Source organism: Accipiter gentilis, chromosome 1 (genome assembly GCF_929443795.1).
Source record: "Accipiter gentilis chromosome 1, bAccGen1.1, whole genome shotgun sequence".
Classification (NCBI taxonomy): domain Eukaryota; kingdom Metazoa; phylum Chordata; class Aves; order Accipitriformes; family Accipitridae; genus Astur; species Astur gentilis.
Window position 1 is genome coordinate 20089951 of NC_064880.1, and position 143046 is coordinate 20232996.

At 40.0% G+C, this 143046-nt stretch overlaps 4 protein-coding genes across 20 annotated transcripts in view; 2 read left to right on the forward strand and 2 right to left on the reverse strand.

Moving 5' to 3' along the window:
* The first annotated feature begins 12443 nt into the window (after nucleotides 1–12443).
* On the forward strand, nucleotides 12444–71514 carry C1H2orf88 (chromosome 1 C2orf88 homolog). Of its 6 annotated transcripts, XR_007507798.1 has the most exons (5): nucleotides 12444–12524; nucleotides 17801–17874; nucleotides 22186–22643; nucleotides 30769–30821; nucleotides 71445–71514. XR_007507798.1 is itself a non-coding variant. In XM_049815089.1 (4 exons), the coding sequence occupies exon 3, from the start codon at nucleotides 22352–22354 to the stop codon at nucleotides 22613–22615; it is 264 nt and encodes an 87-aa protein (XP_049671046.1). In that variant the 5' UTR covers nucleotides 12444–12524; nucleotides 17801–17874; nucleotides 22186–22351; the 3' UTR covers nucleotides 22616–22643; nucleotides 30769–31061. The 6 variants fall into 6 exon arrangements, 5 of the variants coding, with proteins under 5 accessions (XP_049671046.1, XP_049671060.1, XP_049671034.1 ...); XM_049815089.1 differs by lacking the exon at nucleotides 71445–71514 and having other exon boundaries at nucleotides 30769–31061; XM_049815103.1 differs by lacking the exons at nucleotides 30769–30821; nucleotides 71445–71514 and adding an exon at nucleotides 29500–29843.
* On the reverse strand, nucleotides 25999–76796 carry HIBCH (3-hydroxyisobutyryl-CoA hydrolase). 5 transcript variants are annotated; one of them, XR_007507785.1, is made up of 15 exons: nucleotides 76656–76796; nucleotides 75216–75258; nucleotides 74296–74436; nucleotides 72744–72828; nucleotides 71780–71860; nucleotides 69629–69681; nucleotides 51270–51348; nucleotides 46040–46185; nucleotides 45029–45115; nucleotides 43015–43073; nucleotides 42145–42226; nucleotides 35938–36057; nucleotides 33538–33571; nucleotides 30096–30227; nucleotides 28438–28508 (listed from the first exon to the last, which is right to left on the reverse strand). XR_007507785.1 is itself a non-coding variant. In XM_049815026.1 (14 exons), exons 1-14 carry the CDS (start codon nucleotides 76691–76693, stop codon nucleotides 28393–28395), a joined length of 1164 nt encoding a protein of 387 aa, XP_049670983.1. In that variant the 5' UTR covers nucleotides 76694–76796; the 3' UTR covers nucleotides 25999–28392. The 5 variants fall into 5 exon arrangements, 4 of the variants coding, with proteins under 4 accessions (XP_049670983.1, XP_049670993.1, XP_049671000.1 ...); XM_049815026.1 differs by lacking the exon at nucleotides 30096–30227 and having other exon boundaries at nucleotides 25999–28508; XM_049815036.1 differs by lacking the exons at nucleotides 30096–30227; nucleotides 76656–76796 and adding an exon at nucleotides 76246–76376 and having other exon boundaries at nucleotides 25999–28508.
* A 17118-nt stretch (nucleotides 76797–93914) lies between these two features.
* On the forward strand, nucleotides 93915–126671 carry MFSD6 (major facilitator superfamily domain containing 6). Of its 5 annotated transcripts, XM_049814950.1 has the most exons (9): nucleotides 93915–93982; nucleotides 95263–95346; nucleotides 96677–96726; nucleotides 106236–107832; nucleotides 113022–113119; nucleotides 118724–118885; nucleotides 119485–119583; nucleotides 121736–122016; nucleotides 124454–126671. In XM_049814950.1, the coding sequence occupies exons 4-9, from the start codon at nucleotides 106289–106291 to the stop codon at nucleotides 124634–124636; spliced, it is 2367 nt and encodes a 788-aa protein (XP_049670907.1). In that variant the 5' UTR covers nucleotides 93915–93982; nucleotides 95263–95346; nucleotides 96677–96726; nucleotides 106236–106288; the 3' UTR covers nucleotides 124637–126671. The 5 variants fall into 5 exon arrangements, with proteins under 5 accessions (XP_049670907.1, XP_049670916.1, XP_049670922.1 ...); XM_049814965.1 differs by lacking the exons at nucleotides 93915–93982; nucleotides 95263–95346; nucleotides 96677–96726 and adding exons at nucleotides 97159–97263; nucleotides 124185–124236 and having other exon boundaries at nucleotides 124454–124582; XM_049814973.1 differs by lacking the exons at nucleotides 93915–93982; nucleotides 95263–95346; nucleotides 96677–96726 and adding exons at nucleotides 97159–97263; nucleotides 124218–124236 and having other exon boundaries at nucleotides 124454–124582.
* Nucleotides 126672–127553: 882 nt separating this feature from the next.
* The window catches only part of NEMP2 (nuclear envelope integral membrane protein 2), a 16589-nt gene continuing 1096 nt past the window's right edge, over nucleotides 127554–143046 (reverse strand). The window contains exons 1-9 of one of the 4 annotated variants that reach the window (XM_049815012.1): nucleotides 142068–143046; nucleotides 140359–140474; nucleotides 138550–138778; nucleotides 138303–138375; nucleotides 137203–137296; nucleotides 136384–136498; nucleotides 135509–135734; nucleotides 133118–133294; nucleotides 127554–130917 (exon numbers count right to left, since the gene is read on the reverse strand). The exon at nucleotides 142068–143046 is cut by the window's right edge and continues 180 nt beyond it. In XM_049815012.1, the coding sequence (XP_049670969.1) occupies nucleotides 130692–130917; nucleotides 133118–133294; nucleotides 135509–135734; nucleotides 136384–136498; nucleotides 137203–137296; nucleotides 138303–138375; nucleotides 138550–138778; nucleotides 140359–140448 (1230 nt within the window). In that variant the 5' untranslated portion in view covers nucleotides 140449–140474; nucleotides 142068–143046 and the 3' untranslated portion in view covers nucleotides 127554–130691. Of the gene's footprint in view, nucleotides 130918–133117; nucleotides 133295–135508; nucleotides 135735–136383; nucleotides 136499–137202; nucleotides 137297–138302; nucleotides 138376–138549; nucleotides 138779–140358; nucleotides 140475–141771; nucleotides 141890–142067 lie in introns of all 4 variants that reach the window. The other 3 variants (XM_049815004.1, XM_049814996.1, XM_049814989.1) reach the window with 3 other exon arrangements.

Sequence of the window (143046 nt, forward strand, 5' to 3'; positions counted from 1 at the left end):
TAAATAGACACCTTATTCTTTCTATCGATACAAGCAGCTACCTGCCTGCCCGGTTGCTGGGCATGCCTGCACCCCACAAAGCAATGCTGTGTTAACACACTGGAGCCAAATCCAAATGAGTGACACATCCCTACTGTCAATGCAACACAGAGCCACACAGCGCAATATAATTACATGTGCCCGGTGCTATACCCTGGCTTGTTCTGAGCCAGCTCAGATCTCTCTGCACAGCCCTTTACTCCATGCACACGTTAAGCCTACGCATTGTCCAAATTTCCCCGCCCGTTCCCCCTCATTGTCCCTTATTTCCTCACTGTTAAAGAGCAAATATAACTTTCCACTTGGAGGATAGTTGTAAGAACAAAACGCAGGATGGTCCAGTATACTGCCCTGATGAGACCTCTGTAAGCATGCGGGTAGGTAGGTAAGGAGATGGCAAGTGGTACAGGTTGCAGACATTAAGCAGTTATTTAATTACTGATAGTATGGGATGCTGTTCAGAGATGAGCTAGATAAAAACACTGAATATTCTTGTTTGGCTGAAGCTATTCATCCTGATTCATCCTCTCTGATTCAGAAGAACTGAGGCTTGAAATGCGTCTCTGTCTGTGTGTACTACTGATGCTTGCTGAAAAGAATTTGTCAGACTGTGTGTGTGTGTATGTGTGTGTGTGTGTGACCCCTTGGCCAAGCCACTGAACAACTCCTTTAGTTCACTAAATGCAGGCTTGTTTTGGAGCTAAGTGACACAAGTTTTGCTGTGGAAATTGCATCCAGTTGTTGGCTTCTCATCACACAGCCTGTATTTGACTAAATTTTTCCAGCTAGTAAGATGTCATGCAGCGTACAAGTAGGATCTTGAACTTTGAACTATGCGAGATGAACAATATTTAATTCATACATCAAAAATCAGACTTCCGACTCGGGGGCGAGGGGAAGAAAGAAGAGCCAGAAAGGGAGTGAAAAGTTATTCAAGTTAATAAGAGTGAGGTTCCAATATTAAGCTGTAGGCTTGTTGGCAGACCACCTGTGGTGGCCTTCATGGATTTTTTGTGCTCCATTTGTCTCTCAGAGATTATATTACCTTTCCTATACTAACTACTTTATCAAAACTTAACCATATAACATTATGCTGAAACTCAGTTCAAGACCTCTCTCAGGTTTATGAGCTATTGGATCATAGCAGATGATTAGTGTACAAAACTATATATATATATATATATGTGTCTATCTGTGCATATGTTTCCTTGTTGAGTCTTGGGACTACATTCCAAACTGATATGGTACAGGATGTCTGATGCTTCTTGACAGATGTGCTCTACAATAGCCAAAGGCTGATCTAGGTAGGTTTAATTCTCAGATACTGCTTTATTGCATTTTTCTTATGTACATTTCTGCTCAGAGAACAAAGACAGCATTAGTTAATACCAACCGAGGTGTGTTCTTTTGTAAACCAAAGCTTACTGGAAAATGGGCGGAGATGGGAACTACCACCATTAAACTTCCAGTGATAAATTTTGTAGCTTTGGGGTTTTTTTGGCAGGTGCCTATAAACTTGTTTTTGCCTTAGATCCTGTTTTTCTTCCAGTCTAAACCAAATTTGTAGGTCAATGTTTAGGCATCACCTCTTAGTGCATTTTGGCAGTGTACTTCTGGACATTTATTTTTGCTCTAGCATCTGACTTTCCCCTAGCTCAAGCCCTAGCTTAGCACAGCAGCCCCTGCCAGTCCCAAACCTACAAGTGTACCTACCACCTGTCAAAGCTGAACTCTAGATCTCAATTAACACTGACCACTAAAACCTAGGTCTTAATCCTGGCTTTATCTTATCCCCAAGCTTATTCCACAAACCCTTTACTAGTTCAAATCGTATGCTAGTGGCATACCAGGTCAATATTTATTTTTTTTAGCAGTAGCTGATCACAAGCTTCAGTGGATTGTTTAGAATCATGCATATTATCAGATCAAGTATTTTGAGTCTTTTCAGTCATAAAAACTTTCTACATGTGATCAAATTTAGCTTTTCTTCAAAGCCGTGCTTTAATGAAATAGATGTGTAGCAAGCTTATGCTGTCTAACTTGGTCTTCCAACTAAAATATTCTTTCCACTGCTATATTTAAGGTAGGAATGGATATCATAAAATTAACTAGAAATTGGGAAAGCTGAGACTTGAAAGCAGAATGCCAGTCCATACCTTTAAAGGGTCCCTGAAATGCGTGCTCGCGCTCTGTTGAATCTCTCAGTGTGGAGTAACTGTTACGCAGACCATCTATTACTAACACTTATTTCAACAGAATTGTTCTGCGATAATCATGATGTCCTCAAGAGAATTTTTTTCCCCCAACATAAATTACTTGTATCATGTTAAAAGTTAATTTTTCCTCCTGAAATCAAATCGCAAAGTTAGGGGTATCGGGGTCTATGTAGATCATGAATGAAATCCATTTTCTTATTTTCTTCTTTGCCATTATGTGGTTATGGATAATATTTCTATTTATGACCTCCAGAAAATTTTTATTGCAGCTTGCTGTTTGATCTGTGTACTGTCATAAATTTCACTGTGTACAAGAGTTCTGATTTTAAGATTCTGTGGCTGAAAACCTCTTGATACACTGGAAAGGATATCTAATATGGGATAGTAACTCAGATGAGATAATTAGATCGTTTGGGTATTGGGTAATGTCTGTAGGTATCAAAATATTTACTATGTGAGCTAATCACAATGACAGTTCTTTGTCAGTAAATTAGACTCTTCTGAAAATTAACTTCAAATTTATCTTCTCATTTCAGTGACAGTTGAAGTCATTTTGTGACTTTATAAAGGAATTTTTTTTTACATTTGTGCTGCAAAAGGTGATGTTGGTGTATAAGAGAAAGTCATAGGGTTTGATCTCAGCCAGCAAGGCAGTTTAGGGAAATGAAAGTCTTCAGCAGCAGTAGCTCTGATTCAGTCACCCATAAATCCCCCCCGAGGGATGTGTATCCTCAGCATCCGCAGCCTTCAGTCCTCTGTCTTTGCCCTAACGTAGCCTCTGAGGGAGTCTCTACCCCAGCTTCTTTTTCAGGCATCTTCTGGCTCATTTCCTATTTGAAAGTCCATTCGCTTCGTGCTCAAAAGAAGCCGGGTTTTCTGCCCACCTCATTAGTGCACTGACCGGTTCAGGCTGCGGCACAGGGCGAGTCTTTGGTGGTCTCCCCATGGGCAGGCAGCTGGACAACACATGAAATAAAAGATGTCCCTTAAAGCGAGGGAGGGATGCATGCCTGCCCTCAAGGAACATTGCGAGAAGTGGGCCAGGCTCTTAAAATAGCAAGAGACATTACAGCTGCTCTCATGGCAGCAAGAGCCCACCCTTTCACAAGTTTGTCTGTACGGCTTAATTTCTCAAGGTTGAGAAACCGATCTTCTAGGCAGAGGTGGTTTGGGGAGTTACTACAAGTACTAGGAACACCTCTCCGTTTCATACTCACGAAGCATCTTTAGCCTTGTCCATATACACCCACGAAGAGCGCGTTTCAGGGAACGTATTAGTCCTTAGGGGCAGGCTGATTCACTCCGAACAAAGCCAGGAAGAAATAATGTGGTGGGTTGGCCCCGGTCAGCAGCCGAAGACCCACCTGGCTGCTCACGCCCTCCCCTCTCCTGCTGGATCTGGAGAAAGTAGAAGGAAGGCGAGAAGACTCGTAGATGGAGGTAAAGGCGGTTTACCAGGAGAAGCCAAAGCTAGGTGTGGAAGCAAAGCAGAGGAGGGCTTTGTTCGCTACTCCCTATGGGCAGGCAGACGTTCAGCTGCTTCCTGGGAAGCAGGCCTTCAGCATGCACGACCGATTGATTACTTGGGAAGACGAGCGCCCTAAACACAGACGTCCCCCCTTTCTTCTCCTTTCGCCGAGCTTGTGTTGCTGAGCATAACGCCGGGGGTGTGGGGTATCCCTTCGGACAGCTCGGGTCAGCTCTCCTGGTCACGTCCCTCCAAACCTACTCACTGCAGGGGGGGGGCGGGGAGCAGAGAGGGAAAGAGAGAACGCCTCGATGCTGTGCGAGCACTGCCTGCCAAAATGTTGGTGAGTTATCAACACTGTCCCGGCCACAAATCCAAACTGCAGCACCCTATGGGCTGCTATGGAGGAAGTTAACTCCGTCCCCGCCAGACCCAGAGCAAATACAAAGCCTGTTACTCTTGTTTCATACTTGTTCACCTTCTTCAGTTGTTGCTCGTAATGATGTTGATGTTAGCCTGAAAATTTGAAGGTACAGACGTTGGTACAACGTTCCTCTGAAACGCGTTACTTCTCCGCATTAAATACATTAAAATCCACAGACGTTACAAGATTAGGAGGAGCAGGGTCTCAGCGTGTCACTGCTCTGCTGATCCCAGCTTCCTCTGCAGCAACACATGTCTTCATCTCTGCTAAGAAGCAATTTCCATTTTAATATTTTATTGTAGTATCTTTTTGGTTTGGGAACCCTGGGAGTGATTTTTATTTCAGGGAAGGGAATGTTATGGGAAGACTGGGTCCTTAAATTCCTCTTATTTCTCTGTATTATTTCCCTTTGTGTGGCAATTTTTGTACAACCACTGCTTTGTTGCTGTCCTCGGGGCTCTTAGTTTTTGGCGTGCCGGTGACCATATTCAATGTGGGGTTTGCTTTTTTGCCAGGTAATTGACTATCGCAAAGCTATAATTTCCAGTGTGGAAAGAAGATGGCGTTGTTTGCAGCCTCATGTCGCAGGGAAGCCTGATGTGATGTATTGCAGTGCACATCCCAAAGTTTGAGTTTATTCTAGGAGAGATCTAAATGTGAAAGATGCACCCGCTTTCTCTCTGTCCAGCTTCTCAGCTGACTAATTCTGGTGGGTGGCTTTTCAGTCGCAAATCTCTCTTGATCCTCTTTGCAATATTCGAATGCCTCATGTTTGGTTAATCCCCTCGCTGTGCTGCTGCCTGATGTTTTCAGGGCTGCAGTTTGCCTGTCCTCCCGTGCTTCATGTCTTACTGCTGTTAGGCATTGATAAAAAAAATAAAAAGAGGACTTGCGTATAAATTAGGAATGTTTCTCTGGCTGGTACACTGCCTTATTAGCAAAAATGTAAATAGTATTTGGTATTTACTGTTTTCCTTGTTTATGTTTTGTAGTACTGCGCACGGGATAAGGATGGTCTCCGTTCACAAGGAGGTTAAGTGCCTGGCTGCACAGGCTGTAGGCAAACCACACCTGAGCTGCTGCTGGGCAGTGGGATGGCCGAAGCCACGTGTCCGTGCTGCCTCTCGCGGACAGCTTATGTTCAGTCTCGCTGCTTACCTTCTGCCAAACACGATCTCCAGTTTCATATGTAGGCGGAAGCAAAAGGTATAGCTGCCTCTTTCCCCAAAGCTCCTGGGGAGCGTTTATTGCTGCTGCTTTGGTTTTTCTTCATGATGAATGCGCGGTGCTGCTTTGGTGATTTAGTGCTCAGCTTCTGTGTATTCCACAGAAGGAGCCATCATTTAGAAAGGTTTCTTAGAAACAAAAAAACAAACAAACAGAAAACCCAAACCCTAGTCATTGCTACGGCACCAAGATAAGCCACGGACTTGAGGCCAGTGTTTGTAATTCCCTGGGGAGCACAGTTTACTCCTGTTAGGGCAGAGCCCAGGTCAGGGCTCACTGCCAGCGAGTCTTTGTTAGCTGAAACGGTCAACCTCCTCCCGCTGGAAGAAATCCCACTATTCCGGAGCCTGTCTCTATCCGGGGAGTCAGCACCGCTCCCTGTTGGAGACACAAAACCTGAAAAGCCCCAGGAGCATTAGGAAAGCATTAGGCTTTTATAATACAATAATCTTTGAGCTTTAGAGGAAGCCGGGAGAATCCAGTATGGTGAAACTACTTCCTATCAGTCACCAGATACTGACAGAAGTCTTGAATTTTTAGTAATTTGGTTTTTTAGCTTGAAAACAACTTTTTGTCGAGTCACACTTCTACAGCATATGGTGCATATAAAATGAGGCTTTACATTACCAAAGTGGCTCCATTTTTGAAAGAAAGGAAGGAAAGATACACTTGTATCTGGTGTGACTAATAATCCAAATGTCGGTTAATCCCATTCTTTCTCTTACAGAATTAATGTTCTGTGAGGTGTCCTCCTTCAGTCCTAAAGTCTTTTTCCTCTATACCCTTAGGCCAGACTCTGGTCCTGCTTTTACCTCACTATATATAAGCTAGGATGCAAGTGTCTTTTTGTATTCTAACAGTGCTACAAAAGATGGAACCCGTGTTAGATAGCTGTGTTTTTCAGTGTTTAACGTTTACTCTGTCGTATTAACGTTTCTTGACAAATCTGCTAAACAAAGGTATAAGATGGGAGATGTACAAAACTGATGGAGAACGGACAAGAGGAGATTTATTACAAACGGGCATCAGGTTTCTGACTAAGAAGCAGCAATAGGGAAAGCATTTTCAGGCCTTACCTTGCAGAAAACAGGGGACAAAAGCTTCCATGGGCTTTCTCTGACTTAATGTTTTCTTGTAAACTTTGTTTTCTCTGTTCTACAAAAAAACCCAACACATTTTCTTAATGTTATTCAATGTATTTCAATGAGATGCCGGATGATGTAAGTTCTCGAAAATATTACAGGTTTTATCAAACAACCAAGACCCATTTTGTGAATTAACTTCATTTTAAAGATTCCTAAGGTTGCCCTAGACAGACTTCCACTACAAACTTTCTATTAATTTCTGGATTAACAGCTACCGCACATTGAAACAATAACTTCTAACAACTTACACATTCAATTAGCTAAAAATTTGGGCTGTATAGAAACATGTAATTTATTTTCTAACCCCTCTTCTGGTTTCTTCTTTTTTATTACTGTTAAGTATAGTTGTTCCATGGGCGAAAAGAATTAATAGCCACACATTGCATCTCATTTTATTTGGGCAGAGTGCCTTTATAGTGTAACATATTGTCATAATTAACTTTTTAACACATTTGTAGGTATCTAGACAAGTTCTAAGTAAATAATGTTGTTTCTTCAAGGAAAATTTTGCAAATATGGTGGCTTAAATAGCTCCAAATGTCTTTGCACAGGTGTTGGTGACAGGATGAAATGAATTACTGCAACTCAGCCTCTATCTACTGAAATACGGCAGCATACGCTGAGGTGTAAGTACGTGAGTAAACCTGAGGACATGCTTCAAGTTCTGCTGCTAAATGGGGTATTTCACGTATTTTTTGGAAAAAAACAGGTCTCTCCCCAACTGTCTCATTGCAATTGTGATGAAGACTGATGATAACAGTCAGCTATCCTCCCATAGTGCTGGGGATTCATTAATGTGTACGAAGTTCATGAATATACTGATGGTTCATGTTGTTTTTCTCCTTTGAGCTGTAGCAGAGGATGCTCATTCAAGTAACAAAAAAAAAAAAATCAAATTAATAGCAATGGGTTAAGCAATATACTTTAAATATTCAGGATGTCTTCATACAAGAAAGTGGAACTAGGGTTTACATTTATATTCTAAACTTAAAAACTATCAAACCCTTTTTTGAGAGCTGGAGGATGGGATGTTCCAAAAATAATTGTGATATAGAAATCAATGTTGTGCCCTAAGGTTAGAAGCAAATATGCCATGGCCACTGCAACATGCTTTTGTAGTAACAGAGTTGAAAACTGGGCAGCACTGAATGATTTCTGTGGCCTATGTTTGGGCATACGCTAATCATACCTGTCCTTCCTTTTAATCAACATAGTTCAAAACACCAAGGAAATATTTTAAGAAAATATGAGCTCTGAGAAAAGACTTTGGTAAATCTCAGTTGTGCACAGAATACGACAGCAAAGCATAATAAAACAAGAATTGAATTAGGTAAAAAAAAAAAAAAAAAGAGAGGAAAAATCCATAGTTGAGGAAAGGAACATCTTTCCCATCAACAAAGTTTTTGAAAATAGAGCACTTATTTAAAAGGCGGTTACTTAGCCTATAAAGCTGGTTGTTTCAGTGAAGTCGACCTTTGCATCATGGTTTTGATTTTGAAACTCTACCAAAGTACATTACTGCAGGGTGGTCAGAGCACATCGGGTAAAACTTTAAGGCTCTTGGATTACTAGGGAGATTTTAGTCAATGAGAAAACCTTGGGGTTTTTTAGCTCTTCAGACTCTATATTGATTCTTTTCAGACTGCATAACATTTTCCAGCCCATACAGTTAGCAGATTACTGCTCGTATAAATAGATTTTGTAAAGTCACCATGTGACTGTGGGCATGCTCTGGGGGAGCTACTGGGGCAGAGAATACTTGTCCTAGCCTCCCTTCTCTAACTCTTCGACTGAGTGAGAAATATGTGCCTCAGTAAAGCCCTCCCTAATACAGGTGTGTGCATGTATGCTAAAAAAAAAAAAAAAAAAAGAATTGAGAAACGGAGCAAGTATGAAGGGATTCAGCCAGCAACCGATGACTAGGGAGTGAGTTGGCGGTTGGAATTGGACAGATCCAGTACTCCTCCATGGACTTCTTTAGCCCTTTTTAAATGCCACATGTCATGTCAGTGGGATCTTCAATTAACTTAAGCACTGCTTGAGCAAAGGATTTCTTTTTTTTTTTTTTTTTTTCCCCTCTGCTTTCTGAAAGAAAGGCAGGGACACAATCTGACCCAGCGTTTGTCGGTGTGCAGGACTGACAGACTGGCCGTCTGGGCAGCACCTAGTCAAAACCAGAACACGTGCTATGTTTTGCCCACCTGGCCAACCACACAGCACAGGTCAGAAGATGTGGAAGAAAGCTGGGGTGGTCGTAAATTGGGCGTAGGTGAAATAGGAGCCAGCTGAGATATTGCCAAACAGAAGAAGATATGAGTAGTACAGAAATGAGCGTAGGATATTGTGGGTTTATGGGACATGGAGGAAGAGTTGAAGGCTTGGACGGGGGAAGGCTTTGCAGACGTGGAGAAGCCATGAAAGGTAGCAGGTGGAAGGATGAGGACAGGAACTGTGAAATTGTATCAGAGGGAAGGAGAAACCAGATATCATTTATTCTGTTACCCTTGGACAGCCTCATTAAAAGTTAGCCATCTGGTACAGAGCCTGGTAAGTGACGAGTTTTGCACCAAAAGTAGTGGTTCAGCAATTTCTTACCTAGGTTCCTCTGAAACGTCAGCGTAGCTATCATCTAGTCTGGCAGCCGTTTACTGTTCCACTTCCATGATTCAGTTTGCACCATTGTCTTCCCATTGCAAATGTATTTATGCCGCGTGCACCTTATTATCAGAAAGTGCTTGTATCACAGTGGGGACATCCAAGCAGTTGTCTCCTGCCGGGGTGAACACGCGCATGCAGAGCAGGGCATGCCAAGCATTTAGAGGGTTCAGACTATGTTAGAGGAAGATCTAGCAAACTCTAATAAGTAAAAAACTAATAAAAATAGCTAATAAAATAAATATCGGATCTTACGACAACGAAAACATCAAACTTGGTTCAAAACAATTTCTTCTGGAGGGCGAGTGCCTTCCTTACCCCTATAGGAAAGTGCTTTCAGCCCCTCAGACTGGGGAGAGGGGTGTAAGAGGCAGCCTGATCTGGGAAACTGAGTCCCAGGAAAGGCTTTGGTGCCTGTGTCCTCCCACAAGCTCCTGTGCGCTGGCAGGGAGTAGGGTACCTTGGGGACCCCACGGCCCCGCTCCCTGGGCAACTGCTGCACCTCCAAGGCCTCCGTGCTGGGGCTGGGGTACCTCAGATTTGGGCACTGTGGTTTTCAACATCACAGCACCTGTGCCTGGCCCCAGCCTTTCATACTGAAATGCTTTACGAGCTAAATATTTCATCGACTGCCTGGTCTGTGCCTGGTGGTAGACATTTCGAATAGATGCTCCGCATTTAAAAAGACTGACTGCTTTGCTTGAGCTGAACATAATAAGCTGTCTTGCATATTCCACAGCTAATAAAATATTAAATATGTTTTGGCACCCAGAAATAAATACCGGCTCGAAACTCTCATCACACCTATCTCCCTCTCCCCGCCCTGCTTTACCCTGAAGTGCTGCTGCTCAGGCTAAACGGCTTGTTGTTGGGTCATGACATGGGGAGGCGAGCGGTGCACGAGTGCCGTATGCTTATTATCTGTCGGGATGTAACGGAGCAATCAAATCGGGCGCTAGTGATGTACTTACAGCCTGTGCCGTGCAGAGGAGCACAGCCTGTGAAATGTCTGCCCCACGCCTCAGAGTTGCTCGGTGGGAACGGCACTGGCTTAAAAGCTGAAGTTAAAAGTGGAGCCTCGTGTTAGAAACCAGGCTAGAATAAGAAAGAGCACAGTAGCCATAAACCGCTACAAAGATATGCATAATTTAGTTATGAAATTCTTGTTTAAAAACCGTTTGTATATAGTTTAAAAATCACTCTTGTAATAATATGGCTCTGTTTATGCAAGGTAACCGTGCCTTTCCAGTACTCCGTCTTGTTTTAATTGTCAGGGCTATGATTTTATTTGATTTGCTCCTCCACCCACCTGGAGGCGAACTAAAACAGTAATAAAAACATCTGACCGAAATGTACCCAGGTCAGAGGCTCCCGAGTCAAAGCTCCTTGAAATCAAAGGATATGGTGCCGCCGGCTTTAATAGGCTTTGGGTCAAGCTCCTAAAACCTGCTCCTGCAAACACTTTCCTACGCGTGCTTAACTCCCAAAGGGCTTGCTGCTGGCTGGGGAGCTCATCGCTTAAAAATCGCACGTGTGGGGAACCGGAGCCGACGTCGGTACCTGAGGCTGCCTGCCCTGGGAACCGCTGCTGTGGGTAGGCTGGCAGGGAGGGTCGAGCTTTGCCGCCCGCCCGCCCGCCCGCCGTTTGCACCCCAGGCCCAGAAACTCTCCCTTCGGTCTCTTGGGGCGGCGTGGTTCCCGTTAGGGCTGGGTGAAATGATGCAGCAGTCGCAGCACGTTACAAAGGCCACGCACGGCGCTTGTCAGCTGAGTGCTTTCTCCGGGCCCCGAAGGCAGTAATTAGTAAAATACTTTTTTTTGTTTCATTAATACTTCTTGATGGACTCTTGGCAAGTAATGAGCGTAATATTGCGTGCTGTTGCCAAACGGTCACAGCAGCTGTAAGCAACGACCCCTTTACAACTGGCCTAACCGCACCACTGGCTTTGGTCTGAGGAGGTGTTTGGGGGTGGCTGCCTGCTCCCTGTCCCCCGGCTCTCTGGGCGAGGGCGGAGGGCTTGGCGTTCGCCAGTCACGGAGCGGGCGGCGGAGACCGGAGGGACGTGGTGCGTATTCTTCTGTGCCTATCCAGCCCCTGGCTCTCCCGGCCCCGCGCAGCCCCGCCGGGGCTTGATAGCAGCAGGGCAACGGCAGCTACGTTTAGAATAGCGTTTTTCTTCGCTAGTATTACTTTCTTTGGCTTTGATACCCTTGCAATAAATTCCTTGGCTGGCCGATGCCTAACTGGAAATAGGTGAGAAACCTCCTTGACAATAAAACTGTTGCCTAAATACGTAGGAGGACTTTGCTGCTGGTCAGGAGCGGGGGGCCGAGCCCCGCAGCACCCCTGGTTTTTGGCCTGTTGCTGTAGGAGAAACCGGTGCCTGGCGTGAGCCCCACGTCCCGAAGCACGGAGCCGGTCGCCGCCAGGACCAGGGGACCGCTGCGGGGCCCGGCGTGCTGTTTTCCAGCCCCGGCCGGGCACGGGCTCGGCGGCAGCCGCTCCGAGGCCGTGCCCAAGGTCGTGCAGTAGCTTTGATGTCAAGACTCCCCAAAGGCGGGAGAGCTTTACCCGCGATGTCTGCTCGCCGCCCTCTCTTCAGACATATTTTTCATTTTTAGCGTCGCTTTTATTTTGGAAGAATTAAAAGCGGTACTTTAGTTTGCTCGGCTCCCTCCTTCGGGAAGCTTTCTTTCGGGGCGAGGGCATTTTTTAAAAAGCTTTGGCACGATGAATATTCTTCTGTAGCGGCACGCGATGTGACGCTGCCTGACAGGACCACATAGGAGAAGCGTCGCCCAGGCCTCACCCCTGGCCTTTCCCACAGTTTTCTTCACTTTAACGTTCACCAGTGCTTCCCCGTTCCCCGGCCCGTTGGCGGTTTTGTCACAGGGCCGCGTGGAACACGCGCTTTCGATAACCGTGAGCTTTTGTAGGGCGACTCTGCCCCCTGAAAACGCTTCCCCTCTGCTAAAAGCCGGCGAAGCCAATGACAGGCGCTTTTCCTGCGTGGGTGATTTCCATAACGCCCCCCCACACACACACACCCACCCCCACCACCTTATTATTTTGCTGTTGTTAATTTTAAATGGCGGGCCCCATCCCGGCGCGGAGGCACGTCGCCCCCGCTGCCACCGGGGGGAGGGGGGTGGCCCGGGGGGGGGGGGGGGGGCGGGGCGGCAGGTGCCGCTGCGGCGGGGCGGGGCGGGGCAGCAGGTTGTGGCCGCGGCGCTGCTGAAGGGGACGGCGGGACCTGCCCGCCCGGCCCCGCCCCGCCCCGGAGCCCGCGGCCGCCGCGGCGGTGCCGCGGGGAGGGCGGAGAGCGCCCGGTGGAGCGGCGCGGCGCGGCGTGAGTGGCGGCTGGTCGGTGGAGGGAAGGAGGGGAGGGGGGGCACTCCCCGGCCGCTACCTGTGCGAGCGCGGCCGGGCCGGGCCGGGCCGGGCCGGGGGGGGGTCCCGGGAGGTCCCCGCGGTGGGTGCGCGGGGGGGACGGACGTGGGCGCCGCCGCTGCGGGGCGGCGGCGGCAGGGCGTTGGCCGCCGGGAGCCCCGCCGCGCCGGCTGCTGCGGGCGCGCTGGCGGGCCGTTTGGCGAAAGTGATGTGGAGAGGGACCCGGGCGGCGGTTTCGCTTCTTTGTCGTTTTGGAGCAGGAGGGCGGAGGACGCGGCGTTGGCGGGACGAGGGCCTGATCCCGCGGAGCGCCTTGGGAGCGGAGCCAGGAGGGAGCAGCCCGCCGCAGCCCGCCCGGCCGCGGGAGTTTCTCTGCCCGATGGACGGAGGCGTGCCGGTGGGATCGCGTTCGCGACGCGGCCCCCCGCGCTTCGGCCGCCGCCGCCGCCGCCGCGCCGGTACGTCAGGCGGGCTTCTCGCTGGCGTCTCGTCTCGCACGGGACTCGCAAGGAGGAGCGGGGTCGCCCGCTGCGGGAGGGACGGGCCGCGGGTCACCGTGTGTGTCCCCCGGCAGCCGTCGCCGGGCGCGGCCACCCGCGGGGCGAGCGGCGGCCGTGGGCAGGACCGGCCTTCGGCCTCGCAAGCGTGTGCTGCGGAGGGATGGAGGAGGAGCCGGGCTTTGAGGTGGGCTCTCCGGGGACGGGCGGCGGCGACGACGCCTCGCTCCTCCCGCCATCTCGCGGCCAGGTCGCTGGCAGCGAAGTCCTCGAAACCGAGGGGAACCGAGGTGCTGCTCCAGCCGGGCGCCGTCCCGCGGGATCACCGGAGGAGCGGCGGAGAGCGAGGTGAGCCGCGCCGAGCGGGAAGGCGAGCGGCGTGGCCGCGTCCCCGTCCGCGGGCTTCTCTGCCGCGGGGGGGGACGCGAGTGCTGGCCCGGGCGGCGGGAGGGTTTCTCGTCCGTCCCGTCCCCCCCCCCGCCCTGCTCCGCCGCGAGTGCCCTTTCCCGGCTTCCGCGCAACGCCGTGCGGGGCGGGCTGCCTTCCCCTAGCGCGTCGTGAAGTACGGGTTTGGTAGCGTAGGGTCCGCCGTGGCAAAAAATCGTAAAACCTTTGGAGGGTCTTGTGCTTTCTCGTGGTTCAGGAAGCAGGAGTCCGAATCGGGTGTTTAAATATAGTGATTTGGGGGAGAAAAAAAAAAAAAGAAAAGAAAAGAAAAAGGAAAAATGCAGGGGCTCATGCTATAGTCTTTACAAAGGGGCGCTTTCAACCTTCACGTAGGTACAAATGAGTTTTTTTTCCGAAGGTCGTGTTCTGGGGAGAAAACCCGTTCTTCAAAACCGCTTTGGTTTGCGCCGGTCACACGAGGGGTTGGGTAGAGCCTGGCGACGTTCGTGTCTCCAGGGCCAACGCGGTTCCGTGGGCACGGTGCTGGGGGAAGAGCCGGCGGTGCCGCCGGGCTGCGCGGGGCGCGACCGCTTCGCCTGGCTGCCGGCCGCCCCGCTGCTCGGGCCCGAAGGCGGCAACTCTCTTAGAAGTAGAAGCTGGCACGTTGGGAGCGATGAAATTCGAGAGAACAAATACTGGGGGAGAGCCGTGAGACGGCGTGATTTTTAAGGCTGACGTGGTTCTTCACTGCAGTTCTGGGCAGCTTTCGTACAGCTGGAGCATCTGGTCGTTAACTCCTCACTTTGTTCTCTTGCTCCTCGGCTGATTTCTGCCAATCATCAGTAACGTCGCTGTGATTTTCAAACACGGGGCTGTGTTTTCCTGCGCGTTCCTGCGCGAGACGTGGAAAAATGGGTCTTCTGTTGCATTCCTATTTCCGATTCCCAGTTTTACAATTGGCTTCTGTATAGGGAGGTTAAAGAACAGAATGGGGTTGTGTGCTGCTTCTCTTGTACTCTTCTCTGGTTGATCTTGGGCAGATCCTGGCCATCTCCTTCCTTCTGACTTTCATTTGCATTAATCCAGTGGGGCCTCTGCCTTCGTAAGGGCATCGCAAAGCAAACCAACGCACCTCATTCATACCTTATGATCTGCAGCTCCCTATGTTCGTAGTTGAGTCTTGTGACAGATACTACAATAAAACGCGGCTGTCAGACTGAGATACTGATCCACTGTTTTACCTGCTGCTGCTCATCAGTTCTCCCTGGCAGGAATCCCAGGCTGGGCAGCAGCCAGTGACAACGGCAGGAGGGGCTGTCTTGCTTGTAAAGATTTGTGCATCCCCGTTCGTCATCTGCAGCAGTCTGTCTTTGGCTGGCACCTGTGGAGGACAGTAGTAACCCTTTATAAACAAGGCTACATCCGAAGCTTTAGCGCAAGTATAAGTAGCTTGATGTTTTAACATGTTCCTGAAGGTAGGCTGTTAAAAAGTAGGCTGTGACTGCACGACTGACTTGTTGGGGTGGAAGTTTTGCAGTATATATAGGAAAATAACCACTTTCCGCTCTCGTTCGTTCAAAACAGAGTCACGGCATTGTAATAAACCAACAGGCTGCTTCGTTTGGACCCCGTGCCGTGCTTTGGAGCGGTCTAACGTCGGTGTGGGACTTGGCCAGTGTCTCTGACATCCTTTGGTGATACGCCTTGTGTTTTCCCCTGCTATGGAGAAAATGTTTGTGGGGGTCGTCTTCAGGCTGTAGACCTGAAGCTAATATATATGGGGGGTGGGCTAATAATTGCAAGAACCGTGGGCTTTGCTGAAAGATGTGTTGAACCCGTATTTTCCCATGTTACGCAGGGCAAGGACACAGCTGAACATCTATGTTAAAAACTTTATATCCATTTCTTATATTTTGTTTCTGTTCAGTCCCCAGTTTTGAGCATTATTTTGTATTTGGGTTCTTAGAGAGTTTCAGATCTCCTCTATGACCAGTAGCTTTTCCTTCCTCTGAACCAAGGCATTCCTCTAAGTTCTGTAGTTGGGTTCCTGAAATCTTGGCTAAACTTCCTGCGGATGGAGTTCCTGAGAAGCTCTGCATCTTCTTCATGCCCTTTCTTCTACAACCTTGCTCCGAGGCCTCGCTTGCTAAGGAAATCTATTGGTCCACTTTTCCTCATCTAGAAAACAGGCTTTCAACAACAGTAGGCATCCCACTCTTGTTTGGATGAGGGTAGGTTAAGTTAATGTTCTCCCCTGTCCGTGGTCTGGCAGAGAGTCTGTACTGATAAATGTCTGCTTACTTGTATTCTGAGACATTGGGGGGAAAAAACCATCAGGCATTGAAAAAATCAAGCAGAATTAATACATTGCACGTATTTCTGTCCTAATTGGGAGAAAACAGTATTATGTTGTAAGGTTGGATGGGGCTTTGAGCAACCTGGTCTAGTGGAAGGTGTCCCTGCCCGTGGCAGGGGGCCTGGAACTAGGTGATCTTTAAGGTCCCTTCCAACTTACACCGTTCTATGATTCTACGTATGGTTTCTTGGACAAGCAGCTAAGTTAAAACAAGAGCAGAGCCTGTAAGAAGTTTTCAGCATTCTCTTCCCTTCTTTCCTTCAGGCTGCTCTCCAAGCTGTGTGCAATTCCGATAAATAAATGCTGTACTGGAGGGAGGATTTCAGGACAGGCTGACTGGGTACAGTTTTACTTTCATGAAATTAGAGAGCTATCAAGCCCATGGTGTTTTTTACTTTTAACAAGACTTTTTTTTCCTGGATGAAAACTAACCTTGCGGCTGCTGAGCACTGTACCTACTAGCATGGCTGTTTTCTGAACTATTGGTATCTTCACCTCAATGTTCCTTGCTGTACTTCACCTTTGCTTTCTACATCAACTGACCTGTTACTGAAAAGCCTTTTGAAGTAAGCTAGAGGTTATGCCCATTTCTGAAAAGTGAGTGTGGTGTTTCCCCATTCAGTTACAAACTGGCTAAGAAGCCTGCAAAAGTTTTATCAATTCTGGTCATGGGGGGGAACCCAAGCCTTTGAAATTCCAGCGTGTACCCTGAGGCAGATAATCAGGAGACTTTCACTTACATGCTAATCCTGCAGAGCAGTTGTTTGCCCTTCCTGCATCCAGCCCTTTCTAATCTGTAGCTCTTATCTCTCCTCGGCAGCAAGTGACACGAGAGGGAGAGGATGGCCCTGCGAGCAATGAGGGCTCTATTTTTGCTCTTTGTCGCCGGAGTTGTTTGGGGTTATTTAGGTATTTCAGTGATTGCCTGCGATAGCTGGATCTTGGGAATTGTGCTCGTCTTAAAATAAGTCTAGCTTTTTAAAACTTCCTTTTCCTACGATTAGACGGAGTCTTTATAATAAATGTTACTACAGTGCGTCTCCTCTGTAGGATTTGCAGAAAACTGGATGTTGAGGAGAGGCAGAAATGAAAACTGGTGGACTGGACTGCTTTGAGAGCCCCTGCCCGGGGCTGCTCTGCACAGGGAGCCTCCGAGTCCCGCAGCGATGGAGGCGATGCTGTGCACTAAGTGAATGATTCATCCCTCTACCATCTATGTGCCGCTGCTCCGTTCAAAACTACAGAATATCCAAAGGCATAATACCATGTGTCCTCCTGAATAACATCCCGCCTTGTTAGGGAGAGGAAAGGCAGGCGTAGGATGTTCTGGGTTTCTGTTTCTCTCCATTATTGCATGGAGGTTGTAAATATTTAATGTGATTAGGTGCAGTTCAGAGGTCTGGATGCCTGAATGCTGTTTGGTTTACCTCTGCTGGTACGTCGGCTGGGTCACCTGCCTTGAGTTTGAATATCTTTGCTACAAAGAGTAATGTTTATTGTTTCCATGGTAATGACAGCACTGTGATTATCTGACTGTTCTCCCTATGCACTTGGATGATAAAGGTCCACGTCTCAGCAGAAGCTGGTGAGGGAGAAGGGAAAACAGGAGAGAACTTTCAAGCTTAGGCAAAAGATGGGGCGCTCCAGATACTGGCATGTTACCCTTCCTATATCCACGCTGATGTTGTCCTTAACTGGACTTGCTGTGGAAGGAGGTTGGCATCCTGCATGTAGTACGGGAGCCACTAGCCCAAGCAGTGGCCCTGCCGTATGCCTGGGGTTAGGTGCTGTGTATAAATTGTTGCAGCCTGCCATTCAATCTAATTTCTGAAGTGCTGTATCATCCTTTTACCTTTGTCAAAGTCAAATACTGTGGGTGAACAGACAGACAGTCTTCTGCAAGGCCAGAACTACATATTCATCTAACTTTGTGATGATACGTTAACTCTGACATCTTCACAAGTGCTAAGTTTTATTTATTGGCTCCCTTTGCAGAGACCCAGTCGTGAAGCTGTCTGGGCTGTACTGGGGACAAGTGGGACAACTTGTTAAAAGCAGCTGGGTTTTTGGTAAGTAGCATACTGAGCTTCTCTTGTGGATACAGAGAGGAAAAAAACCTAAAAGCCTCCCTGGCTGGAGGTGGGTTACAAGGAGTCATATTTGAACCTAAAGTTTGGGAAGGGAGGAGCCTGGCTCTGTCACAGCAGAAATTACTCGCCGTGTTCAATTGGGCAAAGCTGCACCAAGCTATTTTGAAAAGTACGACTTACTTTTAATCCAGTGACTGCTGTAACAGAAGGTGTTACAGAAAGCAGTTCCTTGCGGTATAGCATTGAACTTCAAGGAGATTTTTTCAAAGGTCTTATGGATGGAAACTGTTTAATTGGTAGCAGGAACTTGCTTGCCTACGATAGCTAGAGATGTTGTGTAACAGCAAAACTCTTGCTCTTCTGCCTGCCTTCATCCTATGAAGATGTATTCCAGAGAGGCAGGTGAAATGTATTTTTTGATAGCTCACATTTACCCTTTTGTAATTATTTCTTCTTGATGATTTTAATACCTTAAGAAGTCTTACTTAATAAAACTGCAGTTATGCTATTAATGCTTTTTTCCTGTATTTTATATTGTATAATAGTGAATTGCAGGCATCCTTTTACCATTGTTTTGTTTCCTTCAGTGGTTAGAAATGAACTTACCTTGACAGGAAACACTTAAAAGCCAGGGTGGCAAAGAGACTGTTTAACCCTCTCATGCAAGGCGAGTTCAGCTACCTGGTACGACTCCCTCAGTATTTTCTCTCTCCTTGTATTACCACAGGGCACACATGTAGTAAGTAGCATAATAGGTGAAACAACACCTGAACTTGTCCTTGGGAAATTCCAATTCCAGGCATATGGAAGGGAATTGATTGTTTTCAGGACTCTTCTTAAAATAATACACAGTCTTTATAGTATTGAAGTTAAATGAGGTATTTAAAAGCATATTGACTATACGTCCACTGAAAATGAGCACAACAAGGAACCTGTATTTTTTTCAGATTAATTAAATCAACATTTCACTTACTGTGAAATTGTTCTTTATAAAGAGAAGCTATGTTAAGGTTTGTGATGGTGTTGCTTTAACTCCTGGTTGACAGTGTAACAGAGCAGATTGCAGCTCCCTAACCTCTGCCTCCAGCTAAGCACAGCAGCTTGTCACGGGAGGAGCTGCATCTGCAGAGGTTTTGGCCTGAGCCTCGAACCATCTATGCAGTAGTTTCTGAGCCACAACTGGCAACAGATTAGAGCTTGGACACTGAAGGAAACAGACTGCTATCAGACTATTTTGCCTTGTGCAGTTACTGAATGAAACATCGTGCTGGGAGTAAAATGAGCTGCTTTTTTTTTTTTTTTGCCTTCCCCCCCCTCCGAGGTTGTGAGCATTGTGAGGAAAGGTAGAGATGTTAAAATCCCTGTCAGAACTCGACGCTCTGGAGATGAGTTAGGTGGAGGGGATTTAAACAGCGGTTCACCAGGTATGCACAAGCAATGGTTGTCAGAAAAACAAGAAAGGAGGCAGAAGATTGAGGGCAGCTTCATTTGTGATCGTTTATGTGCCAGCAATTATTAACTCGAGCAGAGCGGGCAAACTATAAAACTTGATGCAGTGACTAGGAAAGTAGTGCGCTCTATAAATAATGAAATGAGCAACAGTCAAGAGTTTAAACTAGGGTCGATAACTTTGCTTTTAAGCTCAACTAGTAATCAATTTGGAACAATTTAGTTGTCTTGCATGCCTTGCTATCTAGAAGTTTTATAGCCCACCCCTTCCTCTGTGTAAGACGGTCACACAAACATTTCATTTAGCCCAAATGAAAAGGCAGAGGTAAGAAGGTGGGAACAGAGGTAAATCCCGCAGAGGAAGATGCTGACCTAGGGAACTTCTCCTTACCTACTTCAGGAGATGTTTGTCCTCCCTCTACTCACATTCCCTCCTTCTTTCTGCTAGACACTAACTCATCAGCTGGTGTCCCCTAACAGAAGAGGAAAGGAAGTCTCCAGCTGTAGGATGGAAACATCTTAAAACAATGATAAAATGCTAACTAAAGCTGGCTACCATTCAACAGACCTCCTTTAAAAAGTGCAAAAAATAGGATAACGTATAAAATAATATGGCTTCAAACGTAGGTAAAAAAATCCAAACCTGAATTCAACAAAGCATCAGGGGTGAAGCTCTGGTAAAACAGGTTGTTACATCAACTGTGGCAAAGAGCATTTGTATGGCTGGGGAATCTGAGGTTTAAATCTACAATACTTACAGTTCTGGCTAAGCCTACGAAGGACACAGTATCTAATCTAAAACTTCTAATTGTTACCAGTAGTGTAGTGAGAAGGGATTGGACAGCATACCTGGCACCTCCCAGTGAAGTTTGTGTATTGCCTTGGCTGGATGAAGACTGCAGATTTCAGGTATCAGCAATGTTGGGTTATAGGTGCTAGTAGTGATAATTTGCCATATTAGATACTTCGAGCTCCAGAAGAGCAAGTGGAAATTATTTTGATTAATGTTTTATTAATGGTAAATATTGAAATTAGACATGCACAAGATATTACTATTAGGCAGTTTTGAATTATTCAGATGTCTGAATTGCTTTCAGACATCTCCTTGGCCTCTGGTCTGTAAGCATGTTCTGTAAGCTTTTTAAGTTTCATCAATGTATGCAGTTGATAGACATGGGTATAAAGCTCATGGGTTTTTGATAAACCTCTGTAGGCATAAATGTGGCTTCTTGTGCAGTGAAGGGAATCCTTCCTTCTACTCATTTAATAACAAGTTATTACCATAAAAATCTCACTGATAGCTTAGCTCTCCTCTGTGTTGGGTAAAACTACAAATGCTAGCAGCAGGGTTTATGTTACAGGCTTGTTAACTGTACTGCCTATTCTAAAATACACTGGCACATGCTACAGCGTGTCATTACGCACAAAAGAAACTTAACCGAATTTTATTAAAGTGATTTACAAACATTTCTGTAGAACGCTGAAATGTTCTGACACAAAGCTAGAGGTATGAAAACATTTGTACGTACTTCATGGTTTCAGCAGCCTTTTAGGTCTGACTTTCTGCCAGGAACACCAACCACCACTTCTGAGTGTTGGCGCTTCAGCCCTACAAACTGTTTTCTAAACAGGTAGTGATGTTTCTGTGAACTAGCAGAAAGAGGAGGGAAGCTTGTCACCATGAACCAGGTTCTCGTGAGTCAGCTGCTAGACTTGGGAAGTCCCGTCCTACCTGTGAAGCACCATTTGCCTGCAAATGGGATTTCCTCTGCAAATATTTGCCTGCGATCAGGTTACTGCATTGGAGCCCCTATCTACCCCAGTATATAAAGCAAATAAATAAGGCTTAACATCTTTGCCATGATTATGTTTTCAAAGGCTATTTACAGAAAACCCTTTAACTTTGGCTGACCTTAGTACAACGTCATCGGGTGAAGCTGTAGGGAACAGTTGGTTTCTGTGCAGCAGTCTTTATTTTGGCTGGCAGTCTATTAACTCTGATAAGCGGGTAAGCTCATACCATGCGAAGTCAGGCATACCATGAGATTCTGCTTTGCCTTCGTAGACAAAGTAGCCTGAGAAACAGCTTTGTAGGCTACTAAACAAAAAAACGTATGCCAGAATTTGGGCCCGAGCAATTCTGATTCTTAAGTTTGACAAAAGGATCCTGTCAGGTGTTTCGTTCCTCACTTTCCCTTCTCTAGATGTAGAGTTGTCCTGTTTTAGTAAGAATGGTGCTCCAGCTCTGTCAGAACTGCCTTGAACACAGCAGTTGGCTGCTGCAACCTCTCAAGGGAAAAAACCAAAAAGCAGCTCTTGTTCCTCATGAATACCTTCCCGTGACTGCATGCTCAAGCCTCCTTAAGCAACAGCAGAATGACACTGAGAATTAGTGTCACTCCTGCCCAAAGGGTGTACAACAGCTATGACACAAGGCTCTCGTTAGGTGGTGGTTGTATGGTGTTTCTGTGGGGTGTTTTGGGGGTTTGTTTTTATTTTCTTTAGCAGCAGCAGTCACTGGAGTTAAACAGTATTTGTTTACAGGTTCAGGAAAAGAGCACTGCATTGTCAGTTTGGAGGAAACATAGATTTGTTTGTTTGTTTCCTGAGACCTTTATGTTCTTCAATGGATTACATCACGTACTAGGAATTGCATTCAAAGGCAGCTTGAATTCAGGTCAAGTAGTAGATGGATGTTCCTGATAAAACCATTTTACGCACACCATGAAGAGATTTATTAAAGTTGCTTCTACAAGCGTCTGTAGTGGATTTAGCTTTCCTTTGAGCTCACTCAGAATGGTAAACTATTTATTGTGTTTATATGAAACACTATTTTGACAGATTTCTTCAGAAGTAAAGAAGCACAAAAGGAGACGTTCTCTTCTTTGAAAATAACACGAACCACTGGCAAGAAGCAGCAACACTGTGCATCAAACAACGAAACCATTTCCAGATTATAAAAACATGCTGTTGAACTGAATTCGGCAGCTGCGTTTTCAAATGTACCATGGGATGCATCAAATCCAAGGATGCCTTTCCAGGTTCAAATGCTATCCAGGATGAAAGGATTGGGGAAGGTAACGAAGGATGCACTGGGGAGAAATCATCACTGATAGCAGTGAAGGTGGATGAGAGAAGTCCATCAAGCACTATAGTGCTAGACTACGCACACCGTCTCTCCCGTGAGATTCTTGATCAGGCGGTGAAACAGTGGGCAGTGACTGAAAGCAAATACAGCGACATCCCTTATATTGAAAGTGATGTGCCCTGAGCCGTGACTGGCAAGGACTGTCTTCACAGTGAGTGTCCTGTCTGTTAAGCAGTTTGTATTTGGTACTAGTGCAAATAAAGTAAAATCAGCTGTGATTTGAGCATAATGCCACTATATGAATGTTCGCGAGGAGAGGCTGAAAAAAATTGCCTTCTAATCTGTATTGCTAAGAAACTAATTGGATTACAGTAGAATCTATTCATCAAGTGTCATTTGTTATTGGCCGTATGTTGAGTATATCCTGTCTTTGTATGTGTTGAATGTGATCAGAAATTGGTGTTAAAAAAAGAGGATGAGAAGAATGTGGCTGCCCTGCAACTGCACAAGCACTGCCACAGAGGCCCCAAAGATGCTTAACAACAAAGCGTGGATTATTTTTATGTACTGCATAAAAAATCACTGGCCAGTTTGTAGGTGAAAAGATAAGAACTCTCTATGCTTGGCAAATTTGTCTGCGTTTTGCTAAAGTGAAACCAAGGTCTGCATGTAGCAAAGAAAACTTCTGTCATAAATTTTACTTTGATTCTTTGACCTGACTAAATCTGTAAACCACAAAATAATGAAGGTGATGAGAAGCATTCTATAAAACCAAGCAGTATTCAGGGAACCATATGGATTATGATACTATTCAACTTCCATTCTTAAGTGAACCAGTGAAAAACATTACAATATTGATAAACAGTGCATTATAATTAACAGATGCTCTGGCTTCTGTAAATGCATGAAGGCTATTCTCGAAGATCCTGCAGTAAGATAGTTTAATGACACCTGATCACTGTGTTCAGAACAAGGCCATTCGGGTTTTTTGGGTTTGGGTTTTTTTTTTCTGTTAGGGTGCTGGTTTTGGGGGGGGGTTCTTTTGTGGTTTGGTTTTGTTGTTTGGTTTTTTTTATTGTAACCCAGATAGGTGTGCAAAAACTACTGAGGCTAACTAGTGAAATGAACCTTCAAGGATGTAACAATGTTTTAGGACTGTTTGTTTCATGGGACCTATGGCTGCATTACACTAAAATTTCACTCTAAAGTAACACCCTTGGGACAGTACACCTTCCTTCAGCTTCTGTAGGCTCAACGCTTACCTGCTGGTAAAACTGTATATGGGGATGCAAATATGAGCTACAGAAACCTAAAGCCTGAGCCATGCACTGAATTAGTGAATAAGCCTTAGGCCCAAAGCTAAAGGGCTACATTCTTTACCGGTTTGATCTAGCTTGCATCCACACGCTGCACCCTGCCTCTCCAGGACTTGCAGCCTGACCTACTGCACTCATAACTAGCATTTGAGATATCAAGAAAGGCATAAATTAATCATAGCCATCTTAAAGCTGTAATTTTGCTGACATTTTATACACAGTGAATGCCTTGTAAAAGCTTGAGTTATTAGCACCTGTTTGTTCCTTTTTCTGTTATAGCCAGTTTAAAAGACGTAGGGATTTTTTCCTAGATCAAAGTGCTTTTCCATTTTATGTCTTCACTTTATAGAAAAATGCTTTCCATACTGGCAAAAACTGTTACTATTTTTAAAAGGTACACATAGTTCTAGTAAATGATATAAAGCATGATTTTTCAAGTAATGGGAAACAAGCAGAAAGAAGACCATTGAAATCATTATTTTTAGGTTATTCTCAGACATAAGACAGTCTATGAATTGAGCTGTTCTGCAAACTTTGACACAAAATTAGTTATTTGAAGCTCACCTATATGGGGAAGTAGTTGTATCAAGAGCAAAGGGTCAAAAATGCTTCTCTGTAACACAGCACAAGACTGCCATTACTTCAGTCACCAGTCTAGACCCTGCTGTGAAGACTGTTCTCAGGCTTTTGCTGAAAAAGGGAACAAAATCTGCTCATGTTATAATGCCTGGTCTATGAAGTAACATAGTCTTTGAAACCACATGTAAAGTGGGACTAAGGTATTACAGCCGGTTTAAATTCTGCTGCTAACAGTGATGTTCCTTGAAGCTCTAAACTATGTAAAACATTAGATCATACCCTACATTGGCTCTATCTAAAAAAACCTCTGCTGTATACTTGGGTGAATTAAAAAGCAAAACCAAAACACTGATCAGATCAGTACATATTAACTGGATATTGCTTAACCATAGTATTAAAAAATATTCCTATTCTTATTATAGCTAAAATAAAGCTGTATTACAAAAAAAGGCCAACCTTTCTGTAACGTTAGTCTTGACTCAAGAATGTTAACATTGCCAAAGACAATAATTAAAAAAAAAACCAAACCAAAAACCAAAAAACAGAAAAAAAAAAAAAAAGCCCAAACTCTATACCATAGACATTAATTACCAGATAGGTGAATAGCAGATAGAAAACAGCACTCAGTTTAGGAGTGCATTTAGGTATATCTGTCTTGATCCTTGTACAAATACCTTGGTGGCTGCCGCAGGGAGTTAGGTGTTGCAATGTGTCACATCCTTTCTTTGGATGTAGCCTTAGCATCTGACGCTCTTCTAGAGTCAGAATAACAGATGCACTTTTGAAACCAGCTTCTCTGTTGGCAGGCTGCCACTGCACGGTCCAACAGCAGGCAGAATTATAAAATAATATAAAATAGCCTAAAGTCACATCATCGCATCTGTACTGATAAAGACTCAAAATTTCCTCAAAGGAGAAAGTTACCTAGGTATAATTAAACATGCATTGCAGTGAGCTTCCTTTTGGAGCACTTGCTGTGTGGGATGGCTGCGCTGCTTGCTCAGAGAGCCACCCATAACGCAATAGCGACTGAATCGCCTGCTGCTTGTTACGTCCAACCAGTCCTTACCTGCAACAACAAAGCTTGTCTTCCCTCATTAATGCTTGAAGATTACAGCAGCTTCAATATGGCCTGAAGTGCAATTCCAGCTGGTTTATGTTACTTTCTATGACATTGGCACTTCAGGGAAAGCATGCAGCAAATGGAAAGCAAATAAGCTTACAAACAACAGGGAGACAGCTTCTCACCAGGAAAACAATCTCTTTTACAGGACACTGTCCTTAAAAAGAATGCAATTACTCTTAATAAAAAAAATAAAAATATATCTGTTCAATACTACAATCTGGTAAGAGATCAAAGGAGATCTCTTGCCAGAGTTCTGCTGTATTTTTAATACATAATACTAACAAATATAAAAAATTCTTTACCTAAATAAAATTACATCTGTGTACTTATCATTAGATTACTCTAAGCTGTCCTATAGTCTTATAAATCCACTTATAGTGGCTTTCCAACTAAGTTGCCACTGATTCTTTGACCTGACTTTGTGTAATAAAGGCACTCCAGTATGGGACTGGCATACTTGCAAAACCGTTTACTTCTATCTAGGAGTTAAAAACACATATGCTTTATATTTTCTCCAGGAAACGTAAGTATAGTCTGAGTGGATACAATGTGACTGACTTGATATTCTAATAATGGTTCAAAACACATTAACTGCAGCACAGCTTTGTAAAATTGACATTTCTGGAGTAAGACACATCAGTATTCCCAAATAAAACAAACTACAATATATTTTTACAATATTTTTTCTGGAAAATATTTTCTTGTGGACCAAATAAAATTAAACTTACCATCCGCTTGTATGACTTTTATTTGATAAAAATGCACAGATTGGACAGGAACTTGTTACTGTGAGTTTGGGTAATTCCTGTTCACATAAATTTTGGAAGCAACTGAAGATGCAAGTCAAAGTTTATTGATTCAGAAGTATACTCTTGCTAAAACGTTTTAAGTCCTTTTCAATCAGAGAAGGCATGGTCCCTGCTTACTGGGGATTACTGTGTTCTTCATTAAATATAGTCACTGAAGATTGCTTCTTTTGTACAAAAATAACTGAATGAACTAATTTTTTAAAAATAAAAATACTAATTGTTTAAGAATCTAAAACATATAAAATTTTTAAAAAATAAGGGGCGTGGTTTACATTTCTTACAGAACCAGCACGAGGTAGAAATTCAAGTCAGATTTTCAGGATTACCCAAAAGGTATTAATGAAATCTCTCAACTGCTTTTGAAAATAAAATCAAGGACTGTCTCATAACAAAGTTGTACATGGTAACATTAACTCACAGCTGAAATTTTCACAATTTTATCTTAAAGAGTCTAGTGACAAAACAAGGTGCCGTTTTTTTCTTGATTTTGCTCTCCATTTTGCTCACCTCTAATTCTTTGAAAGTCACTCTAGTAGTTCACCTTGATGTCTGAATTTCCTGGACTTTGTTTCCAGGCAACAGCTTCTAGGAAGGAAGGAGCCTTAAACCAGTGCAGACCATTACCACCGGTAATAAAAACTGCCCAATGTTGAAAACTCCGTAACGGTTCTGCTGTAGCTCTGACTTTTTGATTCCCCAGTGCTGATTACTGGCTACGTAATTCAAACAAAAGTTTTCTTCTTTTAGTCTCGGTGGTTCATCAGAGAGTCCAAAATTTGTATTTGTGACCTGCCTATAACTGTAGCAACAAGTAGGAAGAGACACTGATACATGATTTGATTAACCATAAAAAAAGCATGCAGTCTTACTGTTGAAGAAAGATTAGTAGCTATGTGTTGCATGCACAATAGAAAAATTAATTTTACCCACCCCCCAAAGATTATACTTTTATCAAGGGGCTCTGGTTATGTCGTATAACTTCAAGTATTATTAGTATCAGAACCCAGCAACCTTTAATGCACATACAACAAGGGGGTTTTGATGTGTATTTAAATTTTGACTCCAACAAAACATTTGTTAGGATAAGTTGTGTTAAAAAACTATACGATCCATGTAGCAGCAGATATTTCACCTTTTCCCCTATTCAGTATCTTCAGTACGTATTGCTGTGTTCCCCCTACTTTTCACAAATTTTCCACCCAGCAGGCAGGATGTTCCTGGGCACAAGCAAATGGCAACTCAGACTAGTTGGTATAGATAAACTCCAGCCACTTGTAGTATTAGGGCCAGGCTGACCTCTACCACTAAAATCATTAGACAATCATTCACATCAACAGGAAATGTGCTGCTTAGTTTCAGAGGAAGGTCTGAGACAGTTATTTCTTTACCACTGTAAGACCAGGAAAAACTAGCAATTTTTGAAATAATGAAAAACTAATTCTGCAGTTCAATCAAGCTTAATGGCATTTTAAAAATTTGGTTTTACAAGCAAGCAGAAGTGTGCTCCGGGCTCTGGCAATATTATGACATTTGAAACAATGTCTATATCACATGGCAAGACTGAATACTGACCAAATGTTAAATCAATAGAACAATTCCTTGCTGTCAGACTAATAATGTGTCAGTCTGACCTTTTATTCAAAAGACTGTTTAACACCATGCATTTAGCACGTCTTGCACTTTCCTTTGTAGCTCTGTTTTAAAGCTTTAAGTATATTTTATTTTCATTGTATAGAGAAGAATCTAAGGCACAATCCCAAGTTAACAGATCAGTGACAGAGACAAGAACACAAAGGTCTCCTGACTTCTTGCTTATCAGGTCATCCCTTAACTATGCTCTCTCCCCAAAGGTTCCTCCTAAACTAAGAGTTGACACAAAAATTAAATGTTAATCATTGTGTAAAGCAGTAAAAATAACAATTTGCCTTGAAGTAATTTTTACCCTTATTAACCAGAGATATGATTATTTTGCCATTATGGCAGCATAACAAAGAAGCACGTTCCTCAATGCAAAAAATTAGACTTACAAATCTTGGGCTAGCTAGAAGTCTCGTCAAGCTTTATCATACTGCTGTTAATTTTTATATCATACAATTAAGCAGATGTATAAGATATCAATAGGCTTGATCTTTACAACTTGAGATCGTTGTTTCCCAATGGCTTAAAACAATCGTCCAGAAATTCATCACTGACTTCTTCTAGAGCAGCTGGCTTCCATCTGGGGGATTGGTCTTTGTCAGTCAGCACTGTCAGGTGGAGTATAAAAACACAAAAGTTATTTGTAGACTTTCTCTAATTAATATGACTTCAGATTGCATCCAGACAGACAACTACAGTGGATGCATGGGGGAGAAACATCAATATGCTCTGGAGAAGACAGTGGTTTTGTAACATATGTATTTCTACTCTAACAAAAATTCTTAAGTTGTGACCTGTCTAGAGTCATATCTGGGAGTTGCCTGATGATACAAGGAACAGTGAATCACTTCAGAAGTAGCCCAAGCTTTGAAGGAATAGACCTGACATTAGTGCTTTCTGTTGGACCTACTACTCTTGCCTGACTTCTGCTTTTTCATGTGAAACTGGGGAACGGTGCATGATGCTCCTTTTGTACAAGGACTTCCACACCTCTGTGCAAAATCTGACTCTTTGTAGAGTATAGGAGATGACTCAAAGTAGGTGTTAAATGCCTAATGCTAATTTAAACACATCATAAAAACTAATAATGAAATAACTGATGAGGAAAGAGTAAAGCAGAGTATCTTTGTGGGAGAATCAAGAATATCTATGTGTAAATACTGATAGATACTGCAGACATATGTAGATTTAACTGTGAAGATTTGTATAATCTTAGCACATACACTTTACACTGTATCCTGGAAAATATGCCACTGAAGATAAAATCATTAGTGAATGAATTGCAAGTAAAACTATAACAAGAAAATATAAATTCTCAAAAAGCATTCCTTGTATCACGGGAATGTTGAAGGCATGACAGCAAGAACAGCTGCACTAGCAAACAGTAATGAGACAAGAGTTTATTTGTGTGTAAGAATAACCAGTATGAATGGAATTCCAGAATGTCCTTCTGAGCACCTTTCTGGCTCCAAGAAAACCCATAAAGGTGCTATTCAAAATGTGAAATTTTTATAATTAAAAAAGAACAGCTATAGTAACTGTGGCTCTCTAGGATGCACTGACTAACCAACATCCCTCCTCAACACACATTCCCTTCAGATGTGTGATATCAGCAACTGATTTGGAGATGCACCTGTGTCCTGGGAGACCTCCTGACCAACACAGCCCACAGCATATAAGGGAGGATGGGCAGGAAGCATCTCTTAAGTGCTGCTGCTAGGAATGGAATTTGTTTGTTTGTTTGACAAAGAGTTCAGTGTAGGATGATTCTAAAGGTGTGTCGGCAGAAGACACTCACAGAGACTAGATATTTTGAAGAATAACAGCTGTTTTTTTGGTAAGTTTTCATATCTTTCTAAACGGACTTCATTATTGATGACTAAACTAGAACAACCCAGGATCAGAAATGTGCAAAGGAGTCGGATTTTAAGTTCAGTGGAAAGAATGCCTACCTAAAGACTGTGTCTTATCAAAAGACAGGTGTTATGGTAGCTTGTGGTAAAAAATGTGTCTTGAAAATTTCTTTTTAACTTCTACCTCTAGAACCAACACTTGGAAGATGCCTAGAAAATAAATACCATTCAAGTGACAACTGCACTAATTACTATTTTTGTAGCTGAAGACATACAGGCATCACAACTCTTTAGTTTGCATCTCCAAAGAGAAAGGAGAATCAGAGCCCTGCATCTACTTACCTGCAAATACAGGACTAAGGACTCCTTGGATACAAATAAACACTAATTTTGAAAAGAAACCCATTATACAGACACAAGCTGCAATTCCACAGAGAGTAGAATCCATGCAGGCAATTCTTTAAAACAAATGTGCTGAAAAAGAGTGATTTTACCAAGTCATTCAACTGGGTAACTTACTGAAAAGTTATGATCCTAGAAGTTAATTTTGAACATTGTGATGTGAAGCCATTGATTGGTTTGGGTCAAAATACATAATTGTCCCAAATCAACTTTATTTATTCTATTGGAGTAGTACTTACCTAATGATTTTCTTCAACATGAGTTGAAGTTCACAATCTGGCTAAAATAGTCTTAACTGTTATCCACAAAAGCCAACACTGACTAGAGATGCTTTAAACTGGGGGGGGGGGGGGGAGTCCATGTATATACTACTACAGCTTCAACTCTGAAATACAGTACTAATTGCTGATAATTCTCCACTCTACTGTGTAATCAAGTTAATCTTTCTGTTTGGATCTGTGGCCAGTTTTACTCTGGTGGATAAACTGAATGCTCATAATGGTCTCTCCAATGAAATCTTTAATCTTCTATGAGTTAAAGTAGTTGCTTTCTAATAGTGTTGTGAAAATATTCCCTTTCTGCATTAACTTCTGTATATTTTGTGTTTCTCCAGCTTGAGATATCAATCACTACATGAACGGAACAAAAATTCTGAAGACTTCTAAGGTAGGCTAAGGGAAGTTCATTAAGATAAAAATAACTGAACATAGACATTGTATTAAGGGTTTGTTCTTGTGTTTTACCTTTTAAAAAAAAAATATCCAACCCCCTTCTGTTTAGTAGCAGTGACTTTATTTGACTTCGGTTAGTGTTCTGTTGCTTAGCTTCATTCAGCACAGTCAAAACACTGATATTTCTAAGTACCTGAAGTTCTGTTAGTTGCAAATGAAATCTACCTACCTACCTGCTGACTGCAGGGGGTTTGTGTGCCCAGGGTAAGGCTCACATCTGCCAGCTGCTAGCACTGCAGGAGACAAGGCAGAAGCCATATGGAAATAAGATCTTTGCAGGATCAGCAATATGTAGAAGGCCTTTACAATTCCATTTGAAGTGTACCTTCCTGCACAAATAGTTAGGAAGCTAATTTAAGAGATTTTTGTCCCCTCAGGCTGCTGAGATTCTTGTCTACCTGGATGTGTTTGAGCACTGACTCCAAAAATAACTGCTTTTCTTATGCAGTAAGAATTAAAAAACAAAATTCTTGGAAATTACTCAGAGCTATGCATTTCTTAGTTTATGTATTATTCTATAAATCAAGGTGGAAAATGGATACCTAAAGTGTTCAAAGACCACATTTACCATTATATGGGAAAATGTTGATGAAATGTGATCTGTGTATTTCATGCCTTGAGGGTTTTGGTTTTCCTTTAGTGGCTCCAATCACAAGAATCATAAATGGGGAAGACTGTTTGCCAGCAGATTTTTCAGTCTGGTTGAAAGAAAACTGGCTAAAAGAAAAATGAAATTTTGACCTCAGGTCAAAGCAGGTTTAAAAAGCTTTTAAACAAACTACTTCCCTAGCATGCCTATTAAAATTATGGTTTGAAGCAGATAAAAGCTGTTATTAAAACCTGACCTATGGCCACTGCTGCTGAAAAACAATCTTCAAAAACTAAAATCTCATTATTATATCTTTACTTTGTGGTAGATCCCCTTGTGGTAGACAGGGCCAACAGCTGTCTCTTAAATGCTTGGAATGTAATGTTTTAATAAAGAAAAAGCTAATATTTAACATTTTTATCATTTTCATTTTTATCCACTATGATTGATCCTGTGAAATACTTAATCTTACTTCCTGTTTAAAAGGATGCTCAGTATGTTGTTGGATAATGATTTTTGAGATTAGACCCAACTACAAAAATGATCTTCATCTTGAGTGAGAATCTGCACCACTCTTAAACAAGAGAAACAATTTTAAGAGGACAAGATACGTGCAGCAATCAGAGAGAAAAAGTACTTCAAGAACAAATTATTATTCTTAGCAATCCCCTTAGTGCAGCTGGATCTCTGGTGGTGGGGGTTTTTTCCCCTTCCCCTGATAGAGTTAAGCCTTTGCTACATCATCTTATGTAAAGAAAAGCTTCCCAACTGCTGTTCTTGCAGCTTCTTTCTTTACAAACAGTTTGTGTAATTTACTGGCCATACTAACGAGTGATTTGCTTTTGTCCTCTACCGCATCCCCACATGATTTAATGACCTTGTGCATTACAAGTGAGAATTTGGTTTGGTGTTCATCTGACTCTCAGACTTTGAGTTTCTCACTTTCTGAATAACTACATTTCAGTAGCTTATATGGTGATTTAGAATATATCTTAAAAAGAATTTTCTTAGGATATCTTTGTCCCCGTTACCAACATAATGAAAACTATATACTTCTCAACATGTGTGGTAAATTCTTCAAAGGACTTTCTGCTAATAAGTGCTGAAGATTAATTAATTAAGATAGGAAACTTTTTCCATGCTGTACAAACAAACTTTGCATGTCTCACCCCAGGCTATCTTCAATACAGTATTACTAATAGTGAACACTCAAACTAATATCCACTACTCAAGTGGATTTTAAACTACTTTAAAAAGACATATCTGTGTGAATTAAAAGCCAGGTTCCCTCAACCCCAAAGAGTTATTCATCCAAATGTCTTGTACTGTAAGCTCCTTGGAAAAGGAAACGCCTCTTTGTTTCATCTTGTGCTGAATAGTACAAAAATAATTATTACAGTTTCTAACAGATGTGACACTGGGTTTGACAAACTGCATAGTGAATCAGCAGTAGAATCAAGGACAGAATCTAAGTCTGTCCCCTAGATGAACTTGCTGAGCTGCTGCTCTACTTTTACCACTACCTATCTTGACCAATGCCTTAAAATGCTGAATTATTTAACATTAAGCTTATATATATAGTTTTTTTAATAGTAAGAAAGATACCTCTATACAGAGATATTTTGGACATGGGTGAAAGTAGTCTAACAATTTTCTGCGCAAACAGTTGTTCTTGTCTTTGAGTCTTAAACCACCTTACAGCTGGCTGAACCGGCTATGTGACAACACTAAATCTGGTTGTATCACAAATGATACAGGTAGCTACTTGCTACTGTCAGTGTTAAATATATTTTGAACTTTCCCAAGGAATTTTTGAAACCTTATCATGGTGCTGCATTACCAGGTGGATAAATAATGTTAGGAAACTGAGATTATGCATGGCTGTTACACTTTGGAACAAATAATAAATTTTGGCCATATAGCAGTCCAATAAACAAAAACTGTAGTAAGCTGCCAAGTGTTCTCTGGGCTGTTGCTGCATGCACTTTTTCTTATCTCCAGAGAACCAACACAGTGAGTTTGCACATTAAGGTTGAGAAATGTTTTTGGTGTGCATGCTTACCTGCTCGAACCCCTTCATAGAAGTCATGGCCTCTCTGAAAGATTAAAAAAAAAAAAAGCTATAACATGACAGATTCTATTTATCCCATCTCTCCCTATCCCACTTCTGCTTGAAATGCACGTTTTCAAGATTCAGTTAAATCCCACTTGTACTGTTCTCATCTAGTCCTACTTTCTCTTTACTTATTAAAGAGCTCTATATCCTCTTGCTTAAATGCAGCCACAGCTCTTAAAATCAGTCTGAACTATAGTTAATCAGCCAACTTTTATGCAGTGTAAGTCCTCTCTGTGTTACATCTCATAGATTTTTCTAAAGAGTTTTGCATGGTGGGGGCTAAGGTGTATAGGATCAGAAATTATTCAGAGTAGGGCCATTCTTCAGGAATTGTGATGTATTCTGCAAACTTGAAACACTTTGCAGTTAAATGGAATCCTGGAAAGATCCAGTTATTTTTTTATAAAAGTAAACATAGCATTTCAATCCCTAAGGATGCTTCACTAGCAATGGAGACATAATACTAGCTTCAGGAAAGATACAGCAAGGACACTGTCAGGTACTACAACGTAGCAGAATTAAATACATTTTAACTTATATATTTTTTAAAGCATTTACTTTAACCATCACAAATAATTTAATCAGACACACAAAAGCCTTATTTTAAAATGTGACAAAGCTAATAATAATGATACCATGGGGAAGCTTTTTGAGGAATTCATTCAGGTAATTCAGTTAGCAACTCTGTTCTACTGAAAGGATCACTTCCTCATATGTTATCCAAGTACTCAGACCTTACTACAAATAGCACTAAAACTTCTTGTGTTCTTTAATAGATTTATATATTGGTTTTGTGTGGCAAGGTTTTGGTAGCTGGGGGGGTGGGGGGGGTGTTTACAGGGGTGGCTTCTGTAAGAAGCTGCTGGAAGCTTCCCCTGTGTTCAAGAGCGAGCCCATACCAGCCGGCTCTAAGACGGATCCGCTGCTGGCCAAGGCCAAGCCAATCAGTGGTAGTGGTAACGCCTCTGTGATAACATTTTTAAGAAGGAAAAAAGTTGGAAGAGGGAAAAACAGCTGCCGGAGAGACGAGTGAGAACATGTAAGAGAAAAAAGCCTGCGGACACCAAGGTCAGTGAAGAAGGAGGGGGAGGAGATGCTCCAGGCGCCAGAGCAGAGATTCCCCTGCAGCAGCCCATGGTGAAGACCCTGGTGAGGCAGGCTGTCCCCCTGCAGCCCAGGGAGGTCCACGGTGGAGCAGATCTCCACCTGCAGCCTGTGGAGGACCCCACGCTGGAGCAGGTAGGTTCCCAAAGGAGGCTGTGACCCTGTGGGAACCCCACACTGGAGCAGGCTCCTGGCAGGACCTGCAGATCTGTGGAGAGAGGAGCCCACAGAGCAGGTTTTCTGGCAGGACTTGTGACCCTGTGGGGGACCCATACTGGAGCAGTGTGCTCCTGAAGGACTGCACACCGTGGAAAGGACCCATGCTAGAGCAGGTTGTGAAGAACTGCAGCCTGTGGGAATGGCCCACGTTGGAGAAGTTTGTGGAGGACTGTCTCCCGTGGGTGGGACCCCACGCTGGAGCAGGGGAAGAGTGTGATGAGCCCTCGCCCTGAGGAGGTGAAGCGGCAGAAAATAACATGTGATGACCATAAACCCCATCCCTGTCCCCCTGTGCCGCTGGTGGGGGGGGCTTGGTGGTGAAATCCAGGAGTGAAGTTGTGCCTGGGAAGAAGGGAAGGGTGGTGGGAAGGTGTTCTGAGTTTTCATTTTATCTCTCATTACCTTACTCTGGTTGATTTGTAATAAATTGAGCTAATTTTCCCCAAGCTGAGTCTGTTTTGCCTGTGATGGTAATTAGTGAATGATCTCTCCTGTCCTTATCTCAACCTGCAAGCTTTTTGTCATATTTTTCTCTCCCCTGTCCAGCTGAGGATGGGGGAGTGATAGAGCGGCTTTGGTGGGTACCTGGTGTCCAGCCAGGGTCAACCCATCACAATTTATCACAGCATTCCTGAAAGGCAGTGATACACAAGTATTCCCATCCTGATGGGAACTGAGGCAATGAGAACTAAGTAATTTAAATAGGAAATCTGTTCAAGAACACCAGGTTTAAAATTATGGCCCAAATACAAAACTTTCTATATTGTAACATTATCATAGTTTTCTTAACAAAAGCCTTCTACCATTCCCATCTGACCATTATTAATGTAGTCTCCTTCAAGTTGCATATAAAGACATAGAACTGGAAGAAAAAAGTGACAGCCTAACAAACACACAAAGATACTGAAAATAAAAATCTATAAATTGTGAGCCCTTGATGTAATCTATATAAAACTTAGTCTCTGACAGATTTGCTACCCGTCTGTGGCTGGAAAGAGACAAAGGGCTCAGCTGCTTGCTTACCATGCATGCTTGGCTCAGTCTGTATTCCATCATGAGTACATCTTGTAAGCTCATGGAAGCTCCTTCTCTGAGCTGTCTGAGAGTCATCTTTAAGGATGTAGGTGACATCTTATTAATAGTCTGAGGAAGACATTAACAATTACTTTTATTCTCTTCAATTTAGACACATTTGTAAGTCTGTCTTTTTTGCATTTTAAACTTTGTGAAGTAAATGATGGCATTCTTTCCCTGAGCTTACTTATGTGATACCTACTCCTTCTGCTCCCTCCCACCGTGCTGTCACACTAAACGAACTTACTTGCATAAACTTTTATCAGCAAGATCTCTGGGATGTATGCCATGACTTGTGGAAAGCCTAGAACTCCTAAGGTTGCATAATTTATGATCAAATTACTACTAGCTAGAGAATCTAATGCAGTGTGAAAGCCATTTCCAAATAGATTCTTTTGAGAAGTGAAGGCAAGAGTTACAAGCAATTATACTCCATTTTTAATATAATATATATAATCTGAATTGCTCTTAGATGTTACTGATATTGTAGCTGATATTAGTGTTGTACAGCATTTAAGTTTTATTTGGTACAATAGTTAGAGCAGTAAGGTAATAGTGAAATTAGCCACAAACTTTAAGTAGTTGCTTTATGATCATCTGCAAAGACTAGACAATATACTAAGAAGAAAATTGTGGAAGAAAAAATATTAAAAGAAATCAAATATAAATGCATATTTGTCCAGGTTTCCTGTCTGGGATCAAGAGATACTGCAGCAATTTAGTCCTACATTGCTCCACTGATAGGAAGCCTGGAGGTCTTGCCCTCCTTTTGACAGAGCTACAGGCTATAAATATTATGCAACAGACAGGATCTGTTCAAGGCACACAAACAAATGCTGTAAATCTGGCTCTCATGACTATCCTTCAATTAACAGCACGCCAAGTAAACAGTAGGGGGGGGTGGGGAGAAAGACAAGAACCTAGTGAAGAAAACAGAACTGAGCTTTAAGGGGTTGTGGGGGAAAGGAACTAAATCTTACTGTTGCTGATCTTTGTTTTCTTGCTCTAAACAAGACTCTTCTTCCCCTGTAAACTCAACTGAAAACTCTGTATTATTCACAGTACAATAGACATTTCCTGTTAATTAGGACATTTTTACCACTACTGAAAAGCAGCAGATGGTAGGATTTGCCTCTTTACATTATTTTCATTGTAGACATTAGACTCCTTACCCACAGACTGAAATGGCAGATTTCCAGTCATGAACATTAACATTTTTTCTGCTCCCAATTACTCTTCATCCCTCTCCAGACACCAGCTGATACAGGAGTGACCCATTTTGCCTAGTTAAGCTGGAAAACATGCAATTGCTGTACAAGCAGGAGGCTGTGCAATTGTACCTTAAAAGCTCTGGCTCTGTCATTCTGTTATTTGCATGTTGACCACTTTGCTTGAGAGAGAAGCTGGTCTAGAAAGAACTAATGCTGGCTCAAACTGTCAACGTTTCCTGAGTTCTGGTGAAGCTCTCTAACAATGAGCTGCCTTTCAGTGGATAAAGAAACCAACTATACCTCTATACATCACTATGTAGGTCTCAGATGGATAGCAACTCTTAACTGGACCCCTTATTTCCCATAATGTGCTGGCTTTACCTTTGAGCTGGACCTTTTCTCCTTTGAGTTTCACATTTTGTCATCTAGATTAGAAAGTCTTTGCTCAGACCAGGTTAAACAGCATGCACAGTGCAGCCAGATGGCTCCCTAGGTGAAACAGTAATGGCGAGTTCCTTCTGGTCAAAGCAAGCACCAAAATCGGGAAGATCTGAAAACAGCACTTAACTAGTCTAGTGCATCCAGCAGCTGCCTTATCATGGCATATCAATGAGGTTGAAGGTGGAGGAGGCACTGCCATAAATCAAGCTCAAGGAAGAGGAATAAGGCAAGAAAATGGGTAGGTGTAATTGCAGAAAAGTGAGTCACCAGTGTATCTATAAATAAATTATCCGTACAAAGAGGAGGAGGGGATCGGTGCTAGGGAACAAGCCTGAAAACGAAATAGGATAGGCTGAAGTGTGGAGTATTAAAATGCAAAGAAGTCTTCATAGAAATATTTGACATCTATTCCAGTTTCTTTGAAACCATCTTGATTTCAACATAATCCTGAAAGCTACAAGCTGAATTTGCAATAGACCCAAATTCCAAAAAGATATTATGTTTTTGGTGACTGAATTAAGTGGCACTGACTCAGTGGAGTGTCTTACAAGAAAAACAGCTGGAATAGTGGCTGCATCTTTTGTTTCCAATGCCCATTAAAGCTCTGACCTGAACTGCTGAGGGTCCTGGAAGGAGGCTTTCTTTAACTTAAAAACAAACAAAAAAAACCTCCCAGAGGTCCAGTGTATCACTTCTCTTGCAATAGATGAAGATACCTGTCACTTACTTTCTGAGATACCAAAGCATTTTTTTCATCCATACCAGACAATGGTTCTGGATGAGCTTTGACAAAATATGAGTACCTAGCCAAAGCATCACAGGAAACCTGCTTAAGGACAGTTATATCACTCTTATTGGTCTGCTAACAGTTTCAGAATGCTTCTTTACTTGAATTCAACTCTACCAAGATACCATCCAGCTTCGTTCCTGTAATCTTTCGCACCCACTTGCTGCATATCCATTTAAAGTTTCAGGAGCTAGTGTCTGCATCCCAGCCTGACCAGTGGATGTAGACGAGGTGTCTTGTAATTCTTAGTCTCTGCAGTGTCTTCCACACTATACTAGAAGTCATTCGGTAACAATGAAGGCTATTAAATCATGAAGTGTCAGTGCTCAGAAGGTGTGCTGTCCTGCCAAAAACAGCTATAAGAAAGCATCATGTGAAAACCAAGTCAAACATCTGATGCTTTTCAGATTTTGACCCCGCATGCTTGCTTCATCCAATTAGAAGTGGTATTCTGTCACTCAGATTAAAGCTTTTTGGCTCCTGTAAATCCTGAAAACAAAGTAATGCTATAAAAGGTTTTAAAAATTATTTTATTATGAGTTTAAAAAGTGTGTTAGTAGTCTAGCTTTCCACCTATTTGTAACTGGGCTCAAAATGTGATTTAAATCATGAAGCCATTCTCAAGTAGAATTTTAACAACTTTACATTCTTCTTATTCAGGCAAACCACTTTAGTATCGGATACATGAAAGCCTGCCAAGCAGGCATGTTCTGAAAGTAAAAAGCAGAAGTACTGTAGATTGAACAGAACCAGATACCTGGGATAGCACAGCTCACAGCATACTTGGATTACAGCAGAACTAGTAGTTCCATTTTATTAACACTAAAAGGTACCTGCACGTCCAAGGTGTGGATGTGCTAAGGTGTACCTCCAAATTAGGGTATTTGTATTAGACTTTCAGTTGGGCCTTATTCCACAGGCTTACTAATACATTTCATAATAAATACAGAGGGAAACAAAGAAAATAAGCATACACGTTGCTGCTACTGAATCCTTTACAGTCTCTATATTTATCATTTGAACATGCTGTTGTTCCTGTACCTGGACACTAAAGTAAAACCTTGGTTTCACAAAGTAACAGGAAACTATCGTCTATGGATGTACTCTTGGTACTGTGATACTACCAATGAGGAAAATGACTTGCTTCACACAAGTCAGCAAACTGCTATCAATGATAATGTCTGATAACATCAGACTGTCCTGGTTTTACTACATGTTCCCTGCTCTAAGCAGTTCTTTGAACTCCACTCCTCTGAGCGATGTGACAGCAGGCCAGTGCTCTGTCTGTAGGTGGTATAAAATGCTCAACTGCCAGGGTGCAAGCTACCATTCCTCCTCCAGCTACAATTAAGTTTAATTACAATTCTACTTCCCTAGTAAAACAGCACCTCCAGTTTAACTGGCAAGCATTTCCTGGAGAAAGCCAGATTTATACCTGAATTCCTTTTAAAATTTTTTTTCCCACAAATGCATTTTCCTTCTTCGGTTTTGTGGATCTTTCACAGAAGAAATTAAGTATTTGATCCTACAAGCTTACTTAATCCTACTGCTTAGTACAGAATGTGTGCTGTTAGAAACTTGTCTGAAACTTAAGTACTTGTTCACATTAATAAGCCTTGCATCTGCTAAAAAATGTGTTTGGTTTTGTTTGTTTGTTTTCTTCCTCCCCCCCAAATTTCTGTATGGACAGAAGCAACTCATTAACACAGTCTCATCTCTTCAATAGAACAGGCAACAGACGATTGTTGAGGAACTTCTGTTGACTCCAAGGGCAGTCATTCATTTAGAAATTATAAGAAAGAAAAAGCTGCTATAAAGTCGTATTAAAGACATGAAATAAGAAAACTGAAGAAGCAACAAAAGAGCCATTTTTTTTGTTCAGGAATTAAAAAAAAATCAGTTACATGAAATCATAACTTGGAAGTAGATGACATAGTTTTAAGTTCTAAATTAAAAATAGGAAACAAAGGTACACACAAGGAACAAGAACTTTGTTTTTTTAGTAGGGGAGATCTGAGTTATGAGGCTGCAGATGAAGGAAGCAAGTTCAGCAGGTTTGGATAACTAGAGCAAATGTGGCAGAACAAACTTGTCTCGCTAACATATTTCAGTAACAAAGTATTTCCAGACTCCTTGCATATTTTGTAGTAGAAACTGTATTTTGAACAAAGCACCCTTTAAAGGCTATATGCTATTTTAAAAAGTTCCACTAGGTCTGATTATGTTTTAAAGTGCCATAAAATTGTACGAAATTAACTTAGGAAAAGGTATATGCAAGTAATTCTTGATTGTTTTCAACCTCCACTGCAACTAATCAATATAATACCCCTGCAGAATTATATTAAACTTCATAAAATCTATAAATAACATACTGCCTTGTAACTCATTACTGAGTCACCAATAATACTGAGTAACTCAATAAGAGCCACCAAAAGTGACTGCTATTAACATGCTATTGGTCTCAACAGACCTTAATATAAGTAATATAAGCCATCTATAACATAGGGAAAAAGTGAAGAACTGAATCATACAGCCTATATAGTTTAGGGGAAAACCATGATAGTAGCCTATAGTAGAAATCAGGTCTACAAACACATAAAATTATTATTCTGGCACTACCTCATTTGACCAATTTATTCAATGAAATTTGAATACAAGCAGGCAAAAAAATTAGCCTTCTCTTTCATTCAGTTTTGCTTTTGTAATACATACGCTAAACTTCCTGCAGTGTACTAGGCATACTGATCGGCACAAAAATAATTTTAAAACTTTCTTTCTCAAAAACTGTTTGAGAGTTCCAGTGACAAAATGTTACATTTTTTGTTTTAGTTCTTAATTAAAGATTTATCTCTGTATCTGGGACAAGATGCCTAATGTTAATTATACTACATTATAAAATAATATTCCTTCTGCTCAAATGAAAGTCCAAAGATGGTGGATGATTTTATTTTATTACAAGAGCAGGATTTCTTCTGTGAACTGTAATTAAAGTTAAACAAAAGCTTTTGTTGGAGAAATGCTTGTGTTCTATCCAATTGTAAATAATATTTTAGTAGCTCCAAGACAAACTTGTACAAGGCACCTGAATACAGATACTTCAAAGGAAAAAGAGAAAATACACACACTACTTATAAATGAATATAAGTTGCTTCTTGCTTTTGAGGCTGAAGTGTGTATTATGTGGGTAGTATTACTGTACGTTTTTTGAGTAGTGACTACACTACACTTAGAAATGCATTAAAAAGACCAAAAAATGCTTTGTGATGATAAATTGCTTGCTGTTTACCCAAATGAGATTATCTGGAATGGAAAAAAAAACCAAACCAACAATATTGTTCTGGCGCTGTTTTATTCCAACCCTTGGCAATAAAATGAGAAGCTATAAAAGGAACCTTTGTCACCAACATCCCCCTGATCATGGAGAAGGGAAAAGGGAAAGGGAGTTTGTTGTTTGTTTTTTTTTTAACTAGATTATAATTTTATGCAACATATGATGGTATTCACATTGTGTGGTTTTACAGAGGAATAGTCTTGTCTGAGTAGAACTACTGACAATCCCACAGGACTATATGTAAGAACCTGAGGATCTCAGTCCAATATCCTACTGGTGTTATGTAGTATTAGTAATGTTAATAAGGTGACTAAAGTCTGCCCCATGATAAGAAAGTAAAGAACCAGACTTAAAATATCTAACAAAAACAATATAGAAGACATTACCTCTAGCTGCTTAATGGCAAAAGGAGAACCATCTTGCTTTAATTTTTTAACAATTTCTTCCATACTATTTGCTGAAAAAAGACTAAAAGAAAAAAAATGTTAGTAAATGAATTAACTGCTCCAGCTTTCCTCTTCAATATGAAGTGCTAGTAACACAGAAATTGGAAACAGAGTGTAACCAGCTGATTTGGCTTTTCTTAGCAATGTGTTCTCTGTTGTTCCGGTTTAAGTAATTCAGTTGACAGGCATCTCCTGTTCCTTTACAATCTCTAGCATTTCAATAAACCTCACTTACAAACTCTGATATTTATAGAGAAACTTTAATTATTACCATTGGTATTATCTGTATTTTTATAACACTTCAAATCTTTAGCTATCAGCTCCATTCTACTGGTTTGGTGTCAACATCTATAATCTCTGAACTTAGTTACTGCCATCCTTCTTCAGGAGTTTTAGCTGCTGCTTATCACTCTCACTTATTTCTCCTTCCCTTTCTGAAATACAGCAAACAATCATACAAATGGCCTTATACCAATGAGTAAATGCACTATGCAACATTTTCTGTCCAACTGAACAATTACTCTCTCAAATCCCCAACCAAATGCTATAGAAAATGTTCATTTTAATATGCCATAGGGTAATTGCTTAATATAATGATGTATGAATCAGGCAAATATGCTCAAGTATTTAAAATACTGATGAGTGAAATATTTAATGAGCTTCAAATAAAGGTCCCTAAAGACAAAAAAGTTTAAATGACTGACTTGAATGTCATTTCTATCACCTTATCTGTGGAACACTAACTGTTACAGGATTTAACTTCATATTCTCTATCCAAAAGAATAAAAAAGAGGAAAAATTGCTGAATACCTGTTAATCTTCTCCATATGTTCATCAAGTACAAACTCCTTTTCTTGATCAACTTTGCTCTATTTAAGAAGCAAATACATATTTTACTTGGTTATTTTAGACTGAAAAGCTTATCATTGAAAAATTGCAATTACTTGTGTTACAGAAATATAATATTATAAATGAACATTTAATATTCATAAGACACTGAGATTTTTAATGAATTACAATTTTGCAGTGTATATAAATGAACTTGTCACTTTATCTTGCGAATGTTAAAAATATCACACATATTTGACTTGTACACAAGTACAAGTACACAAGTAATTATGATTATTCTATCAATAACTTTCTACCAAAAATGTTAAGAAAGCCAGTGTAGATACATCAACTCAAAAACCCGAGAATGTTTAAAAAAAAAAGTTTTATTATGTTAAAAAAATATACAGGCACGTATATCTGTATAAAAAAAAAAAAAGACAAAAAATGAAAAAATGCATTTTTCTTCCTTATCTTTTCTCTGTCACTTTACAAAATTTTACTTAGTTAAAAAGCATGAAAGATCTGTTGGCCTTATGTGGAAAGGCTGTCAACTGTTTCATATCTTCTGGCATTAAGGGGTTTAGGGCATAAGCAGATGTTTCAGTAACAGCACTGAAGCTGAGAATAGTTACCAGAGCTGAAATGACAGGGAACCTAAGATACACAGCTTCCTTTTCCATTCAGTGTCATCTTGTAACATGGTATACTGAAACACATAGTCACTCCTATTTCACAGCTTTCTATTTTGTCAAAATAATCAGCACTATGTAAATTAGCTTATCCCATTTATTTTTCTAATTAATCTTTATATATGAACTTAGTAATTCCAAAACAGAAATAACAAGAGTAGGCACTGCTCATTTTAAAGCCAAAGAACTGGGGAGTAATACTTAGATTGACTGAATATATTGAATCCTGATTTGACTCCAGAATTTTCCTTTCTTTTGAAATAAAATTACAATGCACATCAAAACAGCTAAAATAGCTACTGAATAACCTGATTGTAAAGCCAAAACCTTTTATTTTCATGCCCAGTGTTACATAGGGCTAATGCAAATACTGATGATATATTAACAATACAGTTACATTTACCTCCAAAAATCACAACAGAGAACTATGGGTTTGCCCACTGGGAAAACAGCATCTTTCCCCCCTTGAAAATATTGCTTTAAGACCTCAGATGCTTTCCCTACAATGTATCTGTGCTCTGCGAATGCTTACCCTATTGATAACTGCAGTGCTTATTCACAGTCTTTCAATTATCTCAAAGTTACAAACATATAAGATATTTGGGAAATTAAAGGAACAACTTGAACCTTTAAATTCAGGCTTCAAATCTGGACTGCAGATGGTCTGCATCAAAATAATGCTAAAATTTGCGTCAAATGCATCAAGCTAGCAAAATATTTCTTAAGGTCGATAAAGTTTATAGGATGGAAACATAACATCCATTTCAAGTGAGCAGCATACCATTTAATAATGGGCACTATAACTTCTGCAGCCTCTGGACTAGGCCAGTAGTTCTACCCCTGTCCTTTGTGTTTGTCAGAATCCCCAAATTTCAGGCTAACTTCTCAGATTGCACTTGCCATCATGTACAATCCCAGTCTGCTAGTGGCTATCTATTTTGCCTTCTGCAAAGCATGCTAGAAATCCAAGAGTAACAGGGGAAAAATTAAGCTGCAGTGTTATTTTCTGCATCACCATGCTACTGGCTGGAAACTTACATACACACATAGAAAGAGAGTGAGCTGATCACAGTTGGAATTTGAGGGGTATCCAAAATGAAAAAAAAGTGAAGAAAGACTTTTAAATTTTAATTTTGACCACTGTAGGCATTAGAGCTTCAAATTAGTATTTTATGGAGTGCAAAGAGTTTGGAAACCCATTATTTTTTAACCATAGAACAAATGATCATTAGCATGGATAAAAAAGAATATGTATTTACATATATTTAACAATTCTGCTTGATTTCAGTAACTGATCAGATTACCTTCACATGGTAAGAGTTCAATAAGTCTGCAATATTTTCTGTTGAAGGAGATTTCAGTGCTATCAGGTCTTTCTCTAAGGCAGGTAGCTATTAAAAACAAGATTTAATTAAAAGCAAGTAAACCAAAATGTACTTCTTCGATTATTACTGCTATGGTAACAGTACTATATAGTATATATGTATATAAACACCCTTCCATCCCCCCCAACTTTCAGACAGATCTTAAAGAGGTACCAAGTAAACAATACAAGGAGCCAGAGTTCACTCTTCAGTATTGAACCATCTGGATTTAATTATGTCTGCAGCGATCAGCAAAGAACTCTGCGTCCCAAGCAGACACCAAATGCAGTGCTACAGCTGCAGCAGGTAAAGCCAGCCTACAACAGTCTGACAGGAAAGAGCAGGAGCCTGGCAACCATGCTATGCTCAAAACGGTATCTAACTAGCTCCATAATGACAGTCATGGGTCTTTACACAGAGAAGGAAAGCAAGTCATTGTGTCTCCTTCACTTATGCCCATGCAAGTTACTGGAACATTATGACTCTGACTTTATCAAATATATTATTTTTTACACTTTCTTGCAGCCACTGTAAGAAACAAATAGGGTATCTGTTAAGAAGACTGATAAAGAACACATTAATGGAGTGTTAACCTAGATTAAAAACTTTGCAGTTGTATAAATAATCTCTAATTTCAGATACTGTTGTCTAGATTGTACAATTTTTCAAGCAACTTCAATTATGCTCAGTAAATCATGCCCTTCAACAGTTAGAATCATGAAGACAGCAACATTTGCTCCCTCTTCCAAGCAAAGCTGTCACTAGCTGGCAAGTGTTATAATGACAGCTTGAGAGTATCTTAACGATCCCTGTTCACAGTGCATGGCCAGCTAATATAATTGTGCCTCTGCATACGCTCAAGTTGGTAAAAGTATATTGGTGTGCTACACAACTCAAACTTGTTATTATGGCTGTAGGCTGCACACTTGCTAGCACTGGTTAGCAGCTTACCTTTTCAGATTCTACAAAATGTGTAGCGATGCCAGCTTTTAGGACATCTCTTCCTTTCAGCCTAAATCCTGTTAGTGCAAGGTAATAGCCAATCTTTCCTGATAGCCTTGGCAAGAAATATCCTCCACCTACATCAGGAAAAAGGCCTGTAATAAACAAAACAAAAATGTGAAGGGAGAACTTGTCCTAATCATGCATGTAACTTAGTAGCTATGTCTTCTTGCCTCACTTTCATCTCCCTGACTAGGCATGGCTCTCTTGCCCAAGTTTCTCCTTGACTTGGTTTGATATTTCTCTGTCATCAAAACCCTTCCTAAAAGCAAACTCTTGAACACCTTCCAAAATATCCTTTCCACTGGCACATAATTTACAAACATATACCAGACAATAGTGTTCATTCTATTTGCCAACAACTTGAGACATTTTTAGATGCCTGAAGAATCAAGTGTGCTCTCAGCAAAAAACAGAAGTGAACAGAACAGAATTGTGAAATAATTTGTACAAACTTAAATTGGATGCTGCTTTTTCTCTGCGATCTTTTATTACAATAAAAATATCAAACAAAGATGAAGTGCCTCTTGCACAGCCACATTTGAACCAATTTCAGGGCTAAGAATTCGTTACTAGATCAACATATTGCCAGGGTGTTCCTGAAGGTGGAGGCATGAGATGCTGACCTAATACCTGGCTCTTTGATGGGAGTATGACTAACCTGCAATTTAAAAAAAATTACAAAACTTCCCAGTTTAGTGACTGTCTTACATTTATTCATTTATTTATATCTACAGAGTAGGGTAATTTTTAAAAATTCAAAGCTCTGAATAATATTTATAAGACTTTAAAGTTGTAATTGAAAAATATATAACTACTTTTATCAAAGTTTAAATATTTAAAATCATCAAGTTGTCAATATCTACCTTATTCTGTTATATACATTAATCATCTACAAAATAAATTGAAACGCTTATTGTAACTTTTAACATACTTAAACTTAAGAAAACTTAAGCTTAGCTGTGTCAATCTCAGAAATTAAAATGGAAAGAAGCAGTGTCCGGTTACTACTTCAAAATAATCACCAATACGGCATTCATGAAACTGAATGTGTTTTGAAGAAATTAAAGGTGTGGTGTTGGTTTTGGTTTGGTTTTTTTCCCACTTTGAGAGAATGAACGAAGCATGAAAATAAATAAAGAATACAAATGAGCAACAAGAAACTCAGAAAACATCTGCCAAAACAGAGATATTAACTGGGAAGATTAAGATGTACATAAGGAGTTTAAATGGGGTTCCAACAGAAGGCAGTAATTTTTCACTCACAAGTAATTGCTTTCAGTCACAAAAGAGTCAATGTATGTATTGGAGAAAGACTCTATTACAAGTACTTTAAGATGTGGGAAACTAGTGGTCCCTGAATATTCCTCCCCCTTGGACGGAATCAAGGGGAGATTTCTTACAGACAGCTTTTCTTCAGTGTTTTCCCAAAAATCTTCACAGTTCATCACTGCCTTATGGTCTCTCTTGCCCATCTCTCAGCTTTTCCTCTGGTTCCTTCTTGGTCCTCTCTTAGTTCTGCTGACTCTAATACATCACAAAGTTGGTTTTAGGAGCTACTTCCTATCAGTTATAGTTGGAGTATTCTGTTCCCATTCCCACTGATGTGTGTGTTGCCATTAACTGATTTATTCCTCATCCCACAGACATACAGTTCTTCTCCTAAAATGCTGCATGTCTTGTTGCCACCCTTTAAAAGCCCTAAGCTGTATTAACCCCAATTCACCACTTACCTTCTTTTTCATCTGTACTCCCATTCTGAATAGTCTACTCTGCATTTTACCTTCTCAGTTTGAGCCATCATATCTATAATGTCGATGCCAAGACTGTCATTTAGTTTTATGTTTCTGTTCATCTGTCTCTCCTTGGATATCCTATTACTGCAGAAAAATCCCTCATTTCAAAATGAAACTTCTCTTACAAATGCCCTCTAAAGCAAAAAGGCAATTACATTTTTCTCCTCATCCACCAGGACTGCAACAGCAACAACCTTTTCCTCTTTGCTGTAATTAAAATACTGATGCTGAAGTACTGTTCTCCCCATGCTCTAGTAAGTTTCCAGAGGAAAAGCCATCTTCCTCTTGGGATCTATAGGGCCCTTCCACACGGCCATACACAGGGAAATTAGTTCTAAATAGACTATGATGTTGATTAACTTAAGTTGCTTTAGAGGCAAATAAAACTAAATTGAATGGTTTCTTTAATTATTAAGGAATTTACAAAAAGGATTAGTGAAGGTGTAACTAATCTACTTTAAACTTACTTGACTGCATAAACATAGTCTGCTGTAGCTTCTACTGTATCCTTTTTAAGGACCCTGTCTTCCTTATAATTTTACTCCTCTTGTCCCTGTTCTACATATTCCTCCTAATTCTCTCAGTAATGCTTCCCATATGTTTCTGCTTGCTGCTGGGTTCCTCTTAACAAATTCCATATATTAGATTTTTTTCTTTCTTTTTGATAGCATTTACTAATTATTTCTCAAATCCCTACTTACATAAAAGAACTGAATGTCTGCTGGGCTGACCAGGATAAAAGCCTATGCCTGTAATGCTGACTTGCAGTCTGTGCTCTGAGACAGATGCAAGATCCTTCACTGTAAGCCCAATTGTGAAACTCTGCAGTTGCCAAGCATAAGATAAAGGTAGCGCTGCTACATTGCTACCTTATCTTGCAGAGGTGGTTGGAGATTTATTAGTAAATGACTTACAGAAAACTAAAAACTTAGGTGGATATATAAGAAAGTGTCCACTATTTTTACACCACCGCCTTAAAGCCCACCTCTTACAATATACTTTCATCTTTTGTTCTTCCCACCAGTGTTTTTTCCATACCCTCCTACATCTAAGCTGCTTTCCCGTGCTTTATCTTATCTATGTCAGTTTCAGACTCCTACAATCTAGAATTGCCTTTTATTTCTATTTGCACAGTGGAAAATCTATCTACCTCCTTTTATTTATGGTTGTGTATCAATGCAGAATAATTGTGTGAAAATGTAGCAGCTGAATGTACGCTTTGTTTTCATTTCACAGAAAAGTTGTAATGCTTACTGAAATAAGTGAACATATGAAAAAATCAATTAATACAATATCTAGACAGCTAGACATTTTAAACATACACCAGAGATCAAAACAGCTAAGCCCTCAAATCCAAACAGTTTTCAGTGGTTTTACTTCTAATAGATCCTAAAAGGGTTTTAATTACTTTCTTTCCTAAGCAAGTTCTAAGCTTTTCCTTTACATGTCTTCACAGTCTATTTTATTTTAAATAAGTTCTTGTCAACACAAGAAATGTATGTAAAGTACATAATTTTTGTTACTGTAAGACTACTGATATCTTTACCTTTGAAGAAGAAAGTGAAGAAGGTATCTTGATTAGAATAATTTTATATGCCAAAGAACCTCTCTGTTTAGTTTAAAAAAAAAACCCCGAAAACAATTGTTTCTTTCAAATGCATATCTTGTACAACAACTGATTATGAACTTCAGGGGATTAGCAAATTCATGTTGTATTAATGCTGGAGCTATTTAGTTTACTAAGTTTTCCTTCAGCACAGAAAGATATTTGGAGGGCTGCAATAGTTTTTGCTTTTCTCATCCCAAACTTAATTGTTCAGAAAAATTACATGACATTTATCAACTAGCAGGAATTACTCTAATATGGTTTTAGGAGTTAAAATGATAATGAGCTTGCTTATATCTGGGGGCTTGTTTATGTTTTATTTGACTTGACATAGTTCATTTAATATTTTTGGAATTTTAGAATGAGTCTTGTGCAATGTTTCATACAGGCTGGATAGCAATAAACATTAGATAATACATGCAAGACACCCTTTTAAAAATATGAAAAATGCTAGACCTTTTAAGCATTACTAACAGGGGGCACTACAAAACTCCAATCATTGGCTAAGCGTGTGTTTTAACCTTAGTTGTAATGACATTATTGTATTTAAAATATTCTCAACAAAAGCAGAATATTATAACTTTTATTCTCTCTTCAGAACCAAGTCCTGATTTTTTTTTTAATGTTATTTCTTAGTTTTAATATTATGTAACTGTTTGGAAATCCTTGTAAGAAAATAGTGGTCACTACTCCTTACAACTAATTCTTTGAGGTGAAACTAAGATCAAACCTAATAGCACCAGACATGGTGCCATTTAAGCTGTTTAACCACTAGATAAGGTTCTCTATTCTGAATAAACATGTTCAACAGGGCCATATATTACAGACTAGCCTCATTCTGCTGCTTGAGGACATAAAGATAAGAACAACTGCGATCACCCTTCAGCTGCCTTGCCTTGGAAAGATGCAGAAACTAGAAATTTCACAGGAGAGAAATACAGGATAGGTTATAGGTTTTGAGCACTCTTCATAAACATTGTTAAGAAGCAGGGAGAAAGGACTTGGACATTACTGAAAGCATGAATGGAGTATGTATGCCAGCCAATAACAGGTTCAACGCTGGTGGCAGGATTGTCTTGAAGACAAATGTGAATGATTTCACAGGAGGGTTCACTTTAATCTGACTGACTTTTCTTGAGCCATACCACCATCTTCACATAGCTCTGAGACACAACATTTTCTTTTGTACATCTCAAGAGTTGACAAAGAAGCTGTAGGATCAAACATTAGAAAACACACAAGGTACATTTTGCTATTTAAAAAAAAAAAAAAAAGACACTGTGATCTTGCCTGCACGCAATCTGTACACAACTGTAATGGGTCTACATTAATAATATACAAGAAAAACAGGAATTTAAAAATCTGTCTCATTAACATTGCAGATAAGCTTGTAGTACAGCCAGTTCAACTCATACTGAGTTGCAAATGTAAAGTTGACATACTTGCACTGGGATCTTCAGATTTTGTCTGTCTACAACAGTCGCAAAGACTTAGTTCCTCAGATCTACTTCAATTTTTAAAAAATTGTATCCTGACCGTCTTTGTGTCAGTATAGACAGTAAACCCCAGGCTAAGAACATCAATAATCAACCTCCCAGAATACAGATACATTTCTACTAATATAGTAGAAAATACTTTCCATATATGGTCATCTCCAATTCCTTTTTAAAATTCTTTCATCACCACCACTGCTTTCAGTCAAAGGCATTTCATCATGATTACACAAGCAGTGAAACTTTAAACACATTAACATGTGATAATCTGTTAAAATACTTACCTATTGCTGTTTCTGGCATTGCAAAAAGTGTCTTTTCTGTAGCAACTCGGAAATGTCCATGGACTGAGAGGCCAACTCCCTATGCATGGAGCACAAGCAAAGGACAGAGTTATAAAACTACTGGTAAAAATAATCATAACCATAATCCTATGTAGCACACCTCTTGCTTTGCTCTACAATTAAATAATATTAGATTTACCATGCACATCTCAACAAAATATTAAAAGGCCTTGTACAGTTCAAATGCTAATAAAACATCATATTACCTTTATGATTTGGCTGAAATAGCATTCTATGCTTTAAAAGACTGATGACTCATACAGAGATTAACTTAAAAAAACCACGAGTGACAGAAACAGACATGAGTGACCCCATTTTCTCAATTAGACTACTAAGGGAGTTGACATCCTTTTGCTAATGTTACCCCATCTATAATTTTTGCACATACTTCAAACCACCAACAAAACCAACTTTGGAATATACATGAATTGCACAAAGTTATAATTAAAACCCTTTTAAAAGAAATAATAATTAACTATTCTTATAATGTGATAATTACCTATTTTATCAATACAGAAGTACTTTAAGCAGGAAAAGCTTTCAGCTTTATTGATTAAAATTCAAAGTATGTGGTTATAAACTCACTTATTTAACCTGGGGACTTTTGTTCTCCAAGTCAGACATAGAATTCACATTTCTAAGTACCTGGCCCTCTTCTCTAGCAGTCCTTCCTGATGTGTCACTTCCCTCAAGAGCAGAAAAGCTCCTGGTGTTGTCTATCATATTTTCTGATTTAGGCAGTAAGCAGCAGCAAGGCCCAATAAAAATATATTTTTTCAGTTCACACAAAATTAATTTAATTTACATAAATGTTCAAGAGGCAAACTGACAATTTTAAAGAAAAAGGGTTATCTGACAAAGTTAATATTAATTATGAATAATATTTGAAGTAATCCAAGAATATTTGAATTACTGGGCACAACCACAACATATGGGTAAAGAAGTCTCACTTGTCAAAGCTTATCTACATGATGCATGTCAACAGAAATGTGTGTTAGAACCTACCTGGAGACAAAACCCTCTACTGAGTAGTCCACAAGAAGTTTCTTCATACAAATATTTTTTCTCTCTTCCTTTCCACTGTTTCAGCTTACTTTCTTTCCTCACTGTTAAATTTCCCTTTGCTTAGTCATTCTATCCATCCAATTTTGCTGTTAGAACTACGATATCTTAAATATCATTGGCCAAAAGAAGTCAGTGTCTGATGAAGATGTAATAGATTTTTAAGTAACATTTATAATTGTTTAGATACTAGAAAAATGGCACGTTACCCAGCTAAGGCTACTAGTCTTCACAAAAGTCTTCACAGTATTTCGTACTTTCCATCAGAAACAGTGGGATTAGTTGGGTGATACTTGCTTGGACCTGCATTATATATCTGACAGGCTTTTAAGGGAAGAGTAGAATGTAGCAGAACGTCTTTTTCATTTTGCTTATCCACAGAGATCTTTGGGTGTGTTTTACATTAAAATTTTAGAAAGTTATCTCAATTTAATAAAAATTACATCCATTTTGTTCACACCATTCTCACGCATTCTTCCCTGGCCTTTCTTACAATTCTGCCCAGCAAGAAATTAATTGTGACTGCTTGTTCCATTAGGGCGATACATGACTAAATTTGAAAACACCTCCAAGGTTTTGCTGTAAAATGAATATCTGCCAGTGTCAAGTTTTAATATAGGTGTATGAAGTTTTTAAGATTCTAGTGTAATTTCCTGAAAAATGGACACTTAAGGTAACTAGTTATCACACTTCATTTTATATCCAGAGACTAAGCCAAATCTATACACATGAAGTACTGGTGTTTCAAGGAGGCAAATGGGATTTGAGCAAATACCCAAATCGTATTTGCATAGGGTCCAATCCTATGTCTCATGCCTTATCTGTCCTTCAGCCCTTTCATTTGAAGACTGGTCAGAGGCTGTAGATCTCATCTGAGCAGCAGCAAGGGCAATGGCCCTGTATTTAGTTCTCTTGCAAATGTAAAGCTACGTTCACTCCTAAACCAGCTCTAAAACTCTTAAATGAAATGTAAATGTGACTTCATCACTTCCAACCTTTTTATATATCATAACAGCATACTTTCACTGCATTTGGTAAAGACTGCTGTTATTTTTAAGCATGTTCAGCAACAATGACAACCTTTTTATAAAGATAATGAAAATAAAAGAATCATGCCCATTTTGCTCTTTCTAATGCTTAAATTAGTTTTTTCTAATCCTGAATCTAAGAATACAAATACTATCTATCATAAAGCATTTTTCTGGCTTATTTTCTAGACAATCAGAAGTTTAAGGACTCAAATTTTCAGTGTGAATATTAAGTAACAAGGACTAGAGTGTGAACTCCATGAAGAAAGCTTCTCTTCCAAGCTTGTTTTGTTTCTAGTGATAAAAGTAACTGTAGAGTTTTAATAATAAAAAGTTGAAAGACGTAATTCTCTTTTGAAAGAAGTAATTAAATCAGATTTCACTTTCTCAAGTGCTTAAGCCATAATTGGATTTGTTTTCTAGATAGCTTGAAGTTTTATAGTATAGATTAAAGCTTAATTTCAGATATATATTTAAAAGACTAAAACTGTATTTTCTTCTTAGCCATTATAAAGAAAATGGTGCAAATATGTCCTTACTTCTTTGAAGATAATTGCTAAATAATCCAACATTAAGATAAAATTAGGAGAGAAAAATGAGTTAATGCTTTGAGGGTACAAACGCCAGTAATTTATTAAACTGGTGAACATATGCTTTCATACATTTGTTTACAACTTCCTAAATGGTTATTTTAACACATTCCCTGTATGTGTTTAACCTTCTCCATCTAATACAGAGGATAGATGCTTATTAGTTTAATAGTATCCTGCGTAAAGAATGAAAAAGAATGAACTTTTCCAGTCAGAAGTCTAAATGCATTCCCCCTCTGTTTCTGGATTTTGTAATTTACTTTTTTTTAAACTTTACTGAAATCTTACACAGCTGGAGCTCCACCTAGGAGGCCCTTCATACTATTAAAATACCTGCAGTTGGGCTGGGCTCACTTCACCAAATAGTCCCAGCATTTACACATATAAGTCTTGATGCTATAATGTCTTTATTAAAATACACTGTATCCTGCACTGTTGGTCCTACCTTTCATCATCTTAAAATATATACTAAAGCTAATGCCTTCCTTCAGACTTTTCCAGGATAATAGAGTCCTATGGTGAATCAGGCTTGTTTTCTAATCCAGATAGTTTCTTAATACTGGCATGAAAGGGTTTTTTCCACTGACAGCTGAATGTTTGAATTTTGTAAAGGATACTTAAAGAATGAGACTAGAAGTTGAGGAGTTAAGAAATTAACAAGAATCAATTTAAACAACCTTTCTGTAGGGTTTATATATGAATTAATCAAAAACAGAGCAGAAGTGGTGGTCTGACAATGTATTACTGGAGACAGATTGGCTATGAAGGTGTTTGGTTACAAATTACAGTTTTATTACTGCATGGATATTCAGATATTAATCTTAAAAACAGTGTGTTACAACTCAACTATTAGACTCAGCGCACCTCAAGGAGGCACATAGTATTATAGACACTTTGGTCTGAATTCCTCAACAAGCTTCTGAAAAAGCCAGTAGAGTATCTGAATTTTACTTCCCATACACCTGATTTCCTACTCAATGCCATATTTCAAAAGTCATGAGACTGTGTATAGAAAATTTATCATTTATTTCCATTTTTTTCTGATGATGAATACAGAACCTTATTAAAAGTATTTTTCTAATGAAAAACAAGGTGCAAATTACTGATAGATGGAGAAATGGAATACAGCTACTATAAATCTTGGAAGCTGTAGCCAGAGGGCTGTATTATCTTAAATTGAGAATGACCCATATTAGCAAATAGGAGAACTCATCACATTTAGGGAAGTTATTAAGAAATTGAGGGCCACCACAACAGAGAACTGTAATATGCCCTTCCTGAATGACACATGTAAACATCTGTTCACATACAGAAAAGTAGATCTGTGTCACAGCAAAGCCATAAATCACACTTGTCTATTTACTAAATAACCTAACTCAGACTGTAAAGGAATCACTGCCTAGGAAAGCATAAGCGACAGAATAAAAGAAATACAAACAGAAAAGGTCTTCAGGAATGTTGCTTGTATCATCTTCACTAGGATGATAAAGAATTTTTAGCTGTTCAAGCAAACAATTTTATGATAATACCAATATTAATATTGTCTGCAGTGAAAGTCCTGTTGTAACTGCACATCCAATGATTACACTCATTTTTAACTGCATGAGAATACAGTTCCTGGTAGGTCTAGAACCACAAAATAAATGTGGCAATCAACTAACAAACTGAACGTAACACAACAAAGGGCAAATGTACCTGAATACAGATGTGTAAAGATAGCCAAGGTGCAGGAAAAATGTTTTCAAAAGCATTAGCTGGCAATGTAAGCGAGTGGAATTGATTCAGGAAGCAGCAGGAGCTTATAGCGATGCTAGATCAAAAATCACTGATGTAAGAGCATTACCCCCTGCATCCAGACACAGCAAATCTTAAACTGAATCAAAATTAATCTTTGTTCATCATTAATGTTATGGACCACTCCAAACAGTATAATCCATTTTTATCTGTAGATACTAACAGACAAGATGACTTGGTGACCCAGAACAATGCAGCGTAACAGATCAATTTGGACTAAAAATATAATTTTCTTTGGTTGATGACACATAAATCAACTCTATACAAGTATTTAAAAAAAAATCATTTAAAAAACAGTGCCTTTTGTGAACTTTTCAATCATTTAGTGTGGTATTTTAAAACATGTAATGCTAATGTAATATAACTTAAATATAAAATATTAATTTCCACATACTGATTATGTGTTAGAGATTATGTGTTAGAGTCCAAATTCCTACATACATACAGAAGCACAATGAGCTGACTAGAGATAGATTATCTGTAATAATATCTGATGTTTCAGTCTTGTTCTCCTGACTCCTCATTATTTAAACAAATTTGATCCAACTATATTAACAGTAATCATTTAGGTCAGGTTCTTCTTACAGTAAAACTTGGGAAAGAAAATACATAGGCCATTCTGTGCACCAGTGCTGCTACAATGAGTGTCCTTTATCAAGAGAATTTATGTTGAATTTTTAAAAGCCCTGTTTTGATTGTTCTGCTACCAGCCAAAACTTATCAATGATCTCAAACCATTTTTATTAGGGTAGTTATCTGCAGTAGCTATATTTTTTCCCCTATGTAATCTGCAGGGACTGATCCTGTCTTCTGCTGGTGAGCACCCGTACTAGTGTTGCGATCCCACCTGACAGCATACAGAAGCCATGGTGGCAGTTAAACACATGCCTCTGCAGCAGGGATTGAGTGCCTGCAGTTTCACATCCTCTCTTTCCATGTATGTTGGCTCCTCCAAGGCAAAAAGCAGCAGGTTGAACAGTTTGGTCTTATGGTCCAATCTCGCCTACAGACACTGTGGCTCGACAACCATGACACAAACAAAAACTTCTACCAAGAATTCCTTCTGATTACTCAGAATTTTCTGAAATAACTTATTTCCAGAATTAAAAATGCCTTCCTTGTTTCTTTTTCACTACTGTGTATTACTTTCTAAGACTTATATTTAGTAAGCCTACAAAACTCCCTGGCATCAACAGTCAGCTATGTGTGTTAAAAAATACTCTTTCATGTCAGAGGAAGCAGAACTTTTTATGGACACAAGACTTCTGCTGCCACAGAAATAAAAAAGATGTAAGAAAACTTAGATCTGAAAACCCTATAGCAAAAGTAATTAATTACTAGCAAGTGAAACTTTTTCTAGCGTTGAATTTCAAAGCATTCTTCCCCCACCCCAATCGTTCCCCAGTGTTTCTGGGTACATAATTGGCCATGTTTGTTCAGAAGAAGATAGTAAGTGTGGGTTTTTTATTATCTCTAAAATTCTGGAAGACAAGCTCTGTGCCTTTGTCCCTCTGTATCACCTAAAAATACAGCTACTGCAAGAAATCTGTATGTCCAACTCGCCATATATTAATGTCTCCAGGGAGAGCAAGCAAGTGGGAGGGAACCCATTTCAGCAACTTACATCAATGCATAACTAAGGTTTTAGGTTTTATCTTAAAACTTAAGAAACACTTCTTGTTCTTAAAGACAGGGACATGCAACAGAACTTTCTTCAAAGAGGGGCACAGTTACTGGGGATGACAGGAGTGAATTGAGGGGATTTTGTAATGATGTTCTATTTCTCAGGAAAAAAGTGCTTAGAAAGTATAATACAGATTAAAACTAACTCAAAGAGAAAATGAGCATTCAAATTCTTCTGGAAATGAGAAAAATTAGCAGAAATATGAAAGGATGGAGAAGCAAGCGCAGATAATTCTCTGCAGAACTTTTTTTCCTTGATCTATAATGAAAGGGAAGGAGAGGGAAATAATGAGATAACTCTCAATATGAGAGTAGGCATCTACATGAAAGCCTAGAATTAGAGAAAAATAGTGGAACTTTTTGCAAGAAAGAGTCTGGTGTTAAATGGAAAGAACAAATCTGTGCAGAAACCTGCAAAAATCTCTGCAATGACAGTACAGTGCAGGGGTAGGAAAGCTCTCCCTGAAGCCACAAAGAAAACCTCCTTCAAACACACAGGTTTCAGGAAAAAAAAATCTAGAAAGTACAGTTAAAACTTCAACTTTAGTCTCACAAGTAGACAAGTGATGTTTGCTCTGTCATGTGATCTATATGTCATTACATTGCACAGGAATGCAAACACTGATTCTGTAATTCTAAAATACTAAGTGCAGTATGACTGTATACTACCAACATCTGTACAAGTACATTCAGGAAGTCTGCCTTTCTTTTCTGGGTGTAAAATAGGGGCATCCATTCCTTTTCATAGTGTACATTAAACAACTTGGTCATTGTGGAGTTGGGAGAGGGATGGGAGAGGAGTTTTACTTATTGCACCAGTACTGACCCGTAATTTTAAATACTTGTTTTCAAGTCAGTGCTTTATGATAAGCCCTGTGGGGAATAATATCACATGCAAATCATTGAACATTCAGTGGTTATTTTTTTGTTGATGTCAAGAGCTGCTGATAGTATAGTCCGATTAGCTACAAAATGAAGTGCACCATTTGTCCCTAGGATCATACGCAGGAGCTTAGCAAGCAGGCCAACGTGCCAGATGGTAAATATACTGTAATATCAGCAAAGAGCGAATCCTTTCTTAGCATTGCCTCAGCATAGTTTTCAACATCCTGTATTACAAAAGCTAAGTGGTACACAAGTCAATCTCACAAAGATTTGTTTCAGAGTACAAATAACTACTTGCAAAATCTGTATTCTATTTTACAGTAAAAGCTGTCTTCAGCTTTGAAGCACTGGGAACAAAACAGGCTACAAGCTTCTATGTGGTACGCATCCATGAGTTTCCAGAGGGAGGGTGAGAGGAAGAGAGAGAATTGGAAAGCAGCTTATCTGGGTTTAGTATGACAATTACTTTTACTTCAGGGCAGATTTTAGAGCATAAATTAGAACAAAATCAAAGATGTTCAAGTTTCAGAGCATGATGACTGACAAGAGGCATGACACGTTTATAAAAATGAAAAAAAAAAGAAAAATCAGAAGTCCCAAGAAGCACTGACATTTCTAAGTTCCAGTTTCCTAGCTGTAAAAAAGTGTTAAAGGGGTAATAAAGTCCATTTCAGTATAGAAGTGCTGTGCTATGTAAAAAATTTTTTCATGAACGTTTATATGCTGCAGTTAGTCACCCAAAGCCTGATATGTATATTAATAACTAATAAGCAGAATTTCTATAGTTTCCAATAAAATTTGCCCCACACATTAAACAACAAATGAATTGCTGCTTGTTCTGTGAGCAATATCCACCTGTGCACTTCATGAATGCACATTCATTTAAAAATTGTATCATAAGTGGGCAAAACCTGAGATTTTTAAGATATGATTAATTCTAATGTTTCCTAAGTTTTTGAACATTAGTCTCAAATGCTGCTATCTACACCTCTGTATAAAAGCTATATGCACACAACTTAATGAATCCATCCTAGAAGCAAATAAATTAAAAAAGCAGATGGAAATACATATAACAATGTGGAGGAAAATGGGGAGCTTCCCCTCCCCGTTATATTTTATATGTATGAGGAATATCAGAAGACACCTAACTTAAACATTTATGCAACCGCTGCAATTATTGCAGCCTATGATATTTGTCTGGCTTCTTTTTCTGTAGATTCTCTATTAACAGCTCATAGTTTAAGTAAGATCATGATGAAGTAAAGCAGTTGGTTGTCTTTACACTTCCCACCTTCCTCTTTCAGTCTTCAGTCACTTCAGCTAAACATATTGAAATGCCAATATTCAGTGGTTTACAAGATTTTAACTTTGGCTTTAGATACAGGCTCACAACTTTTATTTAAATACTTTTTATGGAAAAGAACAGGCAAACATCAGGTGTTATGTTCACAATCATTTTGTTTCACTAGTTTGCAAGAAAAGATAGACAGCAATGCCAGGCAACTTGCTCCGAAGGAAAGACTCTGTAGATGTCCATGCCCACAAATGGCACAGAGAGGGAGGGCAGACCCTTCTCTCCTACTTTTACATCACCGGGAACTGGTTTTGGTAGTGGGCAGATTCAGGCTGTGGACCACTAAATCTTTGAGATGTTCCCTCCCTTTCCTCCTCCCACCTACTGCAGCAGTCCAGCTAGTTGTAACTCAGAGGCTAACTCATGAAGCCTGCGAATAAAGAATTTTATTTGTGTTTTTTATCTGCAGCAGTAAGAAAGATGTGTCTTTCCCTATGCTGCTTTGATCCCGACTACAGAACAACAGGCAATCAAAAAACCAAATAATTCCATTTTACAACCATGTAATTTAAATTCAACATTGATGTTCACTTTTTTAAAATGTATTTTGGAAGGAACAAGTTAAAAAATGTTATTTGCACACATATGCCAGAAATTTTACTGTATTCGGTTTGTGTGGCAAGGTTTTGGGGGGTGGGGGGTGGGGGGGTGTTACAGGGGTGGCTTCAGTGAGAAGCTGCTGGAAGCTTCCCCTGTGTCCGATAGAGCCAATACCAGCCGGCTCTAAGATGGGCCTGCTGCTGGCCAAGGCCGAGCCAATCAGTGATAGTGGCAGCACCTCTGTGATAACAGATTTAAGAAGGAAAAAAAGTTGCAGGGGGCACAGGAAGAGTAGCTGGTGAGAGGAGTGAGAACATATAAGAGAAACAAGCCTGCGGACACCAAGGTCAGTGAAGAAGGAGGGGGAGGAGATGCTCCAGGCGCCAGAGCAGAGATTCCCCTGCAGCAGCCCATGGTGAAGACCCTGGTGAGGCAGGCTGTCTCCCTGCAGCCCAGGGAGGTCCATGGTGGAGCAGATATCCACCTGCAGCCCATGGAGGACCCCACGCTGGAGCGGGTGAGTGCCCGAAGGAGGCTGTGACCCTGTGGGAAGCCCACGCTGGAGCAGGCTCCTGGCAGGACCTGCAGATCTGTGGAGAGAGGAGCCCACAGAGCAGGTTTTCTGGCAGGACTTGTGACCCCCACGGGGGACCCATGCTGGAGCAGTGTGCTCCTGAAGGGCTGCACACCGTGGAAGGGACCCATGCTGGAGCAGTTTGTGAAGAACTGCAGCCCGTGGGAATGGCCCACATTGGAGAAGTTCGTGGGGGACTGTCTCCTGTGGGTGGGACCCCATGCTGGAGCAGGGGAAGAGTGTGATGAGTCCTCCCCCTGAGGAGGATGAAGCAGCAGAAAATAACATGTGATGAACTGACCATAAACCCCATTCCCTGTCCCCCTGTGCCACTGGGTGGGGGGATAGGTAGAGAATCCAGGAGTGAAGTTGTGCCTGGGAAAAAGGGAGGGGTGGAGGTAAGGTGTTTTGAGATTTGGTTTTATTTCTCATTACCCTACTCTTGTTGATTGGCAATAAATTGAGTTAATTTTCTCCACATTGAGACTGTTTTGCCTGTGATGGTAATTGGTTGAGTGATCTCTCCCTGTCCTTATCCTTTGTTATATTTTCTCTCCCCTGTCCAGCTGAGGTGGGGAGAGTGATAGAGTGATAGAAGGGCTTTGGTGGGCACCTGGCGTCCAGCCAGGGTCAACCCACCACATTTACATATATGTCAGTAGTGAAAGGAACATTCCTAAAGAGTTGCAGCCACAGAATCTGGATAAAAATGGGACGTGATAAGGACAGCTATTGCTCAACTCCAGCTCCTTTGTGTACTGGAATTCTGTTGACAAATGTATAACATACGAGCTGCTTATGACATCACTACCAATTTACTTGATAAGAAATATTAATACAATAAGGACTGTTAGCTAAATCCTGCTAAAGTGTAAGTTTAGATGTTTGTAACTATATTGCTAGAATCTTCATGGTACCTGTAGCAAGCCTTTAACAACATTGTTCAAGAAAACATCACATTAATTTAGCTGTTGGAAAGTGTTCACTGTAAATTACATTTCTAGTCTCAGTAAACTCTCTTAAACTTGTCCTATATATCTAAGTCCTCATTTTCTTTGATGAATGTGGTCCAAATCTGTCAGAGCACTCATATATAGGCAATATGTTACATACGGACCTGTTAATAAATAACCAATATATTAAGTAAAAAAAATACTGACTGAACATTTTAAGTGGTTTAGAAAAATGCAAGATGCAGCTGTTATTTTGAATATTGAATTGGAAAACTTCTTAGACATTTATTCTATTAAAATAAGTATTAGAAAAAAATGTTACAGCTTCAATTACGTGCAAGCAGTGCAAAGTGTAAAAATACTCCTGAAAAATTGACTTCACCTCTCCTTATAAGAAACTCCTTTATTTTAGGAACTGGCCTTCTTTTCACATAATTCTTCTTATTTCTGTGATTGAGAATGATTTCTGTTAGAAATACCGATTCCTGAAAAAAGATAACTTCCTATGATACCTTTAGAGCAAACTCCTCCACAGCATTCGGCTATTTATTCTATGCAAGAACCTCAAACAACTAAGAAATAAGCGAGTATGTTTTTTTCCATATAGTGCAACCATGGGAAGTCGGCCAATTCCTATTGTGACATGCCAACATGCATTTTTTTGGCAACAAACATCCCTAAACACACACAAGAGCACAGGGGATTAATTTTTTTTTTTATTAATTACTTTCAAAACCTGCTGACTGATTTCACTAGTACTTGCAGTTTATCTAATATTTTGCATGTCAGGCATTTACTTTCACCTACTGAAGAACTTTGCTACCAAGAAGAATTATATATCTGATGTAAATCTCTACCAAGTCTTCACCCATAGGTCTCAGAACATTATTATAAAGAGTCAACATTGGAAACACACAAAGCATTACTGAACAAACTTTTATAATTATAAAACCTTTTCAGAATGTTGTGAGGTAAAATTTCACAAATATGCCTGGCTAAAATTGAAATAAAACACTGCAAACTTCCTCCAGAAAAATATTAATTTAAATTTTGACAAGTCTTTATTGATTAAAGCAGAGTAAAAGCTTAAAACAGAGAAGTGTTCTACTTTTTCCTGAAGTGGGTTAAAACGTCATCCCTCCCCAAAAGTCACGTTCTTCTTAAACCCTTACTAAGACAAATGGACTTTAAATGATGCAACAGAGAATAATTACAGACAAAAGATGCAAATTTCAACTAAGTAAATTTCTGCCTCAAAGACCTACATAACAGGTCCTGAGATCTGATTTACAAGAAAAACCAGATTCCTCTAACAATGTCAGCCTCTGGAATCTTTTCTGAAAATCAAGTGGCACTAACACAAAAAAGTAAAGCTAAATATTAGGTATTCAGTTCACTCTTCTACTGCAACATAAAAAGATGCAGTAATTCTGAATCTGTAGTCCAGAAGGGAACATGGTTAGATGCACAATAGAAGGAATATTTCCAAACCATAGAGTAGGTTCAGGAATTTGGCTTCATCTGTTTCTCTGGAACCCCTACATAACCCCCTGACTAAAATGACATTGTCACTCAGTAAGCAGCGTTCTTAAAAAGCTTCATGTTTTGAACTGCAACGTTTCTGACGCTTCCCCATACACAGCATAGTCTCCTCTCATAAACAAACTAGGGAAACATAGCCTAGATATCACTATGAAATGGAGGCCACAATCATCTGAAAGTATATTAAGAGTTATCAGCAGTCTGCAATCAAACTGAGAGGGCACCCTAGCTGAGGTCACACAGAAGCCAATCATTAATGAAGTTTTATTTGATTATTTTCATTATCTGCTTGGATGATGAAATAAGGATTTCTATAATTTACAGATTATTTTGGGGGAAGGCAAACACTTTGAAGAGCAAGAGCAGAATTCAACCCCATCTCACTTTGGAGATCAGATAGAAACTAACAAAATGAAGACTACACTTAAGAAAGCAAAATCGAATGCAGAGATTACAAGTATTTGGTCTATGGAACAAATGCCTAGACGTGTTTCAGGGATTTATAGCAACCATGAACTTAATACAAGTAATAATGCAATACTGTTGCAAAAAGAACTACTTAAGGTATCACACTACAGCACAGTCTCTACCAGCAGGCCCCAACAGGCTGAAGCATACCTGCTCAGCCTAGATTGAATACACCTGGGAAGTCTAATCAGATTGATGCAGTGGACCTATAAAAGGCAATGCCAGCTGATATGGCACTCAGGTTTCTTGGGGGAGAAAACGAGTACTATTTTTTTTCCTCCTTTGTAGTCTTTGAGGAAAAGGGTAGCTCCACAAGACTGGCTCTTTGACAAAAAAGTTCTGTTCAAGGAAGAGGATTTAAAAATTGGTAAAAGGTAAGCAATAAAGAAATGTACTGTGATGGAATTTTTATGTTATGCAAGGAGTAAGGAGGCAAGAGTAATAGCTTTAAGAATAACTAGAAGTGCTAGCCTCCTAGCACCTGATGCTTTGAGAAGCTGCTATTTACATGGGCTATTTGTGACAAAATATCTCTGAAATATATGGAGGATAATTATTCTGCTCTACTTGGTGCTGATGAATCCTCCAGCTGAAATATTGTCTGATCTCTGGTAATGAACTATAAAGTACACAAATTGGAGAGATTCCAGAGGATTGCACAAAGACCAAGAGACTTAATCTATAGTAAGGGCTGAATAACTATCCTTATCCCAATTAAAGAGAGATGGCTAGAAGCAAGGAATGCAAGTATCTCAAAATGTTCTTAGACAGCTATGACTAAGACAGGAATATATTGCTTACACATACTAAAGACTTAAATTGGACACTAGGGAATCTTAACTTGAAAGAATAACTAAGCACTTGGGTGGAATATCTAGAAAAAAACAGAATTTGTGCTGTTGGAGAGTTCTGAACACATTAGGTGAAAATCTGCTAAGAAATCATATAGCTATATTTAACTCTACTTCAAGTGCAAAAGAATAATCCTGAGGCTCCTCTCAGCTCTACACTTCTGTATAGTCTAAAGCTTAACATATTTGACATTACTACCTGAATGACTAACAGAGTCAGTTCTTCAAAAAACTCTGTTCCCCAATAGTCACCTTCCTTACAAAGAGTATCTTTAACTTAGATGTAGACTCAGTTTAAGTAAAAGACCTTCCCTAAAAAAAAATGGTAGTTAGGTGTGTTGACAAAACTAATGGAAAGTCACTCACGTACACAAAGACCCAGCTAACATGTTGTCTTCTCATACTCCCAGTCCATATACCTGAGGTCCTTCTCTACTGAGGAGAGCATAAAGCAGTCAGTACTGTGTACTGCTATTGCTCTCACAAACTGGGCCCTAGAATCAGAGGGAAGACAGGCATAGAAATACGGTTGGGTAACCTTTATCTCTTAAAATTGCAAGCTGTATTAAAGTTCCAACTTCCTATTACTCTCCCTAAACATGAAGATTAGAAAGTAAGATTCTCAGAATAACTCAAAACAAAAGGCTTTGCAAAGGACTTGAGAGCTGGCAGCTCTACCAAACTCCATTTCTGTACTGAAAGTTTTGCACATTACCATATAAGTTAACATCTACTTGTCCCACAGGAAGATGTTTTCTTATCCTAAAACTCAAAGCATTAATTGTTAAAGCAAGAATTGTAACATAATGGTATAATCTTTATAAATCTGTAACTTGCTAAAATAAACTTAGCAAATATACTGTGTAAGAGGCCAGACTAAAGGATTAAATCCTGTATATAATTGTCCAAAGCCAAGAATTCCTATGTTTGAACAGTCATTACTCATCAGTAGAAAAATAAATATATGGGTGCCTATTTTGGCCTTATTAATAAACACATAAGCGTTCAATAATATTAGATGATAGGCCTGAAACAGAGCAAATTGCTTTTCACAAAGCACAAAATGCACCTGTGAAACTGACTGCCACAGTCCTTTCTGAAGGCCAAGCCTACTCAATGTCAAAAAATACCAGATGAATAGAGAGGTGAATGTGATTACTGACGGTGATTTAGCACCATGGTTCTGAAATAGAGCCTAGCTTAGGAAGGTTCTAAATTATGCATGCTCTAGAATACAATACTAAGGAAGAGGGTACTTTGTACATGCTGTTGCAGATTCCTCCCTAAACTAAAAGCAATGGTCTTTGCTCCTGAAAATTATGTACTTCTGCTTTGGAAATATGCCACTAAAGTTTTAAGTATGCTTTACATAAAGTTAGGCCAGTGACCTGGACCACATCCATTAACTTTCAAACTCTATGCCCTGTATTTATTTTTTTTTTGCTATCAAATACTCACCTTGAATTCTAAGCTCAATCATCTGAAAGCCACCACTCAAATCTGTCTAGTGTACTTTATTCGGCTCTGAAACAGGTTTAAAACACATTTTCATTAATCCTTTTAGTCTGTTGGGAGTATCTGACACAGTAATATATGTTGTGCCAAAGCCTTATTTAAAACCACAGATTTAGACTGAGCTTATAAAGCACACTCCTATTCATCTCCAAAGAATTAGGGAAAAGATTGGGACTTTTCTAGAACCAAGAAGCCCAAACTTAGGACCTCACTTACAGACAGTAATATTAAAAAAAAAAAAATTTAAATACTCTGCATTTATTGTCTACTGTTCAGGTATTTAATTTCAGGGAAATAAAAATCTATGGATAGAAGTCAATTAAAATAACCTGAATAGTAATTTTTAGCAAAATGAGAGTACATGCCCAGTGTTCTCTTCAACAGTATACATCCTTTAGCAGTAAATGTGGTATTTATAACTTGTTTCACTATTGTTTTGTAAAATGCAGTCATCTTTGCTTCATCAAACATACTTGTCACTTGAACTTACTGCTCTGAATAAGTACAAAAAGATGAAAAGATACATCTACATTGAATATCAATTTTTGATGAATTTTACAGGAATATAGACAAGAAGGTGCAGAAAATAAGCTCCACAGCCCCATCTGTTGGCTAATTAAGCTCTCAAGAAAGCCATCTACCAGCCTCTAGCCAGCAAAGCTGAAGTGGAACCAGTTCATTTCTTTCGTACAATTCCAAGTTTTACCGTCACAAATTTATATCTGTGCAGCAGTAGCAACTTTTACTAGCTAAGCGCATAACTGAGTTTCTAATACACTTGTGTGATTTTTAATTTATTTTAAGTTAGAACAACAGAGCATGTGCATAGCACTGCTTTTTTGAGCAAGGTTGAGATTGACTTGCTTGCATTTTCATTCATAGATAAATGGTCTATAGTGAAATTGCAGTGTTTAAGAGGTGTCCCTTGATTTTTAAGCCCAAGCTAAAACCACCTGCTTCTGAAGCCAAGGGCTTGAATGTAATTTTTTTATTTTTTTTAAAGCCATTTACTGTAGTTTGCAAGTGACAAATGTTTCTGGCTCCAATGGACTTGTAGCGACTAATCCAGATCTTGAGCATAGGAAATATGACCCGATTGTGCTAAAAACATAGAAGCTAGCATCTAAGTGATTTAAAACAAAGCATCAAATTATACTAGGAATAGAATAACTCCTCCGTATGACTGCAGTTCTAGTGAATAATTACAGTAGGACAAAGTACTTCCATACAGCAAACAGAACGAGATAAAACTACGACCATGACAAGTTCAAGGGCTGTTCTAGAGGTTTTAATCTATAAAATCCCACTCCAGTGAACCTATTTGTATCACAATAGAAAACAGGGCTGCAAGCCTTAAGTTTGGTTAAGGTCAGTAGTGATGGGGCTCCCAGTGCTGAAAATGGTGAGAGAAAACAGTGAGGGAAAGATAGGAGCTAACGCACTTTTGCTATGTAATCATTGGTCCATTCAGAGGAACCAAACCAAATCTTACAGACAGGGGAGGCATTTGAAAGGAAAAGCATAGAAGACAATGAAAAACTAACACAAAACACATACACAAAAATTCATCAGTGCTGAGAAATACTACTGCTGACCTCCTTTGTTAAATTATCAGTAGATAATTCCATGTACTGCCTGGAGGAAATGTGTTGATGAAAACATGCACTCCTGTAGGAAGGACATTAACTCAGAGTAAACTGAAGCTGTGTAACAAGTGCAAATTAAATAGCACTCAAAGTTTAAAAAAAAAAAAAAAAGGTTTAAAATTAAAAGTAGGCTGGAACTTGAGACCTACCTGCTTGTTCCCCTATGTTAGCTTGCATACTTGCTCAATCAAAATCTAGTCCCCCAAATGAAGATAGTTGCTACTAGTATCTGAAGATAAACAAGTAAGTTGTCATTCAGACTCTGATGGCAGTTAAACTCTGTCAAGGTCGCACTGAAATTTGGGTATCTGTTACTAAAATTTGGATACCCAACTAAAGTTTCAGACTAACTGCTGTCTTTTAAAACCACTTTAAAAGAAAGAAAACTAATAAAGAATCTTAGTAAGGCAGGATAATCTGACTCCATTATGCTCTTTTCAGTTCAAAAAAATACTTTACTTTCAAAGGACAAAATTCTATTCCTGCTTAGGCCACAATCATAACAAGCAATCTATAGGACCTCTGAAAAGGCATTGGCTGCTGGGCAATTTTGCCCTTTCATAACTATCTGTGCTATTACTCAAAACTCCATAAAATAAATGGACTCCCTATCTCTTGCCCACAACTCTTCAGGTCTCCTATGTTCAATAAAAAACTTTTTCTGCAAGAAAAGCAACAAGGCTAGTCCCCTTTATGCTGGAAACTATTTATGTATACTAGATTGGGGTGAAGAAAATGGCTACCTGGCTGAGATCTTTGGAGCTTGGTAGCAGAGAAGAGAAGCAAAGGGGAAGAGAGCTATCGCACGTTCAGATCACAAGCTGAAAAGACCACAACCAAAATAGACAAAATGATACGTGTACGAAAAGACTGAAATGGAAGTCATGACAGGTGATGGATCATGTAGTGTTCCACTTCTTGCATCCTGTCTTTGACAAACTTAATTTAAATAGACTGTATACCCATATCATACTGACATGCAAAAACCAACATAAATTTAAGTGATAATATGGCAGACGGACTTCACTGTCAAACTCATTGCTCAACATAACTTAAGATTATTGTATTCTACTCCTTGCTGTGGTGCAAATATATCCAACAGATGTCAAACCGAAGAGAATAGCATACTAGCATGTAGAAAAGCATGGTATTGCCCTTTTAACTACCTGCTCATGGTGTTTACAGCCAACAATTGCTGAAAAAATTACTAGCATTGAGTATAACTAGCAATGTGATGGAGTCTTCTCCATGTTGCTTTAGTAATAAGGTCCAGCCATGGGGGCATGGAGGGAATTCAGGATCTTGTAGCTCACGTTTTAGGAGTACTGCAGAGGTGAGAAAGTAGATGTATTTCCAGATTATTTGTTGGAAAAATACAGAATTCATGAATGCCTGTTAAAGTATAGCTTAGAATGATATTTTTCAAACAGTTGTCCTTTAATTGTATTTTTATATAGTTCTATTTTTTTAATACAGTTTGAGTGGAGAATTCTTCTCAGCTCTCGTATGACTTACAAACTTGCATTTCAGTATTCTGAAAACCTTTGAGGGCTCTTTCTACAGTGACAGGATTTTCCTCTTTTTCTCGACACTGTCGCCAGATCCTCAGAGAAAGCAGTTGCACTAGCTATCAAAGAACAGCAGAAGCACTAGAGGAGCAGCAATCTATGCTGACAAGCAGAGACAAAGGTTCAGATTACAATGAATTGAAATGTTTGAAACACCATGTGTGCACTTCACTCAACTCGAGTACAGAATATTACATTACTTTAAAACAAATTATATCAGATATCACAACAAGGTACTTAACTTACCCCTCCCATTGTAATGCCATCGATAAGTGCCACATATGGCTTCTTGCAAGTGCCTGTAAGAAATGTAAAAAAATATATATTTTTTTCAAAAGACTGAACCTGTGACTAACTGTATACCTGACACATTTCCCCATGTCTTACTTCAGCAAGAGCAACAGAAAATAAATGGTAAATTAAACAGTAAAATATCAACTTATAATGAAGGTACTTCATGTAATTCTTAAGCAATGAAAAGAAATACCAGTTACTGATTTACTGCATTCTGAGTGTTGTAAGAGAACAATATACAACCATCAAATGTCAGATTGTTTGCTATATGAGTATCTGACAATTTAGCCACATCTGGCTATTATAAATAGCTTTGTAGGATGCTGGGACACAACAGTTTTCCCTTTCACTCCACCTCACAGCCTGGAGTAACAGCACAGTGTGTACCAGCACTTCACTACAAAGCCAGATGCAATGGTAGGTTTCAGCCAAAATGTGACTGTAAACTACTGCAATGCAAACATGTTCTGTCTTGCCAACTCTGTTGCATGTTACAATCCTGAACGTGGCACAGGCAGTTAGAGATGATAATGTCCTAGAGTACCACAGTTTTATCTATCAACTTGATCTGTTGGGGCCTTTTGGAGGCATAAAACTAAAAACCTGATGCTTTCAATTACTATTCATGGAAAGATTCAGAAGTTCACTGTGAATGAAACTGCTGCCTCATATTCAGTGTTTTCAGGTCAGACTTAAATGTCAGTCATGTTGCTGATACGGGTATCCACTGCAACCTTGTTGCTAGCTTTTCTGCAGCAACTATAGATCCTTGTTTAAAAAAATAACTATTTTAAAAGGCAGTTCAATCCTTTAAATTAGTAGGTAGAAAATATAACAGAATTACATTTTTAACCTTGTTCTTACATGAACATATAAGCTAATGCATGGGCTCTAGATGCTAGTCTTTGAACTAAATCTCTGTAGAAGCATGCCTTCCCAATAGCAAATGCTGTGAAAGCAGCTCCCCTGTGTATTTTTAAGTTGTAAAATATAAGATATAATTAAATCTTTTTGGCAGAAATGTCAGTCTTAAAAGAATACAATCGTACCAAAGTTGTTAATAATCTAGGTTTTGTAGTTACCATGCATTATGGACAGAGAACACCCTAACCATTTTAAAAAAACAAAAACAAGCTGCTAAATTATGTACCCTTGCAATAGTTGAATAGACTAGAATAGGTAGTTGGAAGGGACCTAAAACAGTCATCTAGTCCAACTGCCATGGCAATACTAGTTTTTCCCAAGTATATGAAACCTTAAACTATTTTTCTTGATGAAGGCAAGAAAGGTACATGACAAACATGCTAAAACTAGAAACTCTGTCAAAGAAAGTAAAAATAACTTCAGAAATTACTCTTACTCTAATAACTCTATACTCTTCCGTCAACCTAAGCTGATCTGCAAGATGTTCACCTCTCCTCCTGTAGTGAGTAACACTGGATACAATGTTTAAAAAACTCAAACTGTATTCCATTAAAGTATGTTTAGAGAAGTTTCTTCTCACCAAAACACTCAACTATTGACTTTTACCCTAAAGGTTAAACCTTGTCTTAATATCCTTTACCCCACTAAACTGTACAGAGTGTCTTTGCTGTTAGTTATTTTAAGACCACATACTCCTCTGTTCTTTACAATAAACTAAGGCAGTTAACTCCTAGCTTGCGTATTCATTTATGCAGTTTATTTAAATGGAAAGCTTTAACATAATTTGATCTTCCGCTTTCTGCCTGAATACTAATGATTTTCTGTGCATCTATTTTTATCTCAGGTCTTCTTTGAAGTAGATCAATGATACTTAGTGCAGAATTGCACTGTCTGCATCCAAGACTTAATTAATCCATAATGGAAATACAACTACCCAGAACAATGGGATGGGATAAGGTAGCTATCATAATAGCTTAAACAAAAGAAACAAATTCTGCATGCAAGGTATAACAATGAAATACGTTACACTACTGGTATTGAACTTGGTAAAAAAAAAATAATAAATTACTACTTATGTTATCAGAGTCTTCTATAGATTAGCAAAGAGAGAAAGTGAATTTACACTCAAAGCAACTAATATGAAAACTGTACTGCTTCAAAATTTGCTATTAAACATACCAATGGCATTGTTCAGGATATATTCTTCTCTGAAGAAATCATGTGCCAGTCTACCTCCAACTTTTCCTGCATCTGCAATAGCTTAAGAGAAATAAAAATTCTAAAGATAACTACAAGTTTAATAGAAAATAAAGTAAAAAAAATTAGTATCACATGATAACAGTTTGTTTCCTACAGCAATCAAACAGCAACTTAATCCTACTTTGTTTTATTTGAGAAAATTTGCTCAAACTTAAATACGAATGCAAAGTATCAAATTTGAGTCAATTATATTATGTTGGAGACTTTGTCACATACTTGTGATAGTGCAGTCCATTTTATATGCTATGGAAGCCCTCCTAATGCCTGGTAGTCTTGTTTGTGATATTTTGCATCAATATACAGAACAATCACTTAAAACTGGTTATATAGAAGACTCTGAATACTAAAAGTGAGAAGCCAATTAGAGCAGGACATAATTTAACAATAACCTGTGCTGCTTGTTTACCTAAAAGATAAAACAACTGCTAATTTTCACAGTTCGGAGATTTCTTACGGTTCACAGTTACAAAATAATCACAGATACATTGATCACCATTGTCAGCTCTGTATCTAGCCACCTCAAACATCAGACAAATTATCCAATAGTAACAGAGCTACCTATTAGGACCCTTCAGTAATGAAAATATGGGAAGAAAAAGATAGAGACAGGAACCCTCTCTTCCCAGGAATGACTGGCTGCTATTACCAGTTATCCATAAAAACCCAGTTTTTACTCTTTTATACAATGTTCCAACAGCTGTCTCCTGACAAATAACCTAAATAGCATCTGCACATCAAGGTGTCATAAGAAGTCACACAACTAATCTCTCTTACTGTTGTATAGCAAGCCTCTGTTTACCTGAGTCACAGTAAATAAAGGAAATCAATGCAAAGTAGTAACAGGAAAAGATATGTCAAATGTTTAAGTGACTATAGCCCTTACCTCTGATGTCACCCCCAGCACAAAAAGCTTTTCCTCCAGTTCCCTTTATAATTATTAGAAAAGTTTCAGGATCTTGCTCCCAAGTCTAAAAAGAAGTGTTTTCATGTTAAGATTAAAGTCCGTTGCAAAAAATGCTTTCTCTGTATACTGTCTGTAATTCTTATTTTACATTTTCAAAAAGCAAATCAAACCATCTTAAAATTGTTCGTCTTAAACTGAAGTTTGAGAGCTAAAGCTCTTTCTGCCACCCCTGTGTCCTATTCAACCTTGACACTGGAGATCAGCAGAGCTGCCTCACATATTTCAGAAAAACACCTGTGCAGAGCTCCCAAACTCTGAAGAAAGGTAGCACTCCCTAAAACAGGGTCCAACATAAATCTCAATGGGAACAGAATGCTGGAGCAGAAAGCTGACAGTATGGAAGATATAACAACAGTGTTTCAGGCCAAATCATGAAAGTTGTGTAAATCTAAGATGCATGGCAAGGAAAACAGCATTAAAGTTGTTCATGGATTTTGTCAAAATGACTGCAGTCAATGCTAATTGAGGCTGGATCAAATCAACTTGTGGACAGATGTTTTGCTAGGTACAAAGATTATGGGTTTTGTTTTTTTCCTGAATTACATACACTGGTACAAGACTTTAGCAGTGGTCCAACCATATTGAAAAAAAGATGCCTTTTACAGGCTTTTTCCCCCTCCTCTAAACTATGCTTATGCATCCCTTATTCAAGTAAGTGTACACAGATAAAAAAAAGAGACAAGACATTTCTGTATACCAGCAACTGTACTTAAAATTACGCCACCTTTTAAGATTGTGCTTCAAATAAACCCCAGTACTCAGCACTACAGATCAAGTGTTTCTTTCTCTAAGTGTTCTTCAAGGAATCCATAAATTTGCAACACAACCATTTACCAAAATACAAAAAGGCAGGCAAAACTATCCAACAAATACTGGTATCTAATTAGTTTGTCTTTGTGCATATGATAAATATCATCATTAAATTAAAAAGGACTATTTGCATGCTTAAAATTTCACATCACTAGCTTGTAGAAACAGTGCCTGTAAATCCATAAAGTTCTTCTTTAAGGAATGACACTGACAGCACTTTGCTTCCTAATGGCTTGTGTCTTTTATTTCAGCCACACAGCCTTCGCACAAAACGTGCACCCAGTCGAGAGGCAACACCACTGTATAGCTTGGAATTTGTGCATGCCAACTGACTGGCCGGGTGTTGCCAAAAGGAACATATAAACACTGAGCGCTGCTTCCTTTTAATTCAGTTCTGGTTTTAATATGGGTGTCTCTTTATCTATCAAGACGCTAAATTTAACTTTGTCAGACAGTGTGTTTCTCCTACGTGTCTTCTCCTCTTTCTAACTTGCTTGAAACTGTCTGTTCTTTCCCATCCTATAAGTCTGAGCTCATTTGCCAATGCACTCATACAGACCTTCATTCTTTAAAGCAGTATACTAAGAAGTGTCAGACTGAATTTTAAAACTGTTTTGGGATAACGTATGTATAGTGGATGGGTAGAAGCAGAGCTACTAACCTTTATTTGTGGATAAATTTGTTGGATCATAGAAAGAGTTAATGCATTGAGAACCTTGGGTCTATTCAAAGTTATTATACCTGCACCTCCTCTCTTTTCCAACAACACTTCAGCTGTCGAATCTGTTTGCTTAGACATTTTCTGTACACGCAAAAACAAAAAAATAAAGCATATGTCATCAGTTAGATACCTTGAGTAACATACTTACAAGAGTGTTTATGGAAATATATTCTCAAAATGCATTAAGATCATAAAACATGTATTCTGGAAATGTGTGCTAAGGCTTTCCCACTGTACTTCAAGTTTAATTTGCATTTCCTAAACAGTTCTTTTGAAACCACTTTGAGTCCTTTAAAGTAATAAACCTCAGACAAGTTTTTCAGCCATACGCACTTTGACAATGATATTTGGGTTCATTAAAAAAAAAAAAACCACAAAAAAACACAAAAAAACCCAGTAAAACACAAAACCATGATTCATTAAGACTGACATTCTGAAAATACCTGCAACAATAATAACAATGACAATTCTATGTGTCCATACTGGCAGTTTGACACTGGAAACCCAGATGTACACATTGCTTTGTCTTTAAGTAACTTTCAACAGTAGAGAACAAATCACTTAAGTATTTTCACAATTGATCTCAAATGCACAGTTGAATGATATTTAAGGAATATACAGGAGCTAACATAGAAATTAACTATAAAAGTAGGTAAGGCCAAAATAATTAAGCTTTAATTTACACTATAATAGAAACTTGTAACAAAGTGCTCAAGACATGGGCATTATGCCTGAGAAATGAACAATGGCATTCAGAACCCCTGCGAGCAGACATGTTACAAGTTGCATGTGCTGTCTTCCTCAGGGGAGTTAAGAGTCCTAAAAGCTTCCAACTCAGTCAAACAAGATGCTGTTCTTACCAAATGTTGTAGTATCACTTGCAGTCTGTTGAATGGCTTCAGCCTGAAAAAGAAATATTAAAAAGACAGCTAAAACCACAAACCAGCTACACAATCCTCAAATATGACTGCTGAGTTAAGCAAAGCTTTGTCAGAAAAATTTCTGAACACAATTGTTTTACATTCCCCTTTTTAAAATCAAGTAAATTTAGAGTACAATTTTGATATCAAAACACTTGGAAACTTCTTTGCTTACTAGTGAATAGGTAGCAGATACCAATGCCAACTACTAATGTTTTCAGCGTATTCAACTGCAAGTTAGGAGAACCTGGAAATAGTAAGACAAAGAGTTTGGGGGACATGCTTCATACTTTGCAGCGTATGTCTTAAAGGTTTACAGCCCTTTTCTGAACGTTTAAATACTAGCATTTAAAAAAAAAAATGGTCTTGTCAAATACTTGTGAATTTCCAAAGCTTCCATTACAACAAACCTGCCCTCACGTCCTTGTGTGTATATACATTTAGGCGGGGTTTATCTAACAGCTTGAACAAGGCTCATGCTTCTGTTGCTGACAGCAGGTACCCCCGCTGGGACGTTCTGTGAACGTGTTGCTTATTCACTGTCACCGTATCGCGGAAGACCGTTAACAACGGCATTTGCTGGACTTCAGACACCTGGCCTGCATCAACTTTAACGAGCACCTTTATCTTTCAGCTACTTAAGAGCACAAAACCCAGCCAATTAACACGTTCCACGCGAACGTCCCGGCGTCCTAAACTAGTTTTTAAGTACATGCTCGTTTTAGAGCGGGGAAGATAATCCTGGCCTAGCTAATCTAGGCCTAAATTGTATTTTACACTAGTTCAGGGGGTTGCAATCCCGGGCGTTAGAGGCCTTCCTAGACCATCGCTCCCTGCCGCAAAGCTCCGCCGCAAGCTGCGGGCGCGGCCGCCCCCGCCGCCATTTAAGAGCCCCTCGGCGGGGAGGGGGGGGTGAGCGCGGGAGAAGCTCCGCCGCTCCTCAGAACGGCCACCGCCGCTTCCCCGTTACCTGGGCAGCGGCCTCAGTACCCGGGCCGCCATGGCGGCTCACCGGCGCGGTCGATCGCCGTCATCGGGTAACCGATGGGAGAGGGCGCATGCGCGGGGGGAGCGGTCGGCGGGACGGGCTCCGTTCCCCTCAACCCCTCCTCACCGCTTCCCGGGTGAACCGGCGGCTCTGAGGGCGGTCGCCCGCCGCCGGGTCGTCCGCCCCCGCCCTCCCGCCTTCACCTACGTGAGGGCGAGCGGGGCGGGGGGGACGGACACACGACCCGGCGGCGGGCAGCCCCCCTCGAACAGCCCTTTATCCAGTCAACGTAGCGACTAACAAAGGCGTAAGGTCAGCAGGGCGACGGCATGAGGTTAGTAAGCAAGGCTACAGGCCCCTTGCTCGGTAGTTTTATGGAGGGTTTTCCTTACCTTGACAGGATCTGGGCTGAAGGAGTGCTGCTCCCCATCCTGGATTAGGCCGGGAGGTGTGAGGACATGAGGTGAGGCTGTTCCTTCGTCGGTGAAGGCCGTGGTGCCATATGTAGCAATAACGTAAACCGTGGTGGTTGGTGCCCAAGGTGGAGAAAGCCAGCATTGCCGGATTACCTTCACAGCCAAACTTCGTGGACTGAAACTGCGTTTTGAGGATGTATTGTTTTCAGTGGCAAAACTGGTTTCTTAATTTCTGACCTCCAGGTTTCTCCTCGTCCTTTACACCTGCAGCCACACCTCTGCTGTCCTCTTACTTACTGACACACAGTTTGGTGAGCTGGGATTAAGGAGCTGCTCTAATGTAACATCCCACCGAAACCTGGTTATCCTAGAAGGTAAATATAGAGATTAAGCTGCTAGCCTGGTTACTGCCCTGACAGTAGCTACAGACAGAATTGTGAGCTCTAACACAGCATGTGTTCAGCATAAATAGGCTCAGAAACAGCAACTGGGAAAATTGACTTAAAAAAAGAAGATTAAGGCACTTGAGAATTTATGGCCATCACGCTAGGATTCCATAGTACTAAATTCACTTTTATTTCAGTAACTAAATCAGACCATTCCATGGATATTTTTAGGCTGACACATAACCCTGTGAGAGTGATACTGAAAAGTGAACCGGGGAGTAAATGACAGTACAGTGCATTAGGTAGAAATGTAGCTTCATCACCTCTCAATGTAGCAAGTTCTTAGCACTGGCTCTCTTGATTCACATCCCTATTTAAAAACAGTAAAGTTAAAACGTTGTAGCAAAATTTTTTGCTGCAACAAAAAAATCAGCTCCTGGAAGCACTTCTGGAGAAGTCCCCAGAGGGCAACCTTGCTCTTCAAGAAATGATTCAGCCCCTGCTTATAGCAGCATCATCTGTATTGACATTTCCGTTGCAGCAACTCTCAGGGTGTATTAAATTTGGTTGTAAAAATTCAAACTAAATAGGCACAAAAAAAGACACAGAACGTTTCTGTATTATGCAGTCTCAGTTTTCAGTCTTGTACGCTGTGAACAAAAAACAACTGACAACAGGATGTAAGGTGCTTTTGCAGGCATTGGGAGACTGCCTACTGCAAACTAATTAATTGCAGAATTCATTAGGCAATCCAGACTATTCAAACTTTTACCTACAGATTATATGATCATTAAAGATGCAGCCTATTAGTGTCATCTTGAATGTATACAGCCCTGTATGCTGTTTTACAGCAAGTACCATGCAATTTAATCTAAACCAGTCTAAATGACACCAAATTATCACAGCTGCCAAATCTGAACCCTTACTTGGATTTATATTTTCAAAATTATTTTTGAGGATAACTCTGCATCTCTCATCCAGGCATAACCAAATTATGAGGAGTTTGATAAGTGGATAACATTTTTGTACTTCATATCCTATGTCTGAAAGTCTATACATTTCACAGACAAACACGAACAGAACATTTCTGTAGGATGAACTTTTTGCGGAAATTAAGAAATCAGCGTGTGGAAGCTAACCTTGGGTAAGAGCAGGTGGAGGCTGTTTGAAACTGCTGGAAATCTCTTAAATTCCACCTGCACATGGTGCACCTAGACAAGGCTGTGATCAGGACATGATTACATAGGATGTCTGTTTCTTGAGTCCAAAATAGAAGTCACTGGTCTGATTCATCTTTTACTTATGCAGATTTTAATCTATTTCCCCCCTGGCTTCAGTATAAATAATGGTGTAGGTCCTTTCTTTGTTGTCTTCCAGCTGTATGTCTGATTTAGAACAAGAGTGGGGCCTGCTCATTTGTAAACAATGAAGTAACAGCAAGCATTGTCTTGGGACAGCTACTGATTTCTTTCCATGGTGCTGACACAGAATTTGTACTTAATGTTTTCTTTAAACACCCCCCCCTCTTTTTTTAAATTGCTTTCAAGAAGAAGGGGTGGTGACAGAAGAGCCATCTTCCTTGAGCCTAGTATTCTTAGTTTTAAAACATGCTGATGATGGCTTGAATTTACCTATAGATTTTTGGGGGTAGGGGGGAAGTAGGTGTTATTTTCTCACAGACAGGCATTTAGTGCCTGCAAGCCAGTCTAAAGAGTAACTCAGAGATCATCCTGGTTTTTAATAGTCCTCCTGCACACCCTATTTTTTGCAGTGGAATATCAAAGTGAAAATGTTTTCTAAAAAGTAAATAAAAGATTTCTATAAGTAGTGTTAAAGAATTTACAAACGTGGGTTTCTCTAGGTTTGCTTTATTCACAACTCAGAGTTGGGCCACCACCGCAGTGAATGGCAACCCTCCAAAAGTTTTCAAATCTTTTATACCCTTTTGTCACCCATTGTCCCAATCCAAAGTCTCTGTAATTTTCCAGTCGGTTCTCTGTTCTCATATTGTTATCATCCATCATCTTATCTCATCCATTCTCCATTCTCATGTCTCAGTTCTTCTGGGATTGGTGGTCACAGGCAGAAAGTCTCCAGTCATCATCATCACTTATATTCTTACACTTCAAAGGTACCTATGAATTGCTAAAGAAACTACTCAGGTTATGCTATTAATTTATCTTGTTCCAAAGTTAATCACTTACTCCCATGTCTTAGGTCTAATATGTATCATCTGTTCTCTGTTGATTCAGCTTGACTGGATTCTAAGCTAGCCAGGAAAAGGGAGTCTCATAGAACAATTCTGCAGCTCCTAGATATTGTTTATATGCACCTGCATTCTATTAATCATATCTAAACCAATATCTAATCCTTACTTATATGTCTAATATGAATAGTCTTAAAACAATAAGGCAGTCTTAAAACAAGGAGGCTTAAGGCCTAGTTCCTTTTACAAGTAAAAATAGGAAAAAGAGTGAAAATAATGGAGTCACATGAGAATAAGTGGGATGAGATGACCTTTAACCTGCGAGTTTATGGATGATATTACTATTAGCAAAGAGGGCTGCAGGAGACTGGATATACTAGGGGTCACCAGCACTCCTAGTAACCAAGCCAGGAACTCGGGGAGTATAAGTGTGATAGCCAGAAGGATAGGCAGGTTGTAATTCCTCCCCTTGAAGAAATTTCCTGGCAGTGTGTTCAGAAGGTTTGGAAAGAGAAATTGCAGACTGTAGGAGGACTTCAGAGTTGAGCAGATGTTTTCAGGTTTTGTTTCTGGGGCTTTTTTGGTTTCTTTTCCAGAAAAACATGTAACTTCAGGATGTGGGAGCTCTTGCTCCCAAGAAGGATTCCAAGAGCAGCTCAGCTGCATTCTGTATGCCACCTATATAGTCCTATTTAATCATTAATTTGTACCTCTCACTTTCATCTGAGAGCTCTCAATGTAGTTCACCAAGACCAGGTAATAAAATGGGACAAGTACTTCATCATGTCCCATGCTCCTGTGTCAGGCTTGCTGTAAATTTAATCTTTTCCTCTGCTGCTCTAAGAGCTAGCATCTAATTTCTCTCTGTGTGGGTAGTAAGTGCATCCTTGCAGTGTATGAAGGTAAGGGAAAATGAGTCTGTGAAGGCTTGAGGAATAGAATGGGAAAATTTCCAGTTCATCCCTGCTAACTGGTTATTACTGTACTGACAAGCAATCCTGAAATTGTTTTTTCTCAGTCCAGGCTCAGTTGTCAATGTTCAAATTTCCTTGCACCAACATGGACATCTAGTACTAAAGGCTCAGGTCTGCAGTGGAGAGTCTTCTTCCATTGATGTCAGTGAGAGTAAAAGTAGACTTAAAATAAGTGGAACGCTAATCTGTTTCTCCACTCTTAAACAATAGGCCACCCCACGAAGGACTGAAACACATACGTAATATGGTGAAGCAAATTTTTGCTTTTGTCTGTAACATGAGTAATCCCATGGGAACAGAGTACCTTCCCCAGGGCTTTTGGTCAGAGACTTTTCAGATAATGCATCCATAAAACAGCTGACGTCATAGATTTAGGAGGAGGGCACAGCTCATGGCATGCAGTAGTGAAATTTCTCCTATAACAAGAAAGTGTGTGAGAGGGAAAAAACCCCACCCTTTTCTTTTCTTTTTTAATCAGTTAATTTACATCTTATCAGTGGGGAACTAGAAGTGTTTGGAAAAGGATGAAAGCAAATCCATAATGAAACTCTGTGAGTGGAGTAGCTTCCATTTTCTTTTGGCCGCAGAGGGCACCAGGGAGAGTGTGGGGGTGGCTGGGTGCTGCTGCTGCAGATGCTGCTGTGTTGATGAGGCTGGGAGAGAGGCTCCAAGCAAGGTCCATCCACCAGTGGGTTCCTCCCCTCCCACCGCCCCAGCTTAGACATATCACTCCTGCTGCATCCACCCTGCCAGTACCCCCTAGGTTAGACAGGACCCTGGGCAAACACCCTCCTACATCTTTTTTCCCTGCTGCCACAAGCAATCTGTCACTCCTCCCCTCAAACCACCCTCCACCTACATACAAAACCGTAACTGTAAGGAACGCCCTCTTCCCTTCCCCCTTCCCTCCCCACAGGTCTGTTCTTCTTAGTGGGTGAAAAATGCTATCTTCCTAGTGATCAGGTCACCCCTGAATTTGGCTTTGAGACCCAAGCTGTTTGGTATCTTTTAGGACCACAGCTGGGAAAGCTCTGATTGCAGATCTATTGTGTTAGTTTTTCATTTGCATGTAATTGCACATGTGCAGGTGGGAAGGGGCTATTTGCTTCCCACTTGCTTTGATATGCCTCCCTTCCTAAGAGGACCGCTTCCTTCCTTTCCTGCTCTCGGCCTCCCACACATCCAGCAATGAGAAATGCTGCAGAAAACTGACCAGCTACCAACACGCCCACCTGAGGAGGAGGAGGAGCACTAGCAGCAGCAGCAGCACTTTTCTCTCTCTCTCAGCTTTTTAAACACAGTTAAAAAGAGCTGAAGTGTGGGTGGAAATAGCTGTAGGGAGTGTGTGTGGGAATGGGGCCAGAGGAAAGTGAATTTTCTGTTGGTAGGACAGTTAACTTCCAGTGGACCAAAAAAATCCCCCAAGGATATCTTACTCCTGAGGGTGTATGATTAGTTCTTAAGGTTGAGTTTCCCAGGTCTGGAAAGAATGAAACTGAGTTTCTTTTTACCTGGTAGTGCAAGTGATGGTACAGTGGCAGACAGCACTCCTCACTCAGGGGAGCTTGCCTACAAGACTTTGGGAGTCTGCTTAGCACATTATACTTGCATTGCATCCCGTTGTGTCATCACGTCTGTTGTTCTGCTCATGGTGTATCTGGTTGATTCTGTGAGAGTCAGAGCTGCCTGTATGTAGGAAGAGAAAAAGGCATGTGGTTTTCACACAGTGTGGGTCTGTATTTCAAAATACTATCCCTGTTGGACCTCTTGAAATAGCACTATCCCAGAATATCAGTTAATTCAAGATTTACTCTAAATTTGTTCTTCTATATGAAATTAAATTCAAGCATATTTATGTTAACAGGATGTTATTTGAGGTGCTTTGCTTGTATTACATGAAAATAGCAGTGAAACTAGTATAGGAAAACAGAACTTGTAAGGCTAGTAGTATAGAGTGCAAAGTGGTACTGCTGTTTCTTAAGAAATTTCTCTGATAGACTCCATGAACCAAGGGTACAGAACAGCTTTCAGGTTCTGACTTAGTTTGCCTTAACTATCTGGAGTAGAGGTTTTACAATATGTAATCCTAATCAAATTCATCCTCACTGGAGTTACAGGCATTTTTCTCAATCCAAAACTCTACCCATAAATTTATTTTGACTAGATTTCTCACCAGCATTAGACTTATATATATAGATATATCCATTACTGATGCAGTAATGTATATAATGATGATCTTATATCAGGATGTGGTCTGTAATGATTCAAAGAGATGCAATAAGATCCAATTAATGAAATTTGACTCTCAAGTATAGGAGGTTTTTTAAAAATATTGTATAGGGCATGTAATTTTTTCCTAGTGAGTAGTAACCTCAACCTTGGTATTTGAATGGATTTAGCCCTGTGAAGTAACTTTCTTCCTGGAAAAGGAGTGTGAAATCATGTCATAAGGCAACTTACCTTCCAGTCAAGACATAGCAGTTTGCCAGACCTGTTTCACAGACCAGGACTGCATAGATACTATGCAGTAGGGAACTGGGCTCACTGACTTCAGTGCCTCCCCCCCTGCCAGCCTGTCTCTTGTAGCTCCAGAGATTTTACCCTAGAGTAGGAATGAAAAATGCAGGCATAATTCCTTACGCTGATCAGCTCAGAAACAAAGTTATTAATAAGCCTAATTAACACATTTGCATGTGACACAACATAACGATCAGCTGATGGACTTATGTTACCAAGAGCTAAAGCAGTATCAATGTAGATGTAACCTTAATGGAACTAATTATCCTGATGTTTTAAAAGTCTTATTTCTGAATGGTGATTAATATTTTAAATATATCTTTATAACCTTCTGCTGAATCTTATGTAACTCATAATTATAATCTACTGGAATTACATACCCACCCTGAGGGGGAACAATATTCCAAATAGTAAGTTCATGTCACTTGACTGATTTACTTTAAAACATTGCAGTAATTCCTTTGTCAGTAGCATTTTGAAGCACTATTGGCCCACTATTGGCCCACTTGTAATTCTGTCTCACATTTAGCATTGGTTCAGTTAACTTTAAAGGTAGTGCTTTTCATACCTTTTATATCAATGAATGTACATCAGATTTTAAATGCAGATTATATGCTTATCTTGCCAACTACTGTTAGCCTGAAATTTTCCTCGTATGATCTATTGTGGTGGAATGATATTATTCAAGAAGCAGTAAAAAAAACCCCAAACATTTAGAATCATTAAAAATCTATTTTAGGAGCTCAGTCCTCTATATAACATTCCTGTTGGCCTCCCTGTTTTATCTGTTGTTCAGCTGGAATGTCACACACTTTGGTCTTGAACCATCTGGTATCAAAACATTCCTTCTCAGGGATTGTAGTGAATGCCTAGTTACCTCATTTTGTTTCAGTCAAAATCATAGTGAATGAAGTACAAAAGCATTTGATGCTAATTAGTAGCTTTCTGATGGTCCAGGGATATGATTAGTAGAGAGAGGACCTCAGATGTTTATTTTAAGAATTTGTTGCTCTAAATTAAAGTGAGGCTCTTCAGCAGGGCAGTCTGCCTGACAGCATGACAGTCAGTATCTTATTAAATGGATGTGTGTGTATTCAAATCTTTTTATGTTACTCATCTGACACCTCGCACAGGTATTAATTTTCACTTGAAAAGATCTACATTTGATTTTTAAAGTCAATATTAAGAATATTTTTCAAAATTTCTTTCTATTTCATTTAATTCTGGAGTACAACTAGAACTGTTCATAAAATAATGCCTTTGAAGAACATTGCCTAGGGAAAGATATCTCATTTAATGCCACAAATGATGCAAAGGACAGCAGAGCAGATTGGAGAACTTAAAAATGAAGAAAAAAATATGTCAGCAGAATAAATAGAGGCCTTTAAGCTATTAAAAAATAAGCATATATCATTCATTGCTGCAGATACATTCTGTTTGTGAGTATAAATTACCAGCCTCCAATATGGGGTAATTGTGAGCAAATGCTAGCTTCAATGCAACTCAATTTACCAGTTCTGTGTATAATTATTAACCTGGTGGAAAGGATGTGTAGCAAGTCAGAAGGGAAAGTGTTTGTTTGTTGGGGTTTTTTTAAAGAAATATAGTCATCCTGGATCATAAACAAACTTGGAGTGGAAGTGACAGGGATGGAGTACTTGGTTCCTGGAGCCCTCATTCAGTGGATATACTTCCCCAGCGATATACTGCTCAGTGAAGAAAGGCAGTGGCAGCTGTGGCAGGGCACAATATAGATCTAAATTGTTCACAGGAAATGCATGCCTTTAGTATTGTTAGTTCCTCTCTGTAATCTCAATCTTCTGTCTGCCCCATGGATTTCATGATGCCACTGGTTCTCCTGTCCAGACCTGGACAGTCCCTCCTCCTCTCTTGCTCTGTCTCTGCAATAGCAGACTGGAATGGAGGTTCATGCTGCTAAGAGCAGTATATGGGAATATATAATTATTTCAGAAATAACATGCAACACAGTGTGATTTAGTCATACTTTGACACACCTCTGTCTGCCAAGAAAAATGCAGGCACTACCTTATAGAACTGTTGCTAAGAGCACTTCTTCAGGCTCTAGGAGTGAGAAGATGCTTTATTGTATGGTTAACTGCAGGAATTAACAGCAGGGTTTCAATCTGGGACCTGCCAATATATTAAAGCACACAAATCTGTTGCTTGAATTAAAGGCTGCGCTTCTGCCTAGGAGATGTAGCACCGTGTAGAATTAGCCTGGGACATTATTTCGTAAATTGAAGACACTTTGAAAAGTTATTTTAATGACATTTGTAGCCTAAAAAACAATTCAAGAGGAGAAAGTTTTGGCCAGCACCAAGAAGAAATGTCTTTTGTTTGTTTTATGCTAAAGTTAAACAATTTTCTAAGAAAGCAGACACTTTATGTTAAAAAAAAAAAAATTAAAGAAAAATCCAATTTCAATCTGAAATATTAATGGAAATCTTTTTTTTCCCCCATGACTGAGCAGGAGAATCATGGAATACATTTAGACTGTGCATTTCTTTTCCTGTGCCACCACTAGCATCCGTGTAGCTTTTGCGAGCCTTTTGGAACATTCACCATCAACTAGTCTCTTTCTAGTAAGAGACAGCTGAATTTTTGCAGGCACAGCTGTCTGCCATCTTAATTACAATAGCAACATACAATTTTCAACATTCTTTAAATAGTCAGAAGAAGCAGACATTGAAAATAAGTTTGTAGCTTTTTCACTATTCTGCTTTAGTTTTCACTTCTGTGAAGTGAAGAAAGTGACATTTACCATCTCATTGTAATATCAACATTAACTTTATAGTGGAAACAGTAAGATGCTATACACTGGTGATAACAAATTGTATCTTGTCATTGCACAAAAGATAGCTCCTATTATTGAGCTAAAGAGTAAGTATACTTTCTCTATATGTTTGCAGTGCATATACCAGAAAATGCCACATAGCACAATGACCCAGGATTATGGGATCCAGAGGAAGAGGATTCAGATACCACATGCTTTGAATTTCTGTGTTGCTTTACAAATCAACACATGGAATATATTTTCCCCTTCTTTAAAAAAAGAAAAGAAAAGCTGTTCTGTAAACTGTTATAAACAGATATCCGACCAGGGTCTTGTATGTATGTTAGAAGGGATGGGTGCATGTTTTTTCTTTCTAAACAAATAATCTGACTGCTCCTTCACATGCAAGCCTGTAGTGCTGCCACTTATCAGCTGCTACCCAGCTCTACAGAAGAAAATGAGGGTTATTTTTTTTTTTTAGCACAGGACAAAGCAAGCCATGCCATATTAAAATGCGCTCACTCAGCCACATTCCTTTCCTCAAGGGTATTTAAATTATCTTTTCTTCTGAGGAAATTTCCTACCTATCTGAGAATTTCCCACCTTCTTCATTTTTTAAGTAAAAAAAGCCTAGTATTTACGGAAGTAAAAAGCCCAAAATTCTGTCAGGTCCTCCAGTATGCAGTTTCAGGAGGTTGTAGGTATTTGGACAAGCAGTCAGCTCTCTGTTTCACAGTAATTTGTTTGCTTTTGTTAGTTATTCACAATAAGCAGTCATAATGCTTGTAGGTAACATAATTCCTCACTACAAAATGACTGCAACAATGGATTGTGACTTTGTCACTGCGTAATAACAACCAGAAGCAGATGTCTCAGGAATATATTAAATTATTTCTAGAAGGTGAAGGAAAACATTCTCCCTAGAAGATGTCACTTCATCTTAAACACCTGGAAACTTTTTGCCAAAGATTTCGGTGACACATGCTGTGTAACCTTCACCTTTCTTGTCCAGGAAGGGGAACTGTTTGCAGATCTGTGTTAATCTTTCACACCTATCTAACATGTAGAATGTGGACAGTGTTTACCTATCTCATAAAAAAACCCTATAGCTCAGCCATGTTTTTAAAGTGCTTCAGCTCAGTAAATAGCTAAATGAAAGTTCAACTCCATAGAGTTGAAACTGTAGTTAAGTTCACTTTCTCTCTCCATTTCCTAGATAGGCCTGAGTTAATTAGTAGCCAACCTTCCAATATGTGTTTCCTCCTTTTGAGCCTTTTGTGTATATATATTTGTTCAGCCATTGTTGTTGCAAAGAGATCACCCCCACCCAGCTCAGAGTCCAAAGGTTTAGCAGTTTTGTTTAGCTAATAAATCTAAAGGTAGGTAAGATAAGACAGGTTTTGTAAACCAGTTACTGCATTCCATTTTAATGGTACTGCATTGACTTAACATTCTGTGGTGTTGGGTCAAAATTTAAAATACATTGCAGTTTGAGGTCTTTAAAAATTCTTCTCCAGTATTACTATTTGGAATGGTAGTTTATGCTTAAATTATTAATTTAGAAAGTGAGAGAGACATACAAGGTAGACAGGCAACCTATGTGTCATGTACATGTATGTCCATACGCATTCTCATTTTTGTCAATGGAAATTATAAATAATCCAGTTTACCAGAGAATTTTCAAGATTTGAAGTCTTACTTCTGAGAGTGTTGTCTGAAGGGGTTTTAGGCATCGAAGGGCTGATACGCAATTGTCCTCCATAGTGTTTAGGGTAATTGTTTAACTTTTTTATTCCACTACAGCCTGAATAACACAAAACCCTACAATTCACAGCTGATGGCATTTGCAGTCTTTGTAGTGCTATTATTCAGCACACATGCTACAAAGAAAGGAGGAACTGAGATCTTAGGCTTTCCTTAACATTCCCTGCTGTTGCTGTTACCAGTGGCCAAGGCTATGGAAGACACAAGGCACATTTGACAACTGCTTTTCTGACTTAGATACGACTGATGTCAGGAAGGAGCCAGTTGCTGATAGCTTGCTCTGGCTTCTTCTGTCACTCATATACTGATGGACCTGCACTAGTAGGAAATGCTACTGTTTTAAGTACATTAGAATGGCTCTGCAGAACAGGAAAAATGCCTTCCTAACTCAGTACATCTATAAGCTATTGTTTAAGGCAAAGCATGAGGGTTAGTAGCACTTATTACATGGTAGCCTAGGCAACTCAAGGGTCCGTGAAACCATCAGTGACCCAAAGGTGATCTGCAAAAATGGATCTAGTGTTTACTTGAAACATTTAATTATAAGAATGCACAATATTTTGAACAACTGAAGGGAAAATAAACTGTGGTACAAAATGTTTGAGAACTATTGATTTATTTTTATTCTTACGTATTTTAATTGTTCCCCAGAAGATTACAGCTCTTAGAAACAGAAAGACATAAAACCAACCACGCTGAGTCAGACTGAAGGACTGTCTAGCCCAGGACACCATCTCCCAAAACCAGCCCTAAGGGGCTGCATGGGGAAAAGAACAGGGCAAACATGTCTCACACTCTGTTTTCAGCTCAGGGGACTCCTGAGTTGGATGTTGTGGCATTTTTTATTTTATTTTTCGGTCTAGTAGCCTGGGGATTTCTCTTCCATGCATTTGTCCAGCCTCCCTTGGAACTTGACAGATTTCTAGCATCCACAATATCTTTGCAAGCTTTGGACATGTCTCCTACTAGCTTCATTTGATGTTCCCTAATCTGTGTATGAGAAGAAAGAGTAAATTAACCTGCTTTCTCCAATTCATGACTTTGTAAATCTGCTATATGCCTGCTAAGTTGCCTCTTTTCCTGACTGGTGTATACTAGGCTACTCAGCTGTTCCAGGCAGAGAAGTCATTCCAAACTTTTAAGCATACTTCTCTGAACCTTTTCCAACTCTAATATATTCTTTTTGAAATAAGGAGACCATACTGATTTTTTCCTATAATTCATATGGGATCCACGTCTGAATTTCTCTCTGTGTGAAAAAAAATTCCATATATTATACTAAAATAGAATTCTTTCTTACTTTGCAATGGGTTTTGCACTTATAATCTTTTTTAATTTTTCCTCCCCTCATAAGTACTTTGGCAGTTTTGAACCTTCTGGTACTAAACAGTTAACAGCACACTATAGCAATATAAGAAATCCTCAGGGAGCTAGGTTGTACATCCTAAAAGCAGATAAAATTGTCCAACCCTGCAGGCAACAGACCTTTTCACAACTATTAGTAGAACAAGGGGAAGAGAGGGGAAAAAAGAAAAGGACTATAGTAAATTACTTTAAAAAGCATAGGTACTTAGAATTCATAGTTGATGTGCTGATTTAGGAAGTCATGAGATATGGCATAGAAAAAAAGGTAAGAAATGTTAATACTGTTACATAGACAAAGACTATTTTTTCTGCTTTTGTCACCCTCCTGTGTTTTTTTCTTTTCCCACCCAACCGTTTCAAAGGCATATCCTTACAATGACACATCAGTTTCTGTCTGCTCGAGGTTTAGAAATAGCTGAGCTGTTATAAATAGATCACAATCTGCAAGAGACAAAGAGAATGGAAATATTGTAAAAGATTAGCTGAAAAATTTGGATGTGGATGGAGATTTCAGATGTCTCCAAGAGTGGAAGTACTCAGTTTGAAATGCTTTATTAACCACAGCAGAGGAACCCGTGCTCCTTGTGCAGCAGTGAAAAATAGCCACGTAGAATCAGGTGGCACTTTTGGTCACAGCGCCAAGCACAGAATGACGTCCAGCTCCGTCTCCGGGAGCTCACAGTTCAGTGACGTGAGAAGGAGGCACTTTGCTGTTCCTTACTGTGAAGCTAAAACACAAGAGGCAATTACTCTTTTATACACTGTAGAGCCACTAAATCAGAATGTATAACTTTTACACCATAATTTCTGGCAGTACTCATGCACTCTGAATTGGTAGCATTCATCAAGTTTGTTCCCTTTTTCCACTTGGCCTCCAAAACGCCTTGCCTTTAATGAAGTGTCTTAGCATATGTTTGAAACCTTGTCCTTGTCCAGCAAGGCAGTGAAAAAATCAAAACTGGGAAACAGTCTAATATCCCTTTGTTTCTCTTTGAGTACTCCCTTTGTAAGGTAATTTAGATCCTGCTGACACTTCCAAACAGATTTTGGGAGAACAAGTAGTTGTCCTGCACTGAAAACTGGTAACATGGGAGTGGTATTATTCCTCCAGCCACATACATATAGCTGAGGTCCATTTTCTTATCTTCCGACTGTTAGAGTGACTGTGAGAAGGATGATTTGGTGATTGTAGGTAAAATAAGACATTAAATGGAAGGAACAAACTTTCTCTGTGATGTGTTTCTGTTTTGAAGAGAAGCTACCTCCTGAAACCAGGCTGGGTTTCACAGTAGCTACATCATGGCAACTAGCTTGACTTAAGCTATACATTCTCAATCTTTGCCAAATACAATGTCATACCACTAATGTAGGACCTGGTCTTTGCTTGAAGTGTGTCTCCAGCTGTCATTGGTTTTAATAGAAGTTTAGGCCAATACACACTGCAGAATCAGGTTCTTCAAACCTAAATTAACATTCTGTTGAAAACTAAACATATGTTGGTTTTTTTCACTGTCAACAATTTAGTTTCCAGGTTTGGAAAAGAAACATTGCTGGGGAGGAATCCAGTGAATTTATTAATGAGCTCAGTAAGTATGAAACTATTAATATCTTCTGAGATTTTGTTTGTCTTATTTTTATCTTCAACTTCAGACTCTGAAATAAACAGATGTTCTGAAGCTTTCCACTGAGAATACTACAGTATGTTAAGTCCTATCTTAAATGCATTGTGATTATCAGGACATTGTAGGAAACAGGTGAACAATATTGCTGAAAGAATTAGTACCATTACATGAAGTCTGTATCTCATATTGCACTGATAGCCCTAAAAAGAAAACACCTAGAACATTTCTTATATGTTACTAATGATTTTTATTTCCAGACAGAAATCTGAATACAAAAGTGGAAACATTAGTTTATTCTCTAATATTATCAGAGAACATTCAAGCTGCTATTACTATTCCATGGCATGACTGACAACATAGTTTATCTGTCCTAAACACATTTTAAATAGATGAGGGCTTCTATTTGTCTAAAAAGGTTCTTTTTATTTCAGGATCACTTTTGATCAGAGATACAGCTTTGAATTTCGGTGTAACTGAAGCCTAGGGCAATCCTCCTACTGACACTTAAGTACTAAGGTCCTTTGTTCTTTATAGTGAGGAATATCATCTTGAGAATTTGAGAACGGCATCAGTAAATTTCTCATTGTTTTCACACTTTGGGGAGGGGAGACTATTTGAAATTCACCTTGAAACTGAATTCAATTACCAGTATCACTTGGATGTTCTCATATTAACCAAGAAGTTAAAACAGATTAACCCATCAGTTATGGTGGAGGTCCTGAGATGAAATACAAAATAAAAAAGATCAGTCTGCTTTCTGGGGAAAGAGGTTAGATGGCTTGGCTAACACTGTGACTCCCTTCTGTATGAAAAGTGACATTTACTGCTCCTATTTATAATGAGGTAAATTCAGCCCTAGAGAGAATTAGATGTGAGGCCTCTGAAGTCAGCAGCTAGACTTAGCCTGAATTTGATGCATTGTGTCCCTCAGTAGAAAAGATTGTTTCACTGCTTGTATCACTCAAGTAGTTTTCATCAAAAGACACATTTGCCTGTAGTAAATAAAAATGCCTGTCTTAGTCTTGGTTTAGGTTTACAAAGCTACATCTTAGAAGACCTGAATTTAATCAGTGAGATAAGATGATATGACTGTGCTTGTATCTGATTCAAAAAAACCTAGTTCAGTTAAAAACTGCTTTGAGCTATCATCATTTTTTTTAGCAATATAAATGGTGAGAGTTAGTCCTTGGATTAAAGGAGAAGAATATATAATGCTGTGTAAAATCAGAAGTAATTTTCTTGAACAATCTTTCAATATGTAGAATACTGAACCTCAATTAAAATTTGTTTTGGTCAGGGAATATTTTGCTGTGCAGTGGTATTGTATTTCCTTTAAAAGCTATTCTCAGAAACTTAATTTAGTCAAAAGCTGAGAACTCAAATTCCCATCGACCTCAAGTCATTGACTAGTAATTAGGAAAGCAGGGATATCTGACCCTATATCTGATTTTTTGTGGACGTAAAGGACAATGATAGAAAAGAATTTCTTGCGTGAATGCCAGTATTTGCTCAACCCCTTGCTCTCAGTAGGGATAGAAGGAACTTCCTAGGGATCAGAGAGAACTGGTCAGTTTGCCATCCCTCAGTCATATACCTGCAGTTATTAAAAAAACTGCTAGGCTCAATAGTTATTTAGTACATTCAGAATACAGCGTAGAAGGCATACATTTGTATTCTAGAAACTAAGTGTGGAAGCAAGGACCCATCCTGCCAGAACATAGTGGGCAGAGGACGTGGGTGTATATGTCACATTTTTAACTATTCTCCCTGCCCTAGTCAATTTGCATTTTTATTTTAACATTCCTAGTTTTTATTTAGAATAAAATGTGTGTGCATGTGGGGGCTGTTCAAGTTTTAGAAGTCTGGTCTTTTCTGGGGACCTGGCTACAAGAGACGGTCTAAGCAGATCCATCTCAAAGCCCTGGCCAGTTAAGCTTCCCTTCCCCTGTGAAGACAGGCCAATGCAGAATTCATTGCAGGTTCAGGGGCTAAATTGCATAAATTGTCTCTAGTTCCTGCCTGGAGTCAGTCAGCGGGGCTTTGTACACCCTCCAGTCTGTAGCTGTGGAGCTTATGACAGGATCAAGGCCATCATGTTTTTGCACATACTCGGTGGCATCAATGTTAGCAGCAGCCCAATGTAAACAATTTGCTCTGTGGATAGCAAAACTAATGAAGCTTGATTTCCTATGGGCTTGTGTATTATGCTTTTAGAGTCTGCTCCCTTGTCTCCACCACTTTCGAAGCCTCAGCTGTCCCTTCTCCTTTCCCTCCAGTTCCCCCCTCTATTCCTTTACCTGATGCCCAGTTCTTCACAGGGTAACTTAACTGCTGCTTGGGCAGGAACAATGATTCACGGGACAAATGGGAGCCTGCTGTGGAGTTCATGCCGTGGGCTTTCCTCCCGCGGAGGGCACTGTTTTGCCTTTCTTTTCTTCACCAGCCACTGATGTTCACACAACCATGTAGGAATTTAGTATTTGTGAGACTGTCACCGCACATCAAATTTGATATCTGCTAGTGGGTTCAAAGGTTCTTGGGGTGAGGAAAGGTTGACTACTGTATAAGCAGATACCATGCAAACACAAATCTAATTTTGAGGGGGAGAAAAAAAAACCACAAAAAGGCTTATTCAGTAGGAAAAAGTACGTGTATACACACAGAGTAAACACAGTTTCTGTAACTAGTATTTGCTTTTGCGCATTGCTTTGCCTTCTCTTTGCTAATGAATGTAATACTTCTAAAAGTATTAGATTAAAAATTGGAGGAAGAGAATCCTCTGCTTCCCTGCGAAACCAGACAGACCACTGCAATGGTAGGTCATTGTCTTACTGGCTGTGTATATTTTGTCCTTGGTTACCATTAACATTTCTTGCAGCTGTGTATGATTTGCTGATTCACTGGATGACTATTTCTCAGTTCCTCTGCTGGAATTTTTTTCTTACTGGTAATATAGTTGCTTTTAGCCTTTGAAACAGTAGGGAAAAGCCACTTTGTTCCTTACAATGACTTAACTTCTTCCCACATTTATGCTGGGATACGTAGGAACTGTTGTGTTATGAAGAACTTCCTAAAGAGGAAGAAATGAATGCCATAGTTGTCTCAATGCAGTGTCTCTCCTAGCAAAGGATTGACAAAAAAAAAAGTAGTTTTGTTCATGTTATGCAAAATATATTAAAGGTCTGATGGAAATGAAAGCTTTTCTGTTGTCTTCATTGTACTCTGGAGCAAGTCCTAGCAGCACAAATCTCACCTTCAGTTTATCTTTCTAATCTGACTGATGCAAATGATTTTTCTTTCCTCCTTTTTTTTTGGCTCAGAGTGAAAAGCTGCTAAAGGACAGCAGAATATTTTGTGTCAACCAGAAATTCTTGATTTCAAAGTACAGCTCTAGCTTGTAAATGAAACCAAGAAGTTTTTCTATACATTAAAATCTAAGCTCCTAGAAACTATTTCCATAAGGTGGGGCTCAGATACTTTACCTCTGCCATTACTGAAAAATATCAGAAGCACAAGATGCATATATCATACATATAACGTACCAGATGTTTTTCCATGAAAGTTTTGTGTGTTCTGCTATACTTACTTTATTTTTCCTCTAACCTAAGGAACAAGTCACTGAGTCAGATTTTTCAAGCAAAATCTACTGTGGTTAGCAATGTGCAGTTCCAGCAGGTATTTGTATGTAATTTTGTTAATTTTACTTATAAAAGATAACTACTTTGCTTTAATTTTTCAGTTTAGTTGGAGCTTTCTTTTAGACATTTGTCTGGTTTTTAAGCAGTGAGGCTTTTGTAACTATTTTTGGCAAGTTTTCTCACCATGATATATATGGTAAAGTGGTATAGGACACATAAATTGAAATTTTTACAAAGTAACGTATGCATTGAACTAAAAGCCCACAGAAATCTACAGGTATTCTTTCCATTTCATGAATAAGTTTAACCCAGGTGTGGGTTTATAGTACAGAGTTTATTATGTGGCATACATATGTATGAATTCTTTTTATTTTATAAAGAATTATTTCTGAATACTCTAATATCCAGTGGTCAGGTACATATTTATTACTGTCACTCTTTCTATTAGCTAAGAGAAAAAGATTGTTGTTTCGTATATCACGTTTATATATCACATGTGATTCAGAGCTTGATCCAGAAGTCTTTGAAAAAAGACATCTTTCAATTAATTTAAATGGATTTTACACCTGACTCAGCCTTTTATTTTCTGTAATGTTTTATACTAGTAACTGTTGTAATAGAAAACTTTGTACTTTAAGTAGCTTACAACTATATTTCCTTTTCTCTGAACACTGCTTTGCCTAGAAATATATAGCCTTTTGTGATAAAAATACATTAGGACAGTTTGTGTACAGTGCAGCAGTTTCTCCATTTTTGCTAATCCTCATTTTCATAGCTGAAAGAACAGAGAAAGAACTCTCTGAGCAAGTGTAATAATTTCTAACAGGCTGTAATCCAGACTTTTACACAGAGCCTCACTGAAAGAAATAACCACGCAGAGCCCTATTATGTTCAGTTCTGCTCATGCTGGAGTAGCTTGTCAGGTTGGAATAATATTGTTCAGTGCTAAGGCTTTTCGCAATGCTTACCTTATGATGCTTACTGAATGGAGGCAGTGGACCCCAGTTTGAGCTATGTGGCCAAGCTCAGTCGGTACCGGATTGGGTTTTTAAACTCAGTAAGAAACCATTTTTATGTATGTAAAGAGATATATATACACACTTTTAATATATATATAAAAAGATATTTTATATAAGGAAAACATTGTAAATTACTCTGTATTAGTCATATTCTATACTCTGGTCCTCAGCTGTATCTTCTTGTTCACATACCAGGTTATGCAACAGCCTGCAAAGAAATGTTACACATTTTGTCTTTATTCCTCCATTCAGAGAGCATTTTAAATTTTAAATTTTTTTAAAATTTTTTTTTTTTTAGGAAATATCCCTGGCACCTCTGAAACCAATTAGAAGGAAGGGGAATGATCAGGGTGTAACTCCTCAAACACAGCTCCAAGAAAAGGTAATACAAGCAAAGCTGCAGAAGATAGCCACGTTCTTAGTGTGTGGTGGGCAATGTTGAGTCACCAGGGTTTAGGGAAAGACTGCTTTTATGGCTCCGGTAAATGCAGTCTGCGACTCCAAAGATCAGCTTTCCCTTTTCAGTTCCCAAACAATGACTGGCAATGATTTGAAATAACATGTTCTCTCTAAAAGCATTTGCAGTAATTTGCCAAAAAAGTCTCTATCAAGATTAAATAATTTCAGTTGGAGCTGACATCTGGTTTATTACACTAATACTTGGTAATAAAAGCCCCACTGTATGAGGCGATAGTTGTCTGTGTCTGATTCTGCAAGATTACAGGAGGCCTGTGCTCCTGGTCTCCACAGACATAGTTTCTCTCTGTGGTTAATTAGCCATGGGGGAGATTCTCAAAGATGAAGAGTTCTGAAAATCCTTCCAGAGAGAGATGATAAACAAGCCGGCTCCTGCCCCAGGTCATCTGCCCTATGAAATTCAGCTTTTGTCTCCTGCCTCCTTCAGGAGAGGCCTTTACCGTAGGGACAGGCAAGCTTGTAATCGGATGGTGTCCTCCATGGCCTTCGTATAGGCATGCAAAGATCACACCCCATGGGTACGTTAGCGTGGTAGGGGAACGACCTTGAGAGAGCGTGGCTTTCCATGGGGACTGGTGTCCCTTTCACTTCAGTGAGGACTTGAATTAAATGGGTCGAACACCCATAGTGCCCCCGTTCCTCTCCATCTGCCTCAATTAGGCAAACTTGTAGTTTTCTCTCAACTTCTTCCCTTGGGCAAAATAATGCAAATTTTTTTTTCCCTGAGGAAAGGGGGATCCTCCCTCAGAAAAGGGAGGTACGAATTAGAAGATGCCAGTAGTGATGCATTTGCCCTGTGGTATCCCAGTTAACGCTGTCTGTCGTCTGGTCGCTGTCCTGGGCAGAAACCACCAGTGCTGTGCCACTGAGAGGGGTGGCCTGTGGAGTCTACTCGCTTTATTGACTCTGCTTGGACTGTGGCTCAGTCTGAGAGCCTGAGTACCAAACACCATCACTTCAGCTTAATCCTCAAACAACTTTGCTACCTCCTGTTCAGTTCAGGGCTGATAAACACCCCAAATCTCAGGCTGGCCTTTCACTTTCTGTCCTCATTATTCCCCTTCTTTAGCTTAACACTGCTGACCTTTTGATAGTGCAACACGGCTCAGCTGTTGCTCGGGAAATTATCCTCCCTGCCTGTGTTTTTCTGCCTCAATAATTACTGGAAGGTGGGGGGGGGAAGTTCATGTTGTTGTTTTAAGCATTGACGTAATTTTATTTGTATATAATTCTAGAAACAATGTTACTGAAGGGATGATGCTAGCGGCTGCGGAAGGCACTCCAGGTAATAATTTGATTCTTTATGCTGTAATACGTGTTTGGAACTTCTGAGGAGCAGGAAGCACTATGCTTGTGGAGTTATTTGCTTGCTTAGGGTCCACGAACGCTCCCCAAACACTATTTTTAAACCCAGCGCCCAGCCCCTGGCCCAGCGCAGGTACGGCTCCGCCACCCGCAGCCTCAACACAGCATTTAAGTCAAACGAGTCCTTCCCCGTCCCGCCCGGAGCCCCCGGCCGCCCTCCGCTCCCCGGCCGCCCTCCGCTCCCCGGCCGGGCCGGCGACCCGGGAGGGGCGCGGAGGCGGCGCCGGGCGGGCGGGTACGCGGCCCCCCCGCGGCGGGGGGCGGCTCCGTCCCTCCCCGCAGCGCCCCTGCGCGGCGGCGGCGGCCCGGCACGGCGCGGCCCGGCCCGGTACGGCCGGGGGGGGGCGGGCGAGGGTGCGCGGAGCCGCCGCCCGCAGCAGCCGCGGCGGCAGGAGGCGGCGGGAGGGGGCTGCGATGCTCCCGGCTGAGCGCCCCCCCGGAGCCGCCCCCGGGCGAGGTGAGTCAGCGCGGCCCCGCGGTGCGCGGGGGGCCGGGCCGGCAGCCAGGCCCGCGGCCGGGGCCGGCCGGCTGGGGGCCGGGGCCGCCGCCGCCTCCCCGGCCCGCGCTCCGTGGGGCGCCGGCAGCGGGCGGGCCCGGCCGCGGCCCGGCGGGTACCGACCCGGGGGTCGCCGCGGCCCCGCGGGCCGCGCCGCGGCCCCGCCGGCGGTGCGAGGCGGCCGGCGGGCCGGCCGTGGCGCACCTCGCTGCTGCCGGGGCGGGGGCCGTTCGCGCCCCCCCCCCGATCTCCGACCCGGCACCGGCTCCAGCTCCCTCCCCGCTGGGGGCGACGGGCCTCGTCCCCGCAGCCGCCCAGGATGCTGCCGTTGGGCCCTTGCCTCACCCTTTTCCTTCCCTCCTTAACGGCCGCTCCGCTCGGCTTTTCCTCCTGCCTGCGCCGCGCCGGAGCCGATCAGCTGCTCCTCAGCTGAGCCGGGTGGTCGCGTATGCGCTGGCTTCCCTCTTGTTGAGGTCCCCTGACGTTAACTGTGGCTAAGCAGTGACCTCATTAGGATGCCGGCCCTCGTCTGCCGAAGCTCAGCCTTGTGGTTGAAGCGTAACCGCCGTACGTGCGCCCGAGCCATCCAACGCCAAATGCCCCGCGGCCTCCCCCAAGGCCACCGGCGACAGTGCCGGTGTCCCCGGAGGCGGCTGCTGGCTGGGCCCTGTCCCGCTGGAACTCCTGCGCAGGCATCCCCGTGCTTGTCCCTGCTGCCAGCACCCAGGCGTGGTGGTCTGTGTGGCTGTCGTTTGGTTTCTGAACCCTTAAATCCTTAAAATACGATGATTCTTAGTAAGCAGGTTGTCAGTTGCTCCTCTGTTTGTTAAAATAAGTATAGGAACAGATGCTTGCTTAAGAAACCAGGGCTGGAGGTACCATGGGTGTTATGGATGCCTGTTATATCCTAAGTTAGATGGGGTTTAAAACCCATGTTTGGTCAACAGCTCTGAAGTTTTAACAGCGGGCTCTTTTTAAATGTTGTGTTAATGAAAAAGGCAGTGTTGAAGAGTGATAAACTTGGAGTTCAGGGGAGAGGAGAGTGGCTGTATGAACATAACACTGAAGTATTTCAGTAAAAACTCACCCCAAACATTACTACGTTACTAAGATATATAGGGTCTAATTGTCTACTGTATTTAGTAATGTCCAAGGAAAAAGATTGTAAAATGCTTGTTTTCTAGCTTGGTTATTTTTTTTATTTATTTATTTCCCTGGATACAAATAGTGTACAAAGATGACATCTATTTTATTGTTTGTATTCTCTGAAGACCCATTGGGGAATAGGGGAAAAGAAAACAATCCTCTTTTTAAGGATGGTGTTTGTGATAGCAGTCATAAACCCAGTAAAAATCCTAAGCGGATTTAAAAAAAAAAAAAAAGTAAACAGGTGGAGTGAGAATATGAGAGCAAAAGCCAATGATGTGAGAAGCTAATGTGAGGAAGCTGTGGTTGGTTGATTGCTAATGTAGCTGGTGCTAGGGCACAACTTAAATGCAACCTAAAATTCATCTTCAGCTACAGCACAGGGGACCCGAGTTTATACACCAGGGCAGGAGAGTGTGAACTGGTGACATGATCTGGCCGCAGTAGCAGCGGCTGGTCCCCAAGGCTGGGTGTTGCTTGGCAGGCCTCTCTGTTTTGAAACAGACTGGTGCTCCTGCCGGACTTGGTGGTGCAGCTGGGTGCCTGCATCCCTCCCCAGCACTGGAAGCAGCTGTGCTTGTGGAGTACAGCGGCTCTGACCCTGGGCACTTGCCTGGCCTGTAGTTGAAGGAATGCTTGGAATTTACCATCATTAATGAAGCGTAAACCTTGGCAGTGTGGATATGTAGTTGGTAAATTAAAAACTGGTTAAAAAAAATGGAGTCTAATACTGACTAAAAATAAACTGATTAAAAAAATAGAATCTGCTAGGACATACTAATTTGCACATATTAAACAGAAAACATGATTGGAAAACAGGAGTCCTAAGATGTGAGTTTAATGATTTTTCTTTAACAGATGAGGATCTGATAGTGTTCTTGTCTTCTTTAATGTTAATACTAGCACTATTGCATCAACTTGGCAACTTCAGACCTATTATAAAGTGCATTAAGCCTACTATAAACCCGATCTTGACACACTTCCGACATACTGTTGTCTCTCAATCTAATTGACTAAATGTGTCAAAGTATGTGGGGTTTTATATGCATATTGAATAAAGTAAAAAAACCTATAGACCAACACATTAAGTAAGCGCATGCCAAGCAACACAAAATAAAGCAGTTTTAAGAGTTAAGTGGTTTAGAACAAAGTGGTTTCACTTCATGGAAACCCTAATTATGGTGGTTAATGTTACAACACTAATGTCTTGCTTCAGACTTGAAACAAATATATTTCCCAGCACTGAGTTAATGCACTAAATGTGATTTATTCCTGATTTTATAAATTCTTGGTCAGGTGTCCATACTGGGGCCTCACAGGAGTCTGCTTACCTTTAGAGAGCAGGGGATGGTGATGTGGGGCAGGTGGGTCAGCCTGTGTGAGTTGGTCTGTATGGCTTGGCAGGGGACAGCCCCTCCAAGGGCTCCGCCTGGAGGTTGGCCTACCTGGGAGAGGTTTGTGAATGTGATGCAAGAGTAGATGAAGTCTGTGCACTCCTCTGTCATGATGTAAGTTGTTTGCATAACATTCTCCTTTTTGGCATCGATGCAGGCGAGAGCACCAGACTGTTCCTTAGGGGTGAAACTTGCTTGGAAATGGAAAACATGGTCTATTATTCATATTTATTACAGCGATGCCTTGTAGGCCTGCTGGATGCGGGGCTTAATTCTGAGAGACGCTGCACAGATACTGTAGCAGAAAGTCTTTGATCCAAAGGTTTTGTAGCTTAGATCAATGAGACAAGGGGGCCTGAGGAGGAGGTAGAGTACATGAGCAACATGATGGATGCTCTCATTGTGGGGGTTTCAGCAGCTCGGGGATGAGTGAGGTGAGCTTTCTTTGGAAGATGGATAGTTTTTAAGTCTACTTCTCTAGCACAGACCTGTTCTGACTCAAACAATAATTAGTGACTTTAAAAAAAGGGTTTATTTAAGAAACATGCTTTCTATTAGCAGATTTTAAAATGTTCGTGTGAAAACTTAATGTGGCATTTTATGTGTTCGCTACAAAGTCAGTTTGCTAGTCAATGGAGTCTGAAAGGGGAAAAATAAGATGTGATGCCATGTTGGCTGGCTTTGATGTATTCACACAATGTAAACAGCAAGCTAGTCTGCTCTGTTCTTACAGCTGTGTGTAGCCTGAGAGATTACTTAATGATTCCTGTTTTGAAATTCTACTCTTAGAGTATGTTTTCTGAGACTGTATAAATAGAAATCTTCTACAGTGATTTTGCTAGGTATTTAATGGGTTAAGCTACTCTTGATCATTTGCACTGTCTTCTGATGAGCTGTCCTGGGGTTTGTTTTTCTACATTCAGTATACATCCAAACCGTGATTTTGAGGCTCTGCTTTGTGAGTCTTAATTATACTTTAATTCTCAAAGCCTAGCAAATGGAATATTTATGCTGAATTAAATTTTATTTAAAACCAGCAGTACTCCTTTACCCTAAATCTAACTTTCTGTTGGTCTGCAAGTGAAGTTTTAATGCCTTGTGCTTGAAGTGCCATGATACTTTCCCTGAGAGGTTTAGAGATTTGCTACCCCAGTCTGACCTGTTGATTGGCTTTTTTTTTTTTCCTGAGATATAGTACAAAGCAGGTGTTTTGAGGTGGGGTCCGCCCCCCCCCCCCCCCACCTCCTCCAAGGTTTTGGGAAGAGTGACCTGAAGGGGAGAGATGAGGTTTTAGTATAATATATTATTATTTTCCTTATTATGATTTTCCTTTGTTTTATAGGGAACTTCTTGTAATGGCAGGTTGTCTTGAATAGATTAGCTTTTTATCCTTTCTGATCTTGAAATCCTCTTTATTAGGAGAGCCAGAGTAAATGAGGATTGTTTTAAGGGATAAAAAATGCAAGAATGCCAAGAAGATACTTAACTAAATGTAGAATACCCATATGTGCCTCTTTCCACCTACCTGCCAAAAAGCCTCATTACAGTCATCAAAATGACCTTTGCATTGTCATCACCAAATTCCTTGGAACAAATGTTTTTTCCTCTGTTCCTTAGAGAGCTGCTCAAAGGTATGAGTCTGCAGGAAGGTTGCTGTAGCTGTTTGCGGAAGATGACTGGATGAAAGACGTGTCATAGATGTAAGGGTTTGAAAGTGGATTTTGACTTGCTGGAGGAATAGATACAAACCAGGCGGCAGCAATCTGTATCAGGAAGCTTAGAAAAAATAGTAGACTAGAACTTCTGTAAAATATGCTATCTGTGCAAAGCTTGGAGGAAGAATAATCTTGTGGTTAACACATATATTCTTTATGTCTGAAAAGAAGTGCATGCACTTGTGCATAAACAGGCTCAGAGCACGAGTGAACTTGCAGAATAATCCCCAATCTGAGAAAGCTGGGTTGGCCACAAGCTTCCTGTGCACCTGCGAGCAAGGGACTTATGCTTCTGGGCCAGTACGATAGGATCATGGGGGGGGGGGGGGGGGGGGGGGGCGGAAATGGGAAGTTCAGATTTTAATGAAGTCTTCTTCTGTTGTAGCCATGTCAGGGGTGATGGGATGATGAGGTGTCCTGGTTTCAGCTGGGATAGAGCTAACTGTCTTCCTAGTAGCTGGTACAGTGCTATGTTTTGAGTTCAGCATGTGAAGAATGTTGATAACACTGATGTTTTCAGTTGCTGCTCAGTAGTGTTTAGACTAAGTTAAGGATTTTTCAGCTTCTCATGCACAACCAGGGCACCTGACCCAAACTGGCCAACGGTGTATTCCATACCATGTGACGTCCCATCTAGTTTAGGAACTGGGAAGTGGGGGGGGCAGGGAATCGCCGCTCGGGGACTAGCTGGGTGTCGGTCGGCGGGTGGTGAGCAATTGCCCTACGCATCATTTGTACATTCCAATCCTTTTATTACTACTGTTGTCATTTTATTAGCGTTATCATTATCATTATTAGTTTCTTCTTTTCTGTTCTATTAAACCGTTCTTATCTCAACCCAGGAGTTTTAGGGTTTTTTTCCCGATTTCCTCCCCCGTCCCACTGGATGGGGGGGGAGTGAGTGAGCGGCTGCGTGGTGCTTAGTTGCTGGCTGGGGTTAAACCACGACATGAGGGAACAAAGACTTGGTTCCTTGTTCTGAGTTCTGTAGTGGTTTGGAAACATAAACCTGTGGGAAGACAAAAGCTTGTTTGTCTGCTGGAGGACCAAGGTACTTTATTGTGACGTACATCTGCTGCGTGGTCTGCTTGCTACGCCTCTTCCCTTTCCCTTTGCAGGTCTTTCTCCAGATCTCTGTAGAAGTTTCTTCCAATTTGCGTACTAGGGCTTTGTTGTAAGTCTGTGCACTTACCTAAGGTTAGGGAACATGGCTTCAAAACTGTTACTCCTGGTTTTCAGACAGGGATGTTGCCACTCTGCAGCCCCTCTGGTCTCACTTGTCCTGGCTGAACTGATGATGTTCAACAGGCCTCTGCCAAAACTTCGTGCTCCATTCAGCCTCAAACGAGTTAAGATTTATATTCACACTGAAATCCATTCTGTTTACTCTCTGAACCTTTCCTCCTCACTCCTGTTCTCTGTTGTTCATTTTAAACTTGCTGGTAGTGCTGTCTTCTATCCTCCTACTGTCTTGTGGATCAGAAAAAAATTTTGCAAAGTGAAGATACAGTATTTGAAGGCTATGGTGAAAATAACCAGTAGATAACTAGTCTCTTCTCACTTAAGTACATTGTTTTTCCATCTGTTCAATTTGTGGCATTCAATGCCTGACTGGCACAGGGTTTTTGTCACTAGAAGGAAAGCCTCATAGACTATTAAGTTTTTTGTAGATTTTTCAGTAACAATAGCATTTTGATGGTTTTCTCATTTTCAGTCATTTATTTTTAGAATTTAAAAAATTGCTAAATAAAATCACTTCAAAAACTTGACTCCTAAACTAACTAGTGATCAAAACATTGAAGAATGCCATATGGCTCCTACCAGTCTCGATGCTGTTATATTTCTGACGAGTATATTCTGTGTTATTAATAATATTCAATGAAACACTCTCAGGGTGGGAAAATATTTACTGAAATGATTGTGAAATATACTTTTCATAGCATTCTAACCCACAATGTTCTAGTCAAAATACTAGGAGTGGAACTTTTGGATTAATTCTTGCACACAACGGGTTAGAAGAAGATGGATGCTGGGGCAGATAGAAGTTATGGAGGGAGAAAGAAGATGCAACAACTAAAGTGTTTGAAGACCAGCAGTGTAACAATTTTTAATATATCCACTATTAATACAGTGTACAAAATTGGAAGTCCCATTCCAACAGAAAAGGGAAACTGAATTAAAACAGACTGAATACTGATTGCTCTAAAAGCCTTCAGTATAATTTACATGAGATCAGGTGGTTCAAAGCTCATATGTAGGGATAAGGAGTATGGCTGTGTTGTTTAAGTCAGGGTAATTTCAATTCGTACTTGCAATGAAGTTGGCCTAATTTCCAAGTGGTTAAAATGTGCTGTCTTGTCATGTCATGGGGACTGGGGAGGATATTGATTCTTCAGAATTAAATGCTGTAAAGCTCTGATATAGCTAGTAAGCAAGTTGCTGTAAATAGATGAGCATATACTGGTTTTGGTAGGACACAGGAACAACGCTGAAACCTCAGTTAAGTCCCCTTGACATGAGTGGGGCCCTGTGCAAGTTCTGGAGTCTTTGTTGTCAAAGCAAGGTGAGGCATAAAGAAAATAAAAGCCCAGATGATGACTGATCTAATTTACTCATTAGAAGGACTTGTTTTATGGATATAGAAGCCAAAAATGAGCAAATATATGAGAAAAAAACCCACAGTCCTTCCAACTGTCAGGTGGAAGTGGCTGACTGAACCAAAAATTGCAGGTGCTAACAAGACAGCTGCTGGTTTTTGGTTCACGTGGCTTTTGATGGTAGCAGGTAAGAACGAAAAAATGTGTTTTCACATTTGACTGTTCTAACAACTTAATTAGGACTTTTTCTAATCTTTTAGAAATAACTTTTTTTTTAAAATGCTTTTTTTTTTTAATTTATTTATTGGATTGTCTCTGAAGAAAAAAGCAGTCTGTGTGTATATGCTGGCATAATTTTTATTAACTTTTGTCCTTGAATGCATGAATATTTAAGGTTCCAAGATTTTTATGCAACCTTTTCTCCGTAAGCAAAAGCAGAGATCTTCGTAGATAGTATCCCATAGAAATGACATTTAAAAGTGAAAAACGCACACAAACTCATATGAATGTTTGGGATTTTAATGACAGTATTTTTAGACTTGTCTATCACTGAACTGTGTAAAGTTTAGATTATTTTAATGGACTGTTGTTTTTAGAAGTATCAATGGCTTGTTCTGTCAGCTGTTATGTGTATGTTGGATCAGTAAGAAACAATTAATTTAACATACTTGTGAATGTTAGAGTCTCTTTTCTGTTATTAGCCTTGCATTGGTTTGCAAATCCGTTGTCAGTATTTAAATAAATTCCAAATTATAATTAAATAATTTAAAGTCACTGGATATATCAACGCATGACTAATTTTAAGGGGACAATACTGTGCTTTTAGTTGAGTTTTGAAAGACTGAAATTTCATTGGAACTCTTCTAGTGGGAATAAAGTGTAGAACTGCAAAAAAAATACTTCAAATTCCTAGAGAAGATATTTCCAATGATAAATTGAGTGCTCTTAGAGAAATTTCAGGTTCCTCTGGAATAAAATGCTCTTTTCAAATATTGGTCCTTTAAAAGGTTCCTGTATGATAGTAACACTAATCAAAACAGCAAAGGCATGACAAAACCAAAATACATTAAATGTTCAACTTTCTTATAATGAACATGAGCTAATCTTCCTACATTAATTTTACAGCTATTAATATAGCAAAAATAGTTGCCTAATATAGTGATAGAATGGTTTGTTGTTTTTAAATGTGAAAGCTGGTTGGTCAAATCAAACTCTCAGTAGTGGTGAATTTATTTTTAAGTCTTGCCTGTCAGTTTTGCAGTCTTTTACTTCTGCAAAGGATAAGTATGGGCAGCTGCAGTACACTTATCTCCCAATCCACCTTTCTTCAATTTCAGAATTTGACTTGAAGAGATTGTTGTAGCGCCTGTACTTAATTTCTGTCCCTGTGTTTCTTTGCTCCCAGGTCTTTGCCTTCAAGATTGTTATCCTAATTTTGAGGGTCCCTTGTTTTATTCTTAGAGCCCTATCCTAATTCCTACCTCTCTTCCCATTCAGCCTAGAAGCTCAAGCCTCCCACCAATTTCTGCTGTGGTTGTGGACTGCTTGGAAAATCACTTTTCAAGAGGAGATTGATGAACCTTTTGAAGGCCGTTATGAGGCTTTGGATAATAATTTGGTTTGATAATTAAAAAACCCTGGAGAGAGAGAGAGAGATATGTGGCTGCATTATTTAATTACAGAATCATGGCTATCCTTTGGTGTAGTAGGGACTACTGGAAATAAAGCAGTTAGCCTTAGGGGAGAAAAGACAACTTGAAAGAAAAGACTTGAAAATGCTAGCACTTAATTGCCACAGTAACTTTGAATATATAAATTATTCTCTGTCCTATACATGAAAAATGTTTTATGGCACAATATTAAAGCTGCTGTTGTGAGAACTTCACAAAAGTGGTCATAAAACACATTTTTATTGATGCTAACATGTACCACTAGTCTAGACAAATGGCCTTCCCCACCCTGATACTGCATTTATTGCTTAGGAATGTCACTTACAAAAAGAAGCTTTGTCCTTGATGACTGGCATTGCAGGTCTGTTCTCATGTGGTACCTTAATCATGTTATGTTTTATTTGTTTGCAGGGTAGCCCTAGTTCCTTGAGAGTGCACCAAATACTGGATGCTTGTGGTAAACCATGGCAGCTGATGATAAAGTTGCCATTTTAACTGATGATGAAGAAGAACAGAAGCGAAAGTATGTGCTTGCTGATCCTTTCAATGGCATTTCCAAGGATCAAGACTTGCCACCCCATAATGAGTCCCCTTCAACGGAGACAACCACTGTTGCAGACGAAGAGATAGATTGGTTAGAAAAGCACTGCGTCAAAATAAACAATGATCTTCTGATCTCAAAGGTCTTTTATTTTTTCTTCTATTCTGCATATGGCTCTCTCTACCCCTTGCTGCCTGTGTATTACAAGCAGCTGGGTATGTCACCCAGTCAGAGTGGACTTCTGGTGGGCATCAGGTACTTCATTGAGTTTTGCAGTGCTCCCTTCTGGGGAGTGGTGGCAGATCGCTTCAAGAAAGGGAAGATTGTCCTCCTCTTTTCACTTTTATGCTGGGTTTTATTTAACCTGGGGATTGGATTTGTTAGACCAGCCACCTTAAGATGCGTACCAAAGGGCCTTCCCCCAGCCCATCCCACCAATGCAAGCAGCCTTTTAACAACAGTTTTGCAAAACGCCTCGATGTCTCCTCTGCTAACCACAGTAAGTACTGCATCCCCAAAAGTTCGTCGGAAGAGCGACCTGCTCACTTCCAACCCAGTCACTTTGGAAACAACAGGGACAGCTAATCCTGAAATGACATTCCTGTTACCTACACAGAGCAATGATGTGGAGTTTGTCTTGGAAAACAGTACCTATTTTATTTTGAAAAACACCACCACTAGCCCAGTCTCACCAGGAAATGCGACTCCAAGTACCACTCCAGCTGCCATCACCACGAAGCCGAAGCCTTCTGACCAAGCTGTGCTCGTTTATGATCAACAAGAAGTAGAAGCCATCTTTCTACTCATTCTGCTGGTTGTCATAATAGGAGAATTTTTCAGTGCTTCCTCTGTTACTATTGTGGACACTGTAACTCTGCAGTACCTTGGCAAACACAGGGACAGGTATGGATTGCAGCGTATGTGGGGGTCTCTGGGCTGGGGGCTGGCCATGCTCTCTGTGGGAATTGGCATTGACTATACCCATACAGAAGTTGGCATTGAAGGTCAAGGATGTAAAGCTCCTGAGTACAAGAACTACAGGATAGTTTTCATCGTTTTTGGTGTTCTGATGACAATGGCGTTAATTGTGGCCACCCAGTTTCGATTTCATTATGCACACTTCAAGCAAGACGAAAATAAGAGAAAAGAGGTAGAAATCTCACAGGTGGACAGAAGTGCCTCCAATGAATCCTCCGATAACACACCTACCAGTACGAGCCAGTCGCAGTCTTTCAGTTTTTGGGACCTTATAAAACTGCTGTGTAGTATCCAGTATGGCTCAGTCCTCTTCGTGGCGTGGTTCATGGGGTTTGGATATGGCTTTGTGTTCACCTTTCTTTACTGGCACTTGGAAGACCTGAATGGCACCACCACTCTCTTTGGCGTTTGTTCTGTGCTCAGTCACGTGTCTGAGCTGACTGCCTACTTCTTCAGCCACAAGTTGATAGAATTGGTTGGTCATATCAGGTAAGATGTTAGCAATCATTAAAGTGCTACACAAACCCCATTGAATTTCAGGCTTAGCCTTGTGTTAAAAAGTGAAAATCAAGCTAATCCTTTTATTTTAAAATTCCAAGTCCTGCTCAGTTATGTAGCTTGCCTGACGGAGTTGTTTATTACTATTTTAGGAGCTGAAACTGCTCAGAAGTGCTTCCTTTGCATTTGAGTTGCATGTTAGTACATGCGTTATGCCTGGCACCATAACCTTTTGCAGATGGTTCCAGAAGACATCCTGGTTCACTGATGCAAAGCTCTCTTAAGAGATCTTTACAAATCACCACCCATTCAAGGATTGTCTGTTTTGTCATGTAAATATAATTAATTTTACAAATTTTTTTCCTGTGAGTAGCAGTGTTCTGGAAACCTCTATCCTGCTTCTCCTTGTGGGGTAGTTCTTTGCCCCCACAGTAGCCTAGAAAGATGTCACTTGCACGCTGAGAGGGGAGGAGGATGAGACGAAGAAGTGAGGTGAGCACCTCCTGTGCACATGCCCTCGTAATCGGATGCTGGGTGTTGGCAGAATGAGGTTGCAGCCTGGTAGTGTCACTTACCAGTTCAGTTCCTTGCTCTCTTCCTTTAGTTGCAACTGTGCGTGTTAGCTACTGAAGTGAGATGGCTCTTCAGGGCTTCTCCCCTAGTTTTGCCCTGTGCAAGTGAAACTGACTACATCCAGCATGTTAGCGAACACTGTTTTCTACTAAATTCACAATTGACTTAATTTTTGGATATTCTAAATCCCTTCACTACTGTTTAGAAAAAGCTCAAGGGAGGAAAGATAAGGGGGAATCTGAGTTAATGAAGTTGCAAAGGTGGTTTTTTTTATATTTACTCAGGTACTCTGTGCAACTGAGCACAGAGCTCTGTGTGCTGTTAGCATCATGTCCTTTCCAAATGCCCTGTTTATAATCATACAGTCATTGAGATGTAAGTATTTTTAAGTTGTCTGCACTGTTCTTTTTGTGCATTCTTTTCTGTGGTTTTGCTCTTTGTTTTTTTGTTTTGCTTTTATTGGGATGAATATTTTGATTCATTTGACCTCTACTAAACATGTTTGAGATGCTTAGCACAGTACTTCGAGAGATTACTTAAAAGATGTATTTTCTTCCTTTAAACTGAGGAGGATCTCTTTACTTTGAGTCAGTCTTTTATTCTCTGAATTTGGCAATAATTAGTACAAGAAAATATGACACCTTGCATGCAAGGACTGGAGGAAGCATGTGATGATGGAGGAGTGGTCAGCACAGATCATAATCTTGATAGCTAAAGATAGTTTGGGTATGCTCTTTCAATGTATGTTATAGTACAAAATTCAGGCTTAGATTTCAACTAGAGACAGAAGGAAAACCGAAAGAATGCTAGGCTTGTGAATAAGATGAAGTAGAAGGGGATAGAAGTACAGGATCAACTCTTTTTTTTTTTTTTTTTTTTTTTTTTTTTTTTTTCTTTGCACTGTTAAGCCTATGAAGCCAAGATTGGATCAAGATTAAGTTGTTTAAACCCTAGCTCCTATTTGCAATAAAACAACTCTTTATACCTACACCTGGGAAATGCACATTAGTCACATTTTAATGTTATCTAATGCTTACTTGTATTTAGTCATCACAGTTTGAGGTGTCTCCTTCTGGTTGCCTTTCTTCTTGTACTTTTTGAGCTTTGTATAATGCATGGTTTGTTCAAGAGGAAGCAAATTTATTATTTTTTTTAAAGAGGAATGTATAGGAGTCCATAGCTCATATTCTTTGATAGTTCTGCATATGTCTGCTGCCTTATAGTACAGATATTCATTCTCCCATGAATAAGAACCAAGAGCCTCCAACTATATATCCTTCTTGGAACCATCTTAGCCAGAAGCATTTGGGTTCAGTATTTTATATAATTTTTTTTTAATAGCTCAGGATTCCTTTCTCCTGGATTGTTAGACTCCTAGATGTAGACAGTCTTTCTGCAGTATTTATTTGAACATTATCATTCCGTCTTTCCTTCCTGTCCCAATTCTTTGAAGACAGGTATGAATACCAGAACTGCATGCACTGTCACAGTAGCAGGAAAAAAAGTTATTGACTGTCCTTTGTAGAACTAAAAGAAAACAGGCTTTACACCCTTGTCAGATAGAAGCTCAGTTTTTCTTTTCTTGTAAAGCTTTCTGTTTCTACTATGGTACGTGTTGGCATGTAAGACCCTTACAACATTTGAAACCTATTCTGTTTTCACAGGGTTTTTTATAACTAATACTCAAATTATTGTCCAAGCACTTTAACCATGACCATACTAAACATGTTCTGACTAAACCACCTGATTCCTGATTTCATTAGCTTTACTGTTCATACACATGTGCACTGCATGTGTGCACGTTATACATGCTGCTAGTGTTTCTAACATTGTATATTAGCAGGTCACTAGATGAATCTGGAGTAATGACAGTCATCGATTCAGCTAGAAAGCTGTTCTGTGATTGTACAGATTTACGAGGGGAGGGAATATTGCAGATGTTAGGGTATTTTTTGCCTTGCTTCCTCCAGCTGCCTTCTGACAGATGACAGAGTAGATTTTCATTTAAAAGTAAACTAAAGAGTTAAAATGAAATAAGTTGTCAGAAAGTATGGTGAAGACCACAAGTTCTTTGAGAGGATATTGTGATGGAAAAGCATACAAAACTGGCTATCAAATATTTAGACACCTTTGTTGAATGGTATCCTGTGTAAAGCACTCATAACCGCCACTGAGTTTAGGAAGATGATGTTAATCTCTGAAAATAACCTCCTACTTGAGGTTAAGCTTGAATGTGTTTGACCACAATTCCAGAATGAGAGGTTTTTATAGGAAGCAGAGACTGGTAGTCATGGCTGTAAACAGCTTAGTCTCCTTAACATAAACATAGATTCAGTGTTTTAAATGTTTAATCTGTAAGTTGAATATGGTGTCTCTGTGGATACTGCGTATAGGGTTCATAAGGAGCATCCATTTACATTTTCCATTTAGGTGTGATAAAGACCCTAAGTGACTATTATAAATACATTTTTGAAAAGACTCTGTAAATACACAAAAGTTCCCATGTGACATACCCCCCCAAAAGCATAATTATAGAAATATTCATAAACTGTAATTTACCTAAAACTCTGTACATATTCTAACAAATTAAAAGGTGGAACCTGACTTAAATTGCTGCTCTTTAAACTCTGAATCCAAATCTTTCTGCAAGTGTGTAACATGATGGAAAAGCACAGGTAGCCGAGTGTGTTAGTGATGATGGAAAAACTGTGAAGCAGGAGACCTCTTCACATCTCTGGTCTGGCTATGATAGGGAACAGCTGAGATGGTAAGAAAGTTCTTGGTGCACAGGCAAAGGTTTTGTGAGACAAAAGTGAAATTAAGCTGGCAAGAACTGGTCCTAAACAGAGCTGGGTGCATCTGTACTGCTGATGAGGAAAAACAGGTGTATGGTGAGGTGATTCCTTTGTATCCCCACCATCTTGGGCCTTACTCGTAGGGGAATGAAGAGAGGAGCCTACAGACCTTGTATGTTTGCTTACTTTTTGTGGCAAATGTGTCCTAATACATTTCAGAAATGTGACTGTACATGAGAATTACATTTAAGTTGTGGCTATGAAAGGAACTAAGTTATTTGTTTGGAACAGAAGGCATTAATTAAAGGTGGAGATGAAATTTATGATGCATGGCGCAAATAACAAGTTTGTTCTCTTTATTGTATAGTAACGAACTTTTTCATGGCTTCCCATGTTTTCTCCAATGAATGCTTGGGCTTGCATTGCCCAAAGGCAGCTTAAGCCAGCCATTCACGGACCTTACATGTATCTGGAAGCAACACAGTTTGGTCTGATGTGTGATTTGGAGGGGGGGCACTTCCTGCAAGCTTACTCAACTTGTTGAAAGTAAAATATATATTGTCTTCTGTAAATCCATGTTGTTGTGAAATGCACAGACCTGTCTTTATAATTTTGAATGTTTTTTGATATCACTGACATGATGAAAACTATGGTACTGATTTTTTTAGCTGTCAACATCTGTATTTGGAGACCTCAAATGTTAACAAGATGCTGCATTTTTATGTTTGCATCTCACTCTAGATTTTTCAGTGGCTATGTACCATTTAATTAAACCTCAGTCTGCTTTTGTAGAATAACTAACTAAAAAAGCAGCACAAAGAATAATGAGCCCTTTCACAGTGTCTATGCTTACACCTTCATTATCAATTGCATTTATTTCACTTGTGCCCAACCAGGGGTCAACCAAGAAGCCATGTTTGGACAATAAATTATCTTTGTCCCTGAAAAAAAAAAATCTTTAAAGGTTGCAATACAGCATCTTTTCTCAAGCTAAAAACATGTTTTGAATTAAGTCTTTGTTTCCTAAGATCCTTCTAAGAAAAAGAGAAAGATAGCAGGATGAATAAACACCCCAGAAGTAAGCTAAGCTAAATCTGAAAACTGGAAGGGAAAAGTCACCAGGTTAAACAAGCAATGGGAAATGCACTGCACAAATAGTCTTTGTGCTTCATTGTTTGAAAACTGTTAAAACGACCTTTTTTTCTCTTCATTCAGAGATGCAGCATCTGCTGCTTTTCAACAGGATGGTTAAGTTTTATCCTGAGGCATGTTGTTATGATCCATATTGCTTCTGTGGGATGTGTTTTTAGAGTAGTTTTGAGCAGTTTGCAGATACTGGGACTATAAACTTACATTAAGTGGGGTAAAATTAATTCATCTAATACAAACCTGCACCAAGCTTACATCAAAGTGGCAGAATGAATCTCTGAATGATTAGAAAAGATTGTTTGGAAGCGATGTTGAATGTGCTTAGAAATGGTCTCTCTGAAATATAATCCTGTGTAGAGTGTGGCATGGAACTACAGAGCTTATTTAAAAGCTCAGTGGATCTGTTGTCCCTTTTAATTTTTTTCCATTAGGATTTTGAAGAGAGTCTTAACTTTAGCCTCGGTTTGAATATGTGTTGGGAGTGGGCAAGAGGAGGGTTTATGTTTGGGTGTAGGACTTGGAGAATGTATTTTCTGTTGAGCAAATGCTTTAGACTGGCAAGCTGTTTGTACACCTGCAAATTATTTCTGAAGCAGTAAGCTATGTTATACCAAAAAAGAAAGTGCAAACTATCCTGACTTCTCTTTTCCTTACTTCCTTTAGAGTGCTTTATATTGGTCTTGCCTGTAATACAGCTCGATACATTTACATCTCGTATCTGGAAAACGCCTGGACTGTTCTTCCGATGGAAGTACTTCAAGGTAAGACAGTGCAGTAATGCCCTTCCAGTATAAGATCTGGTGCTTACATTTATCTTCTTTTCAAGTGAACTGTGATTAAGTAAAAATCTGGTATTTCTCTGTTTTTTTGACCACAAATATCCCAGAAGACCCAGGTCCATAAAACATTACTGTTTATCTTGGAAAATATTTGACGTCAAAAGGGTGGGTTTGCATTTGATTGTGCACAGATCTCTGTTTATTCATGCAGAACTGTGCGAGACGAACACACCCTTTAACTAAACAAAGAGACAGAAGCACGAGGTTGGTATGCACCTACTGCAAATCCTGTTTGGTGATAAATGTGAACTTCATTAAATGCAAAAGGTCGTGGTTCTTGAAAGGATGCTGTAAAAAAAACAAAACAAAAACCCAACCAAACAAAAAAACCCCAACCATAGTCTGGGTCATTCTGTCTCTTAAAATATTTTGTAGTTTTTCAGTGGTATTGTTTGATCATACCTTTAGACTACGGGATTAACTTTTTTAATAGCTAGAGAGGAAATTCTTTCAATAGCTTTGTGCTAATAGAGCTTCTTCAAGATACTTGCCTTTTAACTAATTTAGTTAGAAGGACAGAGGTGTTGTCTATGGAAAGTAATTTGAGCCCTGTTTTCAAGTTGTGTTGTCAAACAAGTCAGTAAGACCTTCATTGGAATGGTAAAGTATAAATTGTTCTAACTTAGATTTTATGACTTTTTTTTGTCTTTGTAGTGGGTACCACTTCTCAAAACCAGGAGAAGTCTAAACTATTTTATTTTCTGTTTTCTTCAGTATTTGAAGAATACTGAAGTATTTGGGTTTGTAAGCTTGCAAGAGGATGGTTAATTTAAATGCAGAAAATGTTTTCCCTGTCTTTAAAAATAATTGTACCATCTTTGTTAAAGCCAGTGTTTTGGATTTATACAATACTACTTAGAAAATTTTCCACAGATTATACTTAGAAGTTTTATTCTTCTATGTGCAGAATAATTTGAATTTGCATTAACTTTTTCTACTCTATTTATACAAATCTTTGTAAGGTAGATTTTTAACTTGAGTTATAAAATGCCATTGGAGAGCACTGTGTAGATCTCTGCATATACATAGAAAGAGATTTGTTTGTGTCCTGGCTCCTTACCTCCCTGCTAACAAAAACAGTTTATTGTATTAAAACTGCCCCAACAGCAAGTTTCTGAATTTTGTTACTAAAAAAACCCTAAACCACAACTATTGAATTGATACTTCGTTGTGCCTACCAAGTGTTAAAATATGAAAATGTTACAAAGAATGTGTTGCCTGCTTAAACATATGTGGGGAACAAATGATGAATACAAAGCTTTGGATATTACCTTCTAGGTAATCCTGTTTTAAGAGGCACCTCAACTCAAAATACAGGAAAAAATACCAACAACTTGTGTCTCAACAATACAGCCATAAGTCTATGCCCAGAAGCATCCTATAGTCATGGCTGAGAAAGAAGTTTATTTTACTTTTAATCTCATTTTTATTCTGCTGAAATTTCAACATGGATTGCTTAATATGTAGGTTTGCTTTTACAGAAAGGCTGTGAGGGAACTGTTTTCCTGGTTTTGTGTGGTGTGATCTTGAGTTATTGAGATTTAAAGAAAAAACGGAGGACCTTCAAAATAATACTTTCTCATAAATTTATTTGCCAGACTTTCTCTATATCTAGCCACTGCTGAATCATGTACGCTTGGGTTAATCTTTCTGTTTGCAGTTACTTATAGACAGCAAATGAAAAAGTTAAAAACAAACCAAACCAAACACACAGACATACAACCCCTCCCCACCCTGAAAGCCTTTTCATGTTCTACGTACACTTTTCAGCCTGCATCTAACATGCTTTATTAGTGTCCATGAAGTCCATAGGTACACTAGATGTGTATCTAATTACTGCCACTACATTTGCTACATTCCAGTAATCTCATTCAGTATTGCTGAATGGGACATCAAGTATATCTTTTTTAGAAGTACTGTTGAGTCCCCCCCTTATTCTTTTCCCCTCCTCGCTCTTACCGGTTTTAATCCCTTCTTGATTCATTATTTCTTTTGCAGCAGTTACCAGATCCTGTTTCTTTGGGCTCTGCTTTCTTCCCTCCATATCCACTGAATCTGTCGGTAGGGTTAAGGGGTGACACCTTAATGAAATTTGGTGAGGTGGAAGCTCTTATTTTTGTTAAGTGAGTTTGTTGACAGAGGTAAGAGTTGTAGCTGCTTTGCATATGTATGGATTAGAAGTATTTAAAAACAAAAAAAGAGTAGATTGTGCAGAACAGAGGTACCATGTGGGCCACATGACTGCATTAAGTTGATAGGTCTTTTAAATCCCTTGGTGAAGTACTTATTATAATTGTACCTACCTCTTTTTGGAGGAAGCTGTCAAATTCTGTGTAAATTCCAGTTCTATCAGCTGGAGAGGTTTTAAGGTCAACAACAGTTTCAGCTGCCTTTTGTAAAGAATTTATTTTTCTTTTTAATAAGTTTCTGCAATACAAGAATGACTATCCCCATGTGTTGTGCTGAGGGGCATGGAGAGATTTCTGGAAGATGACTCTGCAAACTGCATCCATTGATTGTAATTAGAGCCATGCTGTGTTTCAGTTGCTGTCTGTAACGGGGATAGGGAGGACTCTTTAAGTGCATTGCACTCTCAACGAGTAAATGACGAGATTTAAACTCACTTCTTAACTTAGAGTTTTGAATCCGCATGCTGTATGGACTTGCCCATGCAATGTATGAAAATAAGAGCTTGGGCTGAATCTTTAATAACTGAAAATTTCAAGACATCTTCATAGGCAAATGTGTGTAACGTATATACGTCATCAGTCTGTGAACACACAAGCAGTCTTGTTCATTTCGCACTTAATAGATTTAAGTTTTGATACGCTAGTTAGCTGCAAATTACTGTTCCAAAGCGATGGTCCAAATTCTCTGGTAACAGCTATGCTAGCTCACCAATTTGCATAACAGGTATTTTCTGAATTACAAAACTATATTGATAACCTGAAAATAATCTATTTTCACTTGGCAGTTATCCAACAAACTACAAAACAAGTACTATTCTAAGAAGTGACTCCTACTGATGCTCCAGCAATACAGTTATGTCTAGAGAGCAAAAAGCGTGGGTCTTTAACTGGCAATAATTAGGATGTACCTCTCTTGAAATTAATCTGGCTCCCTGAATCTTCAATTCTTGGTTTATATGTAAATTATCCGAAGTTTGCTAAACATTATTATTCTAAGCATAACACTAGGGTTGTTACACTTGTTGGAATTACAGTCCAGATGGTGAAATGGTGGTTACTGGTTTTAGCAAATAATGTCACAACATATATATTGTGAACAACTTCTTTTTAAAAGAATTGTGGTTAGCAGTAATCCAGACTAGATTTCTTACATAAGTTGTTGTAAAAACTGTTCTAAATAGTCACTGTTCTATAAATAATTATACTAAAGATCACATTAGTAATGTACACATACAAAAAAAAAAAAAAAATGCCCATACCTTTAAAGGCAGGTGAAATAAACTGGTTTAAAGGTATGGATTTGTTTTCAGAGGAACTCAGAACATTGTGTTCTATCTGGATTGCCTAGTAAAGGTGAAAACATCCAAGAACCTGTTGGTTAAGTTATGGCCTTTTGTTTTCAAACAAATACAGTGGTATTGTGCTTCATGGTTCAATTAATTTCTGATGTGTTTTTGATTTGCCTGGCTTTAAAACTTGACTTACTCTTTAATAGCTGATAAAACCAAACGTTTTACATTAATTGATATCCTTTATAAAGCAAAAACACATTATCTATATTAGATTAGCGTTGCTTTGTTATTGGGACAGTTCTTGATTGCTACTTTCAATGCATACATGGGTTTGCATTAAGATATTCAGTGAGTTTTAAAACTCAGAGCTTTTTGCATGGAAAATCTGAGAGTTTTAAAACTTTAAACTGTAGATGGTAAGGTAAAATGTACTCATCCTAATGTAAGCTTTTTATTTTTCAACAAGGTGATATACTATTACCAAAACCAGCTCTGCAATGTATAAAGGTGGCCTTTACAAACCCAAAGCTTGAGAAATTTTTATTTAGATTTGGAATGAAATTGAACTGTACAGCCTTATGGACATCTAAGATGGCTATGCCAGAACTGTATCAATTCCATACAGTGCTACTTACCATTTTACAACTAAGCGAAATCCAAGTTATTCTGTGAGCATGTTACAAAGTCATGTGTTTTCTTGCTCTTATGAGTCTTCAGCCTAAATGCCTAAGTAATTATTGAGTGTCCAACTGTTCATTAATAAGTCAAGTGTAGAGGACAGAAACATGTTGACTGAATCATCAGTTGTGCCAATATTTTTTTTTTTTTAAAACTGAGGCAGTAGAGCTTAAGCATTGGTAAGCTGTGATGACTATTTTTAATACCACTCAAATAAGAAAAAAAATATTCCCACTCAGTCTGAGGGTGGCAAAATAGTTCAGGCTTATTTAATGTGTGACGAGCTACAAAACTGTTTTGTTTTTCCAACTTCTCCCCAACCCTGCCTTTTCCTGTCCTGTTCTTCCCTAATCCACAAAAAACCCACCAAGCTCAAAGGCGAGGGCTCCACCTGCAGCCTGTTTCTGCATGCTGATGGTTATTCGCTGTCTTTCCCCTTAGCTGTCCTTCTTCTGCAGTAGGAAAAAGTGTTCATAACCCTGAATCTACAAGGCACGTGCCAGAAAGAGACTTTCAAAATCTCTGCTGGAGAGCTGGGCCTGTCTGGGATACGTGGCTGTTGTTTACAGCAGCGAGAACCTCTGCTGTGCTGGGTCCCTGGAGCGGGAGTGGGTGAAATGCGAGGCAGCAGCAGCGCACAGCAGTGCCTACGCATGATGCAGTCATAGTGGGAGGAAGGGTGTGCTGACTCTGCCTCTAAACAGAGAGGCAGGCGTGAAAATCGGCATCTTTGGCCTACCCTGAGGAGCTTGTGTGCTTTTCCCCTCCAGACCATTCACTGCTAAATGCAGAGCGTGTTGGTGTTGCGTCCAGAAAGAGTTTGCTTGGAGGCTGTTGGTTCTTGGGGGGAGTGAGAAGAGCAGGAGGGGATTAATTCTTCCCTCTGAAATGACATGGTGCTCTCTGGTCTTGTTTGGATTTTATGACCTTTGCACTGCCTTCATTGTGGCAGTAAGGAAACTGCTGAGCGGCATTAATGCTTTAATTGCCTGCAGCTTATGAAATCAAGACCGTATTTCAAAGGCCCCAGGTCACTCTCAAAGGGACAAGGAATCTGGCAGAGAGACTGTTAAGGCGCTTCATTTAGTCTTCCTAGGGACTGTGTCTCAAGAGGAGAAGTGAGTGTCATCTTAGAGGGAGAAAGAGCTATTGACAGACTCTGCAGAAGAAGGAGTCATCATGTCTTCCTGTGGCTTGGTTGCCAGTATCACATTACCAAAAGCTGATTTGCACTTCACAGACATTTGTCAGTGAAAGGGTTTTGTTGTTTTTCTCCTATGCGTGCTCCAACTGATGAGTGCAGTCACTCTGATGTTGTATTAGTACGCTCTGGACCCTGTACTCTTCGCAACGTTTCATCTCTCTAGGTGTCACGCACGCGGCTATATGGGCAGCTTGTATTTCGTACCTCAGCGCGGCAGTGCCTCCGGAGCTGAGAACGTCAGCCCAGGGAATCCTGCAAGGTCTCCACTTGGGTCTGGGCAGAGGCTGCGGGGCTATGGTTGGCGGGGTTTTGGTCAATTACTTCGGTAAGCAAAAATTGTATTGAAGATTTTTGTTTTACTTATTGAAGTTCTGGTTTTACTGAACTACCAGCTTTAAACTTATTTATACTTAAGGTATGGTTATGTTTTAAAGCGTAATGCACTTTGTATAAAACATGGACTCATAGAACTGCTCAGGCTGGGAGAGACCTCAGGAGATCTCCAGTCCAGGCCCATGATCAAGGCAAGGTTAGCACTGAATTCAGACAAGGTTGCTTATGGCTTTGTCCTGTCAGTGTTACAGATTGAATAAATATGTTATGCCTAGATATTTTTAGTACTGTGTGAGCAAATCTCCAACCTGATCTTTAACTAAGATGAATGAATCCTTTGTGAGAGAATAGGTTGATGCTATGCAGCCTCTTGATGAACAAATGAGCATCTAATTACTTGGTTAAAAATCCTTTGCAAAGCCTGTTGAAGAAGTGATGGGGGAGGAAGATGTAATGAAAGAAGCTAGTAAGAGTCTACATGGGACAAAAGATACCCAAGGAGTGCATAATGCTGACTCATCTTGTATTACTTTATTAAGTAAGTAGATTCTCAGTTTAAAAAAAAATAAATAAAAAAAAATCTCATTACAGGTCCCGCGGCCACATTCAGAGGAATAGGGATGGCTTGTTTAGTGATTCTTCTTCTATTTGCACTGATCCAGTGGCTGTTGGTTCCTGATGAAGAAGAAGGTAAATATTTATGTCACTGTGACACTGCAGAATTAGAGCTAGTGAAAAAAGGTATCTTGGAAGCTGCTCCCTGCAGCTTTTATTTTGTATGTTTGGTGACTTTACTCAGATTTTTACAAAACTGTTTGTTTTCAAGTGAGAAGTTTTTTCCTGAGCAATGATAGAAATTGAGGTGATGTGTTCCTGTTGTAAGAAGGGCAGCATTGCATTCTTGGATGCTGGCAGGAGGAAAGCATAACATATTTTACTACCTGTATGTCCTCTCAGTTCTGGGAATCCCTTCTGTTAGTCTTAACAGCTATAGTGAGTCACTTCAGTTGCATCAGTTCTTTAAGGTCACCTTGACCACTGCATTCTCTCATATTCTACTGGTCCAAGCTACCTCTGCCAGAAATTGTAGAGAGGGCTTCAGAGGACACAGACTTTCATAGCTGCCTCAGTTCTGTTCTGGTACCTGAGAAATCTCCCCTCAGGTGGAACTTGGACTTTTTCATCTCCACCTTTATTACTATAAAGGTTAACCAGAAGTTAAAAGCTTAGTGCAAAGGTAACGATTTAGCATAAATCTAATTCTTACAAAGACAATAAAATTGTGGCAAATTCTGAAAAGTCATGAATTTTTGAGCTGCTTTTTACCCAAATGTTACTTGCCAATATGAGCTCCGAGTATGAAGTGAAAGTTAGTTTTCTTTAGCTAGGATATTAAATGAATTGTCCTTGACTGGTTATCAAGTCGCCTGTACTGAACTGTTCAAATATTTGTTTTATTAGAATTTGCTTCACCTTTGTTCAAAAGATAATGGCAAAAAATGGAAAGGTGAAAAGGATATTTGGTGCTTTAGTTTCCCATCAACTTTCAGTTAATTACACGTGAACCTACAAAAGAATAGTTTTGTTCTTAATAGCCTTATTCTGTTTAGTTTGTTTCAGTTTTTGGTTTTCATTTAATACACACTACCCACCTTAAGAGCTTGTATCTTAATTTTAAGCATGGCAGTAATTAGGTTGCTTTCAACAAGACCAGCTGGATGAGTAAAACTAAGCATGTGGTCAAGTGTGTGCAGGATTAGTCTCTTCATTTCCTCACTACTAGAGAACATTCAGCCGTTGCTTAAAAAAAAACAGTATGATCTAAGAGTCTGTAAATAAAATATGATTTTATAATTTTGAAAAAAAAGATCTTTTTAATCAGTAAAATATTTCTACTCAGAAAAAGTATTTTCTCAAAATTTACAGAATGTGTTATTTACAGACTCGTAGAGAACATACAGCTATTATTTAAAATATCCAACAGTTTCTAACAATGTATTTAATTACTTTTCATATATAAATACTCTGGCTCTTCAAGATTGTAAGGCACATTGTGTTGGGTCATGACAGTCATTTAAGGGGTGACATTTCAAGGCAGTTGTGAAAACTACTTCAGATTGTTGGCAGACCTTAGAGGTAAAGGTCTGTTGGGAAGATTTCTTCCTTTACCTGAAAGTCTGTGACAGATATTTTGTCTCCTCCAGTGTGTCACTCTAACCCTGTTCTTTTCTCACTAACGGCATAACTTTGTAGTAACTATGGAAGGATGGTTTATTTCTTAAACAGAAAAAGGTGGTGAAGATGTGAAACAACTTCGTAAGTTAAATCAGTAAGCTTAGAAATTTTAAGATCAGAAATGGCTGTTCTGATGATGTAGGCCATGCGACTTCACTGAATGGTTCCTGTGTTTAGTTATGAGTACGAGTGAGTTGTAAGATGCAGGCTTTATGCAGAGAAAGAAGTTTGCCACAAGTCTAGAAGAGTTATTTTCAATTTGCATGTAACAGGAAAATTGCTTCTTCCATGTAAAATGAAAATATGAATTTCTAGTAGCTGAGAAAAAACAGACTGCTTCATGCTCATTAGCCCCTCCTGTTTATGCAGCCATCCAACATACCTCACTGCAGTTGCAGAACAGCCTTGCTTATAAGGCAACAACCACATTGCGTTTCCCTAACTAGACTGTGGCATGTCTTGCTCCTGGCTGTTTGTGCCAGTGTTCTGCTTTCTGTACAGTGATAACCATATTATGAAAGCAAGAAACGCTTTGTGTTCATTGTCTGCTTTACACTTTTTTTAAGCTCGTTGGCTTTGCCAATGATTATTTTGTTTTAAAATTCAGAAAAGACAATGCTGGCGGAAAGGATCCCAGTGCCTTCCAGTCCTGTTCCCATAGCAACTATTGACCTTGTACAACAGCAATCGGAAGATACCATGCCTCGGACTGAGCCCAGGCTCCCTCTAAAGAAAACTAAACACCAAGAAGAGCAAGAGGATGTGAACAAGCCTGCCTGGGGCATCAGCTCTTCTCCTTGGGTCACCTTAGCTTATGCTGTCTACCAGATAAAAGAGATGGTTAAACTGTCCAAAACCAATCCAACTCCTGAGAATCAGCCTTTGCAGGTAATCTTCTAATGTGCAGGATGTTCTTAAGTATTTATTAGATACTAGAAAACCTTTATAGCTGTGTAAATCTGTTAGTATCTGGCAGGTATTCTCTGTCAGCCTGTAATGAATTTGGAGTTGTGACACAGCAGTTGAAATACTGCATTGAATAGAGTTGTTTTCTATGTGTAATAGAGCAGGAATAACTATTTTTGCAAGTATTATCTTCCTGAAGATGGGAGGAGAGGGAGAGACATAGAAAGAGACTCTCTTTTACAGGCTTGGATATTCTTGTATTCCCTTTAAGTTTACATTTGTTTTCATGTTAGTTGGAATGTGTGGGTTATGCATTTTGCAAAATTTACAAGGTGATAATTGAAGATGCACAGCTGCTTAACACAGTGTAAAATGATTTTTATTTAGTTTTGCTTCCTTGGGTGTCAAACATCTACATGTTTGCAGAAATAGGTGTTCCAGACAACTACTGATGGGATACAAAGCCCTCTGTTCAAATAAAGTTAATATCTTTTTTTCCTAGAGTTATACTAGCTAAGAGCCATTCTGTGATGTAAAATGTCTGATTGCTGGTGCTTACTTTACACCATTTCCCTTCTGTCCAGTCTTCTCCCAAAATACCTTTTAATACCTTTAGGTTTATTAATGATTGGGTGGGCTTCGATCTTGAACTACCTTTTAATGCTTTGGACATGCGTTTCAGAATGGAGCTGAAGCATACTGCTTAAGCAAAGTGGGGAAAAGTGGTCAATGCAAGTTCTAGAACAGCATGGTTAATGTTAAAACCACTGTGTTTACCTGTCTGGAAGGAGCAGGTGACGTACCTTCTTACGCACCTGGTAGGTGTAAACACAGAAGTGCTTTTTCCTCAGCTGTTGTCTTCAGAAATGGGTTATTTGGAATATGAGTGTGAATCGGCAGAGCAGAGCGTGTAGGAATTTCACCTAGTCAGCCACCTCCTGCCTTTCTTATTTGTCTTTATTCTTGAAAATATATTTACAGGCATGTCTGCTTTGGGTTGGTTGGGGTTTTTGCTTGTTCTTGAACTTCCCTGAGTCAAAGAATGTGGTTTTTATAGTGACACTGAAGATATCACTGGGTCTCTGACATCAGAGTAATTTGTCCAGACAAACCGCTGTTTCCCATTGGTAAACGTCCTCAGGGTCTTGGTTACTGTAAGCTGTCCCCTTTTTAAAAGAGAAATCGGAGAAAAGCAGTCGCACAGAATTTGCACAATGAACATGGCAAGAAAATAATGTTTTGCAGTTGTGTGGTGTTTGAGAGAGACTTGTCCAACACTGCTGGACACCACCCAGCTGCTTCACTGAAAATTTTGAAGGGGCCAGAAAGGCTTTTGTGCCTGTTGGCATCTCTATGCCACATCATCTCTTCATTATTTTTTTCTTCCTGTAAAAATACAGTGCTGATATAAAAGTAGTTCTTGTTGATATGCCAAAAATCAATGCATCCCATTGTATTATTTTCTTCATCATATGTGTTCTCCAAAATCTCTTTTGCTTACTTCAGCACACCAAAAGGACAAACCTTCTCCAAAACATTTCAGGTTTTGTGCTCAGTCATTTATTTTAGGCTAGTGATATTAAAATACTGAAACTAGAAAAAAGCTGCCCAGCTCTCTTATTAAATTTGTTAAATAGCCTCCTTAAAATGGAAATAGATCATTTGGAAGGAGGGTCAGTGCACAGAAAACGGAATTAGTGACAAAAATCATTCCTTCTTATTAAGATTTTTGCTTGATTTTCTACTGCTTGCTTATACTTCTTCAAGCAAAGGGACATACTTGCTGTATTCTCTATTCTTCAGTGCAAAACAAATAATCATAGATAGTGTGTCATCTTCTAATGTGAAATGTATTAGCGTGAAGGCTTTCTGTTTCAACCCTGGGGAATGTAACCAGTGTTTAAATGTGCTCTTTTGTTCCTTAGTAAGGCCTGTTTGAGTAGACTGGATGGAGTCGTACATCAGTACGGCAAAAGTTCTGCCGTTCAGAAAGTCTGAACAGTATCTTGGGGAGGGATGGAACTATTGCAGAAAGCTGTATTTAAGGAGCATAAAAAAATTTTACAGAATTGTTTGGTCAAAATAATGATCTTGTCTGAACATTTTGAAGTCCAGTTAATTGTTTTTTTTTTCCCTTGAAACACAACAAGTTTGTTTTTTGCATGCTTCTTGGGAAAGTGCAGTTAGGAAAAGAGATGGAAGGTAAGCTACTGTCTGTTTGCTATTAGTGTCATCTGGATTTAAATGTACTACTTTTGCTTTGCTTCTTTAAGTTTGAATTGTTGTGTTGCGGGCATTCAAAGTAAGCGCTTTGTGAATTTCCAGAAGTGCCTGAATGCATCTGGGGGTATACCACTGGGGACAGTGTCATAAGTGTTTATACTTACTTTTTGTATGCAATCCTTTCCCCTCTCTTTAGAAAATCAATGAGAATTGCAGTGCTTCATCAACCAGCTCAGCAAGACAACCCCAAAATCTGACAGATTCTGGGCAGTCCAGAAATTGTTCAGCACCAACACCTACAGCAACATCAGATTCCCAAGTAGATGGCGACCGCATTGTGTTGGATCATGATGCTCATCCTGCTGCTGCAGGGCCCTGAGATGCGCTCATCTTATCAAATCCAGTGCATGGAATTCTGCTTCTCACCTGGGAAACGCTGGAGTAGGAGCTCAAAAGTAGGACTTCATCTTAACAATCATAATGTGATGCAGTGCAAGCTTTTAACTATATAAAGAATATTCATATGACTACACAGAGCAACATGAGCAGGAAAGCCAAAAGTTCGGAATTCTTGAGGGAAGTGATGTGGCCAGATCTAACGACAGGAAGAATTTTTGGCTGCTTTGCTAAAGCTGAGTCAAATGCTATGAGATTTCTTTGCAATCTGTAGAAAGAGGGAGTTCACTCCTCACTTGTTGAGGAACAGACTGTCTGACTTGATTGGGTAGTTTTCTTCTTTGAATTTGTTCCCAGGACAAAATGAAAAGGCTTTTTAGGAGAGAAATGGGGTTTCCCTGCATAGTCTATTAGAATATATCAGATCAAGTAAACATAGAAACGGCATGAAACTGTCTCTGTAAAGATTTCTCAGAAACAGCGTAGCTTTAGGAAGCGTGTCTTCATATTATGGTGATGGATTAAGTAAAACTCACACATATTCAAAGAATATGTCTTTGAAGCTAATGTTATCTTGTTTGAGATAAAGGTTTAGTTCTGCAAAGCAAAGATTTTGAACTGGCATTTTAGTGAAACAAAAAAGCTGGAGGAAGGCTTCTGAAGAAGTTAACCTCTGCACTTGCAGCCCTTCACTTGGGCATAGGTTGTGTGCGTTTGGGTAATTTTAGGTTTGATGTTGTATTGAGACAAGAATCTTTGATCAAGATTGCACAGCCTGGGACTGATCAAGGGTTTCAATGGACACACTGTCTTTTTGGTTTATTATTTCATCATCTATACAATGGTTTATTTAATGCAGTGTAGTTACTGTGGTTATTTATTAAGAAAACAGTAAGCTTTAAGTGCCTAGGGAAGGTGGGGGGTAGGGAGGAATCACCTAAAAATCTTAATGATTAGGATTATGGGGCAAAGCTGTTGACGCAGAAAATAAGTGGAGTCAGATATTCTCAGGAGGAAGCAAACTAACTAAATTGCAGTATGTTTAGCAAATTCCTTTGCCCAATGTCAAGACACTGGAAGACTTTGGATTATGTTTTGTTATGCTTTTCAATATTAACTGCAGCCAGCTCACTTGCTGGTGTCTAGTGAAAACTGCTGCTGGAGGGAAATCCTTGGGCTCAGGGAGGAGTCTGGGGGGTTTAGTCAGGATAGTGTTTTGGCCCATTTGCTTATATTAACAGCTTGTTCCTGGGAGATTCTGAGCACTCAGCTTCTATGGGACTGAGTGAGCGCTGCTCAGCCCTCCTTGAAATCAGGTGTATGTGATGTGTCAGGCCTTCCATGGGGAAGGTGCGTGCTGTGGTACCATACAGTGATCCAGAGGCAAGACTGACAGGAGGACAGGGTTAGGGGGGAGGAAGATGGCAGCAGCTAAGCAGGAAAGGAGGAGCACAGTTTTACCCACTTTGACATCCAATCAGCTTGACTGAAGGGGTGTCCCACAGCTGTGCTTTAGCTGTGCTTTCAGAACAACCTGTGTTCTGGTGGTGCCTGGGACCAACACCGTAGACAATAGAAAGAAACATCAATGACTAGCCACTAGTTACTTTTTTTGCACTTGAACTTAAATGTACTGTACTCACGTAAATCCTCATGACTTGTCTAAGTGTCCTTTAAAATCAGAAATGTATTTATTGTATGTTTGTATAACCTGGGGGAGAACTAAAGACTGAACTGGTGACAGGACAGAAGGATGCTAAAAATCATCTTGAGACAAACCGACCACTTGTTGAGTTCATACTGTATGGTGTTACCTCAGCTGCTACTGCATAGCAACTGGATTGTGAGGTGAAGAGCTTGTACACTGTGTTTACACTTCAGAATTGTGTATTTGAAATGCCTGCTCTTTTTGGAATTGTATAGTCATTCTATGTTGCAAAACGGACATGTACACCTGGGTTTTGATATTTGTGAAACTGTAAAAACTGTGGTAAGAAATACAAAATATCCATAATGTATTTAATAGTATCAATCTGAACTTTTATTACATTTGCTCATATTACCCTGCCAGCAGTGAACACAGTCACCTGAATTGAAAATAATTCAACGATAATGACCTTTTGCAAGGCTCGCTGGAGGATAGTATCTGGAGGATAGTGAACCTAGAGCCTAGGAACTACTCTTGCACAGTGTTAAAATCTGTTTCCTGATCAAATCTGACTGTAGGCACAGATTCTCTCCTGTAGGGTGAGGGGAATGTAAGGGATGCACACCGTTGTGCTTCATAAACAGGTTGATATGGAAGTGTGCCAGGACATCATGAGTGAAAGTCAAAATTGGATATTACATTTGTCCCCTAGCAGTTTTGAGATAGAGGCTGCTAAGTGCAGGTCATGTCAGCTTGTATGGAAATACTTCCGATTTCTATTTCTGATTAACAAAATATATTTGCACTATTGCACCTGCCCTGTACAGCAGCAGATTGGTCTGGAATTTATTTTGGGTGTAGGACAGTTAGATTTTTACTATTTCAACTGCTTAACTTGTATGCATACAAAAGTGATGACAGGGAGAGATCAGGTTTGTTTTGTTGTTTACATGTGTGTAACTGCCAGACCTCACTTGTCACCTTATGAATTTGGTTTTGTGGTGGTTTGGATCTGTCATGAGTGGAGAATGGGAATGGCAAGTTCCTTCAGGGAGATGCGTTCAGGTTAGAGGGGACTCTCAGTTTTGGAGCAACCACAGCTAATGCAGTTACCGTTTTTTCAGCCTGCAACAAGGGAGGAAACCTCGGGATATAAACACATCCCATTTGCTTGGTGCCTCCTTGTCATATGTCCTGCTGTTCTGAAAAGAGTAAATGCATAAGGGAGGAGAACCACATGGTTGAAAAATACTTTAATTTTAAAAAATCTTGAAAGTACAAGACAGTATATCAAGTATGCTGTACCATGAATACAAAATAAATATGAAATTCTAACTTTTTTTAAGACCATGAAACAAAGTAAATGTAACTCACCCTTCATTAAGGAAGAAAGGCTTTTATAACAGTTAAGGCAATGGATTAACATCTAGATTCTTTTGCCAGATTTTTCTGGCTGAACACTGTACAGTACTTAACAATTGTGTTTTAGTAAACCTATGTAATCTCCATATATCACAGGAGCACTGTGCAAGTAAACTCACTGTTGGCAAAGGGCTCAATGACAGCAGTTGGTTTCGGTAGGTTTTGTTTATGAAATGCTTCCAATGTTGGAAGAGGCTTGGGAGGATTTTTAAGGTCAGCATTGGCCATCCACTAAAGTAGTTGTCGCCTTTCTCGTACATTGCTGCACTTCTGTCTTGGATGTACTTAGTAGTTTCCTGTTCTCCTTTGGATAGTATTTACCCATCCCTGGTAAATGATGGACTTCAGAGCTACATAAAATGTGGGTTCATTTATTTTTCCCTTGTTGGAGTTGGCGTACCTGATACTGTTCTACATAATTTAGAAAAAGGGACTGTCTGAAAAATGTAATGGCCTATCTTGGGGTAGCTTTTCCATTTAACATATTGCTTACGTAAAATATTATCTTAATGTATTATCTGGGCTATTGTATATAAATACATATTATGTACTTACGGAATAATGATCATCACTACCTCAGTAAAGAGAGGAAACCCACAAAAACTGGGTTTAAGCTAGAACAAATTTGATTCTCCCCCTTAGCCTCAAATCACATGGATGGGAGTTCTTGGCTAACTACAAAGTACACTGAAAAAACCTGTGTACTTTAAAACATGCAAAAACCATTTAACATTAAGACATTTCTTTTAAGTATCTTTTTTTGACTAATCTGTAATGATTTTAAGTACTTCATTTTCACGATGGTGATACAGGCAAAGGTAAAATAAATCTTTAGTCTACTAAGACCATTGTTTGGGGGGGAGTTTCCATCCTTCTCCCAAACCATCAAAGATAATGAAGCTTTCCTCTGCTTTCACAACAGCTAATGCTTCCAGCTTCTTGCTACTGACAGAACCCCCCAAGCCAAGCCTGACTTCCAGAGTGTGGGTGGCAATTTAACTGTGGATTTGGTAGCAGCAGCCTGTCTCGGAGGCGAGTCTTACTGCTAGTGGCCTTCCTGAACAGAACTCTCTTGCTCTATTTTTGAATGTTGTGGACTTAACAGTGAGTGTATTTTGGATCACCTGCTTGACAGGGCTTCTCTCTGCTAAACATGCTGTCGATTCTGCATATGTATTTATAAATTTACAGCACAAAGGGGTGTTAAGTGTCTCTTTACTGTAAAATGGAAGTGTTTATTTTAAAATGAAGCAAAGTTGAAGCAATATAAAGGAGGAAGGACCATGTAAGTAAGGCTTTCAAGCACTAACTCTGAGTGATGTTGTATACAGAGGAGCTCTTGGAATGTGGTATGGCAGCAGTTCTTAGCACTGTTAGAGGTAACAGATTTTCTCCCTTGTCCAGCGATGAACGATGAGAAACCACAATAAAGCACGCACCGCTGAAGTCATGCTGCATCACTAGGCATGTTACAAAGAAAAGATAATACGTTTTAAAGCAAATATATCCTGGTCTGACATGCCCATCTGGAGACCTAACTGCTTCCCACCACTGGCAATTCCTGGTGGGTTTGTAAAGTCAGACAGTGCCAGAATTAATAGTCTTTTGTTTTCTGCAGTTTGGAAGACAGTAAAGGAAAACAGCAAGGCGAGGACATAATATAGGGATAGTCTAAAGAACAAAAGAAGGAAATGACCTTTGCAGGTGGATAAACTGAGGGGACATGATCTACTGCCTAGCCGAGGATCGTGTAATACGTAAGCTGAAAGACATTTGACTGTCTAAATTTCTCTCTCTGTTCTTTTCTTTTCCTCCCCACACACCTCCTGTGATTAAGTCCCAAAGAGGGTCAAAGATGGGGAGGTAGGAGCCAGGTGTCCCTCCCTCCTTGTTTTGCCTGGAATTACTTTCCACTTGTTATTGAATGAGCAAACTACTGAGTGCTCTGAGGACAGTGGAGCTATATGTGGGTTATCTGTATTCCCAGTTACATGGTTACAGCATCACTCGAGCTCTGCTGACAGCAGTTCCTCCAAGCAGCTGAAACAGCCTCAGCCTTTGTTCTCTTTCCTGGGCTGTTGAGAGGCCTGGAATGGACAGCAGCACCCGTCTGAGGTAAGGTGACAGTGAAATTGAAAACAATAGTAAAAATACATTTGGGGATCAAAATCCTCTCCTCTGCAGTTGTTGGAGATGGAGAAGCAGAAGACTGAAGAAAGGTTCAGCAGAGGGACCTGTAGAAGAGGGAAGAAGACTATGTGAAGAAACAGAGACATAGAAAGAACAAAGTGCAGTGTAACTAGGGCGGAGGCCAAGAACAGAACAATACAAGCAGAGGGTGAAAAGTCAGGCAGGGTTCTGAAGAGTAAGAGGAGCTTAAAACAAATGTGGAGGGGCAAAATGAAGCTAACAGACAGCAAGCCTAGCCAGAAGAGCAAACAAACTTTGTTCAACTGTGTTAACTCTCTACTGATCTTTAGCACTGGAAAGTCCCACAAACAATAAAAATAGTTTATCAGCACATTAAAAGCATTATTAAAATTGTTGACACATAGGGTACTTAGTAGAGTACTAATAATGGCTTCTCCTCCCTCTAATGCTCAGCACAGAGGACTTGACAATGAAAAGGGCCAGAACAGATTCTCTGTTCTCTAGAGGTAGTATCCTTGGAAAAACAAGGCGTCCTGGTGGGACAGGCTGCTGCCAGTACTTGCTTTGGAAATAAGCAACATTTACTTCCCCAGTTAAAAGTACCAATAGCGTGAGAATTCTCTTCACTTGAACAGCCCCTGTGGTTTCCTTCTGTTGCTCTAATAAGGCAACATCAGTGATATAGGAAACAGTTTTTTCAGAAATCCTTGTTTGTCCACCAGCAACCACAAGAAATCACCAAGCGCGAGTTCTCAGTCTGTATCCTTCCTAGGACGAATGTGTTTTCCCTCTCCTTTTTTTGGTTATTTCCCAAAACTCAGAGCAACTCAGTAGCATATGGAAATGATATTTGTTTATGCATTTCATCTTCATCCTCCTCATCTCCTTCATGGATGGAATTGGCTGGATCATCTTGCTCAGATTCTGCCCTTGTCTCAAAGAGCTGCTCTTCCAGGAAGAAGCTCCCAATGCCATATTCCTCATCATGCGCCTTTGTTTCTGCAGGTGAGACGTGGGGAGATCCCAGAATAAAACCTGCAAACCTGCCAGATTTTTAAAGAGAGAATTCATCAGCTGAGAAATGAAAAAAAAAAACCACTGTAAATGCAGGGGATACTGCCAGTTAAGCAGGGATGTTGTAAGGACACGCTCACAGGCAGTGCAGATGAGGGGTAGTTGCAACATGAGCTAGGGAGACCTGAATGACAGAGTGTGTAAATCACAATGGATGGCAGAAACTCTGAAGATTTGTTTTCCTGCCTCATCTTTTCAGTCTTTATTCTTTCCTATATAAGTAAATTCTGCTCTTCTGGAGGCCATCTGCAAGGTCTTGTGACTAAGCAAGAAGATCTAACTTCGTTTTCTCATCTTGTCAGTACTCCTGGGGTAATCCAGAGTAAGCATTTGTACAGTTGGATAGATGATACTTTAGCTTCTAAAAATAAATTAAAGCTGTAGCATATTTGAGACAAAGGCTGTAAGAATTCAGGTAAGTTGACATTGCTAATGAAAGGAAAAGAAGGTGAGAACTTCACATTCCTACGTTGCTGCGCCATCACCTTGCTTCTGGTGCTGCATGCAAATTCTGAGCAGGCTGAGCTAAAGTCTTGCCAAAGAATTCCTGCTTTTGGTGAATGTGGAGCTGCAGACTGGGAATTGTGCAGCTGCTCCAAGTAAATGCCAAACTGGAGGTCTGGCAGAACAAAGCATGAACTTAGCACTGACCCTACATTTCAATTTGTCACAAATCTGACTTTCAGTGGACAAGTACATTGAAGAGATAGAACGGAGCTGGAGGTTTCTGGCAAGAGTGTGGAAACAGACGGCAGTTCTGACACCTGGGTAAGTGTCGACAGCATCAGAGAAACTTAAGAAAAAGGAAATGCAGCTACATTCTGGAGTTCTGATATATCTGGTAAACTGATCAATAATTTACATTTTAGACTTAACATTTCTGTGAGATGAATGTTGTCACCTCTCTCTTCTTGGAAGCACTGTTAGTCTAAATGGGGAATAGAGTTGGACTGGCTGTGTTTTACAGGTTTGCCTTGTGTTGAACTATCTTCTGATGCTTAATGGAAGCTTGAAAGGGTACTCAACTTCAAATCAGACTTCTGTTGGTTCTCCTTTTTATTTTTGTATTTTTATAGTGAACAGTTCGTAAGAGCTATATTAACTAAGTGATGGCTAGCAAATACGTGTGTCTCAACTGTTTTGTGCATTTGGCAGTATTTTGCTTTGCAATACTGCAGCGAGTTTTCACTTTTTTGTATCTTTCAATCGTGCTATAGAATGCAAGTATCTTAGAAAATAAGATAGCTTCACAGTAAGTTTATAAAACCTGGCACAGAGGTTCTCTGTGTGACCATCTAAGAAGATGAAGGTTCTGAAACTAGTTTTAACTTTCTATTGATTAAATTCCAAGCTGACTGGGGCTTCTTTGAAATTGTGACACTTGGTTCTGTAGCAAGGGCCAAGTCTTTGTGGCTGGGTAATATGTGAAACTCTGCTCAATATCTCAGAGTTTCAGTTTTGACAGAAATGCACTGCTATTATGATTAATTTTATATTCTGCAATATTTTCTGGCTGCATTTATCTGCCCCTTCCCTTCCTAACATGTATTTGTCTTACATTTGTCTCTTAAGCTATCTCTGGAGCAGCTCTTCTACCTGTTATACTTTGTAGGTGCAGGCACTGATTTTTCTTCCTCTGTATTCTTAGTCTTAGGTATTGGTTGATACTACAAGTAATAGGATTTCTTGGCTGTGCAGGCTTGCAGTTAGAGAACTTAATACAAGTAATATTTGAGCATGTATCTTCAGCGTGCCCCAATACTACGCAATGCATAAGTGTACTGCTCTCAAAACTGAAGAAAGGGGTATTTCACTGGTTAGACAGCCACTTGGGTCACTGTGTAGGAACTTACAGAGGCACTGTAGAAAGTGTGTACATTTTAGGGAAAGCTGCCATTACCATGAATTAGCTGTGAACATCTGCAAACTCTCAGAGTAATTTATGGTTGGAGAGGAACAAACGGGGTTTAATACTACCAGCAAGTAAAATCCTTGAGAGGTGTGGCTGTGATCTTTAGTGGGATTACTCAAGTAGATAAAGCTACCCACACGTCTGACTGCATGCAAGATAAACACACCTGGAACAGTGCCTGAAGTAGTATCTGAGTCTGCTGTGTAACAGTGTCTGTACAATGTGTTTCCTGTTTTAGAGAAGCCAAATTTTCTTACCTGTGTGGGGACTGGAGTTTGGATATAGCTAACCATGATGGGAAGTCAGGGTTCCTGCACAATGAGCGTAGCTCCTCCAGAGCTCTCATAGTTTCTGTTTCACCTTGTTCTCGATACTCCTCTTCAGTAAGGCGTTTAAACACTAACTTTTTTGATTTAAAGTGGTTCTTCATTCTTCTAGAATGAAATTGAAACAATTAGTATTCCTAAAGTCTTCTGGCACAATTATTGTCATCCTTTTTCTCTACTACCTGTTATTAACATGCATTAATCACTTTTATCCTTTTAAAAGGACAAGCTATGTTCTTGCATTAAAATTTTAGGACAAGGTGGCTAATGTTTGCTAGCCAATTTACCCTAGGTCTTAAAGTTGTAGAATTCCACAGAATGTTATCTAATGAGCTCCAAATGAGCTTTGGATCAGGTCCTTATTGTGTATGCATGGGCTAAAATCTCATCGAGTTAAATAGATGGCTGCTTGCTCAGCCATTTTTAGGTGCAATATGCAAAATGTGTCTGCAGAGACATGGGCTGAATCAAAACCCAGTCTGCATATGTAACTTCAAAGATAAGCAGTGCTCTAAGTCTGTTATGAGTTGTTCATGTTGTTTACTAGATCGCGTCTCTTAAATCTTGCTTTAAATTACAAAACTGAGTAGTGTGAGGCCAAAATGTTTACAATCTGATGTTTTTTTAGCTGCTGCGTAGCAATGTATAATATAATTAGATATCAATTAGAAAGTGTGCCATGTTCTGTTCCCTTCTGTCGACTGCTTTCAATTTAAATGTTGTGATGAGTTAAGATAAGCAAGGGCTGGATGCCCATAAAACTTTCAGCTCTGTATAAAAACACCTGCTCCAACCAGCAGCATTCACTTTCTGCTTTATTTCCCCTGTAAAGCAAGAACAAGCTGTAGCCCTGGTTCAGGTCAAATGGTCAGGGTCTTGCTGGCTCAGTGGGATCAGTACTGATCTTAACAACAAATAACACAAGATTCTTAGTTATTTTGATGTATCTGCTGCTCTGAACTGTGTATCTGGCATCACGGCGCCACAGTTTGGTGCTACTGCTTAGTGTTTTGAAACTGATTCCCCGCCCTGCCCCCCCCCCCCCTTATTGTCCAAAGATAAATTTGTAGAGCTCTATTTCAGTGCTTTTGGGCTTTATAGAAGCATGCATCAGATCATGAAAACAAAAGAGGTCCACATGGAAAACTACAGTGTTTCAGGGTAAAACAGGTACGTTCTGACTTCAGTGAGCTTATAGCCAAATCTTACTGATTTCAGAGTGACCTGAACCTGCTTACATCAGGTTAAGTATTGATCCTGTATGTTGCTTTTGAAACAGTTTGTGCTTTTCAGCTGCAGGCAAAAAATCACTCTTCAACAAATGATGAATTCTACCTAAAATAAAAAAGTTTCAACCCAGTCCACCCTTCAACATCTAAAAAGAGCACAAGAGCAAAGCAATATGTTCTTCAAAACTAAACAAGGTGTAAAAGACTAAAAAAAGAAATTATATGTTTTTTATTCCTTTGGTTATGCCAGTTCTAGCCTTTGCCTCTTCCTGGTTCTCTGCTGTTCAGCAGAAGTCCACAGCTACAGACCAGTCTGCACTAAAGTCTCTCAATCTGGATGCCATCACTGAAGGTAAAAAACAGATGTAAATTGGCAGAACTTTTTAGAATCTTCATTGTGTTGTATTGGTGATAAAACATGCTTCAAATTCAGGGATGAGCAAACATGTTGTTCCCATATTGCTAATGAAAATGCCTAGTAAACTTAAGGTCTACATATTTCAAGCAGTTCCCATTCCAAATGCCACAATATAAATGGGGCTCTGGGAATACAGGGGAATGGCTCCACAGTGACAACAGGTTGTTTCCACAAATTAAACGTAGACATGTACATCTAGGATACCAACCTTGGAAAACTAAAATGAATGGAAACCATTACTTTTGTGGACACGGGTTTTTAGTCTCTGAACTCTACACTGTCTAATCTACAGGGACTTTTTAACATCATCTTCCTCGCTGATAGTACACGTTTATCCCATAAGATTCAGTATGAGTTACCTGCAGATTCTCTCACTACACACGAAACTGAGGCAGTATTTCTGCAGTCTAATCAACCAACCAAACAGAAATGTTTTGGTTACCATGTGCTGCAGACTAGAAGGTGCTACATTTGTACTTAAGAGCACAGTCACATTTCTCCATTCTCCATAGAACAAAACTCATGCTTAAAACTGCCAAATGGAAAATAATTGAATTCCTGTGTCTTGGGGCTTTAAAGCTTTTCTCACTATTCAAGTGTAAGGGGTTTTCCATTATCAGCCTCCAGTATTTCCTGGTGATACAGGGACTTGCACATTCACAAATAGATACAAACCTGCCTATGTGACAAGCAGCACCAAGGGGGTAACACAGGCTTTTTGAACAGAGGCTGACTGCAATTAGCGCATACGCAACTTGAGGTATGGTCACACCACAATAAATCAAGACAGAGGCTGTTAATTGTAGCGTCCATGTGAACAAGGTTATGTTCAGTTCACTGGTAAGCGGTCCATGCTGATAGCAAATGGCAAAGCTGGTAATTCCAACAGCCAGAAAATACCCTGTAGAAACAAAAGGAGGACATGGAGAAAAAAGATGCAAACTACCCATATAAACTTCATTAGTTTCGTTCGCAAAGCTTGCAACTGCTGTGAAGTATAGCCTGCTGTTTCTTGTCTTATAGATATTTGCACTAAGTTGTATGTGCTTGATATTTCAAAAGTGTGCCAAGAGTTCACGAGGTGATCTGTGAACAGCCTTTAGCTAATGCTGCAAGCTGCACGTGAATTCTCCCTGTGCGTGAATGTCGAGGCAGGTGCCAGATCAATAGATTTGTCAGCCCCTGCAGCTGCATCCAGTTAGCAATTTATGCATCCAGTTCCCAAATGCAGCAAAATACAAACCAGCATAGTGGCCCTTTGCTGTTACACAGAACGTATGCAGTGGCAAATCAATGAACAAGTAATACAGGCAAAATCTGCTCTTAAAGCTGCTACTGGCCCACTATATCAAACTCCTTATTTAATGACACAATGTGAGTAGACACTCATTTGAATGAATTAGGAACCTTTGGAATATTCCAACGTCTACAGTTTAGGAGAAAAAAGTGCTCCATAAATGAGTCACTTGATTTTGGTTTTTATGTGCAGGTATTCATTTAACCACTAAATTAAACCAAAATCTGAGCACGTTTTTTGATAATTTTCTTACCTAACAAGTAGTTTCTGTGTTCAGACCACAACCACTGCATATTCTCTTTGAAGCAGTAAATAAAATATAGAGAGGACATCCAGCAGCCACTCATTAAGATCCAGAAAGTACTGTGCTGGAAATAAAATTTTAAAAAACTTTAAAAAAAAAAAAAATTTCAAGTCAGAATCAGGACCATTGTGTGCAAGGGAACTCACAGTCAAAACCAGATGTGATATTCAGTAGAGCTACACGGCTTATGATCTGTGTTAGACTTCCACTGTACAGTGCTCTGCATGCTACGACTAAACAATATCAATTTTAAGTGGAGCAGCTGCATCTCTGTATTTGTATATCATGTCCCCATGTCATGGTATAAGCCTATTGCAACGTATTTCCAATTAACATATCTCAGCAATATTGTGAGAATGCACAGACTTTGTAAAAGTAAAGGAAAAATTCACATCTGCCTTGCAATGAATTGTCTCTGGCAAATGGAACAGAATCTGTCCCAGTTGCCACTAAAACTACATTTGGATTTAGACTGATTCATAGATTCAAAAGTAAGCTTAGCTCCAGTCCAATAAAAGAATTTACATTTCAGAATAAACTCTTCTTGTAAATCAACAATGTCTTGTTACTTTAAACTCAGGAGCAAGCTAACTAGAACTTGATTCTAACCTAATTCTGTTTACTTGACGCAAGAAATCCTGCAGTCATTTCAATGGAGTTACCTGGCCACAAAACCAGAGCAAGATCAGAAAGAATCTGGCTCCGTACTCTTCACTTCTATATTATGTTGATGATTATTATTATTTTGTTTAATAAATGTAGATTTACCCTTGGAATAAACCTTTTAAGTGTCAACAGGACAAAGACTAGCAGAGCAAGAACACCCAGTATTATTCCAGAAAGGTAGAAGAACTTGGTACTCCTGCAAGAGAACAAGACAGAAGATGGTGAGAAGTATAATTTGTAATTGGTTAAGTTGCCAACATCTGTAAAAACGGCAGTGATCTTCAGTAAGAACTTAACACAACTGTAAGTTAGAGTTGTAGTTACATGGTTAACAGGCCCAGTTTAGATACTAAATCTGTGTAAGGAAAAATTCCCAACAGATACTTCAGGTCACTGGAGTTGTTACAGGCTAGGAGATGGTGGTGTTTTGTTGTTTTTTTTAAAGCTCACACTATTTCCAATTTCATTGACCTTCTAGTTTCTAGTAATTTCATTTTCTTCTATGTACTGACATGCTTCTGTACTGCAAGAAAAGTTGGGGGGGGTTAATCTAAAATGTAAAAAAACCTCCACAAACCCAAAAGCTTTTTTTTCTAAGCTTATGCATTTATGAAGTCTAACTTTGAATTCAGAGTTAACTCTATAAAACCTATTACTGCTCTGCTTGTTTTAGAGGTGCCTCCTGACAATTAGTTTGTGACTCATTTTGCTTTGAAGTCATGAGACACATGTTTTGCTGTAAGTACCCTCCCTTACATGCTATGCAAAACGTGCATCAAAAGAACAATAGGAAAAGGTTGGCACAAAGGAGGAGGCAGAGGAGGGCCCAGATGACCTCATCCTAAGCATTTCTTGCTGCAGGAAGGCATCATTTATAATACATGCAGCAGTATTTAGCATTCAGCTAACCTCACTGGTCTACAAAAGGGAGAAAGAATTCTCCTGAATCCACACACTTGCTTGCTGAGGATTGTCTTGGTGTTGCCCAGTGCAGGAAGCTTGGATACAAGAACCCTAACACAGCTACGTGATTAATAAGAGTGCAGCACTCCCAAGATACGTCACAATCGGTATGGAGTTTTAAATATATGTTCAGTTTTCTTATTTCACTTTCCCAAAGAACCACCTCTTTAGCTTAGAAAACAGACCAAAGACACACAGGCTTTGGGGAAGAAGGTCAAAAACCAGCACCTAGTACTCACCTGCTCAGGGTGTTTGCAAAATGGAACAGAAAAATTCCAGCTACAAACAAAAACAAGAGCTTTCCATCTAGCACTAAAAAAAGGGGGAAAAAAATAGAAATGGACTTTAGACTAATTCAATCTGAAATGCTGATTATATAAAATATCAACAGAAAAGTCCCAAGCTTCTTACAGAAGAGATGGTACATTCAGTAGTACTGGCAATACCAATCTATCTGTAATTTAAACCAAAAGCTTTTTTACTTACTTTCTCGTTTCACACTCACAATGTATGGTTCGGTTTTGAAGGGCTGTATTTTGAAACAAACATCCTCTCCATATTGTTTTATGCTCATGAAAGTTTCCATAGATGTCTCTGGTTTCCAGAAGATTTGAACAGCACATGCAGCAAACTCAAAAACAGTTTCTGAATTACGACAGTTGCTTTTTTCCGAAATAGGCTCAAACCTGAACATTTCTCTGCTGTTAACTTTTACCTAAAAACAAACAACAGAATACACAAAGAAGTAGCTCAGAACCACTGGGGTTTTTTGTTTTTCTGAACTATATAGCATATAAGCCATACATGTGATAATGAACATCAGTATAGAGAGCTCAAGAATAAAATGCTAGTGCAATTCTTAGTTGTTTAATATTGGTTATTCATATTATGCAAAGATTAATTCTTTAGGCCTTACAAGGTGATTCAGAGAACTCAATGTCAGCGAAGTTCTACAGAGGGGCCTCAATATATCCAAAAGCTCAGTGGGGTTGGTTTTACCACGACACTTAGCCACACACAAATTTCTAACAAAACCAGTAATATTTGACTTGACCACAGTTTCTTCCCCGTTCCCCTCCTGAACTGTAAGAAACTGGACTTGCTTTTCTTGTAGTTGTTAATGCAATCTTCATGTTAAGGACAGAAGAGGCATAAGGAAAAGGAAAGATAGCATAACCAGAAATTTAAATATAAGCACATTCCTGCTGGGAATTTTGGGGTTTCTTGCTAGCTCCTAGCACCCTCCCCAACCAAACTGGTAAAAAATCTTGTCAATCTTCTGAGATGGGATGATCTTCCTGAAGATTGTGATTCATTGTGAGCTCTTGATCAGGGCCTATAAGACAACAAAGACCCATCTACAAAAAAAGTGACGCAACAGGTAATAAAACAGGCTTCTAATGGGAGAAGAGACTACATGTCAGCAAGCGATTTGTTGTGGGAAAAATCTCAGCTTCCTGCTTTTGAACATTTACTCCAGGAAAAGCTTGTGTGACTGCTGGAGGGTTTCACCACCTGAAGTCTGCTACCGTTCATAAAAACACCTGCAGCATGTTCCTGAGGAAGACAGTCCTGGGAACAGACAAAGGGATGTTCCACTTCCTATATCTGAGAGCAAATTCCTCCAACAGAGATGAAGTGAAACTGTTTCCTTCCTTTGTCCAGAGACGTACTTCCCGGGACAAAAAGGAACCACGCAGATAGTCAGCTTATTCCTTTAGCTATTATTGCTTCCACTGTGGAGAGATTTTTACATTGTTTCGAGCTAATCTCTAAAGGTATTTTCTTGTAAGATGACCCTCTGTTACTCAGAAAAACAAAAATGCACTGCTACTGCTGTTTTTACATTAGTCACGATCTAATATGTTTTTGGTTCCTATACTGTGGCCTGGTATGCTACTGCAAGTGAGTTGCAGAACTGCATTTTATCCTCAAATTTAAAAGTTTTATAAAGGCGTTTGGCGATAAGCAAAAACATTTGTTGCAGAGGTTAACAGTGGTCTATCAGCAGAAAAGGTGTGCAACAAAATAAAGCACAACACTATGTTAATGTTTGTGTGGCATCACACTATAAGCCTGGTTGACATCCTTCGCATAAAGAGAGACAAACCTAACTGCATCTGAAGTGGAGGATCGCAATGCTGCATTTTTATCATGGTCCTACCTATACACCATTCAAACTACCAATTACACAGAGAACCTGCTTTGGTCTTGATAACTGATCATATGCTTCACTGGCAAAAGTTCACAAGAAACGTATTGCGTATCTGAATGATCCCCCAAACGGCCTCTTACCTGAAGAGTCGACCAAATGTACTGTAAGTGAATGGTTCTGTTTTGCACATAGCAGTAACAGTTTTCATCCTGTTTCTGGATTACATCCATTTCCTGCAAAAAGCTACAGTTTCTACCTGGGGGAGGGGGGCGGAAAAGTTAATTTTTAGCATGTATCAAATACAAATGTATAATTTTCCTCCATTTCATTATTGTATATGCTGAGGGAATCACAAGCAATTTGCAGATAATCAAACGTGAAAACTATGCTGCAGGGTAGCACATTCAATACCATTTAGCTGAAAATTCAAATCAGACTTCTAATCAAGTCATTTGGGCTCCAGAGTAAACTGCAACACCTTTTGGGGGGGGGGGGGGGGGGGGGAATTAATCTAGGGTGTTATTTTTAAAAAATGTAATCCATAAAAACTTGGCTTTGGTATCAGTGTTTTGATGGCACTGGAATAGGGCCCCTGGGCCAAATTCACTGCTTGCACGAGTGGGTGTAACTCCACCGGAGTTGATGCTTATACCAATGGTGAATGCAACTGTGGGAGTCTGAGCAGGTAAACAGGCTTACATATTAAAATAGTCATTTCGCACATGACACGGCTGCTGATGGCAGAAATCATACTCCTCTCCCTCGGAAATGTTTCTAATGTTAAATAACACAACTCTTCTTTTCAAAACAAATTTTCCTGACGTGGTCCAGCCATGACATGTAACAAGGCAACTGCACTGATAGCTTGCCATAAGTCATTTAATTAGGGATGCTAATTGGTCTAACTCTCCTGAAATGTTAATGAGCCCCTACGATCTTCAGAATTAGATTGCACTTTTGAGCAGAAATGCACCTGAAAGATTTATGGAGCAAACTTTGAAGAATAACATACATTCCGATCTACATACATGTGTAAAATATACCCTACAGTGCATTACCGCAGTGTTGCAGGAACATAATTAAAGAGAAGAATAAAGGAAATAATTACAGATCTGAACAGAGGGAATCATCTGGCTCACTGAATAGAAAATGTAGGTCTAAGCCAAGCTCAGTAATAACTGCTAAAACACCGTCATACACTCAGAACAGCAAAATGAGTATGTGCAAAACAGTCTTAATCTGGACAAGGAGATACTGTTTGCAGGTAAAAACCTGCCCTGTCTCTGTAAGGAAGCTGAACTTAGGCTAAATTATTTTTTTAACCAATTTAATTAAGCCAATGAAAAATACCTGTGTGGATGTTCTTACGTAAGTTTATTAAGTCATTCCAGAATTAAAGTATCCACAGGTCATCCTGCTAAAGTAAATTGGTTTAAACTTAAAATTTGGGCATTTTTTATTGTGCAAAATTAACAATCTGATTAATTTTCATCCATGGCAAATCCAGTGGGAGGGAGCACAAGCCTTCAGACAAGGGCTGGCTGTGGCTGTACCTCTTGACAGGCACTTCCATAAAAGTCATCAGATGAACCTGCAAAAGGATTCATTGGTCTCTGAAGTGCTGCCGACTGACTGACGCGGCAAGCGGGCGAGGCTGGGCACTACCCAGGGCTAAAACCAAGATGATCCAGTGATAGGAAACAGCAATACCCTAGCAGGACCAAAACGCAGCAGAGTGCCCACACCTTCCCTGCAGGGCATATTAGGATTTTCTGCCACTACAGATAAACTGTCCATCCACATTAGAAGCAATGTCCTCCATATACAACGCTAGCAAGTATTTTCTTACCTGCCCTAATTTTAAGGCATTTTCTTGAGAAAAATAATTTGCTTCAAACATGACATCAGCTCCACAGAGCGAAACAATCCCCTTCCAAAAGGAAAGGCACCCCTGAACAGGTAACCGTGAGATGGACGAGGATTTTAGCTACTGTGAGGACACACGGAGAGGGCAACTCTCAACTTCTGAGATTACGAGCAGTGGAGAGAATCGGCATCTGCTGCAGAGTCTGGAGGATGCCCGAGACTTGGGCATGTCAAGGCCAGGGGGGGAAGCAGCTTCTTGACTGCCGGATTACTGCTACAGCTGGGAACAACCGTCTGGGGTTTCGCTGCCTTCGTTCTGTTCTGCAGCCAACGCTCTCTGAATCAAGTTAAGGGGAAAGCCAGCGGGAGTAATGCGGACTACAGCCGAGTTTCCCGTGCCGGCGGTACCCAGCCTTACCCCCCTCTGCCACCCACACGCAGGAGCGGGGCACTTGCTCCACGAGGGCTCGCTGCCGCGCTGCCCACGCAGCTTCTCCCAGGCCGGTCCGCGGCGCCCGCGTCTATCTGTCCCACGAGGCACCACACGCACAACAATCTTGTGGAAACCGAACCCAGGTGGGACAAGCGGGAGAAAACAGCGGAGCGCCTCAGGGACGCCTCCGGCCCCGGAAACCACTTTAGCTCTCGGCCCAAGCAGGCGGGGAGGGAGGCGGCGGCCCCCGCCTTTCCGTCGGGCAGCGCCATTTTGGGCAGAAGCCGGAGGCAGCAGGTCGCGCCGTACCGGCGGCGAATGGAGGCCCAGAGAAACCGGGGGGGAGGAGAACGTGTGTCCCCCGCTCCCTCTTCTCAAGGGGACGGGACGGGACGGGACGGAGGGGGGGGGGGGGGGGGGAGTGAGACACTCCCCTGCGCCCCCAGCGTGTGACCACCCGGGCAAGGGCACGGGCACCCCACCACCCCCAGGAGCACCGCCACCCCGCCCGCGGCCTGCCCTGCTCCGC

What these genes read in the sequence shown, in the direction of transcription:
- C1H2orf88 (XM_049815069.1), top strand. Translation starts at nt 13,226, where the DNA reads ATGGAGGAGGAGCCGGGCTTTGAGGTGGGCTCTCCGGGGACGGGCGGC. An exon ending in GAGGAGCGGCGGAGAGCGAG is followed by an intron (nt 13,411 to 17,800) that starts GTGAGCCGCGCC and finishes CTCCCTTTGCAG; the next exon opens with AGACCCAGTCGTGAAGCTGT. An exon ending in TAAAAGCAGCTGGGTTTTTG is followed by an intron (nt 17,875 to 22,185) that starts GTAAGTAGCATA and finishes CTATTTTGACAG; the next exon opens with ATTTCTTCAGAAGTAAAGAA.
- HIBCH (XM_049815026.1), bottom strand. Translation starts at nt 76,693, where the DNA reads ATGGGGAGCAGCACTCCTTCAGCCCAGATCCTGTCAAG. An exon ending in TGAACTCTTACCATGTGAAG is followed by an intron (nt 43,074 to 45,028) that starts GTAATCTGATCA and finishes CTTCTTAAATAG; the next exon opens with AGCAAAGTTGATCAAGAAAA. An exon ending in CATATGGAGAAGATTAACAG is followed by an intron (nt 42,227 to 43,014) that starts GTATTCAGCAAT and finishes TTTTTCTTTTAG; the next exon opens with TCTTTTTTCAGCAAATAGTA.
- MFSD6 (XM_049814950.1), top strand. Translation starts at nt 106,289, where the DNA reads ATGGCAGCTGATGATAAAGTTGCCATTTTAACTGATGATGAAGAAGAA. An exon ending in GAATTGGTTGGTCATATCAG is followed by an intron (nt 107,833 to 113,021) that starts GTAAGATGTTAG and finishes TACTTCCTTTAG; the next exon opens with AGTGCTTTATATTGGTCTTG. An exon ending in GGTTTTGGTCAATTACTTCG is followed by an intron (nt 118,886 to 119,484) that starts GTAAGCAAAAAT and finishes ATCTCATTACAG; the next exon opens with GTCCCGCGGCCACATTCAGA.